The sequence below is a fragment of the Phascolarctos cinereus genome, unplaced genomic scaffold (assembly GCF_003287225.1).
Source record: "Phascolarctos cinereus isolate Bilbo 61053 unplaced genomic scaffold, phaCin_HiC Scaffold_726;HRSCAF=1367, whole genome shotgun sequence".
Taxonomy (NCBI): Eukaryota; Metazoa; Chordata; class Mammalia; order Diprotodontia; family Phascolarctidae; genus Phascolarctos; species Phascolarctos cinereus.
In genome coordinates this window covers 374,526,932-374,661,735 of record NW_027556098.1, presented here as the reverse complement: position 1 = coordinate 374,661,735, position 134,804 = coordinate 374,526,932, and the positions used below count along the sequence as shown (strand labels likewise).

At 44.1% G+C, this 134,804-nt stretch overlaps 1 protein-coding gene across 4 annotated transcripts; it reads left to right on the top strand.

The window, feature by feature from the left end:
• Window positions 1–13,431: 13,431 nt before the first annotated feature.
• Window positions 13,432–92,488, top strand: MACO1 (macoilin 1). 4 transcript variants are annotated; one of them, XM_020983140.2, is made up of 11 exons: window positions 13,432–13,587; window positions 32,989–33,130; window positions 34,360–34,486; window positions 37,319–37,442; window positions 40,193–40,371; window positions 42,558–43,053; window positions 76,730–76,888; window positions 79,164–79,346; window positions 82,392–82,512; window positions 85,679–85,853; window positions 90,454–92,488. In XM_020983140.2, exons 1-11 carry the CDS (start codon window positions 13,508–13,510, stop codon window positions 90,654–90,656), a joined length of 1,989 nt encoding a protein of 662 aa, XP_020838799.1. In that variant the 5' UTR covers window positions 13,432–13,507; the 3' UTR covers window positions 90,657–92,488. The 4 variants fall into 4 exon arrangements, with proteins under 4 accessions (XP_020838799.1, XP_020838798.1, XP_020838801.1 ...); XM_020983139.2 differs by having other exon boundaries at window positions 13,433–13,587; window positions 42,555–43,053; XM_020983141.2 differs by lacking the exon at window positions 13,432–13,587 and adding an exon at window positions 22,226–22,308 and having other exon boundaries at window positions 42,555–43,053.
• Window positions 92,489–134,804: the final 42,316 nt, after the last annotated feature.

Here is a 134,804-nt window from a genome sequence, read left to right as displayed (position 1 = left end):
AGTTGGTGGCCTGTACCCATAGTTCCTGTTCCTGACATGGGGAAGGGTGACTGGAAAGCTGAATCCGGGATTATGAAGGCCAAGTAACATCACCCCACAGATCATTTTGGAAGCCCCTTCTCTTCCAGCCATGGTCTGAAGGCAATCTCCACCAAGACCCCATATCTTGGGGATCGTTTCCTGCACTTGATTGTGCTTGTGTCTATAGTCTGTCATCTGGAAGTATCATTTCCCCTCTTATCTTACCCCCTTTCTTCATGCTCTTAGATGCCTCAAGCTCTTAGATTCTACAAGTCTTCCATTATGCATTAAAATGTACCCATAGGCAAGGCCTTATGCTTTGTATTGCTGTCCCATCTAATTCTTTGGCTAAGTGCCAGCAACACACTAGATCAAAGTAATCAAATAGCATTTATTAAGCTATTATTATTATTATTATTATTATTATTATTATTATTATTTGCCAGGAACTGTGCTAAAGTTCTGGGGATACAAAGAAAGGCCAAAAACAAGCAGTCCCTAATGTCAAGAAGCTCACAGCCTAATCAATAAATGCTTAATCAGTGATTATTGAATGGATGATGGATTGGTGAATGGATGGATGAATGGATGGATGGATGGATGGATGGATGGATGGATGGATGGATGGATGGATGGATGAATGGAGTGGCTTTCTCCCTGACTTTGGGCAAGTTTAACTACTCTAAGCCACAGCTTCCTTCTCTGTAAAATGGCAATAACACTTAGACTGTCTTTCAGGGTTATTGTGAGTAAAGTACCTTGCAAAGGTGGAAAAAAATGCTTTTTCTGGAAAAAGTGGACTACAAATGCAAGTTATTATTACTAAGGATTATTAAACAGTCATTGTTGAATACTTAATATAATAATTGATTTTAAAATAATAATACAACAGAATCACAACATCCTGTAGTAGAAAGTGACCTCAGAGGCTATCTGGTCTCACTTCTACCTGAACAGGTGCCTCCTCTACTCCCTCCCCAATAAGTAGCTACCCAGCTTTTGCTTGTGAAGACTCCTCACAAGGGGAGAGCTCATTACCTCCTGAGTAGACAGTTTGGAATAGGGCTGATGGGGAATTTTTCCTTTATCTCCTCAATTTATCTCACTGAAATTTCTACCCATTGAAACTAGTTCTGCAGTCTGGGGAGCCAAGCAAAATAAGTTGAAATCCTCTTCTACGTAACAGCCCTTCAAATCCTTGAAGGGAACTGTTATGTTTCCCCTAAGCCTCCTCATACTTAGACAACCATGCCCATTTCTTTCCATCTGTCCTCATTTGGCATGGTATCTGAATCTCTCACCATCTTGGTTGCTTTCCAGTTTACTAATGAATGAATGAACAAAAAGGTATTGATTAAGTGCTTACTATGTGCCAGGTGCTATGCTAAGCTTTGTAGACACAAACATTAAAAATAAAAAAGAGAGACTCACTTCCTCCCCTTAAGGAACTTACATAGAGGCATCCAGGTGGCTCAGTAGATAGAGCCCTAGACTTAAAACCAGGAAGACATGAGTTCAAATCCAGCCTCGCACATATAGTAACTGTGAGACCCTGGGCAAGTCACTCACCCTCTCTCTGCCCCAGTTTCCTCTTTTTCAAAGAGGAGATAGTAATGCCTACCTCCCAGGGTTGTTGTGAGAATTACACTAGCTAATATTTGTAAAGAGCTTAGCATAGAGTCTGGCCCATGGTAGGTGCTCAATAAATGCTTCTTAAATCTGAATATAAAATTCTATTAGTGATAGCACACATAGAGGAGTGGTAACCAAGAAAGAATGTTTTGGTGTGGGGAGTCATAAAGCTGGTGAACTGATGTAAATGGCATGCCCTTTTCAGAAGTAATTGTACTCTGTGAAGTGAGCAGAACCAGGAAAACATTATACACAGTAACAGCAATATTGTACAAAGATCAACTATGAATGATTTAACTCTTCTCAGTAATACAATGATCCAAGACAACTCCAAAGGACTCATGATGAAAAATGCTATCCATTTCCAGAGAGAGAACTGATGGAGTCTGAATGCAAATCAAAGGATATTATTTTCAGTTTTTTGTGTTTTTTTTTCTTTCGGTCTATTTCTTCTTTCATAACATGACCAATATGGAAATATGTTTTTAGATGATTGCATATACATAACCTATATAAAATTCCCTACAGTCTTAGGGAGAGTGGAGAGGAGGAGATGGAAGGAGGGAGAAAATTTGGAACTCAAAATTTTTTAAAATGATTGTTAAAAATTGTCTTTACACGCAATTGAGGAAAAAATAAAGTACTGCATTAAAAATGAAGTAATTATACTCTTGATTTAATTATAGCGCCAAGAGCAAAAGGCAGAAAGCTTGAGGAATATGGGGGTGGGGGGAGATTTCACAGTGGGTAGATGGTGAGATAGCTTAACTGGATGGAATGTGAAGGCAAAGAGTGGTCTGGTACGTAGGGGCAATCAGTAGGCATGGGAGATAGAAGAGAGTCAGTTTGTACTTAATTTCTATTACCTTCCCAAACTACAGTGCTCAGCATTGAACACAGAGCTCCAAATGTGGTCTGGCCGGAGAAGGGCAGAGTGGGACTATCACCTCCCTAGGGATGGACATTATCTTTTTTTAAGGCAGTCCAATATTTCCTTAGCTTTGACAGCTGGCATGTCTCGTTGCTAACTTACAATGAGCTTGCAGTCTCCTAAAAGTCCCAGATCTTTTTCACACAAGCCATTATTAGCTATGCCTCTGCTATCCTGTGACATCATCATCATCATTTCAATGGCTCTATGATCCCATCAATGTGGATATTCCTGCCAATGATGCAGACGATGCACACCCCATTCATGCCTGCCATCCCATGGAACTCCGGCCCATGGTCTTCTATTAGTTTTACACAGGAGGTCCACCCAATGGCCTAAGAGCCTTTTTTGAGGTCTCTGAACATCACAAAGATACCAGTGAAGTACCTGGGCTGCCACATCATTCATAATAATGACAAAATAATTACGCAATTTTGACTTGAACACGTTAGAGATCTGTAATTTCATCAGGCTGTGTTAGCATCCTGATTGATGCTGATTGCAGCCTTTCTCTTGTTTGGTTGATCATTTCTGAGAGTGGAGGTAGCCTCCAAATTAATCACCCTATGGCTAAACTGAAGATGAGCTTCTCCAAATTTAGCTAAACCAGTCCTTTGGGAATGGACACACTACTGGATATCGCTGGGACCAAACTCTAAACTGCTCGAATTCAATAAGATCTGCTGAAGATTGTCCTCTGACTCTAGGGTCAACTTCATACCGCAATGAGGCATCAGAGGACGATTTCTGTGGGATCTGGATCATGAGACGTTTCACGGGAGTCCATGGGAAAGCCTTCTCTTAGGTTCAAACATCTGCAATCCAAGGACACCGTTAAAAGGCAGCAGGGTACTGAAGGAAGAGGGCTGAACTGGAGTTGGAGGACTAGGGTTTGAATCTTGCTTCTGCCGTTTTCTATCCGTGTGAACTTCCATCAGTCACTTAACCTTCATGGGCCTCACTTTCCTGATTTATAAATGGAGGAAGTTGAACAAGACAGCCTCTAATGTTCCTTCCAGTCTAAATCTATGAGCCTGTGGAAAAAGACGTACTTAGACATCACTGGTAAATAGGAGATTTGGAAATTATGAAAACAGTCTGACAAGGTAACCCCTAAAATGCTAATGCCCGGACCAGATTGCTCTTGCTGTGGAAATCTAGCATGGAGAAGGAAGGATGGGGTCCAGGTCTTTTCTGCCTTAAGCAGACTCCACCCTAAGTATGGTATCCAGATTCCTGACCTGGTCTAGCCTTCGGTTTACACTTGTTTGTATAGCGATATGGATCCTGCCCACATTTTAGAAAGCACATTGACAAACTCAAGAGTGCCTAGGGGAAGGTCATCAGGATGGGGATGAGACTGATGGGAGGACTGAGAAGGCTTAGATTTAGAGGGGACGTGATAACTGTCTTTCAACATCAGAAGAGCCACCCCATTGTTTCTCTTCCACATGAAAGCATATAAGACTTGGTGTCAGGAAGACCTGGGTTCAAATCATACCTCTTATACTTACCAGCCATGTGGCCTGGGCTAAGTCACTACCTCTCTGAGCCTCAGTTTCCTTTCCTAAAAATATGGGGATGATGATACTTGTAGTACCTGTTTCACAGAGTTGTTATGAGGATTAAATGAAATAATGTGACGTTTTGCATACTTTAAAATACTGCATAATCATCCTCTTTGAGAGGTGTGTGTGGATAAGTGTCATTGGGTAAGAAACTCATGGCAAGGAACAAAGCTTCTTCTAATGATTCCTCTATGACTTAAGAGTCTTACAGAATTGCCAGGGAGGTGGGGGGGCACTATGAAGTTAAGTGACTTGCCCAAGGTCACACAGCCAGTGTTAGAGGCCTTAAACCCAGGCCTTCCTGACTCCAAGGCTAGCCCTTTCTCTAATATACTAGTCTGCCATTCTATCTATCACTACCATCATCCTGCTTCTGTTTGGCCCCCAGAGGTGGAAATTATATAGAGAGAGCAATTTTTGCTCAACAAAAGTAAAAATTGCCTGATAATTAGAGATACCTTCGAAAAGAAGTCCTTCGGCAGATCCTCGAATTAGGCAGGAGATGGATCAAGTGACCTTCTAGGTCCCTCTCAGCTCTGACATTCTAGGATCCTGTTTTAGATCCTAGGCACAGCATCTTCCTTACTTATCTGTGACATATTTTCCAACAGGTCACTGAGATTGGACCTGGAGCCATGGAGATGCCCTCTTAAAAGCACTTGTTACAGTTAAGCACAGACACACGGTAATCACTCAAGAACCTGAAATTAGAGCCATTATTAGTTGTACTGAAATGGGCCTAATGAGTAACCACAAATTGTTGGCCTTTGGGATCAGACCTAAACATTTTGGTCCCAAGTTGAACCAAAGGGTTGAGTGGCCTGGGGGGTGGATATGCGGGGCCACTTCACCAGTCTGGCTGAGTCAAAGGAGGCATGGCTGATATAGTCCACGACTATGCCAACACCTCAGAACACCTGCTAACCATGTAAAAGAGTCAGACTTTGGGGAGGTACTTTGTACACGTGTGCAGCTTGAAATCTCTCTGCCTCCTAGCTTCTCTCCTCCAAGGCCTTTGGATTTGAATGTTTTGAATACCCTTACCCACTGACCTGGGCCTGCCTTATGGTTTACACTTGTTTAAAAAGTGATTTGGACCCTGCCCCCATTTTACTTAAGTCTGGGGGGGTTACTTTGATCACCAACTAGTTTCAGCTGCTGTGTTGGGTTGACTCTGAGTGGGAGGGGTTGGGGGATGGACAAAAGGGGTTGGGCAAAGTGAAAAAGAAGAGTCAGGGATGAGGATTCTTCAGGTCTTACTGGGCTCTTTGCAAGTAGGTCAGTCAGTCAATCAGTAAGATTTTATTAAGCACCTGTTCTGCGCCAGGCACAGTGCTAAGCATTGGGGATACAAAGAAAGGCAAAAGACAGTTCCTGCCCCTGAGGAGCTTACAATCTAATGAGGCAGATGACATACAAACAATTACCTACAAACAAGATGTAGAGAGGATAAATTGGAGATAATTAATAGAAGGAAGGCACCAGCATTAAGGAGGTTAGTCAGGGAGAAGCTTCTTGCACAAGGTGGGATTTTAGCTGGACTTGAAGAAAACCAGGGAAATCAGGAGGAGGCGATGAGGAATAAGAGTGCTCCAGCCACTGGGGGACAGCCAGTAAAAATTCCCAGAGTCTGGAGGCAGAATGTGTTATTCAAGGAGCAGCAATGAGGCCAGTGTCACTAGACAGCAGAGTACATGACGAGGTGGGGAGTGGGGTATAAAAGACTAGAGAGGTAGACAGAGGCCAGCTTGTGAAGGGCTTTGAATGCCAAACTGAGGAATTTTGATGCTGGAGGTAATAGGGAGCCATGAGTTTATTGAATGGGGAAGGTGATACGGTGAGATCTGGATTTTAGGAAGATTAATTTGATAGCTAGATGGAGAAGAAACTGGAATGAGAAGTTTGAAGCAGGTAGATCCACCAGGAGACCTCACTAGGTGTGAGGTGATGAGGGTCTGTACAACAGTGGGGCCAGTGTCAGAGAAGTAGAAACAGGATTTGGCAACAGATTAGTTATGGGGGGTAAGAAACAGTGAGGAGTTGAGGATGACCCCTAGATTTCAAGCCTGGGTAACTAGGGGGATGGTGGTGCTCTCCACAGTCATAGGAAAGGATGGAAGGAGTTTTGGAGAGGAAAGATCATGAACTCAGTTTTGAACATGTTAAGTTTAAGACATCTATGGAACAGCCAGTTCAAAATGTCTAGTCGGCTGTTAGAGGTGAGAATCTAGAGGTGAGGAGCAAGGTTGGATCAGGGCATTTCTTCTGGCTGTCCCCCATTCCTTCAATGCTTTCCCTCTTCAACTCTGCTTACTGACTTTCCTGGTTTCCTTTAAGTGCCACCTAAAATCCCACCTTTTACAGGAAGACTCCCCCATACCCTCCTAATTCTACTGCCTTTCCTTTGTTAATTTTTTCCTATTTATCCTATACATAGCTTGCTTCATATGTATTTGTTTGCATACTTTCTCCCCCATTAGACTGCAAGCTCCTTGAGGGCAGGGACTGTCCTTTGCCTCTTTTTGTATCCCCAAGAGCTTGGAACAGTACCTGGCACACAGTATGTACTTAATAAATATTGATTAGTTGATCAGTAGATATGAGAAACATTAGCTTGGAGACATCATTGAAGCCATGGGAAATAGCATAGCAGGAGAAGAAGTGCCTGTGACATGGATGAAGACCCAGCAAAGGAGACAGATAGGGTGAGAACCAAGATAGAGCAGTGTCATGAAAACCTAGAGGAAAGAAGGCACTCAGGAGGCAAGGGTGATTGTCCTTGTCAAAAGCTGCAAAAGGGTCAAGAAAGATGAGGATTGAAAAAAAGGTCGTTTGATTTGGCAATTGAATTCATTCATTGGGATGAATAAACTCATATAACATCTGAGTTGGAAGGCACCTTACAAATCATTTCATCTTACCCACCTCACTCCCATTTTGTAGATGAGTCTTGGGTGGGGGGAAGTAATTTACTTATGCTGCTAGTGGCAAAGCTAGGATTCAAGCCAAGTGGAATCTCCTGACCACCCTTACCCAGTTGAATGTCTTTTTTTTTGGGGGGGGGTGAGGCAATGGGGTTAAATGACTTGCCCAAGGTCTTACAGCTAGTAAGTGTCGAGTGTCTGAGGTCAGATTTGAACTCACATCCTCCTGACTCCAGGGCCCTTGCTCTACCCACTTCACCATCTAGCCTCCTCCTTGAATGTCATTTCTACTGTTGTTGATAGTTCTTCCGTCTGACTTTCAGTGTCTGACTCTTCATAAACCCATCTGGGGTTTTCTTGGCAAAGATACTGGAGTGGTTTGTCATTTCCTTCTCTGGCTCATTTTACAGATGAGGAAACTGAGGCAAATAGGGTAAAGTGATTTGCCCAGGGTCACACAGTCAGTAAGTGTTTGAGGGTAGATTGGAACTCACATAGATGAGTCTTCCTGACTCCAGGCTGGGCACTCTATCCACTGTGCCACCTAGCTGCCCTGTCATTTCTACTACCTACCACACCTACATCCCATCATACCTCAGAAAGGGAGTGGAAAAAGTGTCTGATGAGTTCTATCTCTTTTCCTTATAGGGGACCAGTATGTGCCAGGGATTAGGTCAATCCCTAGGTCTTAGAGGTGAAGGTAATTCTCTTCCTGGGGGCATATAGGTGGGAGCCAAATGGGGATCCAAGCCATCCCAGGCCAGCATCCAGGTCAAATGGAGAACTTAGGTCTCTCTAGAGAGCTAAAATCCAAGTGGCTGGCTGAGCAGAAATCCAAGAACAGGAATAGATTCAAGCTGGGGAGTCAGTCCTGGATCAGGAGGAGGCATACGGGGAGTGTCAGCAAGCCGAATCTAGGTCTGACTCAACCTTCCTCCCTGAAGCTTTGGCTTTTTGTGGTTACTGGGCAGTCCCCACCCCCCGCCCTGTGCTGATGTGTCAGCATGGCCATTGGCCTGCTCCATCTTTCCCCTCAGGTATTCAGCCCTGTCTAGGAAGTCAAAGGCTCAGAGACAGACAACTTTGGAGATCTAACAGGTAAAGTGTTAAGATATACACACAGATCCCAATCTACTTATTGGAGGCTCCACCTTAAAGTTTTTCCGTTTTCAGAGAGACTGCCATTTTAACCAGCATTAAAACCCAGAGGAATTTGCTGTCTGGTAGGGCTAGATTTTTGGCCTAGGTGGTCTTTCTGGTTCACAGAAATCCCATCATAAGCTAGACTGTTCCACCGACAAGACAAGCCTACCTGGCTAGGTTTGATTTGTCTTTTTGCAATGACCTCTGCTTGCCAGGACTGAGTTTGCTCTAAGATTATCTCCATTTTATTCTATCTATATCTTGTTTGCATGTTGTCTCGTCCATTAAACTGTAAGCTCTTTGAGAATAGGGACTGGGTTAGGTGGGGGTTTTTTCCCTTTTTTTTGGTATTCCCAGCACTTAACACAGTGAAGGCAGTAGGTGCTAATAAATGCTTGTTGGCACATAGTAGGTGCTTTTAGTAGGTGCTAATAAATACCTGGTATCCCCAGCATGTAACACAGTATAGGTAGTAGGTGCTAATAAATGCTTGTTGGCTTCACTTAACTGACTCTGTGTCTGGCTGGTCCGTTTCCTTGTGATAGGAAAATAGATGGAATGAATGAAGATGGCATTTTCCCCTGTGAAAGGACTAGGAGCAAGCAGTGTATGCATAGTTTCATTTCCTTTTTGCTGGTAAGCTCTATAAGGATAGGAGCTGTGTGACTTTTATATTCATATTGTAAGTTCAAGCCTTATGCATTCTAGTTGTTTAACAAATGTTTACTGGGTTTAATTTTTAAAGAGCATGCTATTACTAGGGTGCTGTGGAACTTGAGGGCAATGAAGATGGGAGACCTCAGCAACCCATACTGGAATTTTTACAATGGGCAGGAGAGTAACCAGTCCCCTCCCTTGAGAAACTGGCTGGGTGGCCAGAACTTAATTTGTAATGGGAAGGATTTAAGTTGGGTTTCCTTACTTCCTGAAGAGTGGATAATGGACTCTCTTATCCAGGGGTCACCCAGGTTTGTCTGCTTCCTCAAAGCAGAATATACTGACCTTCCTCCTCCCTCTCTGCTAATCAAAATTTATAATAAGACTAGGAGCTGGGGAGATGAAAACTCATATGGTGGCATAACTTATCATTCCTCACCTGGTTGGTTATAAGTTTCCAAAATGCTCTCCTGCTTCTAACACCCAATTCCAGTCTATCCCCCACAAAAGATTCCCTAATAATCTTCCTAAAGCACAGTTCAGACCATGTCACTCACTCACTCAAAAATCCCCAATAATTCCCTATTAGCCTTTAAAATAAACTACCAACCCCTTTAGCATGGCCTTTCTTTACGTCTCTTCTCATCCATGATCCTATGATCTTAGTATTGTCGCTCCAGCCTACCTTTCCAGACTCCTTTCACATGATTTCCCATCTCCTGCCTCCCCGTATTTGCACAAAATGTCATACACACCTGCCATGGTTCCCCACCCTCTTCCTTCCACTTCTTAGACTCTCTCTAGCTTCCTTTAAGGCTCAGCTTAGGTACCACCTCACTAAAAGAAGTTCTCCTTACCCCATTATTTTTGATTTACTTGGCATGCATTTTGTAGTTTCTCATTTGTGTACACATTGGGTTTGCTGAATTGTGTATCTACCCAGGAGAGTGCCAGCTCCTTGAGGGCAGGCATTTTCATTCTTGCCTTCCTACCACCATTGGCTAGCAGAGTCTTGCCCCGGAGGAGCTCCTTAATCAATCAATGGTTGTTGAACTGACTTGGCTGAAATGAATCTGCCAGCCCCATTGAATCAACAATGGTGTGACCTGGCCGCTAGAAAAGCCGGTGAAGGTAGGTTTGCTGCATTAAGCCAGAGCTGGAAGGGCTCTTTGTCCTTTTGGAGTGGGGGAGGGGGAGGGCGGGAAGAAGGATGTGACAAGTTCCACTATGTTCAGTCCTGGTCGTATCACAAAGCTGGAGTTTCACATTGAATTCTGGGGCCATATTTTAGGACAGGCCTTATTGATAAGGGAGAGTAGATCTACAGGGCGCCTAGACGGTGAGAGAACTGGAGATCAACAGCGTGTTGGGGGGCTGGAGCGGGGAAGGGGCATTGTTGAGGGCTGGATCATTCCCGGAGACCGCTGGCGAGCCACTGTAGGGCGGGGTCTGGGACCGAGAAGGAAGGGGACTGGGGATGACCGAATTTGGCTTTTCCAATCGAATTAGGAATGGGAAGATTTGGGTTCCAGTCGCCCGATTCGGCCGGGTGCTAGCTATGTGACCTTGGACAAGTCCTTTCCTCACTCTATCTGGTGTCAGTTTCCTCTTCTGTAAAATTAGGGAGTTGGATCAGATGCTCTGGCAAATCCTTTACACTTTTAACATTATATGAAAATGTTCTTTTCTGGGTGACACGAAAATTTCTGCCTCTCACAGAAGGTACCTGGCTGGGCTGGTGATGATGTCAGCGCTACTTGAAGGAAGAAGGGAGGGGGAGGAGGAGTGGTAGGCTGGTGACTAAGAGAAGCGAGAGCCGGCTTCCCCTCGCCCCAAAGTGGGATTGCCAAACCTTGCCCCGCCTCCAGCAGGCTTTATGGGGCCCGACCAGCTCTGCTTGTAGGGGCAAGGAGCAGGCAGGGCCCTTGAGCCACTTGCCTGGACCAAGCCTGGAGGCCTTGACACTGGAGCCTCTTCGACCTAGCGTCATGCCCAGGCCCTATCACCCTCTTCCACCACCCAAAAGACACTTCGGGGTCATAGAAATTAATTCGAGCTGCAGAACTCCAGGGCACTTGCCAACTCACACCTAGAGACGCAGATGCTCGCTAGCACTGGGAAAGCCAGAGCTGGGCAGTGTCTTAGAGCTCATCCAGAGGCCAGCCGCCTTATTTGACCGAGGTGACAGCTGAGTCCAGCGAGAGGAAGCGATTTTCCAAAGAGCACGATCGCTGGTGTAGGGTTCAGAGTCCAGGACTGCAAGTTGGGAGATCTGTCAGGCTCCATGCTAGGCACCCAAGACACAAAGACCAAACTAAAACCGTACTTGCCTTCAAGGAACTTACGTGGAGAGGGGGAGAGAAAGAACAATATGCATATATAATGACCCTTCTTCTAGAAGGGGCCCCAGAGGCGATCCAATCCAGACTCTTTTTACAATGACTGTCCCAAGGTCCTCTGACTCCGATGGTCTAACTCCGATGCTTTGTCCACTGTACCCTGCTATTTCCCATATAAAACATATAGGAAATACGAACAAAATAAATCCAAGGTTGTTTTGGGGGGAATGGGAGGGCACCAGAAGCTGGGGGGGCGGTGAGAGGAAGGGTTTTTATATAGCTGTGTGACCATGGACAAGTTCTTGCTTGTTTCTGGGCCCCATCTGTAAAAACAAAAGGGTTAGAGGGGAACGCTGGTCCTCAAATTCATAAGTTCGCATACATACAGTCAGTCGATTAGCATTTATGGAGCGCCTACTATGTGCCAGGCTCCGTGATAAGTGCTGGGAATATACTGTCACAACCCCACTAACAACAACTCGCATCTATATAGCGCTTTAAGGTTTACAAAGCATTTTTCATAAGTGATTTCATTTGATCCATGACAAATCCAGACAGACACCCCGTCTGGATCTCAAGTTTCTCTGCAAAATTCGTGTGTGCGTGTGTGTGTGTGTGTGTGTGTGTGAGAGTGCTGAGGTTCTTTCGGCTTTGACAGGCAGTCTCAACGATGCAGAGCTGGAAGGGATTTTGGAGATCAAAGGACAAATGCTTATGGAATTTAAAAGGGTACAACCCTCTCATTTTAGAGAAAGAAACACAGGCTCATCGACTTGTCCAAGGTCACAAGTAGTAAGCAACAAAAATGGGCTTGAGCCCAGGTTCCCAATGCTCCGCCCGCCTCCTCCCACTGTACAAGGAGAGGGTGGGTGTCACACAAGGCACACACATTTAGATGGAGAGATGAGCCCCTCTGGGCCTCAGTTTCCCCATCTGTAAGATGAGGGGGCTGGACTAGATGCTCTCCCAGCGTACTCTCCGCGCCCCGCAGGGCTCACGCAGACACACACCTCGCCCGGCAAATGCACACACGCCGCAAGTCCCACCCGCTTCCAACCCCCCAGCTCCCCTTGCCCGCCCTGTAGACGTGGAGCCCAGGTCTGCGTCGGGCTCCGCCCCGCCGCGCAAGTCCGGCTCCCCGCCTCCTGCCCAGCTCCGCCCCGCCCCGCCCTCTCCCGGCCTGAGGACGCTCGCTGGAGTAGGGGAGCTGGGTGACCCCGCCCCCGCCTCCCATTGGCCTACGGGCTGTCACCCTGTCGCGGGAGGCGGGGGCGGGGCGGGTGGTTTCGAGGGCAGGCTTTGCTTTGTCATTCGTCCCCGTACTGACGCTGACGCTGGCGGCGCGGCCTGGCGCTCTGGGGGCTGCGGAGAGGGCTCGCGCGGCTGCGGTCCGGGTGTTTCCCGTGGGGGTAAATGGGGCATGAAGGAGGGCCAGAGTGCGAGCCCCTTATATAATGAGGCGGCCGCGGAGACCGTGGCGACCGCGGCGAGCGATCACCGTGCCATGGCTTGGGTCCCTCGTCACATGCTGCTCCGTGCGCGATGCTAGATTGCAGAAGCTTCCCAATAAGATATACAATACATCATGACAAATATAATATGATGATATAACATAATATAATAATTTAATATAATATAGTGTAATATACCGTCACAACAAAGCGTCATACAAGATGTTATATTTATAGGGCCTATTTATAAGCCCCTATTTAAACTCTCGCTGATTGGCCTAGACACCGCTTCAGGCCCCATTGTGATTGGTGCATTCTTCCGTCCGTCAAGAAGGCGGGCTTTAGGCTAGGCTGTGCCCCAGCAGGCTCTAGGATTGGCCCGGGCGGCGGTATCTGTGGCTCCGATTGGTCGGTCTTTCCGTCGGTCGGGGCGGGGGAGGCGGGGCCGGAGGGCGGCTGGTCGTGGGGCGGGCGGGCCCCGGAATTGTCATTTCTTTGTTTCCGAAGGCGGAGGAGGCTCCGCGGCCCCCCCTCCCCGGCCCCCGCCCCCAGCCCCGTCCCCACCCCCTCCCCCCGGGGGCTGGCTCCGCGGCAGTGACCGGCCCCAGGGTAGAGTCCAGGCCCGGAGCACCGGGAGCGGCGGCGGCGGCGGAGGAGGAGGCGGCGGCGGCGGCAGTGCGGGGCGGGCGGGCGCCGGGAGCGGCGGCTCGGGCTCAGCTCGGGCGGCGGAGGCGGCGGCGGCGGCGGCGGCGGCGGCGGCAGCGGCGGCAGCGGCAGCGGCAGCAGCAGCAGCAGCGGCGGCGGCGGCGGCTCGGGCTCCCGGCCCCCCAGCGGGAGGAGGATGAAGCGGCGGAACGCGGACTGCAGCAAACTCCGCCGCCCCCTAAAGCGGAACCGGATCACCGAGGGCATCTACGGCAGGTGAGGCCCTGGCTCGCCCTGGCCCCCCCTGGCCCCGTTATGTAAGCCCGGCCCCACTAGGCCGCACGCCCGCCGCCCGCAGGGGGCTTTCCGGACGGCCCAGGGCCGCCAGTCGCCCGGCCTGGTCTGTGGAGGCGGGGCGGGGCCGGCCGGGCCGGGTGGCCAGCGGGGCTAGTGCTGCCGCCGCCGCCGCCGCCGCTGCTGCCACCGCTGACTGCAACCCAGGGGTGGGGGGCCAGAAGGGGAGCCGCGCACAGACCCCCCAGACACACACATGGGCGGGGGAGACACACACACACACACACACACACACACACACACACACACGCACGCACACGGGTGAGGGAGACCCACTCACAGACATCCCCCCCAGACACACACATGGGTGGGTGAGATCCAGTCACAGACACCCCCCCAGACATACACACGTGGGCAAGGGAGACCCACTCATAGATGCCCCCCACCCCCCACCTCAGACATACACAGGAGGGGAGACCTACTCACAGACATTCCACCCCATCCCTGACATACTCAGACTAGGGCCTACTCACAGACACCCACCACCGCCCCAGACACACACACGGAAAAGGGAGACCCGTTCACAGATACCTCCTACCTCCCCACACAGATACATACAGAAGGTCTCACACACACACACACCAAGGACCTGCTCACAGGACAACCCCCCCCCAAGACACACATAGGTCAGGACCTAGTCACATACTATCCTCCCAGACACACATGGTTAGGGGAGACCCACTCACAGACCACCCCCATCCTTCAGACACAGGTATAGACCAGGACCTTTACTCACAGACCACCCCCTACTCCAGCTTACACCCTGAACACAGTCTGGGAAAACTTGTTCACAGACGGGTGCGCACATGCGGCGTGTACACACACACACACACACCCCTCCCTCCCAGGAGAATCCCCCCTCATCTTCACAGGAGACCCTTCTCAGATACCCCTCCTCAAAAGACCACCCCCATCTTCACAAGATAGCCCTCTCTAAAGATAACCCCCACATGCAGACACTGCCAACCACCATCCTCACAAGAGACAGCCCTCAACATATGGACTCACCTATCCTAATGATACCACCTACATATAGATAGCTGCCCATCCTCACAGGAGACCCCCCCCAAGACAAACCTCCCCACATACAGAAACCCCATCCTCACAGGAGACTGCCCCAAAGATACTTTCTTCATCACAGGAGACTCCCCCCCTCCACCCCTGCAAAAAAAAAAAAACACCAAAAAACCAAAACCTCATACACACATCCCAATCCTTACAAAAAAAAATCACCTAGGAGACAGCCTTCCAAACACATATACCCCTTTCATCATAGGATTTATACCCCACAAAATAGTCCATGCAGTCTTCCCTGGAGGTGCCCCATAAAAACACCCTCATACAAAGACAGCTACTTTTTCACAGGATGCCCCTCAATAAGATAGCTTTGTATACTTCCCCTTTCTAACATGAGAGGCCCCCCACAAGACAACCTCCACACACTTGGATATTTCCTTCCTCACAGGGACACCCACAAAAGACAGCCTCTATACGCCTGGATGTCTCCTTCCTCATAGGGAGGCCCCTTATCAGACAGGCTTCACACATCTGGGTACTCCCTTCCTCACAGAAGATGGACTCACAAGACAACCTTCGCTACATATAGCACCCCATCTTTCACTGGAGGTCTCCGCTATAGGATAATGCCCCCCTTTTTGTCACAGATGATCCTCCACAAGATAGTGCCTTTACCTGGACCCCCCTTTTGCACCGGGGATGCCTCCACATTGCAGCCTCCCACTACACATCGGCTTTCTCAAAGGAGGCCTCCTACACGCAGCTTCCCAAATACTTCTTCATAGGGGAGGACCCCCACAAAACAATACACACATCTGGAACTTTCTTCCTTAAAGGTCCACTTCAAGACTGCACCCTTGGTATATAAATATCATTTTAACAGGAGATTGCCCTGGAAAGCAACCTACTAGGACACCCCCTTCCACAAAGAAAGCCCCCACTCAGAGATATTCCTTTTTATAATAGGATCTCCTTCCATACCCCTGTCCTCTCAGGAGATGGCCCTTTTCTCCCAGGAGGCCCCTCACATAAAGACACTTCCTTTCTCATAGCTCCCCAGACATTCCCATCCTCTTAGGAAAGCTGCCACCAAGGTAACCCCTCTTCTTCACAGGAGGCTTCCATCCAGGGCCACCCCTTTTACATAGCCTTCCACATACTTTCTTGCTCAAGATACCTCTACACTTAGGACGGTCCAAACACAAGGCATCCCTTTTTTAGGAGGTCCCCAAAAGAGAACTCTCCTCTAGATACCTCTTTTTTTCCAGATCATTTTCCCTGTAGACTCACCCTTTTCTTCCAGGGGAAATTCCTCCACAAGACACCCCTTTTCTTATGGAGTAGGCCTGCACACATAGACAACTCCTTCCTGAAAGGGACGGGTCTCCCTGCACCCATTCCCCCCCTACCCCCTATACCTCTTTACACACAAACCCTTTTCCTCACTGGGAGGAAAATAGAAATAGTCTCTTTCTTATAGAGGGAGTTTCCCTTGCCCCCTGAAATCCCCCTCACACACAACTATACACACTCTTGTAAGAGCTGAGGAGGGGGAAAAGGACAGCCTTTTATGAAAGGGCATTTCTGGATGACCTAGGACTTCTGATTTCTCAGAACCATAAGTGGATAAGTTTTTCATTGTGGAGAAAAAGATGGTGTTTGGATCAGTCTGGCAGGCAGCACCTTTAGTCTTTCCTGGACTACTCAGAGGAGCCAAGGCTCCTCAGCCCCTCAGCATTTCTCTGGGATGGTGTGGGGTGTCCAGTCCATTTTCTCTTTCTGTTCTGCTTGGGTGCTAAGGGAAAAGCTGCTGCAAAAAATCAAGGACCCTGGACTTGTTCCTGGTTCTGTAGGGGCTACTGTTACTCTGTAGACACTTTTCTTGTTTGAATTTAAGTAGGAAAACAATTTTAACATTACAAAGAAAGTTTTTCTTGAAATCTTGTGCCAGGGGGAAAAACCCTTGTTGCAGTCATTTGCCCCCAAATCTCGAGTCTTCTTTTGTCCTTACACCCGTCCTTCCCCCATTCCAAGCACTATGGGCTCAGAGAAGAGCTACAGGTTCATGTCAGTTTCAGTGTTCATCGTTTAAAATCCTAGGCCCTCAGCGGGATTCGTACACAAAATGGTCATTTTTGTTCTTCTCCCAGTGTTAATTCTAAATGGTATTTGTTTTGGTCAAGGAACCTATTGGGAAGGTAACTGGAGAATTTCTGTGGAGTGAAAATTTACTTAAGTTGTCTTTAATGTGTCTTAAACGTTTGTTTTTCTAGCCAGGGGCCGTACAGGAATATGTGAGGTGACTAAGACACCTGGGATGTCTTAGCATCACTGTACAGCTTTATACGTGTTATTGGTCACATATATGGGATGACTGTTTTCTTAAGTAGCTGACGTACCTGCATCATATTTTAAAAACAGTATATATAAGAGCATAATTACAGCAAAGAGTTCTAGAATGTATCCTTCTGTGGTGACTAATCAAAACCATTTAAACCAAAACCATAAAAAAAGAAAAAATAATAATTTTTTCCCTTGGTCACTTAATGGGGGTAAATGGTTGGTAAAAACTAAGTGAATATATTTAATTTAAGTTGAAAATCACAATTCTTGAATAAAAAGCAGATCCCTTTATTATTAGGGAATATATGAAAAACTTAATAAGTGGTAAGTGAGTTGAGAATAGAGTAAGCTAGAGGAAACAGACTGTGAATAACTGTGGAATTGGAATATCTGCTACATACGGTGACGTGACATCCGTCTTCCATTTATAGGAAGAGTCCCAGTATGTTTCCGTGTGTCCTGTTGGGTTTCAGGTTGTACATGCATTTTGTTTAGGGTCCCTTGTCTTGTTACTGTGTTGCTGATGGTCCTTTCAACTTTGAATTCTACATGTATAGCTGATGATCAAGCTCTTAGGGAAGCTGATGAGCCTCAAGTCATCAGTTTTCGAAACTTGCCCAGAAACATTTAATTATATCTGTCATTTCCTTCATATGTGTTCTGGCACCTTAGTTGGGCCTTATGAGGTGGCATGTAAAAATGAATTGGTGTATTTCCTCTAGAAGATATCAAGTGAGATCCTCCAGTTATTCTCTGTGTTTCTGAGTGTATTATGGAGTAGTAGGATTAAAAGTTTCAGTGAGTCTCTTCTAGTTCAATACTAGTTTCTAAAAGATTTATAGCAAAGTCCAAATGCTTCAGTTCTAAATTGAAGGAGTAAGCTAATTGTAAATTAGGGCCTCTTAACCTGGGCAGTCTATGAACTTATTTTTAAAAAATTGTTTGATAGCTTTATTTCAGTATAATTGGTTCCCTTTGCAATCCTATGCATTTTAAAAACATTCATTCTGAGAAGAAGTCCATAGGCTTCACCAGATTGTCAAAGGGGTCCGCAGGACACATAAAAAAGTTAATACTGCTATTATAAATAATGTTCAAAGGTTCATGAATATCAGTAATAGGCATCAAAATTTTCTATTTAATATAAAATTTCATATGTGAGGTTTGCCCCTCCCCACCCCCACCCCATTGCCTGTTGCCCATTTGGTTCTCCACGGTTGGTTAACTTTTATTTCATTCACTAGAAAGCTGTTTTCGTCTGACCCTGGCCACTATCCTAACCAACAGGGGGCAGACTTCCCAATTACTTTATTCTCTTTCTACCTTACATGGAGTCAGTGATGGAATGGTGCAAGGTCCAGATTAGTGATGTAGGAATTCAGAACTCACAGTGTTGACAGAGGAGCCTCGTCTATTGCCTTAAAAGGGGTTCCAAGCAGAGCGTCAATAATTTCATGATATAACAAGGTGTAGAAACCTCATTTTGTATTATAAACTAACAAATGAAGGCTTCATTGCTACAGCACCAAGCTAGTAGCCTGTAGCTTTAACTTTCAAAGCTTCCCATAAGCCTGTTTGGTTTAGTCTTTGAGAAAGGTGGATGCCATTGTAAGCTTTACAATTAAAACTTGCTTAAAAATCCATTTGATGGCAAAATGGTCTTTTGAGTAGCTTTTGTCACTGGTTTCCTTTCTGGCAACTGTTAATAAACTGTCTTTTGATTCAGATATAGGTCATGGTCAATTTAGAGGGAATGCTAGGAGTTTGCTTCAAACTCAGAAATATATTTTTTAAAGGAAGCCAATTTTATATGGCAACTTAAAATTGAAAAACAGAAATTTAAAGGAGGTAACATGATGTGGAAGAAATCACCAGTTTGGAATCAGTGGGCACATGTCTTTTGTTACTAGCTCTTCTACTTACTGTTTATGTGACTTGCTCTCTGAGCCTCAATTTACTCATCTGTAAAATGAGGGGGTTAGAATAGATGACCCTGAAGGTCTGTTCCAGTGCTGATCCTGTGATCCGTCTGTTTTTATTTATGGGTTTTTGTTGTTGTTCACCAAACATATAATTTCATCAGTGTAGGGAACTCTCCCTGCATTTATAATGTAAGGACCTTTCTCTACCTGTGCAGATTGACACCTGTAATTTATAGGGGGGAGGGGAAGGAATTAAGCAGCTTGCGCAGGGTCACATAACTGTTAGTGGGACTTGGAACTACTGTTGCCTGGGCCACTTCTCTTTCTCCTCTTTTCCAGGCTGTTTCTCATAGATCTACATGTCTGTAGTGTGTGTGTGTGTGTGTGTGTGTGTGTGTGTGTGTGTGTGTGTGTAATGGGTTCAGATCCCTTCTCAGACACTAATATGTGACCTTGGGCAAGTCATTTAACCTGTCCTCAGTTTCCTTGTTTGTAAAATGAGGGGGTTGGACTTAATGTCATCTGAAGTCTTTTCCAGCTTCAATCTGTGTAAAATGAGAGGTTGGGCTTAGATTATCTCTGAGGTTTGTGGTAGCTGTTACTTTCTTTGATCCTATGATTTTTGTTTTTAAAACACTGGAGCATTTGTGCTGGTTAAAAGTCCTCATCATAGAACTTTGGGCTTGGAGAGATCTCAGAGGCCACCTAGTTCAGCCTAGACCAGACAGGAATCCCTTTATCAACACCCCTCCTTGACTTGATGCCTTTGACCTGGAAGGCACCCATTGCTCTATTTCTGTCTTTGGACTGGTCTGGTGGTTACAAGGCTTTTTATTACATTTTATTACATTAAAGCCTAAATTTGCTTATCTTCACCTTCCACCTTGCCTCTTGTTTTGCCTCAGGATGAAGGCCTTTTAGAAACTTAGAGATAGCTATCGTGTCCTCCCTCTGTCCTTCTGTTCTCTGGGCTTCCTCTGAACCTCCTACGGCATGATCTTGAGATCTTTCTTCAGCTTGGTTGCACTTATTTAGTTAAACTCTTGCTTATTCATGCCCTTTCTACACAATGGCACCTAGAATCGAATACAGTCCTCTGGACGTGTTTCAACCAGGGCACAGTAGAACAGCACCATCACCTGGATGCTGGACTTGTCTCGATGTTGCTGAAGGCCGCCTGGCCATTCGTGGCTGCTATTGCTATCCCATTGCTGATTCCTTCTGAGTCTGCAGTCCTCTTTCTTCCCCACATCTTTTTCAGACAGACACCACCTCCCCTCCCCCCCATCTTATACTTGTGCATTGGATTTCCTGGGGAGCCCAAGGATAAGAGTTCATCCCAACATTCTAGTCTGCCATGATCTTTTTGGATCTTAACTCTCTTATCCAATGAATTTGTGAGAGAATTTAATGTATTTAGTAGAGAAATTAAGGCAGCATTCTGGCCTGTGTGTGGGTTCATGTAACTAACTATATTAGAGCTAGAAGAGACGTGAGCCTAAGCCAGTTTCCCTAATTTAATGGCTGAGGAAATGGAATCGGCTTTTCCTCTCCTAAGGAAGGAAGTCACACAGTTTCTTGTAGGGACAGAATTGGTTCTCGACTCCAAGTTTTTCTTTTCCAAGTCCAGTCCTCTTTCCATAATGCCACACAACCCATTTTGCTTTTCTTTCAGACACTCAAGTCCTCTTCTTTTCACAGACTTAAATGGTGATCCTTCTAGTTCTAGAGCCCAGCTTTAGTCTCCTCTGGGCTTCCATTTTTCACAGCAGCAGGAAGGCAGCCTGCTGCCATTGGCCTTGGTGGCTCATGTGTTCTGCAGCTGAAACCCTAGATGCCAATGTTGCAGCCTCACCACCTAAAAAGAGCAGTACTCTGCTACCCAGCCTCAGAAAGTATTCCATTAATGAAGAGATACCTTCACTAACACTGTCCTAAAGAGGAGTGGTAATGTTGGTGTTATTGCATTGACATATTTGGGAAAGATTGGAATAGAGCAGAGAAATTGAAATGTGGCTTCTGGCCTCATCTGCCTTTGGGTTCCCAGTTTGATATGTTTGGAAAAACTGCCAGATAAAATTTTGACACTATTTTATCTCCAGTTTTAAAAAGGCTTTCTCTCCCCTGTACTCCTTAGGGGTCCACCTGCCATTGCTGTTTATAGATTCTTTTAAGCTACTGTTACTGGATTGGGAGAGGAGGTCAATTTAAAAAAAAAAAAAAGGATCCCTTCCAAATTATTTGCTTAAAAGCTTCCTATTTTTTTCACAATGATATTACTACCTTTTTTCCCTCACATTTTCATAATTTTCCTAATACCTCATTATATCTAGAGATGAATTTTAACACTAGGCTTTATAACTTTCTAATTATTTCCATTTTCATGCTTGTGATATTCTTATGTATCATTGAATCTACTCTGAGTTCCCTAAACCTAGAGAGACTTCCTCCTCCCTCTTTCTCTTTTGTCTGGAACTCCTCTCAGATCTTCCGGTTGATATTAACCCCTTGATTTTTGTCACTTTCTAGGCCTGCAGCCAAATAAATAATACTTAAGCACATTTTGACATATGTCTGCAAGGCTTCTGAGAGACAGTAGAAGTTTCACAAACATAGTTAAGAGCCACAAGGTAAAATATTGTATTGGGTTACTTTTCTAAATAAAAGTGCATGCACTTTAGATCAAGTGATTGTTCTGTCCTCTCTTTCCTAACTTTAGCTTACTTATTGTATTTGGCTTGTTTTCAAGGATTAAGTACAGAAGACCTATGAGTTAGCTTTTCCACAAGCTAGAGAAGGAAAATGGTACATACCAACAGTAGGAACATATCCTTTGGAAGGCAGTTTTTTCCCCCTATCAAAAGTATCTTAAAATACCTAAGAAGTGATTGTTACCTTAAAATCTCATCTTCAGGTGCCCACTACCTAATTGTGAACTTTAAAAAAATCTTTAAAGGCAACTATATTTTAATTTGACTTTAACATAAGTAAAATCAACTCAGACTCAATATAGAATCTCTTTATCATCCTCCTTGAAGTCACTGAGCACTTTTATGGCTCTGGTGTTTATTCCTGCTTCTCCTCTCACCCTATAACCTTATGGATGGGCACTCACTGTTGAGTTGTGGGATTGTGACATCAGAGGTAAGTTTTTCCACCCTCATCAGCTCTGTCGTCTTTCCTCTTCCCACCCCACCCCCTTTTTAAGTGGTTTTACATTTAGTTGCCTGAAATGGGGCAGTCCCATCACAGCATCGTGGGATCCATTTGGGGAGGTGGCCTGAAATAATCTTTGGTTGTCATTACTGTCACCTTATCTTCAAAACACTTGTGAACACCAAATAAGCCTCCCAATGCCACTGTGAGTACTTTGCCTATGTCAGAATGAAACAGTTGAAGATTCTCTGGAGAGAATCAGAGACCTGTCCAAGGCTGTTGTAGAAACACTCTGGCTTGAGTCTTCTGTATGCGACAGATGTATCAGGAGCCAGATTCTCGCTTGTACCTTTCTTGCACTGACCATCTATATTTCATGTGTTATCATATATATATGTATATATATATATATATATGTATGTGTGTGTATATATATATACATATATATATAATATATATGTATATATATATGTATATATATGTATATATATATGTATGTATGTATATATTTGCATTCTCTTTGTTGCTAGGTTATATGGCAGAAATAGTACTGGGTATGGAGCTAGGAGGCTTAGGTTTGAATTCCAGCCTGCTGTCTGGAAAATTGTGGACAAGTTACTTAATTGCCCTCCACATCAGTTTCTTCATTTTTAAAATAGAGGCTAGACAAGCTCCCTAAAGTATCTTCCAGCTCCAAATTGCGTGGTACGATTTTTCATCGTAAATGTAACTGTTTTATAGTAGCTAATCCAGGATGATATTTATTGTTGGTGGTTTTTTATGGTAACTGCAAACTGACCAAAAATCAGATGGCTAATCTGTGAGAAGACTTTCAGATAATTAAGTTGTTTATACTTCTGTTATTTGATTTTTGAAATTCCAATCTTCTTATTAGCTTATGTTTTTATCATATGAGTAAAGAGACTGAGAAGTAATCTTCCTTTAATTCTTTTTTTTTTCTTTTTGGTTTGTTTTTTGTTTAGGCAGTCAGGGTTTAAGTGACTTACCCAGGGTTACACATCTAGTCAAATGTCTGAGGCCAGATTTGAACTCAGGTCCTCCTAACTCCAAGGCTGGAGCTCTATCTGCTGTACCACCAAGCTGCCCCTTCGTTCTTGAATTCTTAAAGCCTATTGCTTGTTCATGGCTTTTTATGTCTTTGGTTCAGAGATATAATGTATTTATAAGGGGCTCTATAGTTTGCAAAGCTGGTTCATGCTTGTTATCTAATTTGATTCTTGAAAGCTTGTGAAGTAGGTAGAGGTAAAATGAGGTTAATAATACCTCCCTCACAAAGTTGTTGAGGAACAGATGAGATAACTTATCTGCATTATTTGCAAACCTTAAATTCTATTTAGTATTTTATTTTCCCCAGTTATGTGTAAAAGCAATTTTTAACATTCCTTTTTAAAACTTTGAGTTCCAAATTTTTTCCCTTCCTCCCTTCTCACACTCCCCCTTCCATTGAGAAGGCAAGCCATTCAATATACCAAACCTTAAATTCTATAAAAAATGCTAGTTAATGTTAGCTATTATTATTCCCATTTCCCAGATGAGGAAACTGAGACACCAAGAGATTGTTGTGACTTGCCCCAGCCTAGGTCACGTCGTTTGTTTAGTGACAAAATCAGGGGGGACGGTCCTGATTTCCTCATTCTTAATCCGGTGGTTTTTTCAGCTCTGCGTGGAAGTTGTTACAATCTCTTCTGCATCCTGTTGTGCCCAACCCAGCTCACAGAGTTGTTGAGAATAACTGATATTTGGATAGAGGTTTATAGTTGTTCACAATAGCCCTGTGAGGTGAGTGGCACAAGTGTGTTATTGTACCCATTTTATAGATGAGGAAATGAGGGCCTCGAGGTCTTACTGATCACCTGCAGGCATGGCAGCAAGCAACACAGCTGCGGCTCAGAACTCAGGCTTTCTAACTCCCAGCCTAGCGCCCCAGTGTTATTATGAGGGAGGAGTGAGGTATTAGATGGGAAAATAGTCTTGGAAAATTAGCTTGATAGCTATATCAGATAGATACACATAATGAACAACAGTATTCTTAGCCCTCACAAAGACCCCATCCTGTCCCCTTATGTCGTGACGTTGGCCTGGAGTTTTTGAAGAGAGGCAATGTTGCATAGTGGACAGAATGCTGGCCTTGGATTCAGAAAGACCTGGGTTCACTTCCTCCTTCTCACACTGAACTGTGGGGCCATGGGCAAGTCACTTAACCTCTCCAAGCCTCAGTTTCTCCATCTGTAAAATGGGAATTTTGCCTATAGCACTTACCTCACAGGTTTTTTGCGTTTCCAGTGATGTAATCTATGCAAAGTACTTTGCAAGCTTTAGAACACTATATAAATATCAGTTATTAATTATTGTCGAAAGCACTGCCAGTGTAGCATAAGCTGAAACAGATCTTACTAAGCTGGAGTGGCATCAGATATATAGGTTCAGCGGCAGATTGTATCTTTCTTGTCCGAGGGTCAGCTTAACATTCAGAAAAGGTCATGATGGCTTGACTACCAGGTGATGGATATTTTTTGAATATAGCGACTCAAGAAACCTTAAGACATAGAAGGGTAGAAATTTGCATTGATGGAGGGAGGAGTACCTTTAGTGATTAAATCACTTGCCCTTTAAGTAGTAGTATTGGGTATATCCTCCTTCTGCCTTCCACTGCCTAGTGCCTCAGGATATAGTTGTGCTCAGTCATTCTTAGCAGCTGTGTGACATTGGGCTAGTCGTGTCATGCCTCTGAGGCCTCATGCTCTTCATCTGTAAGATGGGAGGGGCAGTGGAGAGTACTAAATGATTTCTAATGTCCCAGCTTTTGTAACTCAGAGCTTAAAAATTCCTTTCATGTAAGAATTGTATATGTATTTCCTAGCCTTTTAAAATATACTTTGTAATTGTGGGATTGCAATTCCCTAATTAGGTGACTATGACATTATCAAGGAGTCGAGTTTTTATTGCCTTGGTCTCTTTTTTTTTGGAGGGGGGAAGAAGGGTGATGGGGGTGTTTCCTCACGTAAGAGTAAGGCTACTCAGAGAAACCGTTGTGGTTTCCAACTCATTTCACCTGCATATTGTAGGAATTTAGGTGGTGGGGGAGAGTGAGGCAAGGAGGCAAAGTGGCATGGTGGACTGGTCCTGCAATCCCAGAGTGAGTCACTTCCTCTCTTCCAAAAAGGAGAAACCATCGATGAGAACAATTTGGGAATATCGGCAGTGTTCTTTTTTTCTGTGTAAACCTAATAATTGTGTGTTTCTTTGTTGGTGTTGCAGCATTCAACTTCCCTTCCCATTCCCTGTCTGTCGTCTCTCGCTCTATCCTTAATTGCCTGGTAAAATTTTGTGGTCATTTAAATATCCCTTTTGGTTATTGCTGAACTGTCTTCTTTTTTGCAAACAGGTTATTTTAAGTGTTTTCATTTACGTTGTAATTAGATAATGACCTTGTCCTTGGCTCAGAAAGAACTTTAGAAAATGAAAGTTAGGACCCTGGAACAATCCGAATGTTTCTAATTTGGGGATAGGGCAGCTGACAATGTAGAGATGATTAGTAATGGTATTTATGAGGAGGCGGGGGAAGGGGGCATAGTGGAAAGTACTTTGGGTCAGGAATCCAAAAGACTTGGCTTCTCGTCCCAGCTTTGCCGCTCTCACCTGGGCTAAGTCATTTAGCCCCAAGACTTGAGGTTTTGCCTTTGTAGAATGTGGGGATCTGACTAGATAACTTCTCGTGTCCCTTCCAGCACTGATTCTGTGAGCGATCTGTCTAATTGCTAAGGTGCTGAAGGAAGAAGTAGATTTTGAGAATGATGAGAGTAGACCTCCTGTCTTCACTGGAGCTCTGTAAGCAAAGTCCGCTTGCTCGTTTGTCAGGTGTGTTGGAGCTGTGCTTCTTGGTCAAGTCTGGTTGGACTCTGTGGTTCCTTCCAACTCTGATGTTCCATGAGAAAACCTTGAAAAGAGACTCCGTGAATATGAGACTCTCATAGATAACCAGTGAGAGACAGGGCAGGGGCAGCCTGACGGAGGGGGGATGCAAAGGAAGATCAAGAGCTGAAAAGCATGAAAGAGGAGTCAGAACCAAGGCTAAAAGTGCCAAGCAAAGGAGGGAAGGCGAGGATGGAGCTCTGTGTCTCCTAAGCCCGGGCACTCAGGACCTGGTGACGTAACTGACCTCAGTGACCCAAATGACCATCAGTCTTCCTGGAGAAAAGGTCGTGTTTTAAGGATTGATGACAATACTGTGGTGATTATGTGAAGGAAATGCGATGGAAACAAAACTCTTACGTTGGAGAAAAGGAAGTGTCCTTTACTTGGAAGTGCAGTTAAAGTAGAGTATTCAGTACTTTTCTTCCCATCAGTCCAGTGTAGAGAATTACTGCCAAACACACGAGGAAAACCAGTCCTGGATGGCAAAATCAGTACTAGTACCACGGGGAAAATCAGTCACATTTGGCAAGAGCTAGGAACGGTGCTCCACCAGGAAAGGAGAGCAGGTCAGGCGGCCCCAGGACTGACTTTGACAAGGTTACTTCCTTTGCTTTTCTTATATGTTGTTCATCCATACAAGAAAAGGGGAGGAACCAGGTGATCTCTAAGGCCCTTTGAACTAGGTTTTTCTTCTTCCCTTCCAATCCCAGCACATTGTCATCATTTGAATGGTTGGTTGTCTTTAAATGAGGAAACAAGATGCTGCGTGCTACATGGGGATCCTGCCAGGCCTCGGAGGGGCTGGGGCAGAAAGCAGCGGGAATGTTTCTTATACCCCTGGGCACACCTTAGCATACAGCTAAGGCACACTTGTTTATTCATTCCAGAGCTGGTCCCCCCAAATCCTGTCAATAAATACCTTCCCTTACTGTTCTTTAAAGTGCTGTAGGAGCCCCTGAGTAAGGGTGTTAATTCCTCTTTAAAACAAATACACTTCTTCAAATGGAGGAAAAATAGTTTAGTGAAAAGTAGTCCTTCAGATCGAGTCAGCATAGGGATGAGTGTTTCCTGTCTTGATCTTGCCAGATACTTTCCCATGAATTGCGTGGCGTTCTTCTGCCACCTCGCTGGAGGATTTAATAGCCTTTAGTGAGAAGGAGGATACAGTACTCATGTGGACAACAGGAATAACAAAAGTGAAAGTGAAAGGCACCAGAGTTTATGAATGTCATTTTCTGGTTGGCATGAATTTCTTGATTCCACAGCATTCCGCCCTGCCTCTCCCCACCTCAGCCAACAGAAGCTTAGCATGCTGCCAGAATATGTTCTTAGAGAAAGTGTCACTTGGAAATTACCCATATTTGACAAGTAAATGATCTACTACTGTGGATGTCATATCATTGAATGCCCCTAATTATCTTTAAAGGCTCTTCAGCACCTGATCTCTTTCACCTATATGGTCTGAATCTCTATGAAAAGTCCTTGTCCATTGCCACATTATGGTCTGGAGGGCAACCTCTGGCTGAGTCAGCAGTAGAACCCAAGCTCTGGTAGGTCCTGTTGTGCTGGAAAGGCTTCCATGGAGGCCTGGTTATCGATAATTCAGTAACTTCCACTCCAGGTTCCCTTCATCTTAGACTTTCTTCTCTTGTGTACCTTTGATCTCCTGTCACTCAGAGACAACTGACTCTCCCCAGAAGATACTACATCACTGTCTTTCCTCTCCAGTACTGCACCTTCCTTCGTGCCCCCAGTGCACTGGACCAAAAGGAGGCATAGGCGTGCTCCTTGAAGCCCGCTGCCACTTTCAGACCCTCCTTCTGCCACCTCTCATCCTTTCAAGGTTACTCCTTTCATATTTATCACTTTGTACAGATCCTTATGGCAAGGAATTCAGTCCCAGTCTTCCACTTCACCTCACACCCACTGTGATGCTGGGAAACTTCAGCATCCATACTGATGTTCCTGAGCTGGCCTGGCCTCCTCAGACTCCATGACACGTACCTTTTCTCTGCCTCAGCCATCCCTGGGGATAGTCACTCCATTGTTTCCTACAAGTGTTCCATTTCAAGAACTCTGAAATTCCATTGAACCATTTGAAATTCCTCCCGTTTCCCACTCTGCCTGTGCCTCGTTCTGTGCCCTCCCCGTGATCTTCAGTCTCTGTCCCTCGGCGCTCTTCCAAGCCATCGCCTTGTTCAGTTCACTTTCTGCCTTTTCTAGTCTGGACCTTATCTTTAACCAGCTCAGCTTTCTGCTGCCCTCCATTCTTGGATTCCTCCACTCAGGTCCCTTCTCGTTGCTGAGCTCCAGGCATAGATGACCTCCTCGAGTGAGAGGAAGTGGTGCTGAGTGGATCATTTATAGATTGGTGACTCAGTGGCAGTTGAGCCCTGACTGCCACGACCCAATCTTTTCCTGTCCGCTAATTGACTCAATTGTATTTCCCACAGCAGCATTCTAAACTTCTCCTCTCAAGTCCTCCGTGACAACTTTTCCCCGTCTGTTCTCAGTAGAAGCACTCACTTCCTACATTCAGGTCTCAAAACCCCTTACCATGTCCATCTCCTCCCTTAGTCTCTCACTAAATGTTGGCCAGTCTCTTTGCCAAAGCCTTACCTTGTGCCTGTGATGCTGTCCTCTTCCAACTTCTCTTATAAATTTTCCCTGTAATTGTTCTCCCCCACCTTTCCCACCATCCCGGTGTTCAGTCTCTTCTCTTTTGGTTCCTTCCCTACTCTACCCAGGACCGCCCCTCTCAGCCTTCACTTAACAATAACATCTTCTAAAGCTAGTATCCTATTTTTCCCTTATATTGTAGCATTCCTGGAAAAAGATGTCTGCACATATTGCCTTTACTGCCTCTCCATTCTAATTGTCAAATTCACCAGCTTTTTGTTAGTCTTCATTGTTCATGATCTCTTCAAAGCGTTTTATGGTGTTGACCAACCTCTCCTCTCAGACAGTGTTCTCTGGGATTTCATAATGCTTCTCAACCCTTTTGTTAATTCATTTATTTCTCTGCAGATGTATACCAGGTCTACTTATCCACCCCTAACCTCTGTCCTAACTGCCAGTCTCACCACTCCAGCTGCCCATTAGACATCTCGAAGTCTTTGTGTCTTGTAGACATGTTAAACTCAACATGTCTAAAATTGAATTCCACATCTTTCCCCCCAGATCCTCTCCCCTTCTGACGTTGGGGAAGATACTACCATCCTCCCACTTACCCAGGTGCCGACAGCTTGGGTGCCTTCCTAGACTCCTCCCTCTCCCTTACTCCCATGTCCGATCTGTTGCCAAGGTGTATTGCTTCTACCTTTGATACATCTCTCTTATATACTCCCCTCTTTCCTCTAGCACTGTTACCTTCCTGGTGCACACCCTCATCACCTCATGCCTGGACTATTAAAACAGCCTGCTAGTTGGCTTCTCTGCCTCAAATCTTTCCCCCACTCCAGCGAATCCATTAGTCAGCTTTAAAAGTGACCTTCCTCAGTTGTAGTTCTGACCATGTCACCATCCCTTCCCAACCCCTACTCCTACAATTCATCAAGCTCTGCTGATACCCTGTTACTTCCCAGATCAAATAGAGAATTCTCTGGCTTTTAAAGGCCACCTTAATAGGTTTGTTAACACCTAATTCCCCTTTAGAGTGACCCTGGCCTTCTTGCTGTTCCTCGATCAAGATACTCTCTCTACTCTGCCTTTTCACCAACTTGCCTCCGTGCTTGGGATGCTTTCCTTCCTCACCTCTGCCTCCTGGCTTCATGTCTCAGCTAAAGTCCTACCTCCTGTAAGAAGCTTTTCCCAGTACCCCCTTAATGGGGAGTACTTCCCTCTGAGATTACCTCTAACTTATCTTGTCTGTATTTTGTTTGTTCATCGCTGTTTGTGTGTTGTCTCCTCCATTAGAATGTGAGCCTCTTCAGGCTAGGGAACAGCATTTGCCTATCTTTGTATCCCCAGTACAGTGCCTGGCACATGATAGGTGCTTAATAAATAAACGCTCATTGACTGATGGATGAATGGATGACTCATGTTTTACTGTCAGTGTACCTTAAAGCTCCATGATCTCATCAGTTCCCATGGGTTCAGTGACCATTTTTATGAAGATAACTCACAGATCTAATATCTGACCCTGGCCTCTCTCCTAAATTCTAGTCCAATATTATCAATTGCCCATTGGACATTTCTAACTAGATGTTCTGTTACCATTTCAAACGCATCCTACTCCAACCTCAACGCATTATCTTTCCCCGTGAATCTACCCCTCTTCCAAACTTCCCTGTTCCTTTCAAGGGCACAGTTATCCTTTTGGTCACTCAGTTTTGCAGCCTTTGAATTATCCTTGACCCTTCACTCTCCCTCACCCACCGTGTCCAATCACTCACCAAATCTTGGCAGTTCTACCTTCATAGCATCTTTTGGACCTCCCAATTTCCTTCCACCCCCAACACCATCACCTGATTCAGGCCCTCATCACTTCTCACCTGGAGGATTGTGGGAGTCTCCAGGTTGATCGCTCGCCTCCTCAAAAGACTCTGGTGGCTCCCAAATACAATCTAAAGCCCTTCCGTCTTTGGCCACAGCCTGTCTTTTCAGGTGTCCTGCTTGGTGCTCCCCTTCAGGTGCCTTGCATTATGGCCAGACTGGCCCCCTTGGTGGTGGTGTGTATAGCATTCTGTTCCTAGCTCTGTGAGCTGCCCCCCTCCCCCCAATGCTGGCAAGGCTTTCCCTGATCACTTAACTTCTTTTGGAACCCAGAGCTTTCTTCAAGGTGTTCTGGTGTACTCTCCTTCAAGAGACCTTTTCTGATCTGTCTTCCCTGTTTTTGGTGCCTACCACCAGATTGCTTGGCCTTGTTTTGTGTTTACCTTGTATTTGCATGCTTGTGGATATGTTTCTATCCCCCAGGTAGAATATTAACTACTTGAGGTCTGGGAGCTTTTATATTTATAATCCTTGTACTTAACATACTGTTTGACACTTAGTAGGTGCTTAATAAATACTTGTTGATTTTTTTTTTGTGCATGTATTCCCCTACAAGGCTATTAGGCACTGAATAAATATTTGATGAATGAATAATTTCCTTCAGCTAATTGGATTTATTCTGTATTAGCTATTTTGTACATTTCAGGCACTTCCAACAGATTTTCTAGTACATTTTTAAGAACCTGACTTCATCTAGTACAGAGCTGACAGGGGTAGGAAAATGGACTTGGGGTATATTACTGGATACACTCTAGAGATTTACTCAGCATAGGGCAGTACAAGTGACCAAAGGAATCAGCAACACTGGGCTTGCTTGACAAATACTGTCCTTTCCTTAGGCTTGTGGATTTTGAGATAGTGAATATGAGGTATATATATTAACTTCAGATCTTAAAGATATTTGAATCAATGAATGAATCTTAGAACTACAAGGAACCTGGGCCATCTAGCATCTAGTCCAGCCTTCTGGAGGAAACAGCTAAGACACTTGCCACACTGGACTACTGATTTTTTTTTTTTTAAATAAACATTCCTTTGCTTATACATATGTGACCTTGGGATCTTTCTTTCTTTTTCTTTTTTTTTTGCTAGGCAGTGGGGTTAAGTGACTTGCCCAGGGTCACACAGCTAGTAAATGTTATGTGTCTGAGGCTGAATTTGAACTCAGGTCCTCCTGACTCCAGGGCTGGTGCTCTCTCCACTGTGCCACCTAGCTGCCCCTTGGAATCTTTCTAAGCAACAGAACCAATCTGAAATTGGAACCCAGGTCTTCTGATTCCTGGTTCTGATTCCGTGGGTCTTTCTCCTACACCACTCCGCCTCCCTTATTTCTATGTTTATTTAATCTATGCCCCCTTTTTAGTTTTGGGCAAACTTTCTAACTCTAGGCTTTCTCTACATATAAAATGAAGGAGTTTGGTTTCTAAGATTCCTTCCAATTCTAACATCCTGTTATTCTATTTTATCTCCTAAGGGAATTGAGAAAGAAGAGGATCATAGAGAGGCGAGGAGAATTAGCAAAGAACGTGGCCAAATGCTATATGGTTTTTGTATATATACAGTATTTTTTTTATAATGTCTTAAGTTTCCAGAAAGCTTGTAATTGACATCTGTTCCCCCAGTTACTTTTGCTACCCTTGGCTATTTTGGAGGGCTGTTTGGTTTTTATTTGCGTGCACATTCTCACTGAGTGGCCAGAGGAGAAAAGGAAAAACAGACCGATCTCTTGAAGTATGTACGGATATGCATCAAAAACCTCATGGACTCTTCAAACAGATGTAAAAGGGGTGGGGAAACAGCAAATTTGAGGCCTTTCAACCATGACATTTTCATCTAATGAAGAACAGCTTGGAAGCTATAATTTTGAGAGTGTTGCAGAATTTTGAAGCCAGACAAATAACACGTTTTTAAATAGTGGTGAAATTTAAATGTTTTTGCCACCCTAAATGTAGTTAAGTACTTTTGGTCATTGCCAGACTTGGCCCAGGAGTATCTGCCTTGTCTTGATAATAAATGGGACTTTAAGTGAGAAGTAGCTTTTAAAAAACCGAGTGAGTTGGATTGTAATAACATCTCCTTTTGTCTTTTACCCTCTGTGTTCTTATGATGTACACCAGAGATGTCACACGTACAGCCCGTCAGCCCCAGGTGTCCCAGAACGCTCCCAAGTATGGGCATCCTGAATCTGTTTAAAATCTAATTGAGAAATGTCTGAAAAAATAAAAAAAAAACACAATAGAACATAGATAATATTATCATGTGGTTTTTAAAGTCAGTATGCAGCGTGCAGGGATCCTTATGCAATTTTACGGGCTCCATTTCTGTCTGAATTTGTCACCCCTGGTGAGCACAGTCACTTAGATGTTTCTTTTGATCAGAAAGAGTGGGATTGTCTCCTTCCAGCTCTCTACGACTGCCGGTGAATTAGCGCTTCCGTTTGTATTTTCTCCTGCAGCACATTTCTATACCTGAAGTTCCTGGTGGTGTGGGCGCTTGTGCTGCTGGCAGATTTTGTCCTGGAGTTCCGATTTGAATACCTGTGGCCTTTCTGGCTCTTCATCAGAAGTGTTTATGATTCCTTCAGATACCAGGGTTTGGTAAGTTCACTAAAATGATTTCCAACTGCAGCATACGTAACATATAATGAATTTTATTTCTTAGTCATTTCAGGAAAACCTCTAATGGCTGAGAATGGCATTGTTTCAGATAGATTTTGGTAGACGGGCACAAATTGAGTTTCATTGCCTTAGTCTTTGGCTGCAGTATGGCTCCAAATGGCAGTTTGTCTTTTTCCATTAGGCAAACCCGAAAACTCCTTAGGAGGTTACAGAAATGAAGAGACTAGATGATCTTTTCTAAAGGTTTTTCTAGCTCCAAGACTCCTATGGCCTTCTTTATGCTTCATTCTGACAGAAGGGAGCTGCGGGGCAGAGTTGCGACTGAGGAGTTGGGTCTCATGATTCTCTAGCTATATATAGTCTGAAGTATTGATTCAGATCATGAGATAATGAATTTGTAAGGTACTGTACCACTATAAACCTGTTATCAGCATTCTCATATCATTATATATATATGTTTTTGTTTTTGTTGTTTCATTTTGTTTTTTGCTATAATGCCTATGGCTAGTTAGTTCATTGGGTCAAAGCAGAGCCAAGTTCAGAGGTTTGATTTCCTCTGTGGGCTAGTTAACGTAGTTCTAGAGCATGCTCACAAGTAGAACCTTCCTGGCTCCTTCCTACCCTTCCCACCCCACCCCACCCCCACCCCCTCCTTTGCCACTGGTACCTTAGTTAGCAAAAGGAGCCTACTGAAAGATTGCAAATGGATCGGTGCAAATCGATGGCTTGAAAAGACCATCCACATTTTGGGTCCTGCTGATGGTGGGACAGTATCACAAAACTACTGGCAACATTAACCTTATTGTGAAATCACTGCCTCTGCTCCTCCCTGGGAGACGGAGACGAGTCTCCCATGAAACCTTGGCTCATCCCTCATCGGGTTAAAAATCAAGCTCTTTTGGGTTTGAAAACCTGTGGCATTCATATGAAGTCGATGCTGGTTAAGCTTGCTTTGTGCAGATCCCTTTCTCCTCAGTGAATTAAATGTTATAAATAGCAGTAATCGTTAATGTAGAGACATAGTCCTGTGCTTAATTAAGTACCACTTATTTAAATATGCACATAGAATTTAAAGGTTGTTAACCTACTCTATAGTTAACTGTATTCAGTTCATTTAGAAACTTACTTCCAGATGGTGACCTAGTATGGCAGCCTATTTGATGGAAAGTGATTCATGTTCTGATATTTGTTTTGCTTTTTTCCTTCAGGCCTTCTCTGTATTCTTTGTTTGTGTAGCATTCACCTCAAATATAATATGTCTCCTGTTCATCCCTATACAATGGCTGTTTTTTGCTGCCAGCACCTATGTATGGGTGCAGTACGTCTGGCACACAGGTGAGTCTTTTGGATTTTTAAACGAGCTGTAACTTTGAATAGTTTTGAATTCTAAAACAGAAGAAATAACTTTTGGCATAAAATGTGATAGAGTGAGGACGAATGTGTGCATTTTAAAGCTGTCTTCTAGATTACTATTAGAGTCAGTTTAGGGTGGTGGAAGAACATGGGCCTGGGTGTCAGGAGACCTGGATTGTAGTCGTCTCTGCGCTCAACAACTGTGGGCTAAACTCTCAACAGCTTTTAACGTGATCTTGATTAAGTCACCCTCTGTAAGCTTTAGCTTTCTTGTCTGTGAGAAAAAGAGAGTGAGTGTAGATGGGGTTAGTCTAGTATTTTGTGGCCCAAATCTCTATATAGATCACTTTGATGAAGGGATTAGCCTTCAGCATATCTTGTTAGTTGTTTGATTAAAACTTTTAAGTAGTTTTTAATCCAGCATCTTTGTGATTTGCCAGTTAAGTTGTAGATACTTTAATGTGTGAAGCTTCAGTGTGAAACTTTTGATTAAAAAAATAGGAAGTTATTTTAGTACAGCCTTAAAAGTCTGCTACATATCCACAGTCACTCCTTCATAGTTGGCTGTCAGCAAAGAATATTTCACTTATTTGTTTAATAACATGGGAGCCAGATACTGTGTGTTTTAAGTGAAAAGACTGGGCTGGCATAATTTTTGTATTTCTGCAAAGGCCCAGGAAAACTTGGCTCTTGGACCAATTCTGAACCTGTAGGGTTTCGTCGCTGATGAGAAACAAGCAATGATAAATGTGTCATAGAACGCTAAAGCTGAGAGACCTTAGAAATAATCTAGTCCATCCCGCCGTTCTTCAGATGAGGACATTGAGGCCTGGCTGCTGCTGTTGTTTGTTTTGTTTTGTTTGTTTGGGGGAGGCAATTGGAGTTAAGTGACTTGCCCAGGGTGACACAGCGAGTGTCTGAAGCCAGATTTGAGCTCAAGGCTTCCTGACCTGAGGACTGGGGCTGTATTCAGTGTGCCAACTGCTCCAAAATTGAGGTCTTAAAGAGCAACTTCTGTTCGTATTCTTGTATAAGCTTAATAAAAGTATGATATTTAAATACTTTAAGGAGCCATGATTTTATGAATGTGAGTTCTCCCTCCAGTAGTTGAGATTACAGGACCCAGAGAGGCTTTGACAGTTGCCAATAAAGTTATCATACAGAAGTCTGTGTTGCGAGGAGCTTCTTCAAACTTACAGAATCTCAGCCTCAGAGAGCTGGAAGGGACCTTAGAGGCCATCTAGTTACATATGGGCCTGACCAGTAAGCCTTCCTGCAACACTCCTAGCAAGTGGGCCTTAGCTTCTTCTTGAAGACCTGTGCTTAGCTAGGCTGGTCCTCAGATGGCAGAACAAGGCCATTGCCAGCCAGGACCCAGTGAGAAACCTGTGATTGGTGCAGCTTGTCAGGGCTTGGATTTTGCCAGAATAATCTGCCATCAACATGCATTTATTGAGGACCTGCTCTGGACTGTGGTATCATGCTAGTGACTGGGGATACAAAGAAAAAACAAAATTGTGTACCTTCTCACCCACCCACCCCCAGAACAGCCATGTTTTATGGGATGACCCAGAGTTTTTTCCATGGCACGTTGAGGCATCATGATAGTCACCCATAACTGAGTTCTTTCTCCCTTAAGGTCTCTACTGGCAGTGCTTACAGGACGGTGATACCTGCTTTGTGTTATCCCTCAATATGAAGCTTGCAAGCATGGTCACTGTCCCATCTGGTGATGCTTTTCACACACTGGTATTTATTTACTCACTCATACTACTCACTTGGAGATAGGTACCATCTCTAAAGCACCATCATCCGCCTCAGTCCTCATGTCAGCACATGGAACAGGATGAGCTACCATTTTATGGGTATTGTCCTTAATAACGAGGCACAGCTCCTCATCCTAGCTCTTCTTTTGGGTCATCGTAGGGTCTTAGGCAAGTCACCTCACCTTCCCAGGCTTCACAGTCTTCTCATTTCTCAAAAGGGGGTGCTGGTTTGGCCCGGTGGCTGGCACATGGTAAGTAAATGCTTCTTGACACGACTCGACTGGAAGGACTTGTAGGTTGAACTAGCTGGTCTGTAAGGTCCCTTCCAGCTTTCGTGTGCCATATGTAAGTCTGTGACTGTTTTGACAGTTGAAAGAAAAAAGTAAATCACTAAATTTCATTAGCTGTTTAGAAATAGCTTTATGGTGTTATCCACGGGGCCCGAGCCACATGACTGTCACAAACGATGCCTCTATTTGTGATAGCACTTCCTGGAGTTCTAGGCTCCAAAATGGTATTTGGAACAGGTTAACAGGTTAACGTGATTTTCATGTATGACGACAAATGCTTCTTAACCTTTGAGGCCGCAGCTTGCTGTGCTGGACGGGATTGAGTGTGATTTAATAAATCTGGGATTCGTTCATCTTCTTATTGCTCACAGGAAGTTGTTTTTGGTGGGAATATTATGGTGGAAGGGGCGGGACACGATTAAAGGGTGTTTCTGGAAGGTACTAGGGAAATGGGGAAGGTTAATTTGGTAACCTAGAAAGTGGACCAGATAGTTTCAAAAGTCCTTTCCAGCTCTAAACTCTATGATGCTATGAGTCAGGTCTGTAATATATTTCCAAAGTTTTGGCTTTTAGAAAACTGACAAAGATTCTCCTTTTATCCGGAAGATGTTTTACTTGATTCTTTGGAAGAATGAATGGCTTTTTAATTCCCAGCAAGTTGAAAGCTTTACTGAAAATCATGGGAATTGAGTTAAGTTCTGCTTTAGTTAATGTATTGCTGATATCTATTTCTGTGGTGCTTTTTTTTTTTTTTGCAGAAAGGGGAGTGTGTTTGCCCACAGTGTCTCTGTGGATACTCTTTGTTTATATTGAAGCAGCAATTAGATTTAAAGATCTCAAAAACTTTCATGTAGACCTCTGTCGTCCATTTGCCGCCCACTGGTAAGTATTGTTTGTGTTATTAAGCTGTGTTTAAATGCCTTTTAAGCTTTTTTGTTACACGTTTTTAGCATTGCCAGTATCGTAAATTCCTCATTTTGCATGCAGCAGATATTGGTACAGAAGAGTATCTTGATGAGAGAATCATTTTCATAAAGAATGAACTTGGATTTCCATGAAACTTTGTATTTTCTTCTCTCTGGACAGACTGTCAGCTCTTTGAGGGCAGTCCTGTTTCATTTTTGTCTTTGTGTCCCCAATACCTAACCCAGGGCCTGTCCCAGAGAGTATCCTTGGCAAATCTTCGTTGGCTTAAATCAGATTGTAATGTAGAAAAAGGGTCTCTGAATTGAGAGTCAGCCGCCAGGCTCTGGTTCCCCTTCTCCCAGAACTCTCTATTTGTAAAACTTTCAATGAGTCATTTACCCTCCAGGAACCACCATTTCTTTAGCTGTGCAGTAGGGGCAATAGGAGTCACCCTATCTACTTCACAGGATTGTTAGGAACATGAGATGAAATACAAAATAGAATCCTTTATTAACCTTAAAGTGCTGGTAAACATAAGGTTTCGTTATTATTCACAGTTTAACGGAGGAGTATCATTCCATCCAGTGAAATAAAGTGCTTGTAAACCTTACACGCTGTCTCCATTCCCTCATTGTTGCAGAGTTTGGAGACTATGGCTGTGGAAAACTGCAAAGAGAACCAGCCTTTGGCAATGTATGAGTTAATTTTGTTGAACTGTTTTTTCTTGTTTATTCTTTGCTATAAGGCACAGTTCTTTGAGTGGGAAGGTTACATTGAGAAATTTTGTAATGACATAAAACCAAAAGTTATCAATAAAAATTTATTTTACAATTACAGTTGATACTCAAAGTAACAAATGTTTCTGAGGAGGAACTAATAAATACCTGTATTTTAAACAAAAAAAGCTTTAAAATATTTGTATTCAGATATGTATATAAGTTATTAATTATCAAGACAATAGTTTTCTTTCTCCGAAACATGCAAATAATCTTTTAAAACAAAGCTAATTGTCATTTGTTCCCATTGCTAAAAACAATTTGTCTAATATATAATTTCTCCCAAGCATATCAATGTTTGCTAATATTTAATGCATAGATTAAAATCAACTTGTATCTTAAGCCAGAAATGTAGATCTACTCTTTTGTACATTTAGCACAGTTGTATGAGTAAAATAAACCCGTTATAACCTGTTACTTTAATTTTTATAATATGCTCACAATGGGACTCGTTCCGGTGGTAATAGAATTTAGGCGCCGACTTTATTCCCAGGTTATGAACGTGTTTGTTTTCTCAGGCTGTAAAATATGATCATGTTGGCTGACGAGTTGACTGAAAACATTTCAGCTTGTCATCTTCCCAAAGACTGGGACTGTTAACTGTGGCTGGTTTCCTGATCTGCTACCAGCCATGCGTTGGTGTTGATACTATTATATGTTTCTCTAGGTCAGTAGTGTCAAACCCAGATAGAAACAGGAGCCACTGATCCCTGTGGGTGCATATTGACTTAGGAAACCGCGTATTAACATTATGTTTTATTGTATTTTTATTTACTTTGTTAAGTAGTTCCCAATTACATTTTAGTCTGGTTGGGACCTCACTCTCAAGAGTGTTGTTTGCTGGGCTATGTGTTTGACGTCTCTGATCTAGAGGAAGATTCTATTGAGGTTATGGTATTGTGTTTGCAGCACAGTTTTCCAGGAATAGGTGATGGTGGTACCTTTCTGACAGCTTGAAGATTAAAAAGCTAAAGCATTCGCCTGACTTTGAACCCTGCCTTCTGGTACTCAAGAGTCTCGGATGATGGCCTATTGGATTTGTCTTTCTAACTTTGAGATCAGTTTATATTCACACAAAGGAAGGAGGTCCAGTGCTTTTCACACAGTATTTTTAAAAGACAATCTTTGCTTAGAGTCAATACTTACTGGTTGATGAATGAGTGAATGAATGAAATATATAGACATACCCTTGCCTACCATGAAGGGAAGCAGTGCTATAGGAGGTGGTCAGTTCCATAGGAGCAGTATGGCAGTTGACCAGATAGAGTTGCAGTGGGATTCTGGGACATTGACAGTAGCATATCATTATAATAGTTTAATGACATTAATGTGGAATTAGGTTGGCAGTGTTATTCAGGGTGTGCCTGTGCTCTTGTAACTCTCATAAGAAGGTTAAATATTCCTCTTTTAATGCATGCTCTAGTGCTAGGCTATTTGATTTCTTTTTAAGAAAATCAAGTTTCTCCAAAGGTGATAAAGACCATGTCAGGTCATTGGTGACTGAAGTCACATATTGCTTCAGAGACTTGCCTGAGGCTCAGTCCCATTGGTCTATTATGAATAAGCTTCCTCCTACCACAGTTCTTTCTGCATGTTGACAGTGTTTCATTTCTGTTTCTATGTTCTCATGGCACTCTGTATTCTTCTTAGGTACTCATCGTATTATGATCTATATTATATTTATTCAAATATAAATGATGTCATTCATATTATATTTCTTTTTCGCTTCTACTAATTAATGAGTACTTTGTGTCTCCTCTGACACCCAATACAGTGCTTTGCCTTGAATGAATGAATGAATGAATGATTTCCTGTAGTAGATGTCATCATCACAATCAACTAGAATTTCTTAATAGTTCTAGTTGTAGGTGCACATACAAGTACATGAAACACATGCTCTCTCTCTTTTATCTTAACTTACTTTTATTGACTGACCTGTCTTCTTTCTAGTATTGGGTACCCTGTGGTGACCTTGGGCTTTGGCTTCAAAAGTTACGTAAGCTATAAGATGCGGTTAAGAAAACAAAAAGAGGTGCAGAAAGAGAATGAATTTTACATGCAGCTTCTTCAACAGGCTCTCCCTCCAGAGCAACAGATGCTGCAGAGGCAAGAGAGGGAGGCGGAGGAAGGTAGGTCTGAAAGCTCCATGTCTGCTGCTTTACCCTTCAGTGTGCCCAAGTGCATTGAACGTTGGGCCTGGCCTTGAGAGACCTGGTTCAAATGCGGGCTTCCCCCCTCACTGGCCATATGGCCACACACAAGCGGATAGCCAAGATTAGGATGCTGAGATGTGTGTGTATATGGGAATACATTTTTATACGTGCATACATACATACACAGGCATACATACGTGTGTGTGTGTATATATATATATATATATATATATATATATATATATTATATGTATTTACACATACACACATATATACATATATATGTATATGTGTATATATAGACATATAGATATATATACAGTAGAATGAAGATGAGAGGGAAATATATAGTAGGGCCCATTTCACATTGGTTTTATTCAATACAAACACTGTGAATAAGGCACTGAAGTGGGGCTTTTCCTAATGAAACCCAGCCCCTGGGAACCCTCAGCTAACAGAAATAGAACTAACAGTGGCATCTGGTGTCTTTGGCTCAGGAACGAGATGGTGATGTGTACCCCGTGAGCCTGACTATGTTCTGGCTGACTGGCTCATGGAACGGCAGGAAAGAATGTAGGAAAATTAATTGAAGCCCCTCCCAAAATTAAATTCAGTTCATCAAACATTAAGCATCTACTTGTACTGAGTGAGCATTATGCTAGTTAGTCTCTGGAGAAAGGACAAAGTTTAGATAAAACACAGCCGCTGCCCTCGTGGAGCTTCTGGTTTAGGAGGGAAATAGTAGATCCGTACTCAAATAATTCTAATACTCAGTAGCGTTAGAACAACAGAGTGCTCTGGGAGTTACTGGGAAGAGTGAGGAAAGGCTTCATGAGGTGGTAGTGTAATCATGCCTTAACGGGTGAATAGGGACTTGGGGGGGGGGAGGAGGACAAGGCATAGGGAGCATCATGGAGGAGGGCATGCAGGTAGGAAGTTCCACAGTTTGAGAGCAGTGTGTGTGTGGCAGAGAACGGTGTGAAATCCATTTCCTTCTCTGGCAGACATATTGGGATTTCTATGTGAAGGCAAGAAGGAAATTCCTTTCAAGTCTTCCAGTAAAGCGGTATTGACTACCTGTCTAAATTCCTGGAGACTTCCCTTTCGCTAGCAATCACATTTTAAAATTTGTTTATAATTAAAACAATAGTTCACATGAATATAGTTCTTTATTGTTTTTTTTAAGCAGAGAAGTACAGCGGCTAGAGAGCTGCCCTTGGAATCAGAAAGAGCTGGGGTCAGATCTTGCCTCTGATACATACCGTGACCCTGGACAAGTAACTTAACTACTCAGTGCCCTGCCAGTTGTCTTATGAAACTGTTGCCCATTTGCCTCATCGGTAGGGCAAGTTTCTTTACTGTGGGTTCCCTACACTAATGAAATCACAAGCCTGGACAGAAAAAAGAATTTTTAAGTATTTTTCTTGGAGAAGCAGTTGGAAAGAACTTTCCTACTATGTTGGAAAGAACCTCAAACTGGAAGTCAGCAGACCTAGATTCTGGGTCCAGTTCTACCACTTATCTTGAGTTAACCTTGCAACTCCTTTAACATCGTTGGACCTCCTTTTCTTCATCTGTAAAATATCTGAGTTGCCTGTTTCGCAGTATACCCATGAATATTTGCTCACATTTTTATAGCATCCTATGGTTACAAAGCATTTTCCTCAACTGTGGAACAAGTTTATTATAATACCCTATTTTTCAGATGAAGAAACTAAGCCTCCGAATGAGGGTAAAGGTGAATGACATGCCCAGGATTGATGAGTAGCCTGGGTCTTCTGACTACAAGTCTAGTGTTCTTTCCACCATGCTGCGCTGTTGCTTACCTGTCAATAAATGTCTTCCTGGAGCTACTTGTGTAACCTGGACATCATCTGAAGGAGGACGGCTTCGTGATATCATCCTGATCTTGACACTTCGTTAGAACCTAGCTAGCCTACGTTTCATGAAAGTGATTTTTCCAAGTGTTCAGCTCCTCAAGCCTACTTAGATTTGCTTTTCAAAGGTATATAATGTGCTCTAGTTACTGCTTCCAGATGAGGATGCGAATTGTGTAGGGAGTGTCCCAGCCATTGATAATGTGATGTGTTGAATCAATCTGTTCTTTGCTTGTCAGAAACTAAGCCCTGCTGTGTGTTGTTTGTGTTTTGATCTTCTAGCAGCCAAAGGATTGTCTGATGTGGACTCCTCGATGCTATTACATCACAACGGAGGCATACCAACCAGCAAAAAGTTGTCTACAACTTTGCCAGAGCTAGAATACAGAGAAAAGGGGAAAGAAAAGGAAAAAGATGCCAAGAAACACAACCTTGGAATAAATAACAATATTTTACAGCCTGTAGACTCTAAAATACAAGAAATTGAATATATGGAAAACCATATCAATAGTAAAAGATTGAATAATGACCTGGTAGGAAGCACAGAAAACCTCTTAAAGGAGGACTCATGCACTGCCTCATCCAAAAATTACAAAAATGCCAGTGGTGTGGTGAACTCCTCCCCTCGAAGTCACAGCACCACCAATGGGAGCATCCCTTCCTCATCTAGTAAGAATGAGAAAAAGCAGAAGTGCACCAGCAAAAGTCCCAGTGTGCACAAGGACTTAATGGAAAACTGTATTCCCAACAACCAGCTCAGCAAACCAGATGCCCTGGTAAGGTGAGTGTGCGGCGTGACACCCGGGTGGTGATGGGTGCCTTTGGTCACCTCAGTGTTTGCCTCAGACGATGGGCCTTCCCACGCGAGCTGGCTGAGGAGCTGTTTGTTAAACAGATATTAACAGTTCTCACCGTCTAGGCTCCTGCCAGCAGCCCGAACCTTGCACCGGGCTGAGGCTTTCTCACTTTGTAGAGTTCTTCTGTGTAGCACAGGGTCAAGGAACTGTTTCTGTTTCCAGGACCTTTTCCACTGTGGCAGAGACGGCCTGGGAACATGGGCGATGGTAATTTGGGGGGCTTGGGGTCATGAATTAAAGAAGGACTAGTCATTCCTTTGCACCTTGGATCAGGATAGGATTCTGTTATAGGTATTAAAAGGCTATTCTTTGCTCTTGGCCCTTTTCACTTGTTTGTGCAAAGTTCTCTTGGCATGCCTTCCCCAGAAGAGGAGCTCAGGCCCTGTTCTCTCAGATGATGACATTTGTTGAACAGCTTCTAAGAAGAAAAGCAGTTGTTGTCATTGCCCCTTGGGGCTTGTTTCTGCCTTTTGTCTGTGTTCTCTGTCACCTTAGTTGTCTTGGGGTTACCTTCCTTCTAAGTAGAGAGTATTGGGTGGGGAGATTGAAGAGAGAAGCTCTCTTAAATTTCCATAGGCACAGAGGTTTTGATTTGATGGTCCCATATCTGAGAAAAGAGGCCTGATAACTTTGTTATGTTGCCCTGCCTGAATTCAGACTGCATTATGTTTGAAGACACATTTACATATTCCTCGTTTGGGGTCTCAGAATGTTAGAGCTCGCAGGGACCTTAGAGGTCATCTAATCGTCGGAGGTTCTTAACCTAGAGTCTATGAGCATGTTTGTTTCTTTTAATATTTTTATAACTGTGTTTCAATATAATTGATTTCCTTTGTAATCCTATGTGCTTTACTTTATGCATTTAAAACAATTTTCTGAAAGGGAGAGGTAGAATGGAGAAAATTATTTCACATGAAGAGAGGCAAGAAAGACCTATTACAATGGAGGGGAAGAAGAGAGGGTGGGCGAAAGGCATCACTTGGACTTTACTCTAATCAGTATTGGCTCAAACAGGGAACGATATACACAGCTGAAAATCAAACATTCTCCTAAGAAGAGGCCCATTGGCTTCACCAGACTACCAAAGGAGGTCCATCACACTACAAAGATTAAGATCCCCTGATCTAATCCAGTGCTTCCTTTTTACAGAAGAAGAAACTGAGGGTCAGAGATGAGAAGGGACTCGACCACTGTCACACAGACAGTTAGTTGCAGAGTCAGGACTCATCCACAGCTTTGTGGACTACCAGGCCAGTGTTTTTTTCTGTTGTAGTGTAATGGTTCATAATTCTGAAGCTTAGATTTATTTGTGACAAATTGAAATTGGTCTATTTTTACACCCCTCAAAGTGAAAGTATAGGAGATCGATCTGAGAGTATGTGATTGGACAAGCACTGGATTGACTGTTGGGTATTTTGGTACCAACTCTGCCGCTTCTCAGGGCCTTGAGGTTCTTATATATAAAAGCAAGCTTTTGTATTAGATGAGGCATAGGTTCTTTATAAATTCGTGCTAACATTCTAGCCTATCTAGATGGAAACTTTTCTCTTTATTTTTATTTTTTAAAATTTTGAAGAAAAATATTGGTCGTGCTTCCATTTTTTTTCCTTTTGGTTTTGACAAAAGATGGGAACTCTAGAAGGAATTGTGTTTTTCTGCTCATCAGCTGTGGGATCCAAACGATCGATTTGATTGATTTTTGTTTTGTTTTGTTCTTGTCTGAGAGAATATCGTCCTGACTCTTCTCCTTATACCTATTACTCTGTCTTTATTAAGCCAAAATTCATCTGATTTGCATCCACTGGAAAATATGGCGAAAGGTAATGACTAAAACTGTCAGTGGGTGCCACAGCTAAAGACTCAGCGGATTCTGTGTCCTCCCAGTCCTTATTGGACTGTGCCTGTTGGCTGTCGGTACCAGTTATGTAACCCTAGCCATTCTTTCAGGGTGGATCCTCCATCCATATGTTGCAGGGAGAATCAAGTGGTGCCATGTTGGTCAGGGTCACGAAGGACCCGTTCGTTCACCACCCTTCCATTTCTGAGATGGTACGACAGGATGCAGAGTAAAGCACACTAGCAGTAAACAAAGGGCCATCCTGCCGCAAGTCATTGAGCTTACAGTGGCCTGACGTTCACAGTCAGACTGAAACAGGTTTCTCCTTACAGACACAACAGACCAAGCTCTGTCCTTTAAAAGGCAAGAACAATCTATCTTGTTTGAGTGCTGGACGTGATGTTCTGAAGTAAAGGGTTTGCCTTACCTGACTTGTTTTTTGTTACCGAAGCTTAAGGACGATCAAAACAGCTTCATAGGATTGATCCGAGGCCATACTAGGAGAGGCCCCTTGTCCAGAACGAGAGATGGGACGGTCCTGCTGCGTCCTGTGCTGGTTGCACCATGCCTGGAGTGGTTGCGCTTCTGAGCACCACTGAAAAGCTGGTGAGGAGGACTTAAATTGGCATCTCGGGTTTAGCTTGAAAGAAGAAGGCTTTGGGGTGGGGCAGGTCTTCATAATGAAGCTTTGTATATTTGAGAGTGTTGTAGTGTGGAAGGAGTAATTCCCAAACTGATCAGCGTTTCAGAAGGCTGTATAGATAGTTTGGCTCATCGTAAGGCATGATTTCCTAACAATTAGAACTGATTGAAAGGGCATGAGTTTTCCTCATTGGAGACAATCCTCAAGCAGAGGTTGCATGAGTGATTGTCTGGGGCTGTTTGGAGGGCCCCCCTGCTTCAGGATGGGATGCACTTAGACATGGCCTCTGGGCTCCCCTCTCAGTGAGAAGATGCGATGGTCGAGTCCCCGCTGGCTCAGGGCACTCTGGGCCCCCAGAGGAGATGCTTCAGCTCGGCTGTGATGCCTCTGCTTATGTGGCTAACCCCACACGCACATTAGCTTAGCAAGATTGTGCTGTGGGGCCCAGGAAGAACTCCCAGTGCCACTCTGAGTGAACTGAGAATATATGTTTGAAGGAGTTATCCACATAAATTCTGAGGGCTGTAGCATTCCATTTGGTTGTAATAAAAAGTGGGCCTCCATGTGTAGCTCACCTAGTCAGGCTCACTTCCTCTTGCTCTGACCGTTTTCCTTCCTCATGGTGACTGGGTTAGTGAGTTGTGCTGAATGACCTCATATAGCACTTTGTTTTGTAACTCTGTAATGCACTTCCCATGCCAGGTGAGTGTTATAGCTGTGCTGGTGTCTTACCTGCTTCCTAGACTGTGTTTCTGTCCCAGCCCATTTCTGAGAGACTAAAAGGAGGCTTTCACAAGAGTCAGACAGGCCAGTAATGCTTAAAAAGCAGTAGGCCTTTATTATAGCGCGTCTTTTAATTCATAGTAGGAAAAGCGTGAGGTGTAATGTGAGACATCCTTGGGTGGAAGCATAGGCCAAGGGATAACAAAAGAAAGCTACAGCCAAGGAGGTCATCTGAGCCTTGGGCCCAGGGCTCTTCAGCCCGTGGTAGGAGGAATAAAAGGAGGCAGTGATGGTTCAGCAGAGGGACGGCCTTTCGGCACAGCCCACTCTGCCAGTCAGGGTGACAGATGCTCTTCTCTCCTGACATATAGGCAAGGACCACAGAGCATCGTCCTTTTTGGAGGGGGTCAGGGTAGCGGTCTCTTGCTCAGGTATGTCTGATTGGCTTCTCATCCTTGATGTCACAGGCAAGGAGGTGCTAGAGGAGGACCCTGGCTCTGTAGGCATAAGGCATCAGAGGTTTCAGCATAGATTGAGGTGGTTTGCAGAAAGAGAAGGAAGGAAGAGTCGTCCCATTGCAAGTAAGCTCAGAGGCCTAAAGGGGGAGGGTTTTTTGGATGATCATATTTTTCTAGAAGGAGAAGGAGCCGTGTCTTAAGAGTCAGTGAAGGGGAATAGTATGGAGCATTGGCCTCTGCATCAGGAGAGACCTGGCTTTACCTCCCGGCTTCTCACCTTTTTAAGCCATGGTACCATGGTACCACATGTTGTAGTAAGGTGAGGTTTACTTTTTTTCCAGATCAGCATTTTGGAGGAATCAGTTAAATGACTTTAGCAAAAATCCTGAATCTACCCTTCTGACCACTTCCAACTTAATCCCTTTTGGCCAACTTCCAGAAATTAAATTTGTTGGCCCTAGGATTCACAAGAAAACTTTCAAGACTTAGAAACTCTGTAAACAGTAGAGAAGTTAAAATGGAGTAGAAGAGAAGGAAATAAGCATGTATTAAGTGCCTGCTGTGTGCCATACATTGTGCTAAGTGTTTTACATATCTTATTTAATTTGAAAACTGGAGACACAAGATCGGGTGCTTCTTAGGGAGGAGGGAGAGAAGAGTGGGCATTATGTAAGAATTGTAAAGGTAAAGATAGACTAGTTTGGAGGCCAAACTAGTAAGGAAGCCAATCCGTAAGAAAAATTTGGCAGCTCTTGAAAAGAACATTGTAAACCTTATTAGCACGATAGAAATGTGAATTGTTGTCATCTAATCTGAACCGTGTCCTACAGCCAAATGAAACCCACATTTTGTTCTTCCGAAATATATGCCATAAAGGTGTGCTTGGTATAGTGGCACCCCAGACTTGAGTCAGTCACTTTGGATGTAAGTTCTAGCCTGCCCAACTCACTGAGTGACTGTAGGGACTTGTAACCTGGACCTGCTTCCTCATCTGTGAAATGGAGAGAAGATCTGTGTTGCCTCTCTGAGAGGAGTCGTTGTGAAGACCAAAGAAGGCGCTTTGTAACCAGAAGGTGCAACAGGAAAGTGGCCCGTCATCATTGCCTGCTTATGATTTCTTTTATCTTGGTTCTTTACAGCTCTCTTTTTATCTCTATTTAATTAGTGTGGGTCATTGAATATGCCTTAATTTTTTTATTTGGGAAGATATTCTAGCTAAGAATAGAATGATCATGAGAGATTAGATATTTTAACTGAACACTGAGGAAGCGTGGAAAGAAAACAGTGGAAAGGGCTTCATGTACATTTTTTTCTTGAGTGTTGACTTGTTAGTGTGAGAGCTGATTAAGGTTATGATTGAACCCAACAAATGTTAAAATTGGCATCTGTGTGCAGACCACGCTTGCTAAATACTGAGGGGCAGGCGGTTAACAGAGTCTAGACAAGACAGTCCTTGCCTTTCTGGAGTCTAAAGTTGAATGGGGAATAAGACCCATACACAGAGAGTGTGAAAAAGAGGCCTTCCTCAGTCCAGTTCAGCAGGCATTCACGAAGCACCAACATGGGCTAAGTCCGTTGGCAGAGGCAAGAAGGAACATTCAAAAGCTTCCACTTTGTTGCAGGATGCTCTGCTGGGAGCTTGGAGAGGCACAGATGAGAGGCAACGGGCATTGTTCAAGGCCTCAAGGTGTTGGCAGAGTAATGGGGAAAAGGCACATGCCCACAGAACATAACATGAAGTTAGAATATGGGAAGTACAGAAGAGGATGCCGAACAAAGTGCTGGTGAGAAACTCAAGGAGAGGGAGAGAGAGAATAGAGGAGGATCCAGTGAAGAACTTAGCAGCGGGTCTTGTCTTTGGGGAATGGCGTGGGCTTCAACAAGCAGACCCAAATCAAAGAGGAGTCCATTTCAGGAATGGGAGATGGTGAACAGGAAAAGGGAGCAAGGGAAGCAGACATCTCTTGAGCACTCACTTTGTGTCAGGCACTATGCTAAGCCCTGAGGATACAGACAAGCAAAAACTAAAGACTGTCTGTGCCCTCAAGGAGCTTACATTTTAATGGGAGAAGACAACATATACAAGAAAGATGAAAAACATGAGGACTGGCAGGGTACCCAGCCCGAGAGCATGATTTTGAAGTCCAGAGTCAGGAACAGAGAGGAATGAAGGCAAGCCAGCCTCCACCCTTTCACAACATGAAGGCTCTAGGAGAAATTCACCAATGGGAGAAAGGGGGCAGGCTTTTCAGAGGGACATTCCATGGTGATGTGTTCACAGGGGTGGGAGGAAGTCCAGGCTCCAGGAGCTAAGGGAAGTTCCAGGATGAGACTAGTTGAGGCATGATTTTGGAATCCGGAAGGTCAAGAATAGGGTATGATGATGAGAGAGGGACCAGAATTATGGCGAAGTAGAGACCAGAACATATGAGAGTAAGTTGGGGTCAGCTTTGCTATGGAAGAGGGACTGAATTTGTTCTTCATGGCCTTAGAGACAATACTAGGAACAATGAAGGAAATGTACAGAGAGACAGATTTTGGCTGAGACAGAAGGAAACGCTTCCTAACAATCAGAGTTGCCCCAGAGTGCAGTGGGATGCCTAAGGAGGTAAGTAATGAAGTTCTCATCAGTGGAGGTCTTCAGGCAGACCTGGATGGAGGACTGCTTATTGAAAATATTGTAGAGGAAGAAATAGCACGTTGGAGTTCTGTAAGACTTTAGAGGTCGTCTGGTTCCAGTACCTTGCTTTGCTGGTGGGGAAACTGAGGGTCCAGGGAGGTGTCAAGTGCCAAAGCTCGTCATTGTAAGATCCAGAATTTTAACTTAGATTTTGTGGCTTCAAGTACAATCCTCTTTCCAGTATACCATGCTGATGAAAACTGAGTAGAGACTAGATTGTGGAAGACTTGGAAGTCCAAGCTATGGAATTTGTCCTCCTACTCAGGAGACAAGAATGAGCTTCTGCAGGTCCTCCAGCAGGATTGTTGACATTGTCAGATCAGAGTTTTAAGAATATTGATGGGGAGCATGTGCAGAATGATTTGGATGAGTGAGAAGACCAGCTAGGAGCTTACTGAAGTAGTGTAGGCCAGAGGTGAGAAGGGTGTTAGTAGCCTTAGGTATGGAAATAGAAACTATTCTGTCGCAGAACCGCTGAAGCAAAAGTGCACTCTCTTTCTTGGGCTTACTTCTACCTCTGCTGTCTTCCTGCAAAAGGGAAAAGGCTCATCTTTTTAGCTTGTGATACTTATTCTTTACATCTATCAGGTTATATACTGTTCAGCTAGCAGTGTCTGTAGTGCTTTTGGAAATAGGTCATGTTTTTGATCACAGAACTTACACCTTAGATCATCTAGTTCAGCCCACCGTCACATAGGGGAACAAGACTGTAGTTTATAATTGCATTTAACAAAATTCTGAGCAAAATTTAGAATCAGAGCATGTGGTAAATTCTGTTTAAAGGAAAGTGTTATGGCACTGGAAACAACCTTAGAACCCAGAATGTCAGAGGGTAGGAAGGGCCTTAGAACCCAGAATGTCAGAGCTGGGAGAGCCCTTAGAACACAGAGTGTCAGAAGTGGGAGGTCACCTAGAACACAGAATGTCAGAGTTGGGAGGGCACCTAGAATACAGAATGTCAGAGCTGGGAGGGCACCTAGAATACAGAATGTCAGAGCTGGGAGTTCCCTTAGAAGATGGAATGTTAGAAATTGGAAAATAGAATGTCAGAGCTGGGAAGGCCCTTAGGACACTGGATGTTAGAGCTAGAAGAAATTTTAGAGATCATCAACTCCAACTGTTTCATTTTCAGAGAAATAATATGGGACCAGCCCACAGTGGTCGGTTGACTTCCCACAGTTCCACACCCAGCCAGTTAGTGGTAGATCTACAAGTTGAACCCAGGTCTCCAGACCCCCCAGTCCTGTGTTGTTCCCCCTGCACTTCTCTGCTTAAGCACATTTGGTAACTGGCTTCCTTTTTAGGTGTTTGTATTTGTTAATGCACAGTGAGTAGACATACGCAAAATCTTACATGTGCAATTTTTGTTGACAAAATACTGGGTCCCTGAAATAAATATCTTATCAGTTACTTATCGGGGCCTAACTTTATGCCTCAACACCAAAAACCGTAGCAGAGTATATTTTTTAGAATTGCCGGATTAATTTCTTTTAGAGCCTGACACCTACTAGCTAATTAGTATGAATATGAGCCAGCTGTTAACCTCTCTCGGCCTCAGTTTCTCCCAGGCAGTAATGAAGGGGTCAGGCTTGATGAGCTCTGAGCTGCCTTCCAGCTTTACAAGTCTGTGATTTGAAAGTATGTGACTTCTTCCTCCTAACAAAGCCATCAAGCACATTTTTACTGCTGAACCTTTTGCTTTACTCTGTATCATGGAAGAGGGGTGCCAGGGTGGAGGGAGGAGTTCAGTCATGAGTAGAACGAGCTTTCAGTGAAGGAGGTGCTTCGGAAAGTAAGGTGAGTTCTTGGCTCTCCCCTACAGGACTCAGCACTGCTCAGATGTCCTGAATGTGGTCACAGCATCTGGAGTTGAAAAGAACTCAGAGATCCTTGAATTCAGCCAGGCCCAGAGAGGTTAAACTAATTACCCAGAATCACATGGGTAGTTAGTAGCAGAGCTAGGATTTGACACCTGGTTTTGATTCTAAATCCATTATTCTTTGGGTGGTACCAGGACTGATTTAATCAGGCATAGCTGCAGTCTTAAAAGGCAACATTTGGTTGGAGTTGAGAGGACAGGGAAGAGGTGAGATTAAGATTATACCAGAGTTCTGATCCCAACTTCATGTGACCATGAGCACATCACACTTCTTAGGGCCTTGGTTTCCTCATCTGTAAAATGACTGGCTTGTTGGTGAACTATCTCCTGGGCCTAGGTCATTTTTGTCAGGAGAAGCCATTTATCCTTTCCCTCAAATTTCAACATCACATCAGGGGAAAAGATCCCTTTCCTCTTTCTGTGCCCAGATGGATGATCTCTCTCTCCTTGAACCCTCTCCTAGCACTTTGCTTGGACCTTTCTTATGCTATTAATAGAAATACAAAGAATTGCACGATTTCAGTTGGAGGGCATCTCAGGAACCATGTAGCCCAGCCCATAGAAGAAAGAGAGTCCCTTATGGGAATACCTGATGAGTGGTCTGCCTTCGCTTAGAGATCTCTGACAGAGAGAGAGAGAGCCCACTTTCTTCTGAAGCAGCCCATTCTGCGCTTGGATGGCTCCAGTTGTTAGGAGCTTCGTCCTTATAGCCAGCCTCAGTTTGGCTCTGGAATGTCTACACTTCTAGTTTTGCCCCTGAGGACAAGCAGATTCTTGAAGATAGCTCTCATAGCCTCCTCTTCAGTCTTCTCTCCTTCAGATTAAATATCCTGAGGTTCTTCAGTTGGTCTTCATATCCATGGCCCTTCACTTCAGCTGCTCTTTTCTGGATGCTCTCTAGCTCATCAGTATCCTTCCTAAATGGAGGTACCCAAGATTGGACATAACCAAAGCAGACCATAACGGGACCATCATTTCCTTATTCTTGGCAGCTGTTGAGGAAGCCCTGGACTGCATCAGCTTGTCTGGCTGCCATATCGTAGTATCGGGGTGACTCATTGTAGTCTACTGTAACCCCCAGATCTTTTTTAAACAAACTGTTGTCTATCCAGGCCTCTCTTATCTTGTACTTGTGAAGTCAAATTTTCAAGTCCAAATGTTTGTCCAACTTAAATTTCATCATATTAGATTCAGCCCAACATTCTAGCCTGTCAAAAACCATTTTGGATCCTGACTTTGTTATCTAATGTAATAGCTATTCTTCCCAACTTTGTGTCATCTGCAAATTTGATAAGCTTGCCGTCTGTGCCTTTACCCAAGGCATTTGCTAAAGTGTTCAACAGTATAGGATCAAACAGAGATTCCTGGGGCACTCATTCCCAGTTGGCATGGATGACTTTAATTAATGACTGCTCTTTGGGTTCAGGCATTTGACTAAGTTCCTCATCCTTTTAATGGTACATTGTCTGGCCTATATCTCTCCATCTTTTCTATAGAAAAAGCATGAGAGATTTTGTCAAATGCTTTGTTAAATTCTAAATGGACACCTACTTGATCTAACAGTTTAGAAACCCTGTCAAAGAAGGAATAAGTACAAATGAGGAATAAGAAATAGGTTAACTGTTCTTGATGAAGGTTCTTTGTCATCACCATTTTCTCTCCTAAATGTTCAAAAGCTAGATCTTTAATAGTACATCTTAGAATTTTGGCCAAGAACTCAAGTCAAACTCACTGACCTATAGTTTGCAGGTTTCATTCTCTTCCTTTTTTTGGAAACTTGGGTAATTTTCCTTTCTCCAGTATTGTACCTTTCCCGTTCTCCAAGAGTGTTCAGATTATTACTTCTCACTAGTGACTCTCATAGTTCTTTCAAGACTGGAGCTTCACCAGGCTGAATGACTTGAATTCATCAAAGGTAGCTCTTACCATCTCCCTAATTATCTGGGGTATTATTTCCTATTAGCCATTTTTATTCTCTTCTTTCTAGTCCAAAGATCATTCTGTTTGGTTGAAAAATTAGAAGCAAAGTAGAGTGGGAATCTCTGCCAACTCTCCCAAGCATTGGCTCTTGTCTTTTCCCCCAAATAGCCTGCTTAAATAAATGAATGAATGAATGAATGGATGATTGTTTTAGTTTTTCTTACCAGCCCTTAGTTCGCTCTGAAATTTAGCAGTCTTGATTCTCATCTTACAGCACCGTGCCTCCCTTTTGTATTCATCCTGTTACCTGCCCTTGTTTCCACCTCCTTAAAAATATAGAATTAAAAAAACATTTTCAGATATTGATGAATTCTAATTCCCTGTGCAACCACAGTAGTCTTTTAAGACAAGCCCCCCCGCTCCAACCCCTTTCCCCATCAGAACTGCTTCCTTTTTTGTCTTCAGAATTCCATTCTATCAGCAGTGCACTAGTGTACCTGTTCTCCCACCCCTCTCACAATTGTAATTTTTATTGTTGGTTATCTTTGCCAATCCGATAGTTGTGAGGGGAGATCTCAGAAGTGATTTAATTTGCTATTCTGTCATTATTAGTGATCTGAAGCACTTTTTTCCCCCTACGTGGTGGCATTTCTTCTTGCATTTCTTCATTTGAAAACTGTTCATTTCCTTTGACATCACTAATAGGGAATGACATTTGTTCTTATATATTTGTTATCACTTCCCTGTATTCCTGGAATATTGGAGCTTTATTAGAGAAATTTGGTGCAAAGATTTTTTTCCCCACCAGGTAATGTTCCTTTCTAATTCTAACTGTATTTGGTTTTGTTTGTGGAAAAACTTTTCTATTTTATGTGATAAAAGGTGTTTATTTTATCTCCTGTTATCCTCTTTCTGCTTGTTTTGATAAGAAATGTATGTCCATTATACCTCTAATATGGCCTTTGATATCTAAGTTGTGTACCTGTTTGGAACTTATTTGTGGTGTATAGTGTGAGATGTTGTCTAAACCTAATTTCTTCCAGACTCCTATACAGTTTTCCCAGCAGTTTTATTGACTTAGTGAGACCTTGCCCCAGGAGTCGGAGTCTTTGGGTCTATTGAACACCATACTTTTGTAATGAGCTCTCAACAGGTTTCTAGGCTTTGTGTACCTAATTTGTTCTGTTGAGCAACTGTTATCTTAACCTGCATCAAGCTGTTGACAATTACTGATTTGTAATCTAATTTGAAGGCTGGAACTGCTAAATTCTCTTCTTTGTCACTTTCTTCTTGATTTTCCTTGATATTATTGATCTTTTTTTTCCTGTATATGAATTTTGTTTTTATGTTTTCTGGTTCTATAAAGTAACCCTTTAGTAGTTTGGTATGGCACTGATTCGGTAAACTAGCTTAGGAAGGACTGTCATTTTTTATTGTATTTGCAGGACCCAATGATGAGGAGTTAAAAATCTGTTTTTATTTCTGTACAGAGCGTTATAATTATAGTTATACTTATAATTCCAGTTTGGGGCTTCGTAGGTATTTTATACATTCTGTAATTATTTTGAAATTAATTTTTTTCCTTTCTCTTCTAGATGAATTTTGTTGGTTATATATGGAAGGGATGATTTTTGTGGGTTTATTCTGTATTCTGCAACTTTCCCAAAGTTATTGTTTCAAATAATTTTTATTCAGTCTTTATAGTTTTCTAAAACAAACCATCCTCTGATAAAAAAAAATTGATACCTTTATTTTGTCATTGCTTGTGGGTCAATTTCTTTTTATTATGTTATTGGTTTAGATAGAATTTCTAGAACTGTATCAACTACTAGTTATGGCGCAGTACATCTTTGCTTATGTGCCTCGGGCCTTTTTTTGAAAAGACATCTAATGTTTCTCTGAAACTATGATGCTAACTCTTGATTTTAAATGGGTGATACTATTTACTATATTAAGGAAGGGGCTGGGTTTTTTTCTATGCATTTTGTTTTTAACATAAAGGGGTGTCATGTTTTGTCAAAAGCCTTTTCTGTATTTGTGAATGTAATCATGTGACTCTTATTGTTTTTCACACGCTCTGCTGTGTTCATAGTTTTCATAATATTGAACCAACTCTACACTTATGGTAGAAATCCAACTTGGTCATAATGTATATGTGGGTTTTTTTTTAACATGCTATCATATCCTCTTTGCTACTAATTATTTAATATTTACATTGATACTAGTGATATTGTTCTATCGTTTTCTAACTTTTCCTTTTTTGTTTTGAATTTATTATGAACTTAATAGACACCAAACAAAATGAGCATTTCTGTATATATTTGGCAGAACAGAAGAGGGGATTGTACATGAAATAATTCGATCTTATGTACATCTTGCTTTTCTTTAAAAATATGTAATATTTAACGTATGACTCTCAATTTTGTCTGGCTTGTCATTCTGTCCTGCCTTCCCTCTATTCTCTTCTGTGCGTCTTTAATAAAATGTTTCAGTGACTTTTTTTTTTGGCTACCCTCTCCTTGGGTCCCCCTCTCCATTCCATTCTCCCCACCTGAAGAAAACAAAAACTTGTAACAAATATGCTTAGTCAAATAAAACAAAATCTCATATTGGCTTTACCCAGATGTGTATGTATTATTCTGCATCTTAAGTCAATCATCTCTTGGTCAGGAGGTAGGTAGCATGCCCTGTCATGTGTCCTCATAGATGATCATTGCATTGATCAGAGTTCCTAAGGCTTTCAAATTTTTTTTTTCAGTGATATTGTTAATGAATAAGTTTTTCTGCTCATTTCACTGTACATCAATTCATACGAGTCTTCCTGGGTTTCTTTGACGCTGTTCCTTTTACCATGCTTATAGCACAATAATAATTACATGAATTTATGTACCATAATTTCTCCAGTCATTTTCAAATTGTTGGGCACTCTATTTCTCATTTTTTTGCTATAACAATAGGCACTGCTTATAAATATTTCTGTACGTATGGGTCCTTTTTCTCATTCTTTGATCTCTTTGAAATAGGCTTAGTAGTGGTATCATTGGGTTGAAAATTATGTACTTGCCAGCATAGTTCAAAACTGCTTTCCAGAATGGCTAGACCAATTCACAACTTTCACCAGCAGTGCATTAATGTACTTGTACTGTCATGTGCCCTCCAACAATCGTTATTTCCATCTTTGCCATCTTTGCCAGTTTGATGGATGCCTGGGTCCTGCTCTGGCTCTTTCTTCTGCTATATCTGTGACAGAGATGCTTGGGCACTGTGTTTTGCTGGACCACTCCTGAGTGGGTGCTATTCTGGCATTGCCTTCTGGTATGGGTGCCTGCTATTTTCAGACTTGGCTTTCTGGCTACTTTAGCTTGTCTCTGCTCAAAAATTCTGTAAGGTCATGGCAACAATGTGTTTTATGAATTCCTGAGCTAGATGGAAGAACTTGTAGTGCTTTTTTGGAACTTTTTCATGTATTTTTTGAGCTTTACTAGAATGTTCCTAAATGACTTGGGCTTCTTTTAAGTTTTAAGACCTCTCTATTCTCCCACAGTTGCTTTAATTTTCTTTCTCCGTTTTATCTCTCCTTGGTTTAGATATCAGGACAATATTTGTCTCATAGAAGTTTTGTAGGATTCTTCTTTCATTATTTTTGCAATTTATGTAATGTTGGAATTGTTCTTTGAATGTTTGATAGAATTCATTTGTACGTCCAGTACTGAGGCTTTTTTCTCTCTTCAGAGTTCAGTATGACATCATTTTTTTTAAACTGAATTTTTTTGGATATTTTAGGTATCTAATATTTTTCTAAATTTTTATCTATTTCACATAGTATCAATTTTGTCATATAATTGTACAAAGTAATTTCTAATTCCTTTCCTTTTTATTTGTTGAAGAAACTTTTTTTCTTCATTTTTGATGTTGAAAATTTGGTTATCTTTTTTTTTTTTTTAAATCAGATTTGCTGACGGTTTATAGGCTTAGAAACTCACGGATCTAGAAATGGAAGAAATCTTAAAGGTCATCTCATTCAACCCCCTAATTTTTCAGATGAAGAAGTAGAGATCAGCAAGGTTAAGTGACCAGGATCATACAGGGTAGTAAGCAGTAGAGGTAGAATTTTAATCCTGGTCTTCTGACTTCAGAACTAGCATTTTTGTTTGTTTTAATGTGTACCATACTGAATACATCTCTTTTATTAGGTTTCTTTTAAAGCCTAGTTTTATTTATCATTTCAGTGGGACTTTTGTTGTTGTTTTTAATTTTATTTATCTTTTTTGGGGGGGGGTTTCAGAATGTGTGCTTTTGTGTTTAGTTTGGAAAGGGTTGATTTGTTGCTTTTCTAGGTTTTTTTAGTTTAGGGTTTTGTTTTGTTTTGTTTTTAGTTGCTTGCCTAATTCATTGATCTATTTTCTTTTTCTTTTATTGGTGAAAGTCTTTGAGGATATGCATTTTCCCCAAAAAGATTGTTTTGGGTACGTCTTTAAAGTTTTGGCACATTGTTTCATTGCTGTAATTTTTTTTTGATGAAATTATTTATGCTTCTAAATTTATTCTTTGACCTACCGTTTCTTTAGGATGTAGCATTTAAGCTTGCATCCTTTTCTTCACATGCCCTTTATTGGTTATAATTTTGTTCATTTGTAGTTAATAAGAGATATATTTAATATTTCTGCTTTTCTGCATTCATTTGAGGTTTTTATGCCCCAGCATTTTGTAAAGATGACATATTGCTGAGCATATGTATATTCCTTTTTGTTCCTATTCATTAATTACTAGAAATCTGTCATATTTAACTTTTCTAAAATTCTGTTTAATGTGTTGGATTTCTTCTGCTTTCTAATCCATTCTGCTGTCCTCCTTTGTATTATAGATGAGTTTATTCAATTTATATTTATGACTATGATTGTTAATTGTGTATTACCCTCTATCATATCCTCTAATACTTTTCTCTTTCTTTTCCTCCTGTCCCTTCGTTGAAAAGAACAAGGAAATAGAGAAAGAGAATCTGACCACTGCTCATAATCTATAATTGAAATCATTTGTTTCTGTTCCTTTGCCTTTGTCCCTTCTCTCTTCACCAAGTCCAGACCCCAAACTCTAGTTCTTATATTTTCTTTCTCTCTTTTTAATCTGTCCTTTCTGACCCTCCTTTCAGAACTACTATTTGTTTTGCTTATGATCATTGTTTCTTGGATTCTACCCTCCCTCTTAGACCCTCATCTCCCTTCTCCTTATCCCAACCTGTTTCCTCATTGAATTTAATGTATTTCTACACCAAAATGTGTGTGTGTGTGTGTGTGTGTGTGTGTGTGTTTAGCCATCCTTTTTTTGATTAAGAATTGGGTTTATGAGATATTCAGTATCCCCCTCATATTTGTATATTCTCTCATGTACCCCAATTTTGTGACATAGTAATTTTCTCCTCCCTTCTTCTTCATTTCTTCCCTAATATATTCCTTTTTCTCTCCCTTTTTTTTCCTCTCTTAAACCAGCAAAGCAGAGCAATACCATGCCCAGTTCCTGTGTTTGTATGTTACTTAATTCCTTCTGTGACCCTTGAAGACAGTGAGATTCTGAAGGGATACATGTATCTTCTCCACCTATTGGAATGTAAGCACTTCGTCATCATTTAATCCCTTTGCCCAGATATAATTACTTTCCTAGGTTTCTCTTGGATCCTGTGTCCCACATTTCAGAATCCTATTCAGCTATGGTCTTTTCATTAGGAATGCTTGAAAGGTCTATATTTTATCAAAGGTCAATTTTTCCCCACTCAGATACTTAGTTTTATGCAATATGTAATTCTTTATCTTTTGCTTTTTAACTTCATATTCCAAGATTTTCTTTCCTTTATGGTAGTTACACCATAGTCTTATGTGATCCTTTCTGATTACTTGATCCTTGAACTGTTTCTTTCTGGTTGCTCATGACGTTTTTTTCTTTGTCATTGAAGCTCTGAATTTTGGCAATGACAATCTTGCCTATTTTCAATTTGGAGTTTCTCTCAGGAGGTAATGGGAGGATTTTTAAATTCACTTTGTCCTTTGTTTCTATTAGATCAGGGTAGTTTTCTTTTACGATTTTTGAAATATGGAATTCAGGTTTTTTTGTTTGATCATAGCTTTCAGAAAGTATGAGTCCTAAATTATCATCTCTTGACCTGTTCATTTGCTTTTGAAAGTAAATATCTGATAATTCCATCTATTTTTCAGTCTTTTGACTTTGTTTTGATATTTTTGACTCATGGAGTCACTGAGTTCTAATTGTTTTACTCTGTTTTTCAAGAAGTCCACTACTTGAGAAAGGTTTTCTGTTTTCTTTTCCAAGCTGTTTATTCCCCTGTTTTTTTTTCTTCAGATCTCTTATTTCACATCTAGTTTCATTCTTTTATCTCTTTATTTCTTTCAGCAGTTCTCATAGCTCTTGTGAATTAAGTAGTTTACTTTTGCTTCTCTTACATTTTCTTTATTGTTGCTCTATCCATTGTCTTCTTCAGATATTTTCTGGTGTTTGTATTAAGAGGTGGGTTCTCTTAACCTTTCACATAGCCAGCTTAGCCAGAAATGTGAGATGTTTGCTAGGCCTTGGTCACCCAACTGTTCCAGCAGACTGGCAAGGAAGGGGAGGGTGGGTAATAGAAGAAGAAGAAGGCCTGTTGGACCTTGGTCATTCTCCTTCCCCTCTGGGATGAGTGGGGGTCAAGGAGCATAAGGGTACACTGAATCTGGGTCAGCCATGTTGTGCTACCTGCTTCTTTAAGCCAGGTGGGAGGAAGACAGTGGAAGAAGAACATGCACTGGTCTTGGGTTAGCCCCTCAGGCACAGTCTGGGGCATGGGTAAGGAAGAGAGTCCATTGGGTCTGTCAGCCCCATCCTCAAGTCATTCTTCTTTAACTTTTCCTCAAGTCTTTCCATATATCTCCAAATTCAGTGTCTGACTTTCTTTACAATTTCAGTATCCTCTTAGTTACCGTCATAATTTCCTTATCCTTATTTGTTTCAAGTTCCATTCTAGCTCCTTCTGCCATGCAAACTTCTTCTTTGTAAGCCATAAGTAGAATACCTGTCATATCTTGTAGTTATCATATAGTGTATTTTAATTATTTGTGTTGATGTTTTAGCATGTACACCATAGGTGTGAGAAGATTGTATGATATTACTAAGTACACAAGAAATGGCATTAATAACATTATCAGGGACATATGTGAATAGAAAAGGGAATGGACTAGTGATGCCTCAAGAACAAGGGATCCTAAAACAACCTGAGTCTTGTGCTGATATCCACAAAATATCCCAAGAACCATAGAAGGCTTCTACTATTTCAGGTAAATCCTCAGTGGAGGATTTAGGGGAAGGCTTGGACAAGAACTGAACAGGCTGATGAGATGGAGATGTTATGACCTGCCAGGTGAATAGCCCATCCTGATTAGATCATGGATCTGTTGGGAGGGTCATCACTCTAGACTGTAAGTTTATTAAAGGCAGGGACTGTGCCATTTTATCTTTTTATTTATTCCTATCCTTGAATTTCCATTTCTAAGCTTCTTTGACTACTTATATTTACCAAGTGCTATGGAAGATACATTAAGTTAGAACAGTATTCATTATCAAGGAACTTTAAGTAGGGAGATATAAGATCTTTGTTGACTGATAAGGGGAGGGAAGATGAGGAAAAAGGGTAACAGGAAGGGAATAAGCACTTAGCACCTACTGTGTGCCAGGCACTGTGCTGTTAGAGCTTTACAAAGATTATCTTATTTGATGCTCACACCAGCCCCATGAGGTAGGTACTATTATTATTGAGGAAACTGAGGCAAACAGAAGTTAAGTGACTTGCCCAGGGCCACACAGCTGGGAAGTGTCTGAGAATGGATTTGAGACATATAAAGTGTTATGAGATAAATGAAGAAGTTATTCTGAATTAGGGTTATCTAGGAAGACTCCTTGAAAGAGCATCTCTTCTAAGCCTTATCTCAAGAAGCTTTGGGAAACTCCTATGAGTGTCATTCTAAGTCTGAGAATACCCTGACTGGTAGGGAGTCTAACTGTGCTCCTTAGGGAGAAGCATTCATTTATCTTAAAAGGGTACTGTGTATTTGGAGAATTCTTTTGGTGCTTTTCTAAACATTGCTTGCCCAGGTAGATTAAAGGTAAGTAGCCCTTCCAAAGTCCCTAGCTTATTTCCAGAACTCAACTTAGATAATCAGTTATGATTCATAGATAAGAAAAAGGTTTACAAATTATTGTATAATTCTGCATACATGCTATAAAACATGTTATATTCCATGAATAGGAGGTCACTGTGGTGTTATATCAGAGCACCATATCCAAGTCACTGGAAAATGGGGATAACAGTGTTTGACTGCCTTACAGTGTTGTTTTGAGGTTCAAATGAGATAATATTTGTAAAACACTTTGTGAAATGCAAGCACTGTGATCTCTGTTGGCTATTTTATTATAAGAAACTATAAAGAATGTATTCATGTTAAAATCATCTATAAAGTGAATTAAAATGTATAAATGGCCATTTTCTGATCCTGTCATTCCCTTTCAATGACAACCTCATTTGTGTTTTGTAATTTTAAATTCCTTTAGAAAAAAGGTGATCCTGAAATAAATGGACAGATACTAAGAACATTCTCCCAGCCATCTTCCCCTTGTGAACTGGTTAGGCTGTTGGCACAGATTCACCATGTGGCTTTTATAATCTCGAGTGATTTCAGGCAGCCTTAAGGCAACACTCCTTGGTGCACCTAAGCCTTTGATGTCCCTACTGGTTGATCACTTTTTCCTCAAAGGGGTATATTGTAACTTTAGATGTAAAGGAGGCAAAATCAGACAAAAGACAAGAAGCTATGGTTTCTCAAACCGCGAGTTTTTCACTCCCCACCAAACTCTGTGGCTCCCACACAGTTATTAGAGATTACCTTTCCCCTTTGGGGGCTCAGTCTCTTCTAGGTGTTTTTGAGTACGACTGTTAGGGTAATCTGTGGTATATTCCCCTTTCAGACTATAGGCTCTGTCAGCATGAGCCAAGAATAGATAATATGCCTCATAGTATACCTGCAAGTTCTAAATTTGAGGTTCTGCCCATGAGTGAGGTGAAATGTGCCCTGGTGCAAAGATCCAGGCACCTAGCTAGAGTCAAAAAGCCTGGGTGTCCACCCTGGCTCTGATGCTTAGGAGCAGGGCTACTGAAGGAGAGATCCTGCATTTCTCTGTTTCCTCATTGATAAAATGGGGACCTTTGTACTTCTCTTCCTATTTCACTGGGTGGTTGTGAGGACAGTATTTTGTAAACTATGAATATATTATGTATGTAATGGGGAGCTATAGTCGCTAAATGAAGATTTGTCTAACTGAAAAAGGAAGGCCATGTTCTTATGTACTAATTGTATTATTAAATGATATTAGCAAAGCTTATTAAATCATCAAGGGAAATTGTGTTCTAGTGTTCTTTACTAAATGGAAGTAAGAAAATCCCAAATCTTTCTATGATTGAATCCTTCCTGTGCTTAGATCAAGGTAAGAAACAGCAGCAGTGTAGTAAGAGAGAATATAAAATATTCTGTTAAAATTCAAAGCCCTAGTATCTCTCTCTTTGAGTGATTCAGAAGCCTCTGGAGTCAGAAATGCTTTGTGTTAACCAATGAAAAAGCACCCTGGTCCAGTTTATAAAGGATTTCTCATTCAGAAAACCTTTATTGATACTTCCAAGGCTAGCTACAAAGCTTAGTGCTTTTAATGTTGGAACAGTACAAGAGATACATAAAAAATAGTACCCTCGAGGAGTGCATAGTATGAGTGCATAGTGAGGCTGATGAGACATGTACACAGACAAATAGGATAGAGGTACAAAGTGACTATGGGATGTAGAACTCGAAAGGACCTAGAAATCTAGTATGGCCACTTTAAAGATCACAAGTAAAGATGAAGGAAGAGCCTTTCTAACTTCAGGGGTCAGGGAGAGATCCATGGGAACATTTGAGCTGAGCCTTCCTTGAACGATGGTCACATGTCAACAGATGGAGATAGAATGAGTGTGTGGGGCGGGGGCATTCTTGGCATAAATAATAGACCGAGTATATCCATGAACAGATTGGGAAGGGCTTTGAAGGCCAAGTGTGGGGTGATTTATTCTTTATCAGAAAAGCTGTGTAAGGGAGCCATTTGAAGAATTTCAGGTAGTGTATTAGGAAGCGTGATCTGGCAATGTATGTAGACTTGAAGACCTCTTGGGGCAGTGATTGGAGGAGGCCAGGACAGATCTAGGAGTTAACCTAGAATTGTGGGAATGGTAAGAAAGGACAGATTTGAAAGAGATTAAACCATGTCTTGGCTCTTGGATCCTACCATAGAGTGTTCCCCAGAAACAAGGAATCTCTTACTAATTCTGTAGGAGGTAGCTTTCTTCAGTATTTCCTGAGATGTTTGGAAATTGAATATGAAAGTCATGCCTTTCTTGGACTTCCTTTTCTGGACTACTTTGTAAGAGAGATAAGCAGAAAGATTCCATGTTTAACTGCGCTGCTTGATGACTGTTCGTCATCTGGCAGCAGGTGAATGTACCCTGGGGAACAGGGCGTCCAAACAAGCCGTGCTGCCACAAGGAAGAACGTTAGGAATCTTAGGGGGCCCTCATTCCTGTGCCACTTTTTCTCCCCCCCATTCCCTTAACACACACGGGAAGAGCTTGCCTGGATTCATCTGAAACGAACAGGGTATCAAGTCATAGATGTGGGATTATGTGTATCCATCATTCTCCCTCCGTCATGGCAGAATAATTAAAAGGGCCTGTGTCTCCATCCATTCCAGCCTTTTCTTTATAAGGAATTGTACATAGATTTCTTTATCCTTGGTGGAATTTGGAAACATTTTGATGCTGTGTTGGAAAAAGGTTTCACCTGTGAATTTGATCTCTTGTGTTTGGTGATTGTAAAGTCATCCTTTCAACTTTCCTGATAAATTTCTCTCTGTGCTATACTATCAACCATCTGCAATAAAATTAGTTATCTGTCTTTGCCATGAGTTATAGCTAACAAAATGACTATATTAAAGGACACTCTTTTGTGGGTGTGTGAGATAATTTATTTTGTAGCAGTGGCTTCTCTGAGTGTGAAGTAAAGGACATAAAATGTAGCAAACCGTACCTTACGGACTTAGGAATATTGTTCTTCTCAGAGGCTGCTGTCTAAATGAGATAAAATATGTTCTCTTGGGCACAGGCACTTCCAAATTATTTGGAAATGTGGACTGACATTTAGACCTTTTTATTTTCTGTGGTCCTCAAAACTCTTTTTAAAAAATTATTTGTCTAGCAACGTATCTCGGTATACACATGCTGTGTACATGTGCATATGTACAATACAATTCACTTCCATCAGGATCCATGACTTCCTTCATGTGAGTATTGCCTCCATCCATACAGATTGTTGCTTTTCTGCATCATAGTAGACTTTTCATGAATTACTGTGGAAAAAAAAAAGCAGCAGTTTGGTTGCCAACATGGTGGTAAAGGCCTCTGATTGTCAATCTTAACAAGTTAGGCCAAGGCTTGTGCTCTACCGCATAGCCGTAGGGAGCCCTCCCAGGCCATAATCAGTTATCAGAGTAAGACTTTCTGTCCTGCGCTGGAAAGAATGCTGCTGTGTCGGAGTCAGGCAATCTGAGCTTCACTCCTGACACTGCTCTTTGTGATCTTAGGCAAGTCTTTCAACTTCTCCCAGCCTCAGTCTTCTCATCTGTAAAAATGAGGAAGTGCAACTAGATGGTTTTCAAGTTGCCTTAATATCCTAGGCACCTACAGGTTTCATCCGTCGTCCCTTACTTCTGATATGTGCTGGTGAAATCTCTGCATATTTCTGCCATAGGAGGGAGTCATAATACAACATCCTGGCAAGTGAGACGTTAAATAGAAGTAGAACATTTTAATAATTAGCATGGTTGCTTCATTCTGTAACCTTAAATATGTTGCTGTTTTGAAGCTCTGGTCTTCATAGGATTTCACCAAGCCCCTTGAACCTGTCGTTGTCCAGATAGGAAGGCGGGGGATGGGGGGGGTGGGGTGCTGGCTAATAGTAATGTTTAAATGCATTGTAGTTGGAGAGATCACTAGACTTGCAGTCGAGAGACACGAGTGTTTGTCCTGGCCTTGCCCGTGATTGACTTTGTGACCAGGGCTAGTCGCTTCCCTTTCAGAGGCCTCTCTTTATATATTCATGAAATGCTCTCTGGACGCAGGTCAAGAGTAACTCTGTCTTGAGTACATTAATGACTCACTCTCACAGATCAAGCTTTTGCAATAGTAAGAAGTTGTCTTGAGAAGGCAATTGTAGTGAAATTTCAATGTTCTAAGTATGAAGCTTGGTGTGGTGAGCCATGAGTCAGCTCAGCTTCTGATGCAGAAGGGATAGAGATTTATGACTAATGAATGTGGGGGAGTGCCTGTGGAGGGAGGTGCCCTGAGGGATCTGGTGCTTCCGTTGTTGTGGATGCTGCCATGGAGGGCAGTGGCCGAATACTCTGCCCAGCAGCATAAGCAGCTGTGTCAGCCTTTGCCCGTCACCTGGCGGCCTTCTGGGCCATTCTTCCCACCAGTTCTAGCTTGGCGCCAGTTTTGGTTCCTCTTGGAAGTGAAGTTCCCTAGATTAATACTTCTCTCCAAAACCAACTGTTTGATTTACCCTGATAATGTTGGAATCGATTATGTGTCTGGCAATATGGTGTAATGGAAAGACCACTTCACCTGGAGGAAGAAAAGCTGGATTCTAGGCCTACCTCTGCCAGCCACTAACTAGTTATCTAAGAATCAGTCACCTAATTTCTTTGAGATCCTTTTTCTTAACTGTAAAGGGAAGTGATTTATGTGGATCCAAGGTTCTCCCAGCTCTGATGTCCTGTGTTCTCAAGTTCCTTCCAGCTCTAACAATCTGACCCTGATAGTTAGAGTCTTGGAGGCCTTGTAGAAAGCTTGCCATCTGTTGGACCAAATGATTATCCAGTAGGAAAAATTGGGAAATAGATGCAGTTTGTCCTTAACTTCTCATCTGCCAGTAATTGAGTGCTTCTCCCCAGCCCTCCGGCTTTGTAACTTTGCAGAGAGCCTTCTTTCCCTCTTGCTTTAAATTTACTCATTTTATGTCCCATCTAAGCAAGGACTGTGTCCACTACATAATAGCTAGCAATCAAACAAGCTATACTGTATTAACAGGGAAGGACTGGACCTAGACTTATCGTTGCTCTCTTCTCTTTCTGTCTGGGCAAATATGTGTGGGAGTTTTTGGTGAGTTCTTTGTTTCTGTTTTGTTTTGTTTTGTTTTTTGGAGGTGTGGGAGAGTTTGGGGAATGGTTTTTTTGGGTTTTTTCTCAAGAGGTAGCTTTGTATACTATAAAGACCGTTGTGACTTAGAGTCTGAAGAGCAGAATTTGAGTGCTGACTGCCATCATCTTTGGGACCCTTTGCATTTCATAGAATCACAGAATTAGAGATCTGTAATATTGGGAAGGATCTCGAAGGCCATTTCATTCAGTCTTTTGATCTGCAGCATGAATCCTGTGATTAAAACTGGAAGGGACCCTAGAAGGTACCTAATGCATCTGCCTCGTTTTATAGACGAGGAGACTGGAGTCCGGGTCACTAAGCCCATGTGACGTGTCCTGGCTCACGCAGGTAGAAAGAGGTCAATCAGGATTCAAGTAGAGGTCTTGTCATATCAAATCAAGCGCTCCTCCTCCTATAATACATGGTACAGCTTCACTTAATGAATGTCTGTAAATTGATCGTCTGCTCTCTGCAAGAGACTGAGGATGCAAAGACAAATGAAAAGTCTCCGGTCAAAAAAGCAGTGTGATCTTAAGGAGTAGGCTGCGCTAACAACGGGGAAGGTCGGGAAAGGCCGCCTCTGGAGCCCACGTGGCCTGTAGCTTTGCTGTGATGGAAGCCAGGGGAGGTGGCAGTTCATTCCAGACTCCAAGGATAGGTAGCCTGTGCAGAGTGACCAAGGTGGGAGGTGGATGTGTAGGGAAAAACCTCGTCTCACTACCTATCTCCTAAGGTTGTTAGGAAGAAAATGCTTTTGGAAATAGTAAAGAATTGTAAGTTGCTATTTTATCATTTTAGAAGTAGTTTTTCTGCCTTTGTCAAGCCACTTGAGAGGCAGACTCAGAACTATGGCAGGTAGATGGAAGTAGTAGTCGGGGAAAGCTTGGACCAGGAGAGGTCCTTCCCTTGAACTGGCCCTGCCTTCCCAAGGCCTTTCCCTGCTGAGTTACGGGCACAAGGACTTGGCTACTCCTCATTTACTAAGAAGGAAGAAGGAGATAGAAGTCTCAGCATTTCTTTCCCACTTCTGTGTTGTCCCCTGCATAGATTTATTGCTCAACTGGTCAGCACCCCTAGAGCAGGTGATGGCCAATTGATGGTTTCCAAAGGGAGGCAGCAGCAGTAAGTTACAGGCTTCGATCTCAAGAAACTGATGAAGAGCAGCTACTTTGCTGCTGGAGGTTGAAGACCTGATGTTTTCCACAGCCACCTCAAAAGTTAAATTTCTCTTTCCTAGAGTGACTAATGTCCCTGAGAATTTAACTGGAAATTGGATTTTCCCTGAGATTTTGATACATCTGAAATGTCCTCCAGAGACAAAGGGTAAACCAAGGAGCAGATTCAAAGTACCAGGAAGGAGGCAAGTGGGCTGCTCTTAGGGCGTTGATGGAGTGCAGATTGCCACGCCGTGGCGTAGCAGACGAGAAGAGCTTTCCCCGTAACACCACTTACAGGCTGCCCAAGTATCCTCCCCATTTTACAGATGGAGGTGCAGGCTCAGGGACACAGTCCTGGAACACCTAGTAAATGTCAGAGCTGGTTGGGGCTTCTGCCTCCAAGACCAGCATCCTTTGCACTCGCCACTGTGCCTCGTAGCTTCTCTGGCTCCTGCCCAAAAGAAAACACGGTCTCTGTCCTCACATAGCATACGGTCAGCTGAATAAGGGAAATGAGGCATATTCACAAATAATTATGATACTGGATACAAGCTGAAAGTACAACTAGTGAGGAAGCTACAAAGTACCCTCTTCTAGTCCCCAGTGGCCTTGGTACTCACTTCACAGAATCACAGACTCTCACGAGTTGGAAAGGACCTTGTAGGTCTCTTAGTTCTGTATTTACCTGAAGCTTGTGTCTTCTCTGTAGCGTTCCCCACAGCTTCCTGGGCTAAGGAGCCTTCTCCATTTTCAGACCGTTCTTGTTGTCCGTAAGTTCTTTCTAGTCAGTGACCTAGCGCTTACTGAGCACCTGCTTCCTAGGTGCAAGAACTTGTGCTAAGCACTGGGGATACACAAGAGATAAGGCAAAGGCAGCCCCTGTCCTCAGCGAGCTCACAATCTAAGGAGGAGACGACATGCAAACAAGGAAACCATGCAGGATAAAGGAAGGGCAGTTTCAGCGAAGGCAAGATGATTGCAGAAAACTGGCAGAGGCTCCTGGAGAAGGTGGTCTGTTAGCCGAGACTCAAAGAACACCAGGAGAGTGTTCCAGGCGTGAGGGGCAGCCAGCAGAAATGCTCACCCCGGGGGCCAGTGTCACTGAATTGTCTAAGAGGACAGTCAAACGTGAGAAGACTAGAAAGGTAGGAGGGGGCCCGGGTTTGAAAGCTCTCTCCATCAAAGAGGATTTCCTATCTGATCCTGGAAGCAATAGGAAGCCCCTGGAGTTTATTCAATGGGGGTGGGGGTATGACATCATCAGACCTGCCCTTTAGGAAGATCCTTCTGACGGCTGAATGGAGGGTGGATTGCAGCGGGGAGAGACTTGAAGCTGGTAGACCCACCGGCAGGCTCTTACAACAGTCCAGGTTTGAAGAGATCAAGGGCTGCACCAGGCTGGTGGCAGTGTCAGAGGAGAGAAGGGGCCAAATGCAGCAAATGTTACAGAGGTAGTGTCAATAGGACTTGTCAGTAGATTGGATATGGGGTGAGGGAGAGCGTGAGAGTGAAGAGTCGAGGATAACAGCAACGTTTTGATCCCGGGGACCAGGAGGGTGGTGGGGTCCTTGGCAATGACAAGGAAGTGAGGAAGGGGAGAGGAGGAGGAAAAGGAGAATACCTTCCATCTGGGGCGTGTTCAGTTTAGGGCGTCTGAGAGGCAGCCAGTTCAAGATGTCCAGTAGGCATTAGATTTGGCAATGAAGAGATCGTTGGTAACTTTGGAGGGAACAGTGGAATGAGGAGGTCGGAAGCTGGATTGTAGAGGGTTAAGGAGAAAGTGGGAGGTGAGTCAGTGGAGGCACCTGTTGTAGACAGCCTTCTGAAGGCAGAGAAGAGGTTCCATGGAGCTATAGCTCTCTCCCTGAAGCTTTAACCCCGTTGCTCCTAGTTCTGCTTTTGGGGTCAGAGCAAAATAAATGTTTCCTCTTTCACATGATAATTCTTCAAATATGTTAAGGTAGCTGTTTCAATCTTCTTTCCCCATTCCCCCCCCCCAAAATAAGCCTTTTCTTCTCTAACCTAAACATCATCCCCACCTCACCTGATGCACGTATGGAACCGTTTCAGGTCCCCTCATCATCCCAGTCCTCAGCCTCCAGGTGTGTGCAACCAGCACAGAGCCCTTGGGACTGCCTTCTCCCGTATATGAGCGCTAGACTTCTGTTAATGTGGCATAAGGACTCATTGGCTTTTCTGACTGTTCAGATGCTTCAGGATAAAAAGGAAGGCGGCTAAGACTAAAGATCCTCTGCTTCAAGGCATGACTTCCAGCACCCGCACAAATACTGCGTTTTTCACCTCGTACAGAACCGGAGCCCATCGCCGACAGGCCGCTGCTGTAAGGTGGTTTAGCCTGGCTGCTGATGTCACTCATGAAAGGCTGAAATGGGGATTTCATTTTCACGCCAGAAGACCAGCTGGGTGGACACAGACCGAAGGCCCCATGATGCCTTTTTCCTTCTCCTTTCCTTTTCCTGGATTAAAACGTAATTTGTTGGCTTTTGTGCTTAGCAGAGACCTGAGTCCCTCTGTAATACAGCTTCACTTTATCATTAGGCCAGCAGGGTGCTTAGTTTTGGACACTTGTGCCTTGTAAGCAAATGGAGTAACCTCAGACTTTAGGCAACTTGGTTTAGGTGTTTCTGGTACAGCTTTCGGGCAGCAAAGGAAGTTCTCTGGGAGATGACTGATCTGAAGCCTGGCTTTATGAACAACACATCTGATCAATATGTAGTTGTTAGGGTCTTTTCCTATGGATCTTAGAAGTTTCAGCATGTCTCCAATATAAGTTACCTAAAAGGGAGTAAAACTGTGTTTCTCCTGGAGACAGAGTTCCTCAGATAGGCGTGATGTGTGGCCCAAAGCTTTCTGCAAAAGCAGCTGTTGAGTCCCTTAACAAGTCTTGTCTTGCATGATTAATTCAAGACAAAGCAGTTGCTTCTCCTTTCCATGAGGATTTGCCTTATGAGGATGCAGATGCTCTCATACCCAGGTCTTCCACCACAGCTGCCATTCAGAGCCAAAAAACTTTTGACGGATCTTTCCAGCTCCTTATTTTCCCTGAATGTTGGTACTTTTTTGCATAGAGTTATGAGAATTATAGAATGTCAGAGCTGGAAAGAAGTTCAGAAATCATCTTGGAGGCATGATGGATTTGGAGTCAAAGGATCTGAGTTATGCTTTGCTGTTATCCAACTTTGGACATGCCATTTAAACCTTTCTGGGGCCTCAGTCTCCTCACTTGTAAAAGATCTAAGATCTCTACTCTGTCATATGATCATTTTACAGTACAGAACTGGGGACCTGAGACACCCACACATAAGAAACCTCCAGTCCAGAGCAGCATATTGTAAAATCCCCCTGAGTAGCACAGACAGTGACGTCCTGTAACACCCAAGGAGCCGTCAGGGAAGGCCTCGCAAAGGAGACAGCCAGGGCTTACCCGGTAGTGAGGAGAAAAGCTTGAGAAGGTTGGTTAGAGCTACACTGCTGGAAGCCTTCATATGCCAGATTAAAAATATTAGGTTATTCAGGGGGTGGTGAGCCTTTAGCCTAGAGGCTGCCAGTGATCACATGCAGGCTCCCCAGCCCTGTCCTTTTCACAGTTGTTGTTCAACCCTGCATCTCCATCCATCTTCATTGCCCTGTTTATGATCCAAGCTGTTTTGCAATGCAGCCTTATGGCTGCTGCTCTCCGGACTCTCCCAGTGAGAGGGTGAGTGGGGTAAATGCGGCCTCTCTAGAGCTGAAGGCGTCTCTGGTAACTTCATTTAACTAGTAGAACCAGAAAGCAGAAGTTTCTGTAGCTTCCAGGCGTGCATTTAGGGTTCGACTCCTACAATGTAAAAATGGGTTGTTTGGCCTTGTTTAGAGAATATGTCTGAAAAAAAATGTGGGTGGGTGTCAGATAGAAATAGAGTGGAGTTTGTTGTTGTTGTTGTTGTTGTTGTTGTTTGTTTTGGGTTGAAACCTTGAAAGTCCCACTGGCTTCTTGGAGTCCTCATCCGATGGGGCTCTCCCAGCGGGCCTCTGTTTCCTGGAGGGGTTGCTTCCCAGGGAGGCCACTCTAGATGCTCAGACACACCGTACACACACTGGCGCCTAAATCACCAGTTTTCTAAAGTTACAGCAGAGCCAGCATGGGCTAGTCTTGGCTTCTGAGAGTTCAGCTAAGAAGAATGGTCACTAGACCTCTTTTGGTTAAAGACAGTGTGGTGGAGTGAGGGATGCTGGGCTTGGCTGGGGACACAGAGCCAGTGTCTAGCTAAGTAACCATGGAAAACTCATTTAAACCGGCAAGGTCTCAGTTTCTTCATCTGTAAGGTGGGGAAAATAATGTTTGCACTATTTAGCTCATAGATTTTTTTTTTAAAAGGCTCCTAAACCTTAAAGCACATATGTGTGTATGTGTACACACATGTCTGCACACACATATATGTACATATGCTTGCATACAGACGCGGGAGGAGGAAGAGAGGTGGAGCATTGTGGTGTAGTAGAGAGATAGCCTGTCAGCCTCAAAGCCAGGAAGACCTGGGCTTTAGTCCTACCTCTGACACGCTCTAGTGTTGTGGCTGTCGGTGACTTCCTTCGTCCCTTAGCGTTCCGGGCACGGACTATGAGTTTCAGAGTAGGTGCCAGCCTGCACTGATAGAGGGAATTCCCTAAACCTATATTTCCCTCTTCCCATTAAATCACAAGTCCAGAGGCAGAGGGTATAGATCTGGAAAGAAGCTTACAGAGAGAAGCTAGTCCTGCTCCTTCATTTTTTCGTTTTACAGAAGAGAATCCTGAGATCCAGAGAGAAGCGATCTGCTTGAGGCAGCAGAGCTGGGGTTCGGGCCCCCCTCCTTTGGTTCCAAGTCTTATGCTCTTCTCAGCACCGGGCTGTGCTGTGTAAATACACACGTGCCTATCTCTAACCAATACTCACATATTGCATACACATAGGACAGTGGAGAGAGCTGTGCTCTGGGTGCCTGAAGACGTGGCCATACCACGAACTTGCTGGGTGTCCCTGCCAAGGCCTTTCTTCCCTCCTGGTTTTACTTTGCTCCTCTTTAAGATGGGCCATAAACAGCTGGCTTCTAAGGCCACTTTTCAGCTCTAACATATTTTGAAAAACTTCTACAAAAAACATTACCCGTGTCAGCTAAAATATTTTCACTTGCTTAAGTCAGTAAAGGAACTGCCCAGTTCAGATTTTTATACCCACACGATGTCAGGCCATAGTACTTTTTGGGTAGGGCAGTGTGATGACATGCTTCCACCTCCCATTCAAAGTGTTAGTGATGGCTAAAATTTCACTATTAGGGTGTCATATCTTTAGGTAAAGGAATGAAAATTCTAATAATTATGAGCTAAGTATACCTTCGTGTGAATAATCTTTCCAGATTCTTTTGAATTTGTGACAGACGATTTAGAGCAAGTGTTGATGCTACATGGCTAGGGAAAAGTGTGGGACAGAGAACTAATGAGTGGGTGGGGGTGGCTGACGGAAGAAAGGAGCTGAAAGCAGAACTGTGAAGGCTTTGCCTGGGAGCCAGGCCATAACTGGCCCACACATATGGTTTAGCTTTATGCTGCTTGGTCACCTACTTTTCTGCACTTCAGAGGTGGCTTCACAGTGCCTTCTTGGGAGACAAGTACCGTCTTCTAAACATTTCCTGGTGAAGGGGCCAAGAATGGTCACCTTAGCAGCCCACCATCCCGTGGCATACAGCCCCTGGTTTTAGGACGGACTCTACCAGCCTCTAAGATGGAGATGACGTCTTTTACAGCCATTTGTCGGGAAAACTGGTTCCACAAGAACCAGGGCAAGAAGGAAATTCATTTGGTTCCAAGACTAACGAAGCCTTTGCGAAGTGTCCAGGAATATAGTCTGTACCTCTGAAGGAACTGTAGCTTTCTTAGCTAAGCCTTGGGTCTCAACCCAGCCGGATGTCTAGGAGCTCTGGACAAACGAAGCTTGTCAGCCCAGGTGGATGGGCAATGGAGCCTTTGCTTTGGTGTCCTGAAATTAGTTTTAAGGGCGTTCAGATTTAGTTTTAAGGGTGTTCAGACTTCCATATTTGATTTATTTTTGTTCCCAGCACTTGCACCCAATTTGGGCTACAACTATAGACATTTTTGTGAAATTCCAAAAATACATTTGAAGATTCTCATTAAGCTCTGTGATATTCTTTAATCAGAATGAGTCCCATTGCTCTACACTTATAAATTACCTGTTAACATTTTACCTAGCCCCCGACCCTCCTTCACCAGAGGGTTAAGCATACCCTTAGCAAGACAAGTGGCTTTTACCTGTGTAAAAAAGTCCATAATGGACTTGAGTGGGTGCAATTCACTGCCCTTTACTAATTGAAATAATTCATGCAAAACTCACTGTGCCAATTTTGCCACCTGCTATTCTCGATGAAAGCTGTGGAGCCATAGCATAATAAATAGCAGCTAAAAAATGATAAAGCCCGATCCTAATCCTCCATGAGACTTTTAAAATGACTGGGATCACTTGGGATTTTACCCTGCCCTCTAGGGGGCAGCCACCTTGCAGTTACACTTTGTGCTGCTGCTGTTGGAAGTTTTTTAATCTTTTTTTTTTTAAGGTCAGATATATGTTATTTGGAATTAATAACTTGATATTCTGTCTTTTCAACAGTAATTAAAAATTGGATTTATTAAAATGTGATTTATGTAAAAATAATGGTAGATGTGCTCATAATATCAAATGTCTGCAGGTATAATTTTCTCATTCTCAGCAGCTGCTTAGATATTGCCTTCAAAAACATGACCTGTGTAGGATCTGATCCCTGGGCACGTGCATACACGTAAAATGCAACTTAATGTGCTGTTCTAGACTCATTTCAGGGTCTTTGTGTACTTCACTGAGTCAGATTATTTAGATCCTAGAATGTTAGAAGAGCACAGATTTAGAGCTGAAAGAAGTCCAGCCTTCTTGTTTTACTGAGAAGGAAACTGAGGCTCATTTCAGGAACATGAGAAGGCCTGGATTTGAAGGCAGATCTTCTCTCTCCAAATCCAGCTTTCTTCTATGCTATGCCATCTGCACATGATCAGGGCCCTTAGCTCATAGAACCCAGAGCTAGAAGGGCGTAAGGGTCACTTTGTGCAGCCCTCTTTACAGAGAAGAGGAGGTTAGAGGTCTGCAGGGGTGGGGAGGGGGGAAGAAGCATCTTGACCAAAGTATATAACTAATAAGAACCAGAGTGTAGGATTCTTGATTTCCCATTCCAGTTCCCTTTCTCTCTTCTGGTCTTAAAAGGCATTGTTTCAAACAAGGACATAAAGTATGTATGGGCGTTAAATTTTATCAGTGATAGGTAGGTAGATAAATAGATAACATAACATCCAGTATTTAGCACAGGGCTCTGCTTGTGGTAGACATTTAATACATATTTATTGAACTAAATGAATACATTTTATAACCAAATTTCTCTTTCTTTCTTTCCTTCCTTCCTTCCTTCCTTCCTTCCTTCTTTTTTATAACTACACATTCTGCTCTGAAGAGCATCCTTTATTGTTATTAAACCCTGGTCCTTCTTCCTCTTTTCTAGTGTGCAAACTCCTCTCTTCTAACTAGAGTGGTGTCCATTGTGTTCCCCTCAGTAGACTGTGGGTAGTAGTGCTACCTCAGCCTTTGCTAGTGTTTTTCCCTTTTCCTAGCTTGCCCTTCCCCCTCTCCTCTCCACCCTTCCTAAATCCTACCCATCTTTTACCTGTGAACTCAGGGATACCTTCTCCTTGCTGCTCTTGAACCTCATTACACCTTGTGTTCTCATTCTTCCAAACTAATTTCTACAGTATTTTCTGTCCTTCCCATTACATTTATCACTTAATCATGCATTTCCTTGCATGCTTATTTAAGCATTTTGTTCATGTCTATATCAGATCCTGACAGGTTTGTAAACCCCTTGAGGGCAGGAGCTTTAGTACGCATTATTTTTGTGTCCCACCCAGTATTGCACATGGTAAACATGAAATCTGTTGTTAAACAAAAGAATTGGAATGTTGGCAAGGGAGTGAAAAGATGGGTGGCATAGCTTACCCTTGAGGATCCTCACCATTTAGGAAAGAAGTAGAGGCAAGTATCTTATTTTGCACTTGAGTTTTTTTGTTACTTATTTTTTAAACTGTACTTAATGAGGTTTTCTGCTACAGTCATAAATACCAGCATAAACATATTTACCCATGGTTCTATCAACTTTAGGAGATTGTCTCAAGGAATTTTTATAATCTTTTAGGTGGCTTTCTTTATTGACATGAACCAGTAGGTCATGACATATTGGTGGATCTCAAAGCCTTACCTGGTAGTCCTACAAAGTGTTGACATTTCTACAGCCCCCTCCTCAAGGTCCAAGGGGCGTCCTACTATAGAGGTACCTTCCCAACTTATACTCTCACAGCAACTCCTGTCTTGTCCCTCAACCCATCCCCTTCTATGATCATAAGACTTTGAGGGAAATCAGAAGCAGCCATTGTGGCTGGGATTTGGAGTCGGGGCCTAGGTTTGAATCCTGGCTCTGCACTTTATAATCCATATGTCCTGAATGAGACCCTTAGTCTCTTTTAGGATCATAGGATTTAGAAGAAGCCTGGGAGAAGCCCTGAAAAATTAAGTGACTTGTGAATGGCCAGGCAGCTCTTAGATAAAGGAACTGTGATTTGAACCCAGCAATTCTGATTCTAAACCTGGGATACCACTAGGCCTTAGTTTACTTTTCCCTAAAGTGAACTGTAAGATTAAGTGAGCTCTGAGCTTCCTTCTAGTTCTAAAGACCAAAATCCTCCCACAGAAAATGGCTGAGACCCGTCTTTTAAAGATGTGATTGTGGACTGAGGTCCTAACCACTGCCCGAGTGGAATGCCTGACTCACTTCAGCAGGAGCCCGTAGAGTTTCCCAAGAGCCCATCATATATTCCACAGCAAAAGCCTCCCCTCTCTCACCTGTTTTTTTCTTCTCTTAGGTTGGAACAGGACATTAAAAAGTTAAAGGCTGACCTGCAAGCCAGCAGGCAGGTGGAACAAGAGCTCCGCAGTCAGATCAGCTCCCTGACAAGCACAGAGCGAGGGATTCGCTCTGAAATTGGCCAGCTCCGACAGGAGAATGAGCTGCTCCAGAACAAGTATGCTTTCACTCCAGACTCTAGCTTCAGGCCTGTCAAAATGCACTAGTCCTCCAAGGCTGGGAGCCAAGATGTTTGCAGTCCGAGGAACCGAGTGGAGGAAAAGATAGAGTCATTAGTAAAATGTTTTCTTTAAAAGGTTTTGGGTATTTCTTTCATTCATTTTAAAATGATGGAGATTGTCACATGTGTAACTTGTCTAGAATCTGCCAGGTTTTTCCCCCAAAGCCAAACAGATGATTTTCTTATGACATTTTTATTTTGACCATGGCATCATATTTGATTTGTGAGGGTTCTTTTTAGCTCAGTTGAAAATAAGTTGAACTAATAGTTCTGCAAGTGATCATACCCTTGAACCTACCAATTGCACCAAGATGACTAAAAATGTTATTAAAAGGAGAAAAGAAACCCTCTCTATAAATATATGTGTAACATTTTCATTTGTAATAGCAAAAAGTCTGAAACAGTCTATCCAACATTTGGGGAATGGCTAGACAAATAAATTGTGGTATAGCAATGTCAAGACATTTGGGGGCTTTTAAAAATGACAGACATTAGAAATATAAATGGATTTTAAAAGATGTATATGAAGTGATTCAAGATAGAAAAAACAAACAGGTTCAGAACAGCCTATGTGTACTGCTATGATCCTGTCAAACAAGAATAAAACTCGCTAAGTGTGGACAGAAAAGGTTAGAGAGGGCTACAGAGCTGAAGAGCAGTTGTTCAACTTTATATTCTTTCCCTTCAAACAGTGTATGGTTCAAGTTGTCTAGTTTAGAAAGGAAGGAAGAAAGGAGAGGTTGGGCTTTTGAACTTTTGAATTAAAACTGTCAAGAAATCATCCTAATTACTGTTAACCTTGAAAATCCTATTGTTTGGCATTTATCTTACTTTCTTTTGTAGAACCCATTTGACTGATTTTCCATTTCTGGAAGTGAGAACAAATGACAGAATTTTCATTGGTTTCACTTACAGAGATGAGCAGTCATGGGTGAATCTTTTTAAGGCCCAAGTAATTTTTTCCAGAACCCTGTCTAAGTTTCATTTTGGTTTTTACAAATTCCTAGCTGGCGGGCAGTTTTACACTTAAGACGATCCATGGTCCTCTCCCACAGAAAGAATTCATGCAGTTTATAAACCATTTGAAAACATGGAACTTTGGAAATTGGGAGTGGTGAAGTGTTAGGTATCAGCATGACCGCACATTGGGCTTTGAGGTGGCCTTCATCCAGCAGTAATGTGAGCAGACCGGCCTCCCCAGCCCCTCTCTGGCTGTCCTGGTCCTCTGGGTAGGAGGAGAGGGAGGACGGTGGAGTTGGCATGAGCCAACCTCTTCTGAATGAAGGGCTAACCGAAAAGGACCCACAGCTAGGGAGCAGAGTCTCTGCAGAGTAGGTGACAGAGTACCTGTCTGGGGGAAGGTACTTGTTTCTCAGCATGACTGTTTTTTAAAAATTAAGTTTTATCTCTGCCTTTATACATCACAGTAATTTCTCATCCAGTTTACTCCAGGTTCTGTTTGAGGGAACATTCTGTTCACTGTGGTGTTGAGGGTGCTCAGCAACACGGGGATCGGTTCTGGGACTCTCTTCATCAGTGGTCCCTTAGCACCTGATCAGAAGCTTTCGTTCCCTTGAATGCCTTTCTAGCTTTCTCCCAAATTTGTGTCTTATCTATCCCAAGGGAGTATTTAGATTATTTCCCCCCTCTCTCATCAGTCCCAGAGCTGGAGCCATGCCCACTTCTGTATCCTCTAATGCACCTCATTCAGTGAGTATTAAACAAAAACGTACATTCCATGGGAGCTGTGGAGATTGATCCATAGAACAACAATTCCCAAACAACTGAGAATCCTAGTATTCTGCGGGTTATGAGACTGGTGTTCCTTTACTTTTCACAAATTCCCACCTGTTCTTTCTCAGTAGTGAATGAATGAATGAATGAAAAAGCCTTTTTAAGTGCTTAGTGTATGAAGAGCATTGTGCTATTATAAAAATTACTATTGTAACCTTGACCCTAACTAAAGCATCTCCCGTCCCCTACCCTGAGTGGACTGTGGCTTTAACTGGAGATGTTTGATTTATGGATTTCATAAATATATTTCATGCCCCCAAATGTTTTGTGGCTACGTTAGTCCAGGAAACACAGATTGAGGTGTTAATTATAGGAGCTACCTGTTGACTTGGCCTTGATCTGATAGATTGTGTGTATGCACGTTTTACAGTCGGCACCTCCAGTGCTAAAGCTTTCCATAAAACTCATTTCCTCACAGATTACATAATGCTGTCCAAATGAAACAGAAGGATAAGCAGACCATCAGCCAGTTGGAGAAAAAACTGAAAGCGGAACAGGAGGCCCGAAGCTTCGTAGAAAAGCAATTAATGGAGGAGAAGAAAAGGAAGAAGTTAGAAGAAGCAACTGCTGCCCGAGCCGTTGCCTTTGCTGCTGCTACCAGGTACTCAGTACCGGCTCTGCCATCTTGGATCAGAGACTGGCTTTCCCAAAGGGAAGATAGAACTTGTAACTTGATGTGCTGGGAGCCTGTAGGAGGCACAGCCAGGCCTACATAAGTGCCTTTAGGGTCAGCTGATGGCACTAGGTCATCAGATGCAGTTGTGTCTCACTAGCCTCATGAGGCTGTAAGGTGGAATTATTTTTAACTTGGGGTTCCATCAAGGTAGGAAGCCCCCAGGGTGCGTGATCCATCAACGAAAACTGTTGACAACTGCTCTGTAACCATGTACCTGTAGAGAATTGCCACCTAGGGTCCCAAGATGTCGAATGACTTGCTCATGGTCACAAAAGCAGTATGTGTCCAAGTCAGGCCTCATACACTGACACGTCAGCTCTATCCGTTACGGCATGCTGCCTCCGACACAGGAATGGTGGCGCTAATGCTTGGATCGGCGGATCCTACAGTTAGCTCTGAAAGGGCACTTAGAGACCATGGGGTCTGGCCCCTTCATTTGACAGGTCACAATACACAAGTGACTGGCCCAAAGTCCCCCAGGTGATAATAAGGAGTAGGGCTAGGATTTGAACCCAGGGCCTCTGATTCCAAATCTAGCATCCTTTCCACTGCTGCGCTGTACATGTCAATAGCAAATTTATGGTTCAAAAAGTGCTTTCCCCACAGCAACCCAGGAAAGTAAGTGGTACATGATGCAATATTGTCCCCATTTCACAGATGAGGAAACTGAGCCTCCTAGCTCTAGTCACTTGCCTCCCTGAGGACACAGACATAATCAGCGACAGAACCAAGACTCAGATCCAAGTCCAGGGCTCTTCCCTCTGTGCTGTGCCACCTCCTCTGCTTCAGAGTGGGTGCTCAAGAGGATGACTTTCATGAAAGGTTTTCCAAGAGTGGTGCTCCAGGTCTTATCCAAATAAGTGTGAAGCCTCTTTCCCAAGAATTTGATTTGAGGAGAGGCTTGTTTCATTTTGATATCCCTGCAGCTACCCTCTGAGTTAACTCTAGGTAGATGCTGCTTTGAGACACAGCCAGTGCCTGGAGGCCCCCCATTAAAGCAGGCACCCCACCCATGCAGCCTTGTCTGACTCCTCACCCCCTGCTGCCTTCATCTGCTTGGGAATGAACGAAGAGAGGCCAGGAGAAGAGACGCAGGTCTTTATTAGGGTCAGATTACCCAAGCAGGGAAAAGAGGGTTGTCTATACAACAAAGACCTGACCTCTGTGTTTGAGGATCCCCCATCTGAAGTCTTACTGGTCCACATTCCACTAAGGAGGTAAGACGATTAAAAGGCCAATTTCTTCATCTGCAGCTCACTGTACAAACTTCTCACTGGGTTTTCTGGGCCTCATTTACCCCATCTGCAAGATGGGACCATTTATACTTGTTGACAAAATACATGAAAATCTGCAGATGCAGGGTGAGTGTAAATTATTATTTATTCTATTTTTAATTTCTACCCTAATTTGCATCTGTGTGGTATAATCCTACTGTAATTCCTCCTTGAGTTTTGCTTTGTTTTATTAAACAAGCAATTTACTTGTCAACCTTTGGCATATTAATAGCCTTCTTTTAGGTTTTTGCATATGCATAATAATTGGTGAATAATCATTTCCCCTTCAAATGGAGATGGATACTCTAGAATTCCTGATCTTTTCAGCCCTTCCTTGCTACCCACCATCTGACTCTGGTTTTTTCAGCTCCATCAGTCCTTTGTTGTATTTCAGGTGTTCACTCCTGTCCTATTTTTTGTGACCCCATAGACTAGACTGTCCATGGGGTTTCTTGGCAAAGATACTGGAGTGGTTTGCCATTGCCTTCTCCAGTGGATGAAGGCAAGCAGAGATGAAGTGACTTGGCCAGGGTCTCCCAACCAGTAGGTGTCTGAAGCGAAATTTGAACCCAGGTGTTACTGACTCTAGGCCCAGTGCTCTATCCACTGGGCTATCTAGTTGCCTTAATAGTGCTATCAGTCTATGAAGCCCCTCTAAGTTCTTGGGCTTGGGAGAAAAAAAGTGCACTTGGAGAAAATATTCATGATATTTTAACAAGGTATATTTGACTGGCCTCCAAGCAGGACTGCAGTTAAGCCACCCCCCAAATCCTACCTATCCGTTTCTTCAGAATTCTGGTAGAACCCACTGCCCTCTTGACATTACTTTCCAACATCCCTTCGAGTAAGAATGGGAAAATCCTTTGAGATGTGTGAGATTTTCCTCCGTATTTAGAGCCTACTTGTTTTTGTCTTGTTCTTGTTGAAAAATTAATTACCAATACATGGATGGAATATTTTTTGTAATATTCAAGATCTCCTTCTGAGTAAAAGTAGGTAGGTACAAGTCATGCCAGTTCTGAAGTCTGACTCTGGGAGATGTCTGAGGGGAATGCTTAATTAATTTTATTTCTGTCCTACATCTTAATAACTTACTTGAATTTAGTAGCTCTCATTTATTTAACGCTTTAAGGTTTATTAAGTGTAAGGTATTATAAGCAATATTGCCCCCATTTTACAGAGAAGAGAGACTGAGGTGACTTGCTGAGATCACCTAGCTGGTCAGAGTCACTCTTCTGCTGTTTCCTGTGCTGCTATCATAATGGGACATGGAGAATGGGCTGGTGATAGGCCATCTATCACCATAATCATGGGAACTAGATGAACACTACCCCTCCCTATTTCTTAAATGAAGAAACAAAGGCTCAGAGAAAGATAGATTGTTGCCCATATCACACAGCACCTTCCTGGAAGAATAGGCTTGGAAACTCAGGCCCTTCCACAAGGGGCTTTCTTTTGCCCTGTGTCCTGTTGGAGAGGCCTTGCTTTCCCAGGATGTTGCAAATCTGGCACGATCTCTAGGAATGAGCTCCCATGTCTGATGGTCTGGAGAGCTGGAGGTAGAGGTCAGGGGAGGAGTCAACTGGGCTAAAAGGGAATGCCAAGCCCCAGAGTGAATGGGAGCTTGGGGTCCTGGGCTGGGACTCATCTAAGAAGCTTTGCGAATCCTTTCCTTCCCCCCTTCTCTTTTCCAAAGGGGAGAGTGCACTGAAACCTTACGAAATCGCATCCGAGAGCTCGAGACAGAATGCAAGAAGCTAACGATTGACATGAAATTGAAAGAAGACCAAATCAGAGAGTTAGAAATTAAAGTTCAGGTAAGGAAAAAATCCCCCTTCTTGATGGAAGAGGGGAAGAAAATCCCTCTCAAGAATGAAAAGCGGCAGATGGGGTGGGGCCCTGACAGATCTCATTTCCCCCAAAGTCTGCTTCCTAAGAAAATGTCAGTCAGTCAGTCAGCAAATATTTGTTTTGTCTGCTGCCTGCCAGACACTGTCATAGCAGTTCTTGTGTCTGAAGGAGGAGAGCTTTGATAAAATTAATCTGATGGTACAATTTTTATGCCCGCGATAAGGAATCTGAACCTTAGACTTTGTTGGCACTCGAAAGGGCCTGAGAGGCCCTCTAGACTATAGGACTATCGGTCATTCGCACGCAGAAGACACGTGACATCTGTCTTCTCACTGGAACTGCACTACAACCTTAGAGGACAGCAAGGCCTTTTTATCCCCCTTTATGGATGAGGAAACTGAGGCCCGTGAAGGCAAAGTGAGGTGGTCGATACCTTGTAGAGAGTAACCATGGGGGTTGGGACCCATCCAGGTCTGACCCCAGCCCCTGGTCTTCCTGATGCCCTGGCTGCTGAGCATGAGACCCCTCACGGTGGCTTGTGGCCCACTGCCTCCTTCCTCAAATCCCACTGAGGCCTGCCTCCTGGCAGCGGGGTGCAGGCTGATAGAGAGGAGCTGGGGCTGTAGCTGGGGCTGCCAGGTCTGTGTACTGCCTTTGTGAGGTTGATCCTGGTGGCGCCATGGCCCCAGCCAGGGGCCCTTCCTTTGCCGGGGATTCTACGCACCTTTTGAAAGTGCCAATTCCATGACTTTCTTGTGGATGTATTTAAAAAGTGAGCTTCCTGCTACAAAATACGTACTCTAAGTAATCAGAATCCCAGCTAGAATGTTGGGCTTTGGAAGGGCCTTAGAGGCCGTATAGTGTGACCCCCTTCCTTGGGTCCTTGCACGCTGCTGTCAGTGGGAGAACCGTGGCAGAGGTAGGTATCCCATTCCATGTTGAGAATTGTTAGGAAATTCCTTCTTGTCTTGAGACCAAGTCTGTCTCCCTAACTCCCAGCCATAGGCCTCCATTTTGCCCTCTGGTCCAAAGAGAAAAGGGCTCTCCTGGCAGTTTCCCGGGCAGTCTGAGCCCATCTGTTCAGCTGCAGTTCACTGAAATAGCAGCAGGCCAGGAATTCAGCCTTTGTTGCTCTCCACAATGCTGACAAGGAGCCTTCTCTGGGCAAGGGCAGAGCGCTTTGTTGCCTCGTCAGAGGCCCATTGCATATGCAGATCGCTTTCACCAAGTGCCTGCTTTGTGCACCCTAATGTAACCATACTCCCAACAGCAGGGCTCCAGCCCCCCAAACTCCAAGGCACTTACTTGTGCTTCGTCTGCTGAATTCACAGGGGTAGAATTTGAATGGAGAATTCAGACTCTTTATTTAGTTCAAAATGAAACCCAAACTACTACTTAATGGTTCTTGTTCATTCCTTGACTTGTTGCCTTCCCCCCAGCACTGCATACAGCAAGCACTTAATCTGTGTCTGTGGAATGGAATGATCTCTTGCTGCTGAATCTTCCCAGCCACCTAAGCTGGAAAACCTCAGTCATCTTCAGGTCCTTCCTTTTCCTTCATAGTCAGCATCCCACCCGTAGCCCCCTAGCCCACATCTAGCCATCACTGCTGTTGGCTCAGCCCCTAAGATAACCCTCAGGTGCCTCACTCATCTCCTGCTGCCCCCACCCCAGGACATACGGCCCTCCTCACCTCCTGCTGCCCCCACCCCAGGACATACGGCCCTCCTCACCTCCTGCTGCCCCCACCCCAGTGCAGACAGGCCCTCCTCACCTCCTGCTGCCCCCACCCCAGTGCAGACAGGCCCTCCTCACCTCCTGCTGCCCCCACCCCAGTACATACGGCCCTCCTCACCTCCTGCTGCCCCCACCCCAGTACAGACAGGCCCTCCTCACCTCCTGCTGCCCCCACCCCAGTGCAGACAGGCCCTCCTCACCTCCTGCTGCCCCCACCCCAGTGCAGACAGGCCCTCCTCACCTTCTGCTGCCCCCACCCCAGTGCAGACAGGCCCTCCTCACCTCCTGCTGCCCCCACCCCAGTGCAGACAGGCCCTCCTCACCTCCTGCTGCCCCCACCCCAGTGCAGACAGGCCCTCCTCACCTCCTGCTGCCCCCACCCCAGTGCAGACAGGCCCTCCTCGCCTCCTGCTTGGACTTTTAGAACAGTGGCATTGGTGCTGGTTTCCCTGCCCCACGTCCTCCTCCCCACACAGTCCATGAAACTTCTCTGAGCCACCCCTCTCCTCAGAACTCTTCAGTGTCCCTCATTGCCTCCCAAATGAAATCTCCATTTGTTGGCCAGACAGTCAGGGCCGGGCTCCCCTCTCCCAGCTTTCATCCACCTTCCTTTCCGAAGCTCTGTAGTCCATCCGAATCAGATGGCCTGCAGTGCCCCATGCTCCCCCTGTGCACACCTTCCCTTGGCCCCCCACCAAGTTCATGTTTGTACCATGGGGCAGTGGAATGAGTGCTGAATGTAGAATCAGAGGTAGAGACCCTACCACTTATGTCCTGTGGGAGCTTTGGCAAGTATCTTACCCTCTCTGGGCCTTGGTTTCCTCATTTGTAAAATGAGGGGCCTGGACTGGAGGAGTGGTGTCAAACTAAAATAGAAACCTATCGCTAGCACAGCATATTGACTCGGAGTACCTTAGAGTAATGTTATTTATGTTGTATTGTATTTTTATTTGGTTAGTATTTCCCATTCACATTTTAATCTGGTTTGGCTGGAGGCTGTTCCCCTCTGCACTAGAGGATTTCTGAAGGCCCCTCTGCATCTAGTTCTGTGACCCCTGGATCTACCTCTCATGTTTGGAATGGAACTTCTGCCTTCCTCTCTCTGCCTTCCCCCCTGTTTCTGCTCCTCCCTTGTCCATGTCTCCTTCCCTGATGCACCTCACTGGAGCCAATCTCGCCTCACCAAATCTCTACCCCCTACGATGTTTGGATATCTCCTTTGCAGTGCTTATGGGTCTGCCTTGCGGTATAGTTATGTAAGTGGGTGTTTTAGCTGCTACGAAAGTGTGCATTTCTTTCGACTGTTCATCATTATTTGTGCATAAATCGTCCCAGAACCGGTCTTCAGCAGGTGTGTGTCTTTGTTGAGTTGACTGGTTTCTCTTCCCTTCTCAGGAGCTCCGGAAATACAAAGAGAATGAAAAGGATACAGAGGTGTTGATGTCAGCACTGTCAGCCATGCAAGATAAAACCCAGCACTTAGAAAATAGCCTGAGTGCCGAGACGAGAATCAAGCTGGACCTTTTCTCTGCTCTAGGTGACGCTAAACGGCAGCTTGAGATTGCCCAAGGTACGGCCCAAGGCAGGCAGCAGGTGTTTATTAAGCGCTTACTGTGTGCCAGGAAACACTGGGGAGAGGCAGAGTGTTCAAAAAAAGAATCCATGGTCCTTGATCTCCAGGAGCTTACGTTCTAATGGGAAAGACAACATAGAAATAACTGTGTACATGTAAGACCTACATGTACAGTGTAAGTGGAAAGTAATCTCAGAGGGAAGGGAAGGCAGGGAACGGAGGCCAGGGAGGAAGGACCAGGACCAGAAGAAGCTGCTGCCAGAGGCGGTATTTGAGCTGAGTATTGAAGGATCCCAGGGAAGCTGTGATCCAGAGGGAGGCAGGGGAGGGAGGAGAGCATTGTGGAGCTGAGGGGTGCCAGGAAAGAGGCACAGAGTGCACAGGTGGAAAGTCGTGGTCTGGGGACCACCAGGAGGCCAGTGCAGCTCAGTCCTCAGGGTGTGAAAGGGAGTGGGGTGTAGGAAGGAGCCGGGTTGTGAAGAGCTCCAGGTGCCACATGGAGGAGCTTATAATGAATCCTCAGCATAATTGGGGCTTCTGGAATTTGCTGAGACGGGAGGGACATGGTCAGAAGCAGCAGCTGAACAGAAAATGGGCTGGATTGGACTGGGGAAAGGGTTGAGGCAGGGAGACTGATCAGAAGGCTTTCTCAGTATTCCAGGCAAGAGGTAGGAAAGAAAAGGAGTAAATATCCTTGGAGAAAGAAGGTCTCATCCAGTCCTCAAAAATCCAATTTTATGTTCAGACAGTATAGATTTTACAATGATCAGAGTCATGAAGAGCAGTCCCAGGCATTGAAAGTCAAGCAGTGTGTTAACAAATAGATGTAAATTAGAGGGTAGGGTAGTAAGTCCTAACTCTAAGACCATTAAGTTATTTTTTAAAGTCTTAAATGTTCTGTACTATGAGCTGCTCTAGCTCCTTTTCTTCCTCCCATAACCCTTCCCACACCACCAGAAACTGTAGGTCCTGATGGACACAGCCAGCTAGCTGCCGATCTGCTTCATGCAGACCACCTCATGTCATGCCTTGTGTCAGAGCTCACAGCAGTGTAATGAAGTACAAATCCAAGGGCTCCAGAAATGACCGCCCTGTGTCTTCCAAGGGTCATACAACTCCCATTCTCTTTTCCCCCCCCATTTTCATCATCTTCTTCTTCTTCATCTTTTTTTGTTGTTGTTGAGGCAGTTAGGGTTAAGTGACTTGCCCAGGGTCACACAGCTAGTAAATGTCAAGTGTCTGGTCTGAGACTGGATTTGAAGTCAGGTCCTCCTGACTCCAGGGCCGGTGCTCAATCCACTGTGCCATCTAACTGCCCCTTACAAGTCCCATTCTCCAGACAATCTGGGGCAGGCTTCCTTCCAGAGGCCAAGCTGTTGGACTTGAGAAAGATCAGGTCCATTTGAGATGACTACCCAGTCCCAACAAGCCTTTCTAGTTATGGCCACCAGCTCCCTCTGACAGGGGCTCAGGGAACCTCTGGAGTAACCATTCATGGGCAGGTACTTCAGCAAAGCTGGCTACCATGTCTGGTGCCTGCTGGGTGATGGAGAGCTGTCTGAAGTCTCCACATGAGAGGCTGTTGCCTTCACAGAGATCTGTAGGTTGGATAACCTGGTCACAAGCTCAACCAGCTGGGCCACACTGACCCTGCTACCCTGGGAATACCAGGTAGATGTGAATGAGCCAGAATGTGGCGTGAGTCCTCTGGGCAGACTAGACACAGCCTGTGGGAGTTCTGCAGGATCTTCAACCAGTGGCCATCGTAGGAATCAGGCATGTGCGAGAAGGTATCTTATCGTGGAAGCCTCTTCCCAAGAACATGGTAGAGCAAATCACCCAAAGCAAGAAGAAGGTTCTGGCAGATCTTCCCAGAGGACTCCCCCATGTTAACCCCACTGACATCCCAGTGCCATCTCCCCCAAGTTACAGCCTGGAGACGGCTGGTGCCCGGAAGCTGCCAGAGTGCTTCGGGCACTGTCACTTCTCTCCTCAAGAAGTTTCAGTGATTCCTCATTGCCTCAGGGTTTGAAAACAAGAAGCCTTCCCATCATTTCCTCTCTCTGAGCTTTTGATCAGGCTGACTGTTTGCCCAGCATGCCTGAAATGCACACCTTCCTCTCTGCTGCCCATAGACCTGGCTGCCTTTCCTGATCACCTATATTGGATAGCCACACCCAGTTACCGTGTGTGTGTGTGTGTGTGTGTGTGTGTGTGTGTGTGAGTGTGTGAAATAGGTCTGTATGTCTTTATGTTCATGTTATTTCTCCCCAGTGAATGGGCACTGGTTGATTTGTCTTTGTATCCCAGAACATAGTAGGTGCTGCATAAATGTATAGTGACTGGTCAGTTGGCCATTGTCCTGTCTGTAGCACCTCATGATCCATTTGTTGGTAACCCCAACCCTGGAAGGGAAGCAGTTTGTGTAGTTCTTGTCTCTCTTTCTCCCTGTTGGTAACGTGATGCACCCATGGTCACCCAGCTGTCCAGGTGGCAGAGAAAGGCCTCACACAGAAAAAGGCCTGCGGATTCCAGGGGCAGGAAGTGCCCTTGTGCCACACAGCCACGTGTTGAGCTGTTGTCGGCTGGGGGCACACGGAGGAGTGGAAACTAGGTGTGCCTCTTTAAGAGCAAAGAGGCCATTGGAGACCTCAGACTCGGAGCTGAGGGCAGGCCAGAACCTGATTTTGGTTGGCCTTTTCTAATTCTCCCTGACTAGAGACGTGTTCTTATCTCTGTCTGTCTCTGGTCTTTCTTGTGACACTGAAAGGATCGGTCCGTCTTCAGAACCGTTGGCCCCCAGGCTTTGAGCGGGATGTTCTGAGGAAGGCCCTCAAGCAGCCTCCCCCTTTGAGAGGAGAGGTCCTGCTCCATCCCTTCTGCAGCCTTTGGTTGAGCACCTGTCCCATGTGGGCACGCAGTATGTGCCAGAGAGGGACAAAAATAACAGTGCAATAACTCAAGGAGCTTTCATTCTCTTAGGGGAAAGCAGGTCAACTTAGACACAGACATTTAAATACAAAGTAGATACTAAGTGACTGCTGGAGGAAGGATGCTAGCAGCTGGGGTTATTGAGATGGGCCTCATGTAGGAGGTGGCATCTAAGCTGACCCTGGAAGGAAGATAGAGGTGAAGCAGGAATGCATTGCAGGCCTGGGGGACAGCCTGGGCAAAGGCATGGAGGTGCAGTATTAAATAGAGGGTCGGTAAGGGGTAAACTTTGGCTGAGCACAGAGGACTGGAAGGACAGGAAGGCTCAGTAAGAGCTGGAGAGTGAATGTTTAAAAGGCAAACAGTGGAATGTGTGTTTTATCCTGGAAGGAATAGGGAGCAAAGGAGCATCAGAGAGGCCGATATGCCTAAGGCTGTGCCATAGAAAGATCCCTTTGAATTGGAAAGGGAGCCTGGCATTGGGAAGAGAGCAGTTAGGAGGCTGTTGGAGTAGACCAGTAGTCCAAGCAAGAAGTGATGAAGGCCTGAAGTAGTGCTGTGTGGATACGAAGAAGACAACAGGCCAGGCCGAGTGTGGAGGTCAGGCAACAAGCCTTGGCGACTGGTTGGAGATGAGGAGAGAGGGAGTGGAGGTAGAGTGTCCCAGGCTGGCAGACCAGGGTGATGGGGAGTGAGGGAGTGGAGGCAGGGTGTCCCAGGCTGGCAGACCAGGGGGATGGGGAGTGAGGGAGTGGAGTCAGGGTGTCCCAGGCTGGCAGACCAGGGTGATGAGGGGAATGGCAGCCCCCTCATTGCTTTTTGTGTGTGACTTGTATGAATTGGCCTTCCCGCTTTAGAACTACACTTTGTGAAGGAGAAGGCCTTTCTAATAGTGATGCCACACATCTCAGTGGCCCCTGTCTCCATGTTAATGACACGAGAACCATCTGAAGTGAGGATGTTCCCACTTGCCTGATACGTCTGCTATTCTGTCAAAGTGCACAGTGTGAGTCCTCAGCTTATTCAACATGTCTGACTCAGAATCATAGAATCAAGGTTGGAAGAAGCCTTCAACCCCACACAGTGCCGGGGCCAAAGGGCACCAAAGATGTAGAGCTCAGAGTGTCCAGGCTAGAAAGGACCTTAGCACATGAACACCATCTTGAAGACCCATCCTCACCGTGTTCTTCAGCCCCATCAGTCCACAGAGGAGCGCATTGAAGCTCTAACAAGTCAGATGACCTCGAGTCACCCAGCAAGTGACTGCCAGAGCTGAGCCTCAAGCCCAGGCCTCTGCACACCCAGTGCGGTGCATGGTGGGCCTTTGTACTGGGCTGCCTTCTCGATGTGGTGACACTCTCAGGCATGGCGGCATCGCCACTAAATTCAGTGGTGACCGTCCAGGAAGCTGGGCTGTGGTCATCTGTGTATGAGCAAGTGTCTACCCCCTCAGACCCGAGTCAGTGAAGGGCCTGAAAACCTGCCCTCCGGACCTAGAGAAGCCACAGTTGTGCAGCTGTGGTTTTTAGTGGGCCCGCTGCCCAGATTATTGGCTGTTTCCTCCTCATAATTTACCTCTAAACACCCGTCCTCTTGAATCCAGGTGCCTCGGAGGCTGTCAGAGTGAGGGCGGGCCCTGTCTAATGCCGTACCTTTATTCTTGCAGGGCAGATCATTCAGAAGGATCAGGAAATCAAGGACCTCAAACAGAAGATCGCAGAAGTCATGGCAGTCATGCCCAGCATAACGTACACTGCAGCCACCAGCCCCCTGAGCCCTGTTTCCCCCCATTATTCTTCCAAATTTGTGGAGACCAGCCCATCCGGACTCGATCCCAACGCCTCTGTCTATCAGCCCCTGAAGAAATGAACGCCAGCTTTGTGTTTGCCCGACATTTGGGTCACGCGGAAGGCATCGCAAAGGAGCATCTCTTGCAGTCAAGATAAAAAAAAAATTGTATTGTGTGGGACTGTATATGTTGTCATTTGAAAAAGAGAAAGGGGGTGGGGGGTGGGGAGAACATCCAAGTCTGATTAGAACTGCCCATCAGTTTTTCTTGTAAATTTTTAGAAAACCTCACAGAACTTTGCAATTTATTTTTCTCGGCCAATGCATTAAAACAAGTCTTGGATTTCACGGAGCCAATTTTGCCTTTTATGTCCTCTTGCATGGTTTCCTCTTGGAAAAAAAACAACACAGGGCTCTGCTTGATTCTTAACCCTCTCTTTTGGTTTGTTTTTTATTTTTGTTTTCTGTTCTTAATTTTTTGTTTGAAATAATCAAGCTAAACCTGCAGATTGGATTCACATGGAATAATGATGAAAATTCTCTTAGTTGGAAAGGGCTCAATAATCTAACAAAGCTTTGATTTTTATAACTGGTATTAAAGAAGAGGATGTTGATGTGATAGGGAAAACGAATGGATTCCCACCCCCTCAAAGGGCCAAACAAATTTAAGGGGCATTGTGGAAGCAGACGGGGGAAAAAACAAATAGCGTGAATGGCCAGTAGTAGAATGGTGGCTGTTGCTTAAAGTCTTTGTATTCCCCCCATGTTTTTAGTCCGTGAGCTTCGCTAGCAGTCCTTCTCACAGTGCCTTGGGAAAGAGACGTTTCAAGAGGAGACTCGGTAGTTTTAAAACCATTCCCCCTCCACTGTCATTTAGCTTCAACATCGAGCTCATTACAGATCATCCTGCAAACAGGCTGTACCGCTGATGGTGGCGACCAAGGTGTTGCGCCTCTTCCGGGTCTTGAGCATTCTGTCACTTGCCTAGGTCGCACTGCACCATACCACACCACATCATGCCACACTCTGCCCTGAGAGAGCCCAGGTAGTGAAGCAGAGAAGCACTCTTGGGGAGGGAGTGCCGGGTTGTGCGCTGTGCTGTATGCCAGAGGCTGTAACGGTGGCCAATAAAAGCAGCACTTCGGGCTTTGTGGCTTTTTTTATTTACACTGTGATTTTCACTCTACACCATCTCGAGTTTGACAGCTGAGCATGACCAACTCTCAGCTATTGTGCCAAGGAGTTTTGTTTGTGTTTTTTTAAAGAGTTCATTCTTTTAAAGAAACTCATAAATTTCACAAAGACTTCAGTTTCAGATGTATATTATACATTGGTAGAAAACTGCACTGGCAACTTTGGGAAGTGTTTCAGAATTGGGTAGGGGTGGGCAGGGAAGGGAGCGAGGGCAGGCAAGGCAAAATTCTATCTGGACACTAAGAGCCTTCAGGAACCAAGTGATCAATTTGGTTTCCTTGCTGGGGATTCTAGAACACAGCTCTTTTCAAAAGTTTCATGTAATTGGCATGTAATGTCTCATTTAAAACAAATTACATAGAATAAGCAAGTCAGTAAAAATAGCAATGTTAAAAGATTCATCACTTTAATCACGGGCCTTCTTTTGGTATAAAAAACAAACCAACAAACAACTTTTCGCTTCAGCCAGATGTGCATGTTGCTGTCATTTTGCATTTTGGAATCATCTTGTGTAATTGTCACCATAAAAGTGTTACTCAGAACTGTCATGGATTTTTCATCTTTGTGCAAAACATGAAAAATTGTCACTGACTCTTTGTGTTGAGGGTTTCCCCCATTTTGCTCCCCTTTGGGACGTCATCTTCGTTCAGCACTTGGCCTTGGCTGCGTTCTTTTATTCTGTGGGGTTTCAAAGAATAAACATTTTCTTGCAGATACAACTACCTTTCTGCCGTTTTAACTTTTAAAAATGAGACCAGCAATGGCGTGTGTCCTCCGCGGGGTGAGGCTGCGGCACTAATTTTTCCCCCTGCCCCCTCCACCATTCCAGGTGGTAGTTGAATAAACACAGCCCAAATCTGCTCAGGAGAAAGCAGAAGCCGGCAAGTTGGGGGAGGAATCTGCCTTGGTGCTCTGGGAGGCCAAGAGTTCAAAGATATAGAGCTCTATATATACATATATGTATGTACTGTACATATATATATGTGTGCGTGTGTATATACATAATATAGTTTTTATGTGTTCCTTATATAAAACATGTCCCTTTTTTTCTCCCTAGGCATCTGATTGAGGCTGTTGCTACCTTGACGTCTTGTATTTCTGTTGTTCTCTTCCCTTAAAAAACATAGAGTGGGTAAACCAGCATTGCAGCATCAGAGCATGCCAGAGCTAGAAGGGACCTTGGAGATCGTTTGGGCCCACCTTCTCATTTTGCAGATGAGGAAACTGAGGCTGAGGGTGATAAAGGAGCTTGCCCGAGGTGCCACATCAAATCTGTGTCAAAGCTAGAATCCAAGTTGCTCCACTTCCAAGATGACGGTCTTTTTCAACTTGATGGAGGATGGAGTGGAGAAGCCCCAATTCCTTTACCCACTACTACCGCCACCTGCTTCCCATTTTCCTTCTCTCTCTGTCCCTCCCAAGCCCCAGTTTGGTTTAACTGCATTTTTAACGTGGTAAAAAGAAAAGGGGGGGAAAAGCTATTAGGATTCCATTTTGTTCCAGCCCTTGGGCTGACCTACAAAGTGACCACTCCTATCCTCCTGCTGGCCCCCTGTTGTTGTTTTCAGTAGCTTCAACTGTTTCCTTCTTCAGAGAAGCCAGATGCCTCTCTTGGCACGGGCTTCTTCTCTTGGCCACCCTTCCCAACTGGTCTTGGCTCCAATTTTGGAAAATTCTGCTCTTGGCACTCCAGCCTCCATCCGCACTCCCATCCCCTTTCGGATTCCTGCCTGTCAAGCTCCTCGCATGAGTACAGTGCTTAATGCCATGAGCAGCGTTGCTGTGTCCTCCCAGCTCCCCAGGAACAGTGCCTGGCTTGGCCTTGGCCCTCTCTGGAAGAATGTTTCCGCCCTCACGATTCCCATTGGCTTGTTGGGTTTCACTTGGGACATCTTCAGGAGTACCTTTTGTAGTTTGACATCCACCATAAAGTAACTACCTTACAATTCTGTCATGTACCATAAAGCAGCGTTTGCTGTCCTAAGATGTTTAAATGTTTACCAGACGAGATTGCTGGGTTTATTTGGACTATCTGAGGAGACGTTAACCTCCCTTCATGTTTACGTAAGGGCATTACCATTAGATGTCTTCACACTCCACTATAATCTTCCCAAGTTATTATTTGAGGCAGCTAGTGCTGCAGTGGACAGAGTCGGGAAGACCTGAGTTCCAATCCAGCCTCAGACTGTGTGACCCTGGGCGGGTCATTTTGCCTTTGTTTACATCAGTTTCCTCATCTGTAAAACGGAGATAATAATGATAGCTATTAATAACAGCTATTTGCCAGGGTTGTTATGCAGATCAAAAGAGGTAATATTTTTTTAAAAAGGGCTTAGCACAGTGCCTGCTTATTCCCAAGCCCCCCACCACCTCCCCCTTACTTCTTTAAGATGATCCCTGGGAACACTGGATTTGGGATTGAAGGACCAGCTCTATAATTTACAACCTGTGTAACTGTAGAGAAGTCACTTTTCATCTCTGGGCCTTAATTTTCCTCCTCTGTGAAATGGGGACAGTGGACTCGGTGGCCTCCGGGTCCTTTAATCCTGTGGCTGTCCCCAGGCCTTCCAGCCAACCACAGAGAGCTGGAAATGGTTAGACAGTCCCTATTCTGCACACACACCCCGGCCCCTGGTGGACTAAAAGCATCTGACATTTCCCATCTGGCTGCCTCATCAAAAATTCACACTAGAGGGAGCTAAGGAAGTTCATTGTGCATCCTTAAAAGTCAACCCACTTAAGCCAAAATAGTGGGCCATTATCAGGTGGTTAGTGCACAGATAGCCAGATTGCTTTGGGATTGGATTGACTGAGACCTGTGAATGCATTGTAAACGCAGCTTATGAGAGGTCAGAGGGACCGGAGGGCTCACCTGGTCCATTTTATGTGGCAAGTTGGCTTCAGGGCCTGGAAAACACCCAGTAGATGCCCCTAGTCCAGTTGAAGGGATGAAGTGCAGGGAAGAAAGGACTTTTACTCTGTCTATCCCAGCATCTCACCCAAGCGCCCCTAGGGGTCAGGCCTAAACTAATTTCTGATCTATTCCCCCACCCCCCTGCCCCGCCCCTAGTCCCCCACACAATGAAGACAGCGTAAGAGCAGGAGCACGGGGACCATTTATTTCCCTCTTGCAACATCCTGTCCTTGGCCTTCTTGGCTCTCAGGTCAGCTTCCCTGAAATGCAGACTCAGAAGCTTGTCACTCTCTTCCATTTCACAAAACTAAGCCCCTGGAGCTTGATTAGAATGAAGAGCTTAATTCCCGCAGAGAAGAGCGCCCCTTTACCTTCCGAACTTTGCAATACCTCAGCTGAGAGAATCTGGACCGCTAAATATTACACGAATTATCCATTGCATTAGGGTGGGAGGTTGGGGCACAGTCAGAGCTGTGGGTGAAGAACTCAATCCAAAGCTAATTAATATCGAATGGAGATTAGACCTGAAATTGGAGAGGTCATGTCTTAATTGAATCAGGGCATTTCTGTCATGGAGACAGAATGATGGTAGAGAGAGGCCACAGAATCGTTTCCAGCAGGGAGCGAGAAAGCCCCTGTGCCCGGCATTTCCTCCCCACTGACGAGTAGGGGCAGGTTCTGCCAGTCCTCCCCGGGGTCTGCCTTCTGCTTCTAGTTTGTCTCGTCAGTGAATTCTTTCCGCAGCATTGCAGGCTTTCACCAAGCATAGGAGACTTCCCCAAGAGCCATCAGATGTTAATCATCTTAGCTCCTATTTCTAGAGCACTTCACAATTTAGAAGCCCCCGTGGGGAGCCTGTGAGGTAAGTGATGCAAGGATTGTTACCGGTGCAGAAAGCGGGGGTGTCAGCCTAGATGGGCACCTAGGTGAAAGCGCTGGGCCTGGAGTTAGGAGATAGTTTGACTATTGGCTCCGGCACTTAGCAGGTTCTGGGACTGAGCAAGTTATTTAACCTTGAGGAGCCTTAGTTTCCTCATCTGTAAAATGGGAGGTGATCATTTCACCATCGACTGCTGAGGATTGTGGGGAAGGGCTTTGTAAGCCTTCAAGGGCCTTGGAAATTTCAACTTACATATTTAAGTGCCTTTCCCAGGATCCCACAGCGGCAGATCAAGAATCTGAGAACACCAAGTCCAGGGCTAGTTCCACTGTGCATCCCTAGAAATGTGCTTCTCTGTCTAGGAGAAATCCTCCTCTGCACCCAGAAGCATACAGAGCAGGGTGTTTCTTACTCTTTGGTGGGTCAGTGGATAGAGTGCTGGGCCTGGATTCAGGAAGACTCAGACACTTACTAGCTGTGTGACCCTGGGCAAGTCACTTTACCCTGTGTGCCTCAGTTTCCTTATCTGTAAAATGAGCTGGAGGAGGAAATGGCAAACTTCTCCGGTGCCTTTACCAAGAAAACCCAAAATGGGGTTACAAAGAGTCATACTCGACTGAAAAATGACTGAATGACAAATACTGGGTGCTGCTACAGAAAACCTGGGGCCCTGGAAAGGAAGGAAAGAGAAAAGCTAGATCTCGAGGGTGACAGATGGTTCTGGGAGCATGAGATGACTCTCGGCTTTACCAGGCAAGCCCCTTACCTGCATATCTCCAAGACCAGAGAGGAATTGGGAGCACTTTTAGGGGACTACTGAAAGAGCAAGCACCCTCCACCAGTGCCAGTGTGGTACTTTCTTAAAAGAGTCACTTCTAAGAGATGAAGTGCTGTGCCCCGGGACACATGGAGGTCCTTGGTCTGGGAACAGTAAGGGCTAGTGGAGCTTGAGATTCATTGCGACCACTCTCAACATGGCATCGTGGGCTCCTTGCAGAGGCTGCACTGTAACAACTGTCCTGTTTTGGTTGTCATTTTTTAATCATGTCCAATTCTCCATGACCCCATTTGGGATTTTCTGGGCAAAGGTACTTGCCATTTCTTCAGCTCATTGGGCAGATGAGGAAACTGAGGCAAACAGGGTGAAGTGACTTGCCCAGGGTCACAGAGCTAGTTAGTGTCTGAGGCTGGATTTGAACTCAAGAAGATGAGTCTTCCTGACTCCAGGCCCAGCTCTCTATGCACTGTGGCGCCACCTAGCTGCCCATAGCACTAAGTGAGGGAAAATCAAAATCCCTAAATAATGCATTGAACAGGATGAGGCTTCAGTGCTAGTTCCCACTCGGTTGTGTTGACCTAGGGCAAACCAGTCCTGCTGGACTTTCCTGGACAGTGAATTTCTTTCACTGTCAAATGAAGGGATTGTCTGAAGTTCCTTCTAGCTTCCCATCCTAGAACCCTCACATTCTGAGGTTACTGACTCTCATATGCCCTCAGAATGAATGTTCTAGGATTTGGGAGTAGGAAGAACCCTGTTACTGTGTTTCCTGTAAGGATCCCAGGCTGTACTGTACACTAGGGCCTCTCTTGTGGCGTTTCCAACCAAGTTATGGGCTAGTTTTCCATATGAATTCTCAGTGGAACTTCTTTCTACTCTGAGAGCCTCAGTATGTTAGAATAGCACATGACCCTGGTGACCTTGATATTCATCTTCTGTCTCTCTGTCTCTATCTCTCCCCCACCTTTCTTTCTGCATCTCTCCCCTCCTTCCCTGCATCTCTGTCTCTGTCTCTCCCTCTTCCCGTGGCTTTGTCTCCTACCTATCTCCTCTTCTTCAGACTGGCTCATCTTTCTCTTACTGGTGTAAATATCCCCCAAAGCTCCATCCTTATTTCTCTTCTCTCTACTCTTTCTCTTAACAATCTCCTGGTTTGTTATCTTATGGAAACCCCTCTTCTGGTTTCCATAGGACATAACGGTATCATCTGTATGCAAACACATCTTCATCTGTATATGTCTCCATCTGGAGAGCCCCAGTCGCTCCCTTCACGTTTCTGCACACCTGACATGGCCTTGGTGTCCCACTCATGAATCAAACTCAACGTGTACAGAAATGGACTTAGAATCATTCACAACAAATATCTATGTAAAGTTTTAAAGTTTGCAAGTGCTTTACCTTCACAACAACCCTGGCAGGTAGGTGCTATTATTATCCCCATTTTATAGAAATACCAAGCTATCATTGATAGTGGGTGCTTGGTTCTCCGGTAGCCCCCTAAAAGACCAGCCCTGTTACGATTCCTCTCAGGTCTTGGAGGTATTCGAGTTAGGGACTTGTCTGGTGAAGCAGAGAAAGTTCCTGAAGGTCAAGCATCTTGCCCAGGGGCATACTCCTGGTAAGTGTCTGAGGCGGAGTTTGAACTTGGGTTTTCCTGATGCCAAGTCAGCTCTCTTTCTGTACTATCTAGCTGCTTCATCCTCTTTTTTTTTTTTTGGCAGTTGGGGTTAAGTGACTTGCCCAGGGTCACACAGCTAGTAAGTATCAAGTGTTTGGTCTGAGGCTGGATTTGAACTCAGGTCCTCCTGACTTCAGGTCTGGTGCTCTATCCACTGTGCCACCTAGCTGCCCCTTGCTTCATCCTCTTTCTCCCTAAATTCTCTTTCAACCTCTTCATGAGGTTGGATGGAACCAAGGGTGTTGCTGGAGCTCATTTGAACTGGCCCCCAAAGCAGACTATTAAATTTTCGTGTGAGCATTTACATGGGACAGACACAAGGAAACACTTCAAATCAGGATGTTCTGTTGATTGTCTAGACTTAAGAAAGTGATGGGGGAAGTGTAAACATTGCATATTAGACTGAAAAGTGTGTCATGATAACATTCTTTTAGAAAGACGGTTGTTAAACATTTACCACCCCCCACCCCCCACCCCGGATGAAATACTTGGCAAAAACATTGTCAGAAACAGAGCTTTGGTCAAAATCTTGATCTACGAACCAGGCCCAGCGAAGGAGCAGGCGATGCTTCCTGTGGGGTAGTCATGGTATTTTTTTGACCACCAAGTTTCCCACAGTTGAATGCAAAGCCAGTGTTGGGGCCCGCATACACTGGAAATCCAGTCCTGTTTCCCAGTCACCCCTCCACTGCCGCAAGAGGGCACACACCGCTTTGGAAAGCCCCAGACGCCCCAACTCCGACCCTGGCAGGAGGAATGCCTCTTTGCTGAGAATCAGCATTGTAGGATTTGCGGTCTGAGAGGGACCCTCAAACAGGATGTTAGAGCTGAAAGGGAATTTGGAATTTAGACTATTCACACTGAAAAGGCCTTAGAGCACAAGATGTCAGAACACGCAGGTCAGAGACGGAAAGGATCTTCTGGTTCAGTTATTCAGTCACTTCTGCCTCTTTGTGACTCCACAAACCACAGTCCCCCCAGGCCCTTCTATCTCTCCAAGTCTGTCCAAGTTCATGACCATTGTTTCCATGACACTGTCTATCCATCTCATCCTCTGCCATCTCCTTTTCCTTTTTTTTTGGTTAGGCAATGAGGTTAAGTGACTTGCCCAGGGTCACATAGCTAGTAAGTGGTTATGTGTCTGAGGCCGGATTTGAACTCAGGTCCTCCTGAATCCAGGGCCAGTGCTCTATCCACTGCACCACCTAGCTGCTCCTCCCCTTTTCCTTTTGCCTTCAATCTTTCTAAACATCAAGGTCTTTTCCAATGAGTCCCATCTTCTCATTCCGTAGCCAAAGTATGGAAACCTAGCCCATGACTTGGTTGGAAATGCCACAAGATAGATCCCAGTGCACAGTACAGCCTGGGGTCCTTACGGGAAACACAGTAACATGGTTCTTCCTACTCCCAAACCCTAGAACATTCATTCTGAGGGGATAACTTCAGAGTCTAAGGGTTCTAGGATTTGGAGAGTTAGAAGGAGCTTCAGACAAACCAATCATTTGACAGTGAAAGAAATTCACTGTCCTTTCAGGAAAGTCCAGTTGCCCTAGATCAACGCAACAGAGCTGGGACTAGGGCTGATGACGATGATGATGCCCTGTTCAATGCATTATTTAGGGATTTTGATTTTCCCTTACTTAGTGCTAACGGCAGCTCGGGGGCGCCATGGTGGATAGAGCGCTGGGCCTGGAGTCAGGCAGACTCATCTTCTTGATCCAGCCTCAGACACTAACTAGCTCTGTGACCCTGGGCAAGTCACTTCACCCTGTGTGCCTCAGTTTCCTCATCTACCAAATGAGCTGGAGAAAGAAATGGCAAACCATTCCAGTATCTGACAAGAAAATCCCAAATGGAGTCATGGAGAATTGGACATGACTGAAAAATGACACGACAACAGAAAAAGACAATTGTCACAGCACAGGAGGCCATGATGCCATGTTGAGATGGCTGCAATGAATCTCAAGCTCCATTAGCCCCTACTATTCCCAGACCAGGGACCTCTGTGTGTCCCCGGGCATATCACTTCATCTCTGTGTTAGAAATGACTCTTTAAGAAAGCTTTAGTATTTAACCTTTGCTTGAATAGCCTGAATTAATTTCTTTAAGTATTGACTGATCTGACAGCCTTGCTGCTCAAGGGACTCTCCAAAGTCTTCCCCAGCACCACAGTTCAGAAGCCTGGATTCTGCAGCACTCAAGCTTTCCTTATAGTCCAACTCTCACAGCCATACATTGTCACTAGAAGGACCTCAGGGCTCATCTAATCCAACTCTCATCTTACAGAGAGGCGGAATTAAGGCCTGGAGACAAGAAATGACTTGTCTGGTGTCATAAGCTGGTTTTGAACTTGATGCCTGAAAACATTTAGGGGAATGTAGGTCCATTAAAAAAGTGGATTCTTCATCTCTTTAGCATGATGCCTGGCACACAGGCACTTAATAAATGCTTAATGACTGCACATTGACTGTTTATGACTTGACCTCAAAGACAGCAAGTCCTGGAACGCATTTTTTAAAAATTGTCTTTCTCTAAGAATCTTCAGGAAATGGAACCGTGACCACATGCCTTTTCCTCGTCAGGGTGTATATGTAAGCCTGAGGTGACTTTTTTATCTGAATCTCAGCTCAGAGATGAAAGAGACGTCCGAGGTTTGACTTCGCCCCTGGAGGAGGGATCCTCTCTGCCTACGTCTTCCCCTTCTGGTAGCCATCTGGTCTCTCCTTGGGTGGAGAGCACACTACTTTTGGAAGCTGCCCCTTCCAATGTCCGATGGGTCTGGTAGTTCAGCATTCCTTCTTTGCAACGGGCAGTGGTTATCTACTAAGATCTTCTCATGTGAGGAGTAGGTGAAGTAAATCCCTTAATACAACAGATCAGTCTTTGCCTACTCGCAGTTTCCCTCTTCAGCCCTCCATTTTCTCATGTAGTTAACAAGAGGGTCGGACCCACTGGACAAGCCTCTTAGGCCTGTAGCATTTGATCTTCCAATATTTTGTCCTCAGATCCTTTTCAGTCGGAACATTGTGTCCCAAGATCCCTCCTGGCTCTAACATTCCCAAACCCATCCAGCTCTAAATTCTTTGTTAGCATGAGGACAGAAACCTTGGTCCCGGCACTTAGCATGCAGTGTGTTCCCAGACGGTGTGGGGTTCTTTGGGTAACAGGGACTCCTTCGCTGAGAGGGGCTTGTGCCATCAAGGGCAGTAGAAACACCAATGGAAACAGTTTGCTGTTTTCTAATCATTGTCTCATCCCTCGTGTCCTTGTTACTGTGTGCAGCACAGGCCAGCTGTGTTTGGAGTGGGCTAAGTCAGTCTCCATTCATGCTGAGATCCCCTTGTGAGAGTGTGTTACTCGGGGTACTAACCTTATTGTGTTCCCCCAGGAAGCTTAGAGCAAATAGGAATGAGCTGAGGCTAGGGGAGAAATTGCAGAACACCTGTGTTAGGGCTAGAAGTATCCTTAGAGGTCCCTTCTTATCCATCCATCCATCCATCTATCCATCTATCCATCTATCTATCTAGGCAATTGGGATTAAGTGACTTGCCCAGGGTCACACAGCTAGTTAGTAACAAGTGTTTGGTCTGAGGCTGGATTTGAACTCAGGTCCTCCTGACTTCAGGGCCAGTGCTCTATCCATTGCGCCACCTAGCTGCCCCCTCCTCCTTATTTTTTAAAGGAGAAAATAGCAGCCTACAGAGGGGAAGTGATTTGCCCAGGGTCAGAGACAGTACTTGAACCCAGATGTCCTACATCCTTGCCTATATTCTTGCTCCAGGCTACTTCTCAAACCCTGATCTTGGGGATAATGGCTGGCCCTGGGCTGGGGCCTGCAGTGCTTTGGTCAGTTGACGGATGGGACTGACCCATTAACAAAATTATGAAGTTGGTCTTCACTCCTCTTTCCTGCTGGGCCCCAGGGGTGCCTTTCTGGCCTTACGCTATCACGCTTCCCTCCCTCTATGCACCAGTATAGCTGGCTCTTCCCTGTCCCCCTGATGCCCTCCCACTGTCCTGCCTGTTTCTTGGTTCCAGCTCTTCCCTAAGTCAGAGCTATCCACTGTGTGCCTCCCCACCTGTTGAATTCTTATCCATCTCTAAAGCTCGGCTCTGATGCCACCTCCTCCAGAAAGCCTTCCCCCACCTGCCTACTCGATGACCTTGCCCCTCTCTCCCACAATGCCATCCCAACTCGCCTCCCTTTACCTGCAGCCTCTCCGATGCATTTGCTATGGGAGGATATGTACTCTGGTCACCTGTGTATGGACGTACACCCCTACTGGCATACTATGATATGAGCTCCGTGATCACAGGATTTTAAGCTGAAAGAGACCTTCGACATCAGCTGATCAGGCCGTTCACAAAACCCAGGCCCACAAGATGGGTGGAATGACAAGGTTACACAGATAAGACGTGTTGGAGCTAGCATTTAAGCCCAGCCCCTCTGCCTTTATTGGATGTCAAAGGGTCCCCACAAACTCAACCACCATTAGTGCCTCCTGTTCACAGAAGGCGGGAGGAACTTTGGATAAGATGTGGTTTCTGACCTCCAGAATGGGGTGGCAGGGGAAGAGCGGGATGGAGAGAAGACGTGCGGCTAGGATGTTTTGTTCTATAGCGTAGTCATTGACGTATGCAGAGAAATGCAAAGTAAAATACCGTGGATGCTGTCTGGCATTGAGGATAGAATGCTGGCCAGCCTTGGAGCCTACAAGACCTACGTCACTATCACACCAGTTGTGTGACCACGGGCAAGTCAGTGGCTCAGTGGAAAGAGCCTCCAGAGTCAAGGGATCTGGGTTCAAATCCTCCCTCTGCTGATGATTACTACCTGGGCGAATCACTTGCCCTGTCTCTGCCTGAGTCCCCCACACCCCCACCCTCACCTTCACTCCTGCCCGCCCGAAAGGTTGGACCTGCTCTCCTTTTCCAACTCTAGGTCTTGTGAGCCTATGTGAAATCAGTTCACTCCCTGAACTCTTCCTTTCCTTACCCAAAAAATGAAGGAATCAGACAGTCATCCTTTCCAGCTGTAAATCTGTGGTTCTGTGTGAGTTCCAAGAGGGGAAGGCCATTACAGACCTTTCTGTATGAATAAAAGCAAGCTGAATTTCTAGGGCCAAAGGAGTGACTCTCTGATGGTGGTAGCTGAGCATGGTGACTGGCCTGTCTGTGGTTTCGAGGAGTTGGTGGGCTTATAGCTGCTGCCTGGGTAGCAAAAGCTGGAAGGACCAAAGCCTTGGGGGTCATCCTTCATGGGCTGGAAGGGGAAGGGCTATAGGAAGAGTCCTCTGTTCATGGCATCCTCTCCTCTCCCCCATCCCCCAGGCCACTTCCAAGATTCAAACCTCACTGCTTTCTTTTTTTTGTTTTTAGCAAGGCAATTGGGGTTAAGTGACTTGCCCAGGGTCACACAGCTAGTAAGTATCAAGTGTCTGGTCTGAGACCGCATTTGAACTCAGGTCCTCCTGACTCCAGGGCCGGTGCTCTATCCACTGCACCACTTAGCTGCCCCAAGCCTCATTCCTTTCTAACCTGCCCCTGATGCACAGTTGAGTCTCTGCTCTTTTGTTCTGTGTGCTCTTGGTGTGGCCCAGCCTCTGCCCAGAGAAATGGAACATGGGGAGACCGTGGGCATCACTTGAAGACTGGTGGTCAGGAAACAGGGCAGGCCAAGGGGGCGGTGTGAGGGCTATGCAGGGCCCTAGGGGATATAGGCTTCAGAGAGGTCTCTAAGATGGAACACAGGGCCCCAGGGCTTCTGTATGTGTGGAGGAATGTCAGGGCTCAGGCCTTTCTCCAGGGGGAGGTAGAGACCGCAGTTATTCTTTGGGCAAGTGTAGCACTAATCCTAACAAAAAGAGAGTCATCCCTAAAGATTTTACAATCCTTAAAAACTCCAAGGACTCTATAATCTCACTGATTGGGGAATTAAAGATGAAAATCACTACCCATCCATGCCTGCTGTGTGGCTGTTGTGACTGTTGTCCACGTCCTCCCACAGGCTTCTCACTGAGGGTCCACCCACTATGCTGCAGGCCTTTCTCGCTTTCTCCTGACAGCAAGAGGCTCTTGTGGGGTCCTTGAACTATGCTTCTGTCCTCTCTTCCCCACACTCCATGACCAGCCCATCTGCCCGTCCTAGCCTGCCTTTCCTCAATGACAGCCTCTATTGTTCTTACTAGATCCCCCTGTTTCTAGCACGCAGCCCAAGGCATTGGATGCGGGGGGGGGGGGGGGGGGGGGGGAAGCTCAGTTCAGACTGAGAGAAAGCTTCCCATGACTCAGTTTTCCCAGAAAGCCGGAGTGAGGATAAAGACACTTGATGAGAGGGAGTTGGGCAGTCATGAATAGACTGACTTGTCTGTCTAGGTTTAGAGCTTGAAGTGTGGGGTAGGAACTTTGATGGAAGGAAGAGGGTGCTTCAGGATCCCAGCTAGCTGGTGGAGGCACCCTGCTCAACCAAGACCACGTCAGGAAGCCTTTGACTGGCCCACACCGTCAAAATGCCCCATTTTGCCAGCAGCAGCCCTTGGGCCACCATACCTGGTCCAAGCTGGGGAGCCGCTCACTTCTCACAGAAAGCTTGGCCGGTGGATGTCAGACCCTGTTATAGTTAGGTTCACAGCTCTTGCCCAGGCCACCAGGACAGACCTCCCCTGATTCGACCCTTCCTCTGGCTTCCTTCCCAGCACCCGGCTTGTTCCTCAGCCCTGTGATAGGTTCTGAAGGGCAAGGCACAGACTTAGAGCCCGCGTGGGGACACGGGGCTCATCTGGGAAACAACGTAGAGGGAGACCTGAGCTGAGAGATCCTTTAGTCCAACTGCTTCACCTCACAAGTGGAGAGATTTAGGTCCGTAAAGCGAGTTGGACTTTTCTGAGGTCACATAGCCAGTTAGTGGCAGAGCCAGAACTGGAAGCCAGGTGTTCTGACAGCCTGTCTCATGTTTTCTCCAATACAGTGGGCTACTGTCTTTCATCTTTGCCTGGTACCCAGTAGGGACTTAAATGTCTATCGATTCACTTTGGTGCAGTGAGCCTGTGCCCAAGTCACCAGGGCAGGGACTCAAGCTGGGGCAGCTTCTTCAAGGGAAGGAGGGCTCCCACACCCAGGTCTTGTTCCGGAGTCCCCCAAAGGCATCGGGCCTGATCCAGAGGCAGCTACTGCATGATTAGTTAGAGAGAGAAGAGCTAGGAGGCAGTGAGGTCCAGGCAAGAGGGGATGGATGGAAGGGTGGAAACGAGGATGCTCTAGGCTCTAAAGTTCTTCCCAGCTCCAGCATTTCTCTTAACACCTGGGCTAGGAGGAAGGAAGCAAGACCATAGAGAATCACAGGATCTCAGAGTCCAAAGGGCCTTCAAGGCCGCCATCTTGTCCAAGCTTCACCTGAGCAGGAATCTCACTCTGCTACATCTGATAAGTGGCTACCCAGCCTCTGCTTGCAGGCCTCCAGTGAGGAGAAACCCCTTCCCTTCCAAAGCAGCCCATTCCACGTTGGCACAGCTTGGATTGGTAGAAAGTCTCTTCCCTCCATCAGACCTAAATCTCCTTCCCTACCACTTCTCCCCATCACTCCTGGGAATGGAGAAGTTGTTCAGTTGTTTTTCAGTCATGTCTGACTCTCTGTGACCCCATTTGGGGTTTTCTTGGCAAAGACACTATTTGCTATTTCCTTTGCCAGCTCATTTTACAGATGAGGAAACTGAGGCAAACAGGGATAACTGACCTGCTTAGGGTCACACAGCTAGTAAGTATCTTGGGTCAGATTTGAATTCAGGTCTTCCTGACTCTAGGCCTGGCACTATCAATGGTACCACCTAGCTGCAGGAATGAGGAAAATGTGAGTTCAAATCCTGCTTCAAGATACTAGCTGTGCGACACTGGGAGAACGGTCTAATCTTTCTCAGCCTTAGTTTCCTCATCTGTGAAATGCAGTTAATAATAGCTCTTGCTTCACAGAGTTGCTGTGAGAATCAAATGAGATAATAAATGCAAAGTACTTTGCAAACCTTAAACCTAAGGGTGAGCTATTGCTATTATTTCCCCTCTAGGGCTGGATAGAACAGGTCCAATTCTTCTTCTGTGCCATAATATTTCAAATACACGAAACTACTCTTCTGCCCCACTTAATTCCTCTCCAGTTCCTACAGCTGGTGCTCCCATGCCAGGGTCCCCAGTCCCCCACAACGTCGTGATCATCTCCCTTCTGAGCACTCTAGCTCATCAGTGTCCTTCCCAAACGTGGCATCATCCACATGGTCTGAACAGGGCAGAAGACAGTGGAACTGTCCATGACCTGCCTCGTCCTGGACTCTTTGGATGTGGCCTGAGATCACCTTACCCAGATATCCCGGGCATCCTGGAAAGAGGGGCAGCCCATGGGGCCATGCTGATTTCCCCTCTCATCCTGGGCAGCAGGGTCTCCCTTCACATCTGCTATGGGCAGCCTGGCTCTAAGTGGCGTGTTAATTACTATGAACTCCCCCTGGGGAGAGAAAATTCAAACGGGGGTCACCATGGTAACCCAGAGGGTTGCAATGTGACCAGATTTTTAAAGGGCTCCCAGAGTGCTCAGCAAATTACTTCTCTGTGGAAGGGAAGAAGGATCAGAATGAGATCTTGCATCTCTGCTGGTCAGGACTGGGAAGGAAGAGACAAAGCTGCCCTGGGAAGGAGGGGAGAAGGGAGGGTGAAACGGGAGGGGTGGCTTCCTTTTTTTTTAAGATGAGCAGGTACTTCACCCAGGCAGACATGGGTAGGGGAACCAGGCTGGTAAGGAAGACCAGAAATGCTTTTCCCCCTGTGCTCCATCCTCATCCCCATTTTCCAGATGAGAAAAACTTTGATCAAGTCAAGGTCACACATAAACAGAATGCCTGAGCTGAGACTAGAGCCTGGGTCTTCTGAATCCCAGTCTGGACCTCTATCAAGGCCCCAGCAAAGCCCCCAAAGCCAAGAGAAATCAGAGGGGAAAAATAGATGGAAGTTGAGATGCCTAGCAACCTAAAATTCCCTACAGGCTCCTAACCTCCACATCTTTTCCCAATCAGTTGACTTCCTATCAAATGTAGCTTGCCAATCACTTTTATCCTTTACATTCCGTTCCCATTGCTAACCCCAGCCCGGGTTGTCCTCACCTCTAGCCCCCAACCCACGTTCTAGCTTTCTCTGCTTCCTTATTCTAATGCCTCCCTTTCCGTCATACAGCTATCAAAAATCCCTTCTCAAGGCCCAGGTCTGGCCATGACCCTCCCCTCCTCCGAAGCCTTTGGTATCCCCCACTGCCTCAAGATGAGACCTGAACACTGGGAGCCTGGATCTCTGGGGCCCTCCAGCATCTGGCTCCAGCCTAACTTTTCATCCCTAGGTCACATTATTTCGTCACCAACCTTACGTTTCAGCCACATTGGGCTAGAGCCCACTCCTGAATTGCATACCTCTCTGGCCTGGCAGCGTTGTGTGATTGTGAATCTCAGAACACTACAGTCTTCAAAGAAACAACATTTTGGGTGTCCCAAAAGGCAGTAGAGGGAGCCCTGGTGGGCACAAGCTGGCTGCAGCATATTTCCATTAGTGACCCATGTGAGGAAATGTGTGATGTAAGTGGAAAGTACTGTATTCTAAGGACCTGGGTTCAAATCCTGCCTCTGGCACTTAATAGCCAGTATTTCTATATCAGGGCAGCTAGGTGGTACAAGTGGATAGAGTCAGGAAGACCTGAGTTCAAATCCGGTCTCAGACACTTAGTAGCTGTGTGATTTTGGGTAAGTCATTTAACCCTGTTTGCCTCAGTTTTCCTCATCTGTAAAATGAGCTGGAGAAGAAGGAAATGACAAACCGCTCCAGTGTCTTTGCCAAGAAAACCCCAAGTGAGGTCACAGTCAGACATGACTGAAAGGATTGAACAACAAAAATTTACATAGCATTTGTACAGAGCTTTCAGTCTTACAAGGCATTTTCCATACATTATCTCACTCAATCTTCTCAACAACCCTATTATTATCTCCATTTTATAGATGAGGCCTAGTAAAGCAGCTAAGCCCAGGATCACACAGCTTTAAGTGTCAAAGGCAAGATTCAAACTCGGGTCTTTCTGAGTCCAAGTCCACCACCATCTACTGCACTACCTGCCTGTCACTTGCCACATGGGTGACTTTAGACAACTCACTTAACCTTGTTGGTCCTCAGTTTCCTCCTCTGTAAAATGAGTTTTTAAAGTCCCCTCTAGCTGTAAATCTCCAATCCTGTGAGCTCTGCTTACAGCCAAGGCCTATCCCCACAACTGAGGCTCTGTTGAGTGGGGGTAACTGATTGGTGGACCAAACTGGGGGGAAGGAAAAGGAGAGGGGTGTTCCATGGCACCAGGGCTCGGCTGAGTTCATAGGTTAGGGGCAAAGAAAAGGGTGCTGCAGAAATTCCTCAGTTCACCTCTGTCCATCCTAGAGCAATGGGGGGGGACCTGGGCCCCATTCCTGGCCTTTATCCCCACAGAACTCAGAGAAGAGATAAAAAGGGGAAAAAGTCCTAGGACTCAGGGAGAATGGGTGTGTGAGAGCTGAAACACACCAAAAAGACCCCCGAGGCTGCCAGATCCCTCCTCCCCAATGCTGCCTGTTAAGACCGTCTTTGCCCTTCGCACTGTGACACTAGTGAGGCCCAAATTTGGGCCTGGCACAGAGAAGAAGAGGGTCATGGGATTTAAAACTGGAAGGAACCTTAGAGATAATCTAGTCCAACCCCCTTCATTTTACAAATGAGGAAACTGAGGTTGAGGACAGGTAAATGACCTGTCCAAGGTCACTCAGGTAGTAAGTGACAAAGCTATGACCCCATACCAGGTCTTTAAATCCATCATCGCTTCCACTGGACCCCTCTGGCTCCCCAGGGCACTTGAAGGGTTAAACACGCCTGGTGCAGGAGCTTCGTGGTTATTAAACCCATCCATCAGCAGACCCAACTAACCTCATTCTGTCCTGGCAGGCAAGAGCGCTAGGTAGGGCAGTGGATGGACAGCCAAGAGGAGAGAAAGGGAGAAGAGGGGGAGGTAGTAACTCTCAGTTAAGCCCCACTGCCCTGGTGTGGGTTTCAGACAGAATCTTGGGCTAGAGTCAGCCTATCTTACAGATGGGGAAACTGAGGCCCTGAAAAACCCAATAAGAGTGGCTCACATATTGAGGGTGGTGAAGAAAGTAGAGTGATGGTAATAACTCAGCTTGAGGTTCTCTTTACAGTGTCAGCAAGGTGCCCTGTCTTTCCCCCCAGGAGATGCTCCCAGCTAAGGCCCTATCTCTCTGAGCTGATCTCAGCCACTCAGTCTACTCTGGGTGCCCACTAGTTGTGACCCTGGAACTCTGCAGTTTGGAATTATGGGACCACAGGGTTTTTCTCTTGAGTATGTAGGGAAAGGAAAGAAGGGAGCTCTGTATCAAGTAAGGTAACCTTTGTAAAGCACTTAGCGCCTGGCACAGAAAAGGTGCTATCTTAATGCTCATTTGTATACACGTCACTTTGGACTAGACTCTCTGGTCCCAATAAGGGTTTGGTGCTTACTGGGCAAATCCCATTCTTTAGTGAGAACATTGGAATGCCCTGTTTTGTTTTGTCAAGACACAGCCGCTAGGGTTTCCTGGGTTTCCTGTCTACTACCCGACCTTTGCCCCCCTGAGCCACAGACAGAGCTGGCAAAAACCTTAGAACACAGTGTGCCAGAAATGAGAGGGCTTTTAAAATAAAAAATGTTAGGACGTGGAATGTCAGAGCTCGGAGGGCCCTTAGAACACAGAATGTCAGAGCTGGGAGAGCCTTTGAACACAGAATGTCAGAGCTGGGAGGGGTCTTAGAACACAGAATGTCAGAGCTGAGAGGGCCTTAGAACACAGGATGTCAGAGCTGGGAGGGCCTTAGAACACAGGATGTCAGAGCTGGCAGGGGCCTTAGAACACAGGATGTCAGAGCTGGGAGGGCCTTAGAACACAGGATGTCAGAGCTGGCAGGGGCCTTAGAACACAGGATGTCAGAGCTGGCAGGGGCCTTAGAACACAGGATGTCAGAGCTGGGAGGCCCTTAGAACACAGTGTCAGAGCTGGGAGGGGTCTTAGAACACAGGATGTCAGAACTGGGAGGGGCCTCAGAGATCATCTTGTCATTTAACCGATGAAATAATAAAAGAGGGGAGAGACTTACACTAAAGCAGGCTACAAATTATTGGAAGACCTGGGATTGGAATGCAGGCCCCCAGACTCCCCGGCCCTCTCCATGCCTGCTCTACCTCGCCTTCCCCAAGCTTACTTTCAGGGTAAGCAGGGAGGACCCCTCCACCAGAAGTCGGGTGATCCCCTTCTCCTTCCTCCCTTTACCGGCCCATGTCTCCCCTGGTCCTGAATGGCCCTAATCGGTGCCTGGGCACGAGGAGGGCCCCACTCTGGCTGGATGAGGACACGACCTGTCCTGGTCTGAGGCTCGGCCCCTGGAACATCGTGACCTGGGGAGGCAGCCAGGTCTGACTAGGTTAGAGCTGCTCTTGCTAGTGTCTCCGTGGCAGCTGGTGGCCTGGGGAGGGAGGGGAAAGGGAAAGGAATACATTGGCCCCAGGGACCAGGATTCTAGGCTGACGCTGATCAGTGATGACAGCGTCAGCGGGCAGTCTGTTAAGTAGGGCATTGGGAGGAGGGACAAACAGGGAGAGGGGAGGAGGAGGAGGAGGGCCAGGTCAGGGCTCCTCTGTCCCTCACCCTTCCCCCATCAGGGCCCCTAGGAGCAGGTCCAAGGTCAACTGCAGCTACCGGTACATAGAGCCTGTGAGTCTGTGCCCGGGGGTAGATAGACTGGAACTTCTCCCTGTGCTCCTCAACACCCACCCTTCATTCAGACTCTGAAGGCCTCCTCAAGGTCTCCAAACACACCCTGAGAATGGCTCACCTTTGCTCCTGCTACCTGGCATCTCCACCCGGCCCCCTCTCACATACACCCCCTGCCATTTATACCAGCATCTCCACACACCCTCCCACTTTAAGGACAATCTTCAATCTGCCTCCTCCGGGAAGCCCTCCCCCACACTGCCTAGCCCCAAGAACCATCTCGGCATTAACTGCCTTGGCTCTTTCTGATGCCATCGACTCCTGGACTCTTTGTCCAAGCCTCGCGTCTCCACTGAGATCGTGAGCTCCCCCAAGGCAGGGGCCACGCTCTTCCTTTATTCCTCACAGACCCTGGCCCGAGGCAGGTGTTCAGTAGATACTTGGTGAACTGGCATGGAAAGAGATGTGAGCTGGACTAGACCCTCCAAGTTTCCACCTAGCCAGATATTCTGTGTCCACAGGGCCCTCTCAGCTGTGGCAGCTTACTGTTTTGGGGGGGTTGTATTGAGGTCATTCCAAATCTGATGTAGAGGTCTAAGGTCTTTTTCTGCCTCTGCCATCCTAGGTGCTAAGGTCCCTCCCAAACTCTGAAAGTCTATGTTTTAACAGTCCCTGTTCTGAGGCTCCTTTTCATCTTTAACATTCTATGTTCTAAGGACTCTCCCAGCCCTGACATACTCTGTTCTAAGGACTCTCCCAGCTCTGACATTCTGTGTTCTAAGGTCCCTCCCAGCTCTGACATTCTCTGTTCCGAGGGCCTTCCCAGCTCTGATATTCCATGTTCTAAGTTCCCTCCCAACTCTGACATTCTGTGTTCTAAGGGCCCTCCCAGCTCTGACATTCTGTGTTCTAAGGGCCCTCCCAGCTCTGACATACTCTGTTCTAAGGACTCTCCCAGCTCTGACATTCTGTGTTCTAAGGTCCCTCCCAGCTCTGACATTCTCTGTTCCGAGGGCCCTCCCAGCTCTGACATACTCTGTTCTAAGGACTCTCCCAGCTCTGACATTCTGTGTTCTAAGGGCCCTCCCAGCTCTGACGTTCTGCATTCTAAGGACTCTTCCAGCTCTGACATTCTAGGTCCTAGGGGTCCTCCCAACTTTCATGGTCTGTGGTTTTATGAATGGACAGAAGGTGAATTTTCACTTCCGTTTCCCCAGCACCTGGTTTAAGTGCACAGGTCACATGGGCTCTGGCCAGGGGGGAAGGTGCAGGCCTCACAACCTTGGATCAATAAATACTTTTTGAGAGGTTTGTGGGTGAATTGCTCTCTGCCATTATGCGAGGTCTCTGGAGCCAGCCCTGGATTGGGGGTGGGGAGAAGGGTGAGGAAAGCGATAAACACAACCGGGGAAAGAATTATAGATGCAAAATTATAGCCATTACACATGCCGACTTTTTTTCACGTTGATTGTCATGAAAATCATTTCCCAAACGGTATGCGCCAGTCCCTTGGTGGCTCAATCAGCACAGTGCGATCTCGCTTTCCTTCCAATTTGGCTGGTAATTAATTGTTTTTAAAAATACACCCTGACTGTGTCTGTACATGTAGGCCCTAGGCATGTGTTGTCCCTGACGAAGGGTGGCCTTGTTACCCCGCCCCTACCGCCAGGGCAGCTGTAGACTAATTGGACTTGGGCCCTTTTGGGGGGCTTCTGTGATTCCAATGAATAAACACTTAAGGGGTGGGGGTGATTTGGCTTAGGGCCCTTTTGGAGGCTTCAATGAACAAATACATGAGACTGGGGGTGGGGGGTGGGGATCAAAGCTGGGCAGCTGAGTTTACAGTGAGTTCTCTTCATGCTACAAAACCCATGACCCAAAGGGGTGGGTTACACCCTCTCACAGATACTAGAAACCTAAGTATCAGACTCAGCCCCCTACTCTTTCACTGCCCCCACTCCCCATAGCCACAGTCCCGTCGATCCTCTGGACCCCCACCCTCCTTCACAGTCAAGGGTATTATCATCCTCCTCCTGTGCCCCAGGCTCCCAACCTGTGTCATCTTTGACTCCTCATCCTCTCTCAGCCCCCATAAGGGACAATCTGTCACCAAATCTTGTTGTCTCCCTTCAGAACACCCCCAACCCCCTTGCCTCCTGTGACACTGACGCCACCCTGATGGAGGCTCATCACTGCCTCAGACCTTTCCCCTCACCCGTCAGAGTGCTCTGACCATGTCACTCCCTCCCCTCAGCCGATAATGCCCAGTAGCCCTCCATCATCTCTGGGATCAAATATAAAATCTTCTGTTGCTTCAAAGCTCTCCATAACCCACCCTCCTCCTACTTTTCCAGTCTTCTTAGATTTAATCTCTCCCTTGTCGTCTGAGATCTAGTGACACGGGCCTCTTTGCAGTTTTCCAAACAAGATATTCCATCTCCAGATTCTCTGCTTTTTCACTGGCTCCGTCCCATGCATGCCTCCTTATCTCCACCTCCTGGCTCTGCTGGTTTCTTCCAAGTCTCAGCTAAAATTCCACCTTCTGTGAGGAGCCTTTTCCAATTCCTTTTAACACCATTGCCTTCTCTCTAAGACTACCTCCGATTTAGCCTGCCTCTATTTTACTTGTGTATGGCGGCACTTTGTCCCACCCATTAGACTAGCAGCTCCTTGACAGTAGGAACTAGCTGGGTTTTGCTTTTCTTTGTATCCCTAGCTCTTAGTACAGTGTCTGGCACCAAGTAGGTTCATTAAAGGCAGCTAAGAGGCAAAGTGATAGAGCCCTGGATGTGGACCCGAGAAGACCCGAGTTCTAATCTGTGGGACCTGAGCAAGTCATTTAGCATCGGGAAAATGAGCATAATAATAGCACCTACATCCCCAGAGTGGCTGTGAGGAGAAAATGAGGTAATGTTTATGAAGTGCTTAGCAAAACGTCTGGCATGTAGCAAGTGCTTACTAGTGCTTAAGTAATGCGTGTTGTCTCTCAGAGTTTAATAAATGCTTATTGACTTGATTGAAGGGGTCCTGTTTGGGACCACAGGGTTTGGGTTTAGTCCTGGAGAAGTTTGACCTTGAAAAGAGAGGGGAGGGCTAAGGTTTTCTGGCTCTTCCAAACCCTCACACTCTGGCTCAATATTCTTCCAAACCTCATTGAAAAAGCTTGAGTTTGGCTCATGTCTAGCATCTCCTTAAAAGACACTCACAGGATCATTCTAGAAAAGTAATCAATGGGGCAGAGCCAAGATGGTGGAGCAAAGTGAGTGCTTTTGCTGAGTTCTCCCAACACATCTCTCTAAACAACTTTTTAAAAGCTCATCAAACAGAATTCTGAGTAGAATATCCAACAAGAAGTCACAGTGAGTTATTTCACCAGCCTAGGGTAGTTTAGGAAGACAAAATGAGATGTCTGCAGACCCTAGGGTGGGGGTTGGCCATGAGTGTGGCATGGAGGAAATAGCACTCTCTGTGGACCTTGGTGGTGATGGCATCCCAGCACATAAGGACAGTAAGGGGACTGAACACCTGGTCAGAAAGAGATTCCACAGGAGCCCTGTGCTAGCACTGGGCATAGGATTGGGCACCATTGGGCAGCTCTGCTGCCCATTATCCAGTTCAAGGTCTCAGTTGCAGGGTAGAGCAGAATGGTTGTGATTATGAGGGATCAGAGGACCAGAGCTCAGATCAGGAGGGCAGTAACTAGACCTCTTCCTGGATCATACTGCCTTGGAAACACCAAAAACTTACAGGACCCCAGAGGAAGCAGCAGAGAGACATAAAAGACCGAAGCTCAGGTTTGTTATCCTCCTCAGAGATGAACAGAGCTCAATTCTAATGTAAAGTCCAAAGGCGAGAAATAAGCTGGGAAAATGAGCAAACAGCAACAACACCAGCAACAAAAGAACTTGGCCATTAAAAACAACCATGGTGACAGGGAGGCTCCAGACAAACTCAGAAGACAATGACTTGGAAATATCTGCAAGCAAAGCCTCAGAGAAAAATGCAGATTGGAGTCAAAGCCAATAAGAATTCATAGAAAAGCTAAAGAAAGAAATTTTTTAAAAGAGAAAAAAATTAATTTTAAAAATCAGAGTGGTAGAGGAAAAATTGGGAAAAGAAATGAGAGCAAAGCAAGAAATTATGAAAAGAAAATTAGCATCTTGGTAAAAATATTGAACAGCACAAAAAATACTGAAGAAAATAACTTCTTAAAAATCAGAATTGGTCAAATGATAAAAGAGGCACAAAATCTCACTAAAGAAAATAATTCCTTAAACATTAGAATTGGTCAAGCGTAAGCTAATGACTCCATGAGATATCAAGAAGCAATAAAACAAAGTAAAAGAAAAAAAACCTGAAAAAAATAGAAGATGTGAAATACCTCATAAGAAAAACAACTGACCTGGAAAATAGATCAAGGAGAGACAATTTAAGAATTACTGGACTACCTGAAAGCCATGGTCAAAGCCTAAACACCATATTTCAAGAAATTATGAAGGAAAAGTGCCCAGATAATCCTAGAACCAGAGGACAAAGTAGAAATGGAAAGAATCTACTGATCACCTCCTGAGATACCAAAATGAAAACTCCCAGAATATTATAGTCAAATTCCAAAGCTCCCAGGTCAAGGAATAAATATTGTAAGCAGCCAGAAAGAAATTATTTAAATACTGTGGAGACACAGTCAGGATTACACAAGATTAGCAGCTACCTCTATAAAGAGCAGAGGGCTTGGAATATAGTATTCTGAAGGCAAAGGAGCTAAGATCACAACCAAGAATAACCCACCCAGAAAAACTGAGTATAATCCTACAGGAAAATCCTACAGGGATATTTAATGAAATGGAGGACTTTCAAGCGTTCCTAATGAAAAGACCAGAACTGAATAGAACATATGACGTTCAAACACAAGAGTCAAGAAGTATAAAAAAGTCAATATGAATGAGAAATCATAAGGGACTTAATAATGTTAAATTGGTTACATTCTTATATGGGAAGATGATACATGTAAAAAAAAAGACCTTTATCATCGTTAGAGCAGTTAGAAGGAGTCTACTTAGACAGAAGGAATGGGTGTGAGTCTCTTATGCTGGAATTATCTTAAAAGAAAAATTGAAGGATGAAAAAGAGGGATTCACTGGGAGAAAGGGGAGGGGTGGGAAAGAATGAGGGAAATTATCTCACATAAAAGAGATGTGCAAGGAAGAGTTTTTGTGATGGAAGGGAAAACAGGAGGTGGGGGGAGTGGGCAGCATTTGAACTTCACTCTCATCTGAACTGGTTCATAGAGGGAAGAATATATACTCACAGAGTTGGGCATAGAAATTCATCTTACCCAACAGAGAAGGGCTAAGAAAAAAGGAAGGCTAGATTAAGGGAGGCAGTAGAGAGAAACAAAATAGATTTTTGAGGAAGGGACAGGCTATAAAAAGAAAGGATAGATAGAAGAGAATAGGATGGAGGGAAATACACAGTTATCAATCATAACTCTGAGTGTAAATGGGATGAACTCACTCGTAAAACACAAGAGAATAGCAGAATTCAATAGTATGTTGTTTATAAGGGAGACACTTAGAACACAGAGACACACAGAATTAAAATAGGGGGCTGGCTGGAGCAGAATCTATTATGCTTCAGCTGAAGTAAAAGAGGCAAGGGTAGCAATTGGGATCTCAAATAAAGCAAAAACAAAAATAGGCTTAATCAAAAAGGATAATCAGGCAGCTGGGTGACACAGCGGATAGAGCGCTGGGCCTGGAGTCAAGAAGGCTAATCTTCCTAAATTCAAATCTGGCCTCAGCACTTACTAGTTGTGTGACTCTTATCTCAGTTTCCTCATCTGTAAAATGAGCTGGACAAGGAAATGGCAAACCAGTCCAGTATCTGCCAAGAAAACCCCAAATGCAGTCATGGAGAGTCAGACATGACTAAAAATGATTAAACAACTGAAAGCTGTTGGGGGAAGTTGATGGGATGGGGCTGAAAGATGTTAATTAAGTACCTGCTATGTGCAAAGCATAGATACAGAAAAAGCTTTTGACAAAATACAGCACCCATTCCTATTTTTAAAAAAATTAGAAATCATAGAAATAAATGGTGCTTTCCTTAAAATGATAAATAGTATCTATTAAAACAAAGAGCAAGCATCTTTTGTAATTGTAATAAACTAGAAGGCTTTCCAGTGAGATCAGGAGTGAAGCAAGGGTGTCCATTATCACCATTATTATTTTAAATTGTGTTAGAAATGCTAGCCAAAATAATAAGAGGTGAAAAATAAATGGAAGGACAAAGAATAGGCAACAAGGAGACAAAACTATCACTTTTTGCAGATGATATGATGGTATGCTTAGGGAACCCCAAAGGGTCAACCGAAAAACTAGTTGGAACAATGAACAACTTTAGCAAAGGCGCAGGATATAAGATAAACCCATGGAAATCACCAGCATTTCTACAGCCAGAAAGAAGAGATAACTGCAGACAGTATAAAAATATTTGGGAGTCTACTTGTGAAGATACACAAGAATTATATGAACATGATTACAAAAACACTCCATAAGAGCAATTTGGAGCTAAGCCCAAAGAACAATCAAATTGTGCATACCCTTTGACCCAGCAATACCCCTTCTAGGGCTGTATCCCAAAGAGAACATAAAAATGGGAAAAGGACCCACATGTACAAAAATAGTTATAGCAGCTCTTTCTGTGGTGGCCAAGAATTGGAAATTCTTTGGGGATCCCCATCCACCGGGGAATGGCTGAGCAGGTTGTGGTATATGATTGTAATGGAATACTATTGTGCTATAAGAAATGGTGAGCAGGATGACTTTAGAAAAGCCTAGGAAGACATATACAAACTGATTCAAAATAAAGTGAGCAGAACCAGGAGAACATTGTACACAGTAACAACAATATTTTGTGATGATAAACTATGATTTACTTGGCTCTTCTCAGCAATACAAAGATCCAAGACAATTCTGAAGGACTCATGATAAAAAATGCTATCCACACCCAGAGAAAGAGCTGATGGAATCTGAATGCAGATTGAAGCAGACTATTTTCACTTTCTTTCTTTTTTTCCATGGTTTTTTCCTTTTATCCTGTTTCTTCTTTCACAACATGACTAATATGGAAATGTGTTTTACATGATTGCACATCTATAACCTATACCAAATTGCTAACCTTCTTAGGGAAGTGGGAGAAGAGGAGGGAGAAAATTTGGAACTCAAAATTTTATATAAAAAAAGAATGTTAAAAAATTGTCTTTATGTGTAATTAGAAGAAATAAAATACTATTTGAATTTAAAAAACAAAAACACTCCACACAAATAAAGACATCTAAATAATTGGAGAAATATTAGTTGCTCATGGGTAGGCCACTCCAATATCGTAAAAATGACAATGCTACCTAAATTAATTTACTTATTCAGTGCTATACCAATCAAACTTGAATTATTTTACAGAATTAGAAAAGATAACAGAATTCATCTGGAGGAACAAAAGGTCAAGACTGTCAAGGGAATCAGTGAAAAAAATTTATAAAGGAAGGGGGCTTAGCAGTGCCAAATCTCAAACTATATCATAAAGCTGTAACTATCAAAAACAATCTGGTACTGGATAAGAAATAGAGCAGTGAATCAGTGGAATAGATTAGATTTACAATATACAAAACCAAAATAATCCAGTACCTAAGATGCTAGCTATTAGGTCAAGAACTCACTCTTTGGGGAGGGGGGAAAACAGCTGCTGGGAAAACTGGAAAATGGTTTGGTAGAAACTAGACTTAGATCAACATCTCATATCATATACCAACATAGGCTCAAAAGTGGTACATGATTTAGACATAAAGTATGATATCATAAGCAAATTAGGGAAACATGAAAGAAATTACCTGTCAGATCTATGAATGGGGAAAAGTTCATGACCAAATAATAGACAGAGAGATTCGTAGAAGGTAAAATGGATAATTTTGATTGCATAAAATTAAGAAGTTTTGCACATACAAAACCAATATAGCCAAAATTTGGAAAAAAAAAAAAGCAGGAAACTGGGGCAGGGCAGGGTAGAGATGGGGAGAAGATTTACAGTAAATTTCTCTGACAAAGGTCTCATTTCTAAAATATATAGAGAATTGAGCCAAATTTGTAAAAACAGGAGGTACTCCCCAATTGATAACCCATCAAAGGATATGAACGGGCAGTTTTCAGGGGAAGAAATCAAAGCTATCAATAGTCATATAAAAATGTTCTAAATCACTAATAATTGGAAAAATGCAAATTAAAACAACTCTGAGGTACCACCTTCTATCCATTAGATTGGCTAATATGACAGAAAAGGAAAATGACAAATGATAGAGGTAGAAGGGCTGTGGGAAAACAGGTACACTAATGCATTGTTGTGAACTAGTCCAACCATTCTATAAATGTTGTGATTGAAATTAAGGTAAACTGAGGCACAAAATTCTGAGCACATTCAATTTATTGGTAAGGCTTCTTGTTGTCCAGTCATTTCAGTCGTGTCTGACTTTCCGTGACCATTTGGGGTTTTCTTGGCAGAGACACTGGAGTGCTTTGCCATTTCCTTCTCCAACTCATTTTACAGATGAGGAACTGAAGCAAACAGGGCTAAGTGACTTGCCCAGGGTCACACAGCTGGGAAGTATCTGAAGCCAGATTTGAACTCCAGGCCCAGGACTCTATCCACTGCACCACTTAGCTGCCCCCATTGGTATGTCTAGCAATGACTGATAAAAGAGTTCTTTAACTCCTCAGCAAGCCAAAAGACCTTGAATGAGGGCAGATCAATCATTTTTACAGGCAAAAGCTAGAAGGCAGCTTCCTAGATGGCGAAAACAGTGATTGGCTGGAAGTTTGGAATGCAGGCTAGCCACAACTCCTCCTTGTCGTTAAGGAATGCTGATTGATTTATGGTGTCCCTGGGCATCCTGCAGGGCTTGTTCGCAATATTACAGTTCTCTCTTGATTGTACATGGACATGCAAGGCTCCTTAGTAAGATAATGGGTCTCCCTTAATTGTATGTGAGCAGGAAGGTGTGTAGAGATAATATATTACTTTAAATTAAGGTGATTTATGGAACAACTTAGCTCAGAGAGGAAGGCTGAACTTCTGAACCTACGAACTTCTTAACTCAAAGACAAAGAAAGGGATTTAGGTAGTTATACAAAATGCAGAATAAAATCAACTACAAATAGGATTAATTACAAAAATAGAATCAACTGAAATGGAAGCAATGTGATTCTCTCAAGAACAATTTGGAACTATACCCTAGGGGCTATAAAACTGTGCATACTCTTTGACCCAGAAATACCACTACTATGTCTGTGTCTCAAAGAGATCAAATAAGAAGGAAAATGGCCCATATGTATAAAAATATTGACAGTCGCTCTTTTTGTGGTGGAAAGAATTGGAAATTGAGGGGATGCCCATCAACTGGGGGAAAACTGACTGAGCTACAGCACACTATTATGCTGTAAGAAATGATAAGCAGGATGCTTTTAGAAAAACTTATATGAATTGGAAAGACTTATGTGAATTGATACAAAGTGAAATGAGCAGAACCAGGAAAACATTGTACACAGTAACAGCAGTATTGTAAAGGTAATCAGCTGTTAAAGACTTAGTAACTCTGATCAGTGCAATGATCTACCACAACTCCAAAGGACTTATGATGTAAAATCCTATCCACTTCCAGAGAGAGAACTGGTAGACTCTATACATAGTATAGAATGAAGGATTTTTTTCCCTTTATTTTTCTTGTTTTTTTTTTTTAAAGAACTTGGCTAATGCAGAGATGTTTTGCATGACTTCACATGTGTAATGAGTATCATATTTATTGGTTTCTCAAAGGATGGGGAAGAGGTAGAAGGAAGGAGAGAATTTTGAACTAAAAATAAAAAGAATTTTTTAAGTATTCACTGTATAGGGTAGAACAGGTATAAGGCAGTCATGTCTTTTCCTCACACACACTCCACACACAAAAATACTAAAACCACAAAAGACTCAAAATATCTCTTGTAGATAGATACTTAGGACAGGAATCCATCCAGGAGTATGTTGGAGCGGATTGTTAAATTTTCATTGTGAACATTTACCCCCCCCAATCAGCAAACACTCTAAATCAGGACTTGATTTATCGTTTTACTGACTATCTAAACTTAAGAAAGTGATGAATAAAACATTAATTAAGTAATGAATGCAGATTCAACTTACAGGCTTGCCATGAGCACTTTTTTTGAGAGCTGATTGTTAAACATTTGCTAGCACATTGCTACCAGTAACCCATCCTTCCAATAATCTCTCCCTACAAGTTCATAGGATTTTACCTCTAGAGCTGGAAGAGACTTTAGAAACCATCTAATCCAAACCTCTCATTTTACGGATGAGGAAACTGAGGCCAAAAAAAAAAGATTAAGTGATTTGACTAGGATTTTGCAGCTGGTAAGTTTCTGGGAGCAGCTTGGGGGTAGCTAGGTGGCACAGTGGATAGAGTACCAGACCTGGAGTCAGGAAGACCCGAGTTCAAATCCAGTCTCAGATGTTTATTAGCTGTGTGAACTTGGACAAGTCACTTAACTCCATTTGTCTCAGTTTCCTCATCTATGAAATGAACTGGAGAAGGAAATGGCCAACCACCCCAGTGTCTTTGCCAAGAAAACCCAAAATGGAGTCATGAAGAATCAGACACAAATGAAATAACTTAACAATGAGTATCTGACATTAAATTTGAACTCTGGTGTCTGCATCTCTATCTATCAATTTCTATATCTATATACAATATGGATGTAACAGCCAACATTTATATAGCACTTACTGTATGCTCTATTTCTACATCTATATATCTACATAACCCCTAACATTTATATAGTGCTTACTTTGTGTATGTGTTATACCTATAGCTATTGCTATTTCTATATCTATCCACACATATATATCTATATCTATACACATGTATCTATGTATAGGTATATACTTACTCATATATGCAAATACAGAATATATACAATTCCCTGCCATCCTTTCTGCTACTCTGCTCCATCACTGAAAAAAAAAAAAAAAGAATAGAGCTCCACAGGACAGAGGGCCATTTTGTATTTTTCTTGGTTTTCACAGGCCAAAGAATCTATCACCAAGTGATAAGTTATTATTATTTTTAACTAATGATAGTAAAAGGAACCAGCATTTTTTCTACTATTTTCAGTTTTATAAAGCTTTTTCTTTACAACAAACCTTTGAGATCAGTGGTACGGGTGCTATTATTCCCATTCTATAGATGGGGAAAGAGAGGCCCAGAGAGGTGAAATAAAGGCAGCAGGGTGTGGTGGAAAGAACACTAGACTTGAGTCAGGAGACCTGGGTTCCAGTTCTGACTTTATGACTTATATTCCTTGTGTTACATTGGGCAAGACACTTCTTTAGGTCTCAATTCCCTTCTCTGTAAGAAGAGAGGGATAGACTAGAAGTTTTCTAAGGTTAGGTAACTTGTCCAAGGTGACGCAGGGAGCAAGCTTTGGGCCTTGAAATTCAAACTCAGGTCTCCTGATCTTGTCTTCCCTCCAGTCCATTGCCTCCCAGGACTGGTATAAGTTTAGAAGAAGAGTCTAGAAAGGGCAAGTGTGAAGCACTGATTGTTGGGATTTCAGGTGTTATACCAGGAGAGCAAGAGGGGGGAGGGATTTAGGGGCCAAGGTGCTTCCTGGTAGCCCCTTACCTCCCCCAGGTAGATGTCTGCTTCCTCTTCCTCTGGGCAAGGCTGAACAGGCCAAAGGCGTTCTGGTGTTCTAAGTATAATCAATCACATTGCAAACTCATTACTTGCTCACTATTGGGTACCAGATCCTATGTCAGAAATGCCAAGAGAAAAGCATCTGCCCTCAAGGAACTTGCATTCTATTGAGGGAAACAGCAGGTAACCTATAAGTACAAAACACATACAAGGTAAATGAGGTAATGGGGGGGGGTGGCACAGCAGCGGGAAAGGGCAGGAAAGATGTTACTATGTCAGAGGCACTATCTGAGCTGAACTTTGAAAGAGGCTGGGGATGCTGGGAGGTGGAGGTAACGGGGGGGGGGCATTTCAGGCAGGAGGGACAGCCAGGGCAAAGGGGCGTCATGAGAAAGGGGAGGGAAAAAGGCCAGTTTGACAGATGATAGATTCTGTGAAGGGGAGTAGTAAGGCCAGAAAGGGTGATTGGAGCTGAGGGGCTTTAAATCTGATCCCAGAGACAATAGGGAGCCTTTGGATCTCCTTGACCAGGAGAGACACTCTGGACGGAGCTTTGCCTTAGGAATATCACCTGGGCAGCCAGGTTGTGGAGGCTGAATGGGTGAGCAGAGAGACTTGAAGCAGGAGACCAAATAGGAGAAGATTGTAAGAGGAGAGAGGTGCTGAGGGCCTGAACCAGGTTGGGGACCTCCAGAATATGCAGGGATGAATCCACAAAACTTGGCAACTGATTGAATATGGGGAAAAGAGAGAGTGAGGGGTCTAGGATGACTGCAAGAGGCAAAGAGCTTCAGAGGACCGCAGGCCAGGCATGGCTGGTGGGGAAGCCCCCAGACCTTGCTGGTTTCAACACTTCCTGTTTTTGTCTTTCCCCAAAGCATGGTGTGTCTGAGACAGTTGTCACCACAAGCCCACAGTTCTGACTTTCCCCCTTCCCCCTCCCCTCTTCTGTCTTGAAGGTTCCTCTTGGACCCTTTGTGGCCCCCGCTCCATCCTTCTGAGGGCCTACCCCTTTGGGGAAGCCTTCCTTCCCAGCCTCCCCCACCATCACTGATCTGTGTGGGGGCTAAGGAAGCACCGGAGTTGGGAGTGGTCTGCCTCAACGGCTGTTTATTCTTTATGTAGATGTTATGTCTGACCCTCGTTTGGGGTTCAATCTTTTCCCCCTTGTTGGGCTTCTGTGTTTCAGCCTGAGATAGACAAGGGTGGGCTGGTAAATGTTTAACAACTGCATCTTGGGGGAGGGGGGCATATCTTTTCCCCCTTGACACACGTTAAAGTTAAATTTTCATTGTCAACATTTTTTTTCTGTCTCTTGAGTCTAGACCAAGGGTCACAGACCTGCCACGTGTGGCCTTCTAGGTCCTCGGGAGGGATCTTTTGACTGAGTCCAAGTTTTACAGAACAAATCCTTTTATTAAGGGGATTAGTTCTGTGAAGTTTAGATTCAGTCAAAGGGACGCACTTGAGGACCTAGAGGCTACAGGTTCCCCACTCCTAGTCTAGACCGCCAACAAAACAATAAAATAAACCGTGATTTGTGGCATTCACCGACTTCCAAGGTGTAAATGTTCACACTGAAAATTGAACAACCGGCTTTCCCGAGAAGTTAGAGCTGGCTCCAGTCCTTCCTTACCCACACACAGACCTGGGCCTCGGGTTCTGTTTTGAAAAGGGCACCAAATGGGGAGTTAGAAGACACGGGTTGGGGGCAGCTAGGTGGCACTGTGGATACAGCACCAGCCCTGGAATCAGGAGGGCCTGAGTTCAAATCTGACCTCAGACACTTGCTGTGTGACCCTGGGCAAGTCACATAATCCTGTTTGCCTCCAAAAAGAAAAAAAATATATAGGATAAAGTCCCAGCTTTGCCATTTGTTACCTAGGTGACCTTAGCAGGCCACCTCTCCCTCTTGGGCCTCAGTTTCCCCATCTATAAAATGAGGGAGTGAAACTAGGGGACATTCAGGGGTCTCCCAGTTCTGACATTCTTTGTTTGAAGAACCCCGCCAGCTCTAAAATTCTGTGAATCCCAGACTGTCTCATTTTATTCTCTGATTGGCTCGTGCGTCTCACAGGTGAGACAGTGAGTTCCTTTGTAGCAGCGACAGGGAGGGCTTTCTCCTCCTCTCAATCTCCCCACACCTTGCCCCCGTTTTTGTTTTTGTTTTTGGTGAGGTGATCGGAGTTAAATGGCTTGCCCAGGGTCACACAGCTAGTAAGTGTCAAATGTCTGAGGCTGGATTTGAACTCAGGTCCTCCTGACTCCAAGGCTGTGCCACCCAGCTGCCCCATACACTTCCCCCCCCCGGAGGCAGCACAATACCAGGCTGGGGGGTTAGCATAGACTTGTTGGTTGACTGCTTCCTGGTCATCACTATCTCAGCAATAGATCGCTAGTGAGACAGTTAATGGGGTTGATGGCTTCCCATGTGTGGGGGGACCTGTGGAATAAGGGGGAGATTATTATTGGGACGAGAGATGATTATGATGTCAATGCCAGAAGGCCTTCATGTTGTATTGAAAGCATCCTGGGACGAAGAAAAATTTGATCCAACATGCAGCTGGAGTGGGTGTCAAGCCATGCCCAGAAGGGACTCAAAGAACCGTTTCTTGGAAGTCTATTTGTCAGGCCTCCTGGCATTCCTGGCCAGTGTGAAGGGGCGGGCAGAAGCATGTCTGTTTTATTTTCTGATGGGTACAACGAAGCCCAGAGAGCCCATGAAAATGGGAACATGAAGGAGCCTAAAGGACCCCTCAGGAAATGAAACATATAGTTTATTTTGCCTACAGAAGATATGTTTGCTTATTTATTATCATGAGTCACAATGAATATGTTGTTTGGAGTTAAATAAAGATAAAGATGGCAATGCTGGGTGTTCATATGGATTTGTGGGCTCCTTATAAGTCCAAGGCTCTCAGTGGTTTGCAGGTTTGGAAGAACTATTCTAAGGGTCCAACCCAGCTCCAACATCCTGTGTTCTATGGGCTCTCCCACCTCTGACATCCTGTGTTTTAAGGCCCTCCCAGTTCTGATATTTTGTGTTCTAAGGGCCCTCCCAGCTCTGACATCCTGGGTTCTAAGGGTCCTCCCAGCTCTGACATTCTGTGTTCTAAGGGCCCTTCGGTTTCAGGCCCCTTCAGAACTCCTGGAAAAGCTCAAAAAGGACTTTAAAAATCAAATAAGAGTAGGAGCAATGAGAGTGATACAATAGAATCATGAAAAAAGGGTCAACAGCTTGGTAAAGGAAGCACAAAAAAATCGAAAAAAGATATATGAAAATTCACTGAAGAAAACAACTCCTTAAAATGTAGAATTGGCCAAATGGAAAAGGAGGTACAAAAGCTCACTGAAGAAAATAAATCCTTAAAAATTAGAACTGGGCCAGTGGAAGTCGATGACTCCATAAGACATCAAGAAACAAAAAACTATCAAAAAGAATGAAAAAATAGAAGAAAATGTGAAATACCTCATTGGAAAAATGACTGACCTGTAAAATATGTCCAGGAGAGATGATTTAAGAATTATTGGGCTAGAGGAGTTCCACTTCTGGGAGCCAAGATGGAGGAGTAAAAAGGTAGTCGCTGTCACCCACCCCTATCAACCTCTGAAAGCCCAGAAAATATTGCCCCAGGAAAAACCCTGGAACAGCTGAACCAGAAGAAAGATGGGGAGCAGTAGGGCAGTAGCCCAGGTAGCTTGAGGGATTAACAGGAAAGGCCCCTCTTGCCCTGGGGGAAGGGGAGCAATGTGGAATGGGAGGAGTCCCAGCCAGCTTGCGGAAAGCCCCCCTTGAGCACACCAGGAGGAGATCCTGAAAACCAGGTGGTGGAACAGGCAAATACCAACACCTGGACCTCCCAGTGACTTAGTGAGGGCAGGGGAACCAGTGGAAACCAGCTCAGAAAACCACCAGGTGCCTCAGCATTCTGCAGCAAACAGGTCTGCCAGTGCCTCAGCAAAAATAAGGGAAGCAGGGGGCAGAGCCAAGATGGCAGAGTGAAAGCAGTGATTTCCTTGAGCTCTCCCCCAAACCCCTCCAAATACTCATAAAAAATGGCTCTAAACAAATTCTGAAGCAGCAGAACCCACAAAAAGACAGAGTGAAACAAATTTCCAGCCCAAGACAACCTGGATGATTGATCAGAAAGGTGTATTGCACCAGGCTGGGAGCGCAGTGCGGTGCAGTGTGGGCGCTGCAGGCCTCAGCAAACCTGGAGCAGGCCTCAGAGGACTGAATCTCGGGCACCTGTGGAGGTTTCCAGACTCCTCAATCCACGAATGCCAAAGACAACTTAGAAGGTCAGTGGGAAAAGTCGGTTTCTTCGGTGCTGAGACAGGAAGGTGGGGTCTTAGCTTCATTCCCCAGGAACAGTCCTGGCGGGGGAGGGGGAGGCACGCAGCTGCTTCCTGAGCTTCCCGCCCACAGACTGGGGGGGAATCCAGTGGCTGATCAGAGAGGGATTGCAGGGATCTCTTTGCCAGTGCTGAGGCAGGAATCTCTTGCTTTGCCCGTGTTTGGATCTGGGTCACAGTTCTGGGTGGCGGTGCTGGGGTGAGGAGGAACGCTGGCGTGGTAGAGCTTGGAGTGGCTGTGGAGAGGAGCCCCTCCTCACAGTTCCAGGACAGAAAGGAGTACTTGTGGTAACAGGCCAGGAAAGGAGTAAACACCTCGCCCCTTATCATACCACCTTGGAAGAACTGAAAATTTACAGGTCCCTACAAGTATCTCTGAAAACAGCTACACAAACCCCTGAAGCTTGGGACAGTACATTCTCCACATTGGAAGCAGATTTGTACCCTAGCAAAGAGTTTAAAACTCAAGTAATTGGCCGGGATCATGAGCAAGCAGTGCAAAAAGAGTCAGACTATATGATCTTACTTTGGTGACAAAGAAGATCAAAACATACAACCAGAAGAAGACAACAAAGTCAAAGCTCCTACATCCAAAGCCTCCAAGAAAAATATGAATCAGTCCCAGGCCTTGGAAGAGCTCAAAAGGGATTTTGAGAAGCAAGTAAGGAAAGTAGAGGAAAAACTGAGAGTGATGCAAGAAAATCATGAAAAACAAGTCAACAGCTTGCTAAAGGAGACCCAAAAAAATATTGAAGAAAATAACACCTTAAAAAATAGCCTAAGCCAAATGGCAAAAGAGGTCCAAAAAGCCAATGAGGAGAAAAATGCCCTAAAAAGAAAAATTGGCCAAATGAAAAGGAAGTCCAAAAGCTTACTGAAGAAAATACTTCCTTAAAAATTAGAATAGAGCAATTGGAAGCTAGTGACTTTATGAGAAATCAAGACACTGTAAAACAAATCCAAAAGAATGAAAAATTAGAAAACAATGTGAAATATCTCATTGGAAAAACAACTGACCTGGAAAATAGATCCAGGAGAGAGAATTTAAAAATTATTGGACTATCTGAAAGCCATGATCAAAAAAAGAGCCTAGACATCATCTTTCAAGAAATTATCAAGGAAAACTGCCCTGATATATTAGAACCAGAGGGCAAAATAGAAATTGAAAGAATCCACAGATCTCCTCCTGAAAGAGATCCCCAAAGAAAAACTCATAGGAATATTATAACCAAATTCCAGAGTTCCCAGGTCAAGGAGAAAATTCAAGTACTGTGGGAACACAATCAGGATAACACAAGATTTAGTAGCATCTACATTAAAGGACCGGGCATGGAATATAATATTCGGAGGGCAAAGGAGATAGGATTACAACCAAGAATCACCTACCCAGCAAAACTGAGTATAATCCTTCAGGGGAAAAAATGGTCATTCAGTGAAATAGAGGACTTTCAAGCATTCTTGATGAAAGACTTTCAATATGAGACTCAGGTGGGAAAATTTGACTTTCAAATACAGGACTCCAGTGGAACATGAAGAGGTAAATAAGAAAGAGAAATCATAAGAGACTTATTAAGATTGAACTGTTTCCATTCCTTCATGGAAAGATGATATTTATAACTCATGAGACCTTTGTCAGTATTAGGGTAGTTGGAGGAAAAAAATTATGTATGTATAGATAGATAGATAGATAGATAGATAGATAGATAGATAGAGGGCACAGGGTGAGTTGAAGATTAAGAGGTCATATCTGGAGAATAAAATTAAGGGATGAGAGAGGATTATACTGGAGAAGAAGAAAGGGAGAGGTAGAATGGGGTAAATTATCTCAAAAAAAACAGAAAAGAAAAGCTCTTACAGTGGAGGGGAAACGGGGAAGGTGAGAGGGAATGAGTGAATCTTATTCTCATAGGATTTGGCTTAAGGAGGGAATAACATACACATTCAATTGGGTATGGAAATCTGTCTTACCCTACAGGAAAATAGGGGAGAAGGGGACAAGAGAGCAGGGGGATGATAGACAGGAGGGCAGATTGGGAAAGGAGGTAATCAGAAGCAAATACTTCTGAGGAGGGACAGGGTCAAAAGAAAGAATAGAATAAATGGGAGGGCAGGATAGGATTAAGGGAAATAGAGTTAGTTTTTCACAACATGTCTACTATGGAAGTGTTTTGCATAACTGCACATGTACAACCTGTATTGAGTTGCTTGCCTTTTCAATGAGGGTGGGTGGGGGGGAAGGAAGAGAGAAAATTTGAAACCTAAAGTTTTAAAAACATATGTTTAAAAAAATGTTTTCACATGCTACTGGGAAATAAGAACTACAGGAAATGGGGTACAGAAGTCTATCCTGCCCTACAGGAAAATAGAAGAGGAGGAGGATAAGAGAAGGGGGAGAGATAGAAGAGAGGCAGACTAGGGGAAGGGTATTCAGAATGCATGCCATCTTGGGGTGGGGGAGGGGTGAGATGGGGTAAAATTTGGAACTCAAAAACTTGTGGAAGTGAATGTTGAAAACGAAAAATAAATAAATTTATATTAAAACAAAGAAAAAGAAAAAGAAAAAAAAATAAGGGAAGCAGCACTACAAAGGGCCCCAGGCAGATAAACACCCTGTAACATCCATCTGAAAGGAGCTGAAGAAAGCAACCTAGAGTTGCTGGAAAGTTCCAGCCTTGCTGATTCCAGCCCAACACCAGGTAAGCTGCCAGAACCCTACAGCCTCCAAATGCCAACCAAGAGGAGATCTTGAAACCCAGGTGGTGGAGCAGGCAAACACCAACACCTGGCCCTCGAAGTGCCTCAGTGAGGGTGGGGGAACCAGTGGAAATCAGCTCAAAAAACCCACCAGGTGCCTCAGCGTTCTACAGCAAATGGGTCTCCTGGTGCCTCAGCAAAAATAAGGGAAGCACAACTACAAAGGGCCCCAGGCAGATAAACACTCTGCAACATCCATCTGAAAGGAGCTGAAGAAAGCTAAAGGAAAGGAAAAGCAGGCAACCTAGAGTTACCTGAAAGTTCCAGCCTTGCTGATTCCAGCCCAACACCAGGTAAGCTGCCAGAACCCTACAGCCTCTAATTGCCAACATTAGAGGCCCCAGCACACAAAGCCAGTGACCAGGACCTAGGTTCCCAACACAAGAAGCTTGGGTCAGTGCCCTCTGCTCCCCAGCAGGAGAGCTCAATCTCTTTAAAGGCCAGGGAATATAGAAACACCATGAGTAAAAAGAAATGTACCATAGATTCATATTATAAGAAGAGTGAAGATCAAGGCAGAAATTCTGAAGAGAACAACATTGTTAACAGACTCACATCTGCAACCTCAAAAGGGAATATGAACTGGTCTGAATCCCAAAAACCCTCCTTAGAAGAGCTCAAGAAGGATTTTAAAACTCAAATGAGAGAGGTAGAAGAGTCGTTAAAAAATACAATTGGCCAACTGGAAAAAAAGTACACTGAAGAAAACAAGTCCCTTAAAAATACAATTGGCCAATTGGGGTAGGAGGTACAAAATCTAATAGAAGAATTATTGGACTACCTGAAAGCCATGATTAAAAAAAGAGACTGGACATCATATTTCAAGAAATTATCAAGAAAAACTGTCCTGATATCCTAGAATCAGAGGGTAAAATAGAAACTGAAAAAAATCCTCCAATCACGTCTAGCAAGAGATCTTAAAATGAAACTCCTAAAATATTATAGCCAAGTTTCAGAGTTCCCAGGTCAAAGAGAAAATACTACAAACAGCTAGAAAAAGAAAAAAAAACAATTCACATGTTGTGGAACCACAGTCAGGATCATATAGGATTTAGCAACTTCTACATTAAAGGACTGGAGGGTGAGAAAATTGGAACACTAATGCGTTGTTGATGGAGTTGTGAACTGATCCAACCCTTCTGGAGAGCAATTTGGAACTATGCCCAAAGGGCTAAAAAACTGTGCATACCCTTTTATCTAGCAGTATCATTGCTAGGTCTGTATCCCAAAGAGATCATAAAAAAGAGAAAAGAACCCATATGCACAAAAATATTTATAGCAGCTTTCTTTGTGGTGGCAAAGAATTAGAAATTGAGGGGATGTCCATCAATTGGGGAATGGCTGAACAAGTTGTGGTATATGAATGTAATGGAATACTATTGTTCTATAAGAAATAATGAGCAGACAGATTTCAGAAAAACCTGGAAAGACTTGCATGGACGGATGCTGAGTGAAGTGAGTAGAACCAGGAGAACATTGTACACAGTAACAGTCACATTGTGTGATGATCAACTTTAATAGGCTTAGCTTTTCTCAGCAATACAATGATCTAAGACAATTCATGATTAAAGTTGCTATCCATGGGCAGCTAGGTGGCACAGTGGATAGAGCACCGGCCCTGGAGTCAGGAGGACCTGAGTTCAAATCTGGCATTAAACACTTGACACTTACCAGCTGTGTGATTCTGGGCAAGTCACTTAACTCTGTTGCCTATCCCCCCCCCAAAAAAATGCTATCCATATCCAGAGAAAGAACTATGGAGTCTGAATGCAGATTGAAGCATATTATTTTTACTTTTTCTTTGTTTTTTCTTTCGTGTGGTTTTTCCTTTTTATTCTGATTTTTCTTTCACAATATGATTAATGTGGAAACATGTTCAATATGATTGTACATGTATAACCTATATCAGATTGTTTGCCATCTTGGGAGGGGGAGAGGAAGGAGGACGTGAGAAAAAAAAAATCTGGAACTCAAAATCTTATAAAAGTGAATGTTGAAAACTGTCTTTACCGGTAATTAGAAAAGATAAAATACTATTAATAAGGAGGGGAAAGGATTAGAGGTCTGGGAATATGATATTCCAGAAGGCAAAGGAGCTAGGATTACAACCAAGAGTCACTTACTTAGCAAAACTGAATATAGTCCTTTAGGGGGAAGAATGGATATTTAATGAAATAGAGGATTTTTAACCATTCTTTATGAAAAGACCAGAGCTGAACACAAGATTTGATTTTGAAATACAAGACTCAAGAGGAGTATAAAAGGTAAATAGGAAAGAGAAAACATGAGAGATGCGATAAGGTTAAACTGTTTACATTCCTGCATGGGAAGATGATACTTGTAATTCTTAAGAACTTTATCACTTTTAGGACAGTTAGAAGGGGTATACATAAACAGAGGGTGTGGGTATAAGTTGACTATGATGGGATGATATAAAAAAAAGCAAAATTAAGGGATGAGAAAGAGAATTGCATTGGGGGCAGAAGGAAGGGAGAGGTAAAATGGGCTAAATTATCTCACATGAAGAGGCTTGAAAAACCTATTAGAGTGGTTGGAAAAATGGGGTTCGTGACGAGCAGTGCTTGGGCCTTACTCTCACTGGAATTGGCTCAAAAAGGGAATAACATACACATTCAGTTAGGTATAGAAATCTATCTTATCCTATATGGGAGTGGGAGGGGGATAAGATATGAGAAAAAGAGAAGGGAGCTGATAGAAGGGTGGGTAGATTGGGGGAGGCAGTGATGAGAAGCAAAACACTTGTGAGGCAGTACAGGGTGAAAGCAGAGAGAGAGAGAGAATGGATAAATGGGGAAATAGGATGAAGGGAAATACACAGTTAGTAATCATAACTGTGAATGTGAATGGGATGAGCTCACCCATAAAATGGAAGAGGATAGCAGAATGCATCAAAAACCAGAATCCTACAATATCTTGTTTACAAGAAACACATCTGAAGCATAGAGACACATGCAGAGTAAAGGTAAGGGGCTGGAGCAGAATCTTTTATGCTTCAGCTAAAGTGAAAAAAATCAGGGATAGCAATCATGACTTCAGATGAAGCAAAAGCAAAAATAGATCCAATTGAAAGAGATAAGGAAGGAAACCATACTAAACATATATGCACCAAATAGTATAGCATTCAAATTTTTAAAGGAGAAGTTAAATGAGTTAGAATTAAAGAAATAGTAAAATTATACTAGTTGGGGGACCTCAAGTTTCCCCTCTCAGAACTAGATAAATCTAATTTAAAAAAATTAACAAGAAAGAAGTTAAGGAGGTGAATAGAATTTTAGAAAAGTTGGATATGATAGACCTCTAAAGAAAATTAAGTAGGAATGGGAAGGAATATAACTTTTTCTCAGCAGTATTGGACAACTAGGTAGTACACAGTGGATAGAGCCTGGACTCAGCAAGACTTATCTTCCTGAGTTCAAATCAGGCTTCAGACACTTACCAGCTGTGTGACCCCGGACAAGTCACTTCATTCTATTTGTCTCAGTTTCCTCATCTATAAAATGAGCTGGAAAAGGAAATGTCAAACCATTCCAGTATCTTTGCCAAGAAAACCTCAAAAGTCAGGATCAGGAAAAATCAGATACAACTGAAAAATGACTCAACAACAACATGGCACCTGCATAAAAATTGACCCTGTATTAGGGCATAAAAACCTCATGACCAAATGCAGAAAAGCAGAAATATTAAATGTATCCTTTCCAGATCATAATGCAATAAAAATTACATTCATTATAGGGCCATTAAAAAAAGGATGAAAATTTTATTGGAACTAAATATTCTAATCCTAAAGAATGAGTTGGTCAAAGAACAAACCATAGAAACAATCATTAAAAAGAATGACAACAATGAGACAATACACTAAAATTTATGAGATGCATCCAAAGAAACACTTATGGGAAAATTTATATCTCTAAATGCTTTACATCAATAAAATAGAGAAAGAGCAGATCAATGAATTGGGCATGCAACTAAAAAAGAAAAACCTAGAACAAGAACAAATTAAAAATCCTTCATTAAACACCAAATTAGAAAACCTGAAAATCAAAGGAGAGATTAATAAAATTGAAAGTCAGAAAACCATTGAACTAATAAATAAAACTAGGAACTGATTTTATGAAAAAAATAATAAAATAGATTAAACCATTGGTTAATTTGATTTAAAAAAAAAGAAAGAAGAATACCAAATTACCAGTATTAAAAATGAAAAGGGTGAAATCATCCCCAAATAAAGAGGAAATTAAAGCAATTAGTAGGAGCTATTTTGCACAATTATATGTCGATAAATCTGACAATCTAAGCAAAGTGGATGAATATTTACAAAAATATAAATTGCCCAGATTAACAGAAGAGGAAATAGACTACTCAAATAACCCCATCCTAGAAAAAAGGAATTGAACAAGTCATCAATGAATTCCCTAAGAAAAGATCCCTAGGGCCAGATAGATTCACAATACCAAACATTTAAAAAACAATTAATTAATTCTAATATTATATAAACTACTTGGAAAAATAGGCAAAGAAGTCCTACCAAATTTTTCTCTGTGATACAAATATGGTGCTGATAACCAAAGCAGGAAGAGTGAAAACAGAGAAAGAAAACTATAGACCAATTTCCCTAATGAATATTAATGCAAAAATTTTAAATAAGATACTAGCAAGGAGATTACAGCAACTTATCACATGGATCACACACTATGACCAGGTGGGATTTATACCAGCAATGCAGGGCTGGTTCAATATTAAAAAAACTATCAGCATAATTGACCATATCAATAAGAAAACCAACAGAAATCATATGATTACCTCAATAGATGCAGAAAAAGCTTTTGACAAAATACAACATCCATTAAAAACATTAGAGAGCGTAGGAATAAATGGAACTTTCCTTAACGTGGTAAGTAGTATCTATCTAAAACCACCAGCAAACGTTATCTGTAATAAGGATAAGCTAGAAGCCTTCCCTGTAAGATCAAGGGTAAAGCAAAGATGCCTATTATTCAGTAATTATGAACTGATCCAACCTTCTAGAGAGCAATTTCGAACTATTCCCAAAGGTCTACAAAACTGTCATGCCCTTTGATCCAGCAATACCACTACTAGGTCTGTATCCCAAA

Coding starts and splice junctions, on each gene's coding strand:
- MACO1 (XM_020983139.2), top strand. CDS start 13,508: ATGAAGCGGCGGAACGCGGACTGCAGCAAACTCCGCCGCCCCCTAAAG. Junction 13,588..32,988: donor ACCGAGGGCATCTACGGCAG/GTGAGGCCCTGG, acceptor TTTCTCCTGCAG/CACATTTCTATACCTGAAGT. Junction 76,889..79,163: donor AATGAGCTGCTCCAGAACAA/GTATGCTTTCAC, acceptor ATTTCCTCACAG/ATTACATAATGCTGTCCAAA.